The 121896-nt window shown below is 37.2% G+C and overlaps 1 protein-coding gene across 1 annotated transcript; it reads left to right on the top strand.

Annotated features, from left to right (window-relative positions):
- Positions 1–5380: 5380 nt before the first annotated feature.
- On the top strand, positions 5381–91067 carry LOC150110249 (uncharacterized). Its single transcript, XM_090394412.1, has 6 exons — positions 5381–6368; positions 6477–9106; positions 57222–57434; positions 66472–66692; positions 80947–81025; positions 86756–91067. The coding sequence occupies exons 1-6, from the start codon at positions 5381–5383 to the stop codon at positions 86957–86959; spliced, it is 4335 nt and encodes a 1444-aa protein (XP_090250538.1). The 3' UTR covers positions 86960–91067.
- The last annotated feature ends 30829 nt before the right edge of the window (positions 91068–121896 follow it).

The following is a 121896-nucleotide window of genomic DNA, read 5'->3' as shown; positions in this document are numbered from 1 at the left end:
CCAGCCAAAATCCGAAAGGAATTGAGCTTCCCAATCATCTATGGAAAAGCTTAAATAGGATATGCACAGGACATAGTATCTGTGCAGACAGCTTACACAAGTGAGGAAGATCACCTGCACCCCAATATGCCGGTGTGAAAAGCCATGCATTTCCCACTGCATGGCGACCTTGTTCACCTGATCTGACCCCCTGTGCCTTCTGGTTCTGGGAATTTCTCAAAGACAGGTTCATCTCTTTTATCCTAATAACTTGGCAGTGCTGAAAGACTACAGAGTGCAGCATGTGCATATCAGTTCCAGGCTGTCATTCTGCTGTTGAACTGTGCAAAGGATGCAGTTTGTTGTATACCTGGAAGGGCAGCACATTGAACAGTACAGCCCATGAATGCCTAATGGAAATGAATAAAGATGTGTTATTTATGCTTGTGTTACTTTACTTCTTACACATGGAAAAATTATTACATCTACATTCGGTACATCATATAGCACTCTGGAAATGAATTTTGAAACTACTTTTTTGTTTTTCTCTAAGATATCGCTTCCACATGATGGCCAGCGTATTCCTTCAAAGTTTTTTGGAGCATTTGGATTAACTGGTTTGGATCCCAACCTGTGGTGCTCCACAAGGCCTTAAACAGGTATATTTTTAATTTTTGAATACCCTGTATTTGGAAAAATTGTTTTTCACTGAAAGAGTAATTATAGTTAGTCAGGGAAACTAGGTATGACATGCACATACCAAGGTGGGAAATAAACATCATTCAGACAGAGAGAGAAAGAGATTGATAGTATCGAAGGGATTACCCAAAAAATAGGGATGCAGGGAGACTAGTTTTATCAGACTCAGAAAAGCAAAGCAATGATTGTGGCATTGGGGTAAGAAGTGTGATATCAAGTGAAGGCTCTTTATAATTTGAACTTTTAGTCTTTAAGAGTTACATCAACACATATCAGACTGGTAGTTGGTTATCATGCACTAATGCTAGAAGCAACAGTAATAAAGGGCAATGAATTTTTAGGTATTAGTAAATGATATTGGGATGATAAATTATTGACATTAGTGAAACCTAGATAACTAGAATAGAATGGGATAGGTGAATTGTATTCAGAAGAGCAGTCAAGATAGATACACAGTGTGGGAGAGTATTGCTATTTCATTGCAGAGGGTTTAAATTCAACAAGAGCAGAGATCCTGAATAGAGAAGGTAGGATGAGTCATACAGGCAGTGGATTTGAGGCTGTCAAGTAAATGCTACAGGATGAGTCTTTTGCTTCATATCCATATATCCATTCTCATTTTTTCCTTCCTCTTACTTGCTGCATGGCGAAAGAATTCTTTTGGATTGAGTTTGGCATCCCAGTCATATATAGTTTGTTGAAATCCTCCTGTAAGTCCACAACATCTGCTCTGCTCCTCGTAGTTCTGTCCAAATTTGCATCATCAGTAAACAGGTGCATATCTGCAGTTAAGCCTCTCTTAATATCATTAACATCCAAGTTAAAGAATAATGTCCCTAAATCACTCCTATGGCACTTTGCTAGTGACACCCTCTTTTGAGATACAGCTCCCCCCCCCCCATACACAACCTGTTGATACCTGACAGCCATAGCATATCCAACTCAGTAGTCTCTTGTCTAGTCTTACTCTGTTTCAATTTAGCTACCAGCTTGTCATGTGGCAATCTATCAAAGGCCTTTAAAAAATCTGAATAGAAGTGAATATACATATACCACTGTATATGTATCTCTCTTTTCCAGTGAATTTATTACTTTGTACTTTGTTCTAGTACATTACATAAGTAGATTGCTGAAACATGATATCCCCCCCCCCCAACAAACTGCTGCTGTCAACCCCATTCACCAATATCTCTACCTTAATAACATCTCTATACACATTGATTTGCCTATAATTTTTAATCGGCAAATAGTCTGTTTTTCTACATTTTTGTAGTGCTACATTGTTTTTCTGAATATGAGTGTCCGTCAGTGGTTGTTTTAGAAGTTAGTTGTCGGCGCTATATTGTGTATTTTGGTTACCGAGAAGACGATGTCGGAATCAGAAGCATAACAGTGGAAGACGAGACGAAGAAATATAATTATTATTATTATTATTATTCAGGCCTCCATGGAGTCAAAAGACTCATTGTGGGAGGTCCTTCCTAAGAACATAAAGTCTGTCAAGACTCATTGTGGGCGGTCCTTCCTAAGAACATAAAGTCTGTGAAGACTCATCGAGGAGAGGTTCCCCCCTAAGAAACACAAAGTCTATCATACCACTCCTTAAACTCATTGACTGTTCTCGCTCCCACCACTCCATCAGGCAATGCATTCCACGATTCAACCACCCTCCATGCAAAGAAACCACTCCTCACCCTCTTGCTCACAGTTTCCTTTCGTAACTTCCAGGGATGGCCTCTTGTCATCACTCCTTCCTGCTGTTCAACCAAGTGAAAGAACTCCCCAGTATCAACTCTGTAACCACCTCTTAACAGTTTAAAAGTCTCAATCATATCACCTCTCCTTCTATCCACCAAACTCTGCAGTCCACATTCCCTCAACCGATCCTCATAACCAAAATTGTACAGTCCTGAAACCATCTTTGTCGTCCGTCTTTGTACCCTTTCCACAGCAGACTGGAAGTGTCTAATTATAGGCCAGTTTTTGTGTCATCAGTAGTTGCTAAGATCTTGGAGAAATTAGTGAGGGACCGTATACAGTGGGCAGATGAGGGTAATGTTATCTGTGAGAGTCAACATGGATTTGTGAAGGGGGCACTCTTGTTTTAGTAATAAGCTAGCCTTTTATAATAAAGTTACAAGAGCAGTAGATTAGGGAAAGGCGTATACTGCCATTTTCTTGGATTTAGCAAAGGCATTTGACAGGGTACCACATGATATGTTGATATTTAAGTTGCAGCACATGGGTCTGGATGTCAGGTTATTCATCTGGATTCAGGATTGGCTATCCGATAAGTATCAGAGAGTTGTATGGTGGGGCAGTTTCAAGGAGGCAGAGGGTTACAAGTGGGGTTCCACAGGGCTCAGTACTGGGATCTGTCAGTGGATTGCGAGGGGATTTGTTTGCAGATGATGTGAAACTGGGAAGGATTATTAGTAATAGTGCAGATGTGGTAGCCCTGCAAAAAGATTTGAATAAGCTAGACAGATGGGCAATTGAATTGGAGTGTCGGTTTAATGCAGCAAAGTGTAAAATCTTGAGGTTTGGGACACATTGATGGGATGCTGCATACTCTGTTGGAGGAGCTATTACTGGAGGAAGTAGGGGAAACGAGATCTGGGGTTGATGATTCATAGAAACCTGAAATTTAGGGGACATATTGCAAAGATGATGAAGGTAACACAGAAGATTGCTGCAGTAATGAGAAGGACACTGACCAGCAGAGATAAAATAGTTATCATTCCGTTGTATAAGACTCTGGTCAGACCACACTTAGACTATTGTTCACAGATTTGGTCCCCAGGATTTGAAGGGTATAAATTAACTGTGGAAAGGGTACAAAGGCAGATAACAAAGATGGTTTCAGGACTGTACAATGTTAGTTATGAGGATCGGCTGAGGGAATGTAAACTGCAGAGTTTGGTAGATAGCAGAAGGAGAGGGGATATGACTTTTAAGCTGTTGATAGATGGTTACAGTGTTGACACTGGGGAGTTCTTTCACTTGGTTGAACAGCGTGAAGGAGTGATGATATGGGGTCATCCCTGGAAGTTACAAAAGAAAACTGTGAGCAAGAGGATGAGGAGTGGTTTTTTTGCATGGAGAGCGGTTGAGCGTTTCTCCCATGGAATGCATTGCCTGATAGAGTGGTGAGAGCGAGAATGGTCAGTGAGTTTAAGGAGTGGTATGATAGACTTTGTGTTTCCTAAGAGGGTCCTCCCACGATGAGTCTTGATAGCTTTGTGTTTCCTAGGAAGTACCTCCCACAGTGAGTCTTTTGACTCCATGGAGGCCTGAATAATAATAATAATTTGTGGCCTCAGTGTTATCCTCTTCCCTTTGTGATGGAATGAATCTTCACACTTCCACTCACTTGGGATTTGCTCTGTTTCAAGACTTATGTTAATTAATGAGCCAAGGGTGCAATTAATATCCTGGAACAATCCTTCATGACACATGGTGATATATTGTCCAGTCTTTCTGTCTTATTAACACAAGTTTACATAATTCCTCATATATCTCCTGCTCACTCTCCATATTCCCTATTCTCCAACTTCTCCTGATGTTGCCTTCACAAAAAGGAAATACCTTGTCATTAATTTTAAAGGGCTTTTGATGAATAGAAGCAGACGTGTCACCATCTCATGGCCTCTAACTCTAACACAATATATATTTCTAGTCTTACTGTTTATTTTATTAAACTGTTGTGTTCAGAAACATGTGGTCTCAACACAGAATTAACTAAGAAATATATTTCTGAAACAACGTGGGTTCTACAGTTGATTTTCTTGAGTTTATGGAATAAAAAAAAAACTATAAAAAAAAAACGAGTTTCTCAGTGAAAAATCCTGTTTGTCTGTGCCAGAGATTGACTAACTTGGGAACGTTCCTGTATTCTAGCATAACTAGAATCAAAATTAGAATGGTCTTTCTTCAGGCAGCCTAGTTGTATGGATTCAAATGCTGTCTCCACAGGTCTAAGAAAATTTTTGTACTTCAGAATATCAAACTGGCCAGTCTTGTATATTATGAATTCATCATTTCTAACTACCTTAAAGAATCTTAGAAATTAATTATTAGCAAACTATGCTTTAATATAGTTCTATAAAGTTGCTTAGACATAATTTATATATATATATATATATATATTTTATTTTCACTAGGAAAGAATTACTAAAAGAAGAATATGGCAGATAATACTCATCATTCTTCTAGAAATGTCACAAAACCATGTTCTAAAAATTCAAACTATAAAGGATTTAAAATACGGAGACCATATTGCAGGAGAAATTACAATGACTATTCAGAAGAAAGAAAAGTTCAAATGCCAAAAAAAAATTTTAACAATATAAAACACCAATCATCATTTTCTCCTGGACATCTTCAATCTGATGAGGAAGCTTATTTCAGCAGAAATGCTGAGAAAAATAAGGTTGAAATGGGATTAAAATATTTAAGCTTATCAGCACAAGAACCATCACATGAAAGTCATTCATGCAATGAAAGTAGTAAATCAGCTATTATACAAACATTACCTGACCACATTAATAATAAATCTGCTCGTGAAATTAGTCAGAACTGTACTGAAACATATAAGAAAATAGAAATTTTGGAAAAAATGGAAGAAGCAGTGGAGAAAATATATTCTTCATTGAATTCCTCTGATATTGTGGCAAAATACAGAAGGGATATTAGTGATTTTATGTTAACTTGTCGACAGGAACATGAAATCAAAATTGAAAGACTTATAAAAGAAATTAAGACTGCCTCCAAGGAAAACAAAACTGGTTTAGCTGAAAAGCTCATTAACCTTAGAAAACAGGTAAAAGTTTTTGAAGATTCTGTTGATATTTTTTGTTCCAGACTTAGTGATTTATGCATGCATTCAGTTTATGATGCTTTCCAGCAGAGTAAAAATGTTGTTAAAGAGGTAAGGAGAGAATGTAAGCTATTTGAATTGGCATATCCTATTTATGCATATAAGAGTGAAATATTAAAATCAGTTTCTGAATCTCAAGTTACAATACTCCTTGGTGATTCTGTATATTATGGAAGTTTTCAGGTTCCTTTATACTTGCTGGAAATGTGTAGTGAAAATGGGACTGTTGTTAGCTGTCATCCCCACTCTCTATCATCTAAATATTATGCTTTACAGTTACAGAGTCAGTTAAACATTGATGAAAAAACTGTTAGCCTTCAGGTAGAATTGGGTGGTAAAAAAGAAGAACAAACAAATATACTTCTTTGTACTATAGATGCGCTTTTAGCAAAGAGCATACAAAGTCCTGACCTAAATCAGTATTCTTGTATCATTGTAAATAATGCCCATGAAAGAACACTAAAGAGAGATATACTTTTTGCTAATATTAAAAAAGCCTTAAAAAACAGAAAAGAACTTAAGCTGGTTTTAACAGCAAACTATGATTATGAATCTTTTCAGAACTATTTTTCATCAGATTCAAAATTAATTAGTCTTCGTTGTTTAACTTTTCCAGTGACAACTATATGGAAAAAAAGAACTTTTCTAAACTCAAAACATTTTATAGAAGAGCTAATGAATCTTTTGATAGCAATCCACATTTTTAACGGTATTGGTGACATTCTTGTTTTTCTCCCTTCAGAATGTGAAATTAATGAAGCTCTTAATTTATCTGCAAATTGTTATTTACCAAGAATAAATATAAAGGATAGTATATTGTATTTTAAAATTAATAATAATACACAGTATAGTGAAATAAAGAAGTTATGTGAAAACAGTTGTGAACATAAAAGAAGAATCATATTTACAACATATACAGAAATTTATTTTCCTTATGTGAAATTTGTTGTTGACTCTGGAAAGCTAACAAGAAGTAGATCCTTATTAAATAGGGATGGTTTTTCTAATTGCTTTATTAGTAAAGAAGCCATATGCTTTAGAAAAACATGTGCAGGAAGAACAATGTCTGGAAATTATTTTTGTTTATATACTAAGGAGGATTATATGAATAAGATTACCAATACTGAATTGTCTGAAATTTCATTAATGGAATCTCAACAACTTGTACTAAATCTTTTGCAGATGAATATTAAAAATATTATCAATATGAATTTTATGGAGGGACCTAACAAAGAAAAGCTAAGTGAGGCAATAGAAAAATTAACTTTACTTGGTGCCATTAAAGATAATAGTCTAACTTTACTGGGAAAGGAGATGGTAAAACTGCCTTTGCCAGTAAACTATAGTAAGTTGGTAGTATTAGGAATTCAACGAGGCATTCCCTTTGAAGCTGTAGTGTTAGTTGCATTTTGTATGTTAAATAAATCTCTGTTCTTACTTAAAGAAAAGGATCAGTTAGCTAAAAGGTTTCTTTTTACTAATCTGAATGGAGATGCACTGACTGGCTTATGTGTTTATAGACAGTGGTCAACAGAAACATGTAAAATTGAATGGTGTAATGAAAATGATATTAATTCTGACATCATGGAGGAATATCAACATTTAATTGATGAAATATGCTTGTTAATTAAGATTCACCTCCAGGAAGATATAGAACATTGCTTTCAAACATCTGATACAAATGACATTCTTCAAACAATGATATTTGAATGTTTTAAGTATAATTTATCCATATTTACTGGTCATTTGCAAAGTGGATACTGGTCATTGCATAGCGGAGAGAGAGTTTTTCCACATCCATCATCAGTTTTTAGCACAGAAAAAGAATCTCCAGAATTTGTTGTATATGATCATATTGAAATTACCAGTTGCCATTTAATGGCTTGCATTACAGCAGTTAATAAAGATATTGTTAATAATGCTTTTGCAGGGGATAAGATTCCAACTAACTTTTCTAACTTAAAAAACCAAAAATTTACATCAAGGACTATTGATTCAGTTGGTATAAGTGTTCTTAAACAGTATATTCAAGAGCATGGTCAGAGTGTGCTTAAACAAATCGAAAAAAATGTCAAGTCAATATCTAAAACTGAATTTGTTATAATTGAACCAGTTGTTGAAAGAGGATGTATCAAAGTATATTCTCTACCTCAATATATTGATGATGTAGAAGCTGCTACTTGTAGATATCTTGAACTTGAATTGCAATCTTTAAAAATTATAGATGTAGATGAAGAAATTATATTAGAGCTAAAAAGAGATAGGACAACTGTACCTCTAGTAATACAGTGGACTACTGGAGCTAGAGTGAAATGTTTTAAAAATACTGCACAAGGACCATATCATTCTAGTCAGAAACCAACTTCTGCAATAAGAATTGCTGAATCCTTTTCTTATTCACATCAGTTTGGTATCAGTCTCTTCTGGTGCCGTAGAAAATGCACTGGTTCAGGACATGTTTTTTTCCATTCGAGTGAGGACTTCAAATTGGCTCGTTCCAGACTTGCTATGACTGAAATTACAGAAGATAATGTAGAAATAACTGTTCAAGTTACTAAGGGTGCTACAAATAGTCTTTATATCACTGGTTTAAAGCCACATACTGATGATAGTTGGTTATTGAAAATTATTCAGAAATATTTGCCTGAGAATGTAAAGGTTAAGTGTATTATATTAACATATGAGAAATCATATGAGATATCCATAAATGATCTGCAGAATATACACTGTAATATAGAAACTCTTTGTCATAAACATGCCTCTTTTAATAATGTAGACATTTTAATTTCTATGCCTAAACCTGATGACATATTAATGACATCATTTCTCAGATTTTCTTGCAATGTAAACATAGAAGGAATTGCTAATGAACTGAATGGCAAAGAAACTATTAATGATTTTGTAATTAATGCTGTACCTGTGTACCAAACAACATTATCTTTTATTCTTAAAGCATTTGAAGCATTGCAAAGCTATATTATCCAGATGTTGCAAAATTTTTCCATTCATTTGAAAACACAGGATGTATCTAAATATGGAAATGGTCAATTTAGGATTGATGCTTACACTACAGATAATACTACAGCTGAACTAAAACTTTTAGCAAATAACAGAGATGTTTTGATGCTGTTAGAAAAAGTGATGAATTACCTTTTAGAAGGGAATGTTATTGAAAATAATGATACTCCCCTTTTGCATAGACTATTTTCTTATGGTGGTGAATTATGGCTTGCTAGGTTAGAAAAAGAAACAAATACTTATATTCAAATGGAATTTAAAACGAGAAGGTTAAGAATTTTTGGCTTACCTGAAAATTGCAGAAAAGTCCAGCATCGAATTACAGAGTATTTGAAAGATACAGAAAATGAAATTGTAAAACCATTGCAGCTCTTTTGTCAACAAAAGACCCGCTTATTATTTAAATCTCTTATTGAAAAGTATGGAATTAATTTACAAACTCTTATCAAAATTAGTGGACTGAGGTCAGCAGAATTAAATCTTCAATGTTGTGAAATAATCTTACATGGCAGTCCTGATAGTGTAAAACAGGTGAGCTAAAATACAATTAGAAATAAAAAGAGAAAAATTAAAATATGTATATATTTCCTAACCTTGAAATCAATAAATATATTACTGTGAGAAACCATTGAATCTAACACATTAAGAGGAAGATTAAAATGTATAGTACTGTCATCATCAAATTATTGATATATGCTATATATGGGTGTACATTATTACTAACTTTTTATCAATAATTTTTCTATAAATTTGGTGTATTATATTAGGGCTTGTTGGTTTTTAAAAATCGGTTTTTTGGATAAATTTGTAAAATTCAAAAAACAATTTTTAAATTTAAAAAACCAGTTTTAGATACTAGAATTAATATGTGAAAATTAACTAATTATTTAATTAAAAACATCAACATTTTGACTTGAAACTGATGTACATGTTACAAGTGAGGAATTGAAAGATGATGTAGAGTGGGAAGGTGACTATTATTATTATTATTATTATTCAGGCCTCTATGGAGTCAAAAGACTCATCGTGGGAGGGCCTTCCTAAGAACATAACGTCTGTCAAGACTCATCGAGGGGAGGTCCCACCTAAGAAACACAAAGTCTATCATACCATTCTTTAAACTCATTGACCATTCTCGCTCCCACCACTCCATCAGGCAATGCATTCTACGGTTCAGTCACCCTCCACGCAAAGAAACCACTCCTTACCTTCTTGCTCACAGTTTCCTTTCGTAACTTCCAGGGATGGCCTCTTGTCATCACTCCTTCCTGCTGTTCAACCAAGCGAAAGAACTCCCCAGTGTCAACCTATAACCACCTCTTAACAGTTTAAAAGTTTCAATCATATCACCTCTCCTTCTTCTATCCACCAAACTCTGCAGTCCACATTCCCTCAGCCGATCCCCTAACTATCCTTGTACAGTCCTGAAACCATCTTTTTCATCCGTCTTTGTACCCTTTCCACAGTTAATTTATCCCCTTCAAATCCTGGGGACCAAATCTGAGAACAATAGTCCAAGTGTGGTCTGATCAGAGACTTATACAACGGAATGATAATCCTCTTATCTCTGCAGGTCAGTGTCCTTCTCATAATTGCAGCAATCCTTTGTGTTACCGTCACCACCTTTGCAATATGTCCCCTAAACTTCAGGTTTCTATCAATCATCAACCTCAGATCTCTTGTCTCCCCTACTTCCTCCAGTATAACTCCTCCCATACAGTATGCAGCATCCCATCGACGTTTCCCAAACCTCAAGATCTTACATTTTGCTGCATTAAACTTACATCCCCATTCATTTGGCCATCTATCTAGTTTATTTAAATCCTCTTGCAGGGCTACCACATCTGCACTATTACTAATAATTATTCCCAGCTTCGCATCATCCGCAAACAACTGAATATCCCCTTGCAATCTACTGGCAATACCATTGATATAAAGGTTAAACAATATAGGTCCTAGTACTGAGCCCTGTAGGACCCACTTGTAACCCTCTGCCTCCTTGAAACTGCTCCACCATACACAACTCTCTGATACCTATCAGACAGCCAATCTTGAATCCAGTTGACCAATCTGACATCCAGACCCATGTGCTGCAACTTAAATATCAGCTTATCATGTGGCACCCTGTCAAATGCCTTCGCTAAGTCTAAGAAAATTGCAGTATATGCCTTTCCCTCATCTAATGTTCTTGTAACTTTATTATAAAAGGCTAGCATATTGCTAAAACAAGAGTTCCCTTTCACCAATCCATGTTGACTCTCACAGATAACATTACACTCATCTACCCAATGCTGTATACGGTCCCTCACTACTTTCTCCAAGATCTTAACAACTACTGATGACACACAGACTGGCGTATAATTAGACACTTCCAGTCTGTTACCACCCTTATGCAATGGCACTATCTTACCTTCTTTCCATTCCCTGGGCACCTTTGCCAAAGCCAGACTTTCATTGAAAAGCCAGGTTAAAGGCCCTGTCAGTTCCCTAGCACATTCTCTCAAAACTCAACATGAAATACCATCCAGTCCCACAGCTTTACTGACATCCAGAGTACTCAGTATCTGAAACACACTTTCCTCCTGTACTTCTAAACCTTGAACCAGCCCTATCCCTCTAGCATTAAAACTGACTCCTCTAGGATGAAATACTCCAATAAAGTGTTCATTGAAAAATTCCACTATGTCCTCTGCATCAGTCACTCTATTCCCATTTTTATCCCACAATATCATTCTTCCACAGTCATTTCTTCTCCTACTGGCCACATAGCTAAAAAATTCCCTAGGATTTTCTTTGGATCTTATGGCTAATCTCCTCTCATATTCCAGTTTCGCTTTCCTTACCACACTAGTCACTCTTCTGTGTCTTATATTCTTCATGCATCTTCTCTTCACCTGTCTCCTTATATCTCTTCTATAACCTCTTTTTCGCATGCAATTCCTGTTTAATATTGTTTGTCATCCACTTTACTCCAAATTGTGTCCTCTTCTTCACTCGTGGTATACAACTTACCATTGCTGCTAACAAATATTCTTTCACAATTTCCCACACACTAATGATATCCCGGCCTTCCAATTCCTCCCTCCATGAAACTTCCCAAAGTTGACGTCTAAGACTATTATAATCACCTGCATTATAATTCCACATAAGTTCCTGTCTCTTTGATACTCCTGCATGTCTATTCATTTTCTAAGTCAAAACCAAATGGTCACTCTCTCCAACTGGTGGGAGAGATGTCAACTCAGTTATTATCAACTCTTCTGATGCTATAACCAAATCCAAAACTCTTAAACCGCTTGTTCCCTCTATTACATGTTGCCTAAGACCTTTGTCACTCAAGAATTCTAGAAATTCCATTCCCCTATTGCTACATGCATCTTTCTCTCTCCAATTTATACTACTGTAGTTAAAATCTCCCATAACAATCATTTTTCTTGCACTTGCCAAACTTAGCTGTCTAAACATCTCCTGGTCCCCATCCTCTGTGCTCCTGGGTCTGTAGCAACACCCCACTAAATATCCTGTCTTGCCTACCTCTACCTCACACCATACGCTCTCAAAACCATTTGTCTCACTTCCTTCCAAAGCCTCCACTCTTAGAGGACATAGGTCATCACTTATCATAAGCAGTACCCCATCACCACGCTTTCCCCTCCTATCCTGACGAAAAATGCTATACCCAGCGACTTCTATTCCTGTTGTTATATCCCCTTCTGTCAACCATGTCTCAGTGATCGCAATAATTTTTGGCTAGGCTGATGCTATCTGCACCACCAATTCCTCTCCCTTATTCCGGATACTCCTGGCATTAGTATAAAGCATATAAATGCCATTGTTTCTTCGCCATTATCCCTTCTAGACTCCACTGGGCTCAGTATTACATCGCCTGACATCGTCTCCCTTCTCCCAAGTATCCATTCCCACAAGAGGTCACCCCTGCTATCATCCTCCCTGGGACACACTGACTTGTTCAGAACAGCAATCTCTCCAGATGCCTACATCCTTCCTCATTCAAATGTAAACGGTCTCTCGCATACAATTCCTCTCTTTCCTCAAACGCACTCCAAGCATCCACATATACCAGTCCTCTCTTGTCACACATTCTTGCTATTATGCCATTCAATATTACCACAAGAGGTCACCCCTGCTATTATCCTCCTTGGGACACACTGACTTGTTCAGAACAGCAATCTCTCCAGATGCCTACATCCTTCCTCATTCAAATGTAAACGGTCTCTCGCATACAATTCCTCTCTTTCCTCAAACGCACTCCAAGCATCCACATATACCAGTCCTCTCTTGTCACACATTCTTGCTATTATGCCATTCAATATTACCGCTCTTCTGCTCAGCTCATCATTATCATACCTAGGCAACACGCACACTATTTTTCCCCTCTCTGTCTTCTTCCATACAGTCTCAAGCAAAAATCTCATATCTCTCGCTGCCCGACTTACATTACCACTCAAGTCATTCGTTTCTACCATCACAATCATCTCATCCACCCTTTTACCTCTCTTAATTGCCATAGTTCCTCCTGGCAAACACTCCTCACGCATCCTATCTTGAACACCACGGCTCATTGAGTCGCCATACGTTATACCTCTTACCATTCCCTCTCCTCTACTGCTATTCTCTCTTCTAGCATTCCCATACCTCTCTCTCCTACTGTTTCCATTCTCTCCTCTTCTAGCACTCCCATATATCTCTCTCATTCCCTCTCTCCTGTTGTTTCCATTTTCTCCACTTCTAGCACTTCCATATCCCTCTCTCATTCTGTCTCTCCTACTGTCTCCATTCTCTCGTCTTCTAGCATTCCCATACCTCTCTCTCATTCCGTCTCTCCTACTGTTTCCATCCTCTCATCTGCTAGCATTTCCATACCTCTCTCTCTCATTCCCTCTCTTCTACTGTTTCCATTCTCTCCTCTTCTAGCACCCCCATACCTCTCATTCATACTCCCTAAATTCTCTCTCTCTCCCCTACTCTGATTCGCCTTGCATTTATCTCTTCCATTCTCCTAATCTTATCTTTCATACTTCTGCTCTCATTCACAAGACATTCCACCTCCTCTTTCAGCTCATCTATCTCCCTCTGCAGGTCAGTCACTCTTAATCTAAATTCACTCTCCCAAACAAAACCATCTCCTAAACTTTCACAGTCACTCACACCTTCCACACTATCAAGTATTATTTTCTCATTCACATATATATTTTTTTCATTCTCTCCTATCACACTACCTGTCTTCCTACATTCATTCCCCGTTCCTGGAGCAACAAGGTCGGATATCGATATTTCTAATGCACTTATTTCCTCCAGCTGCCTGCATTTTGCGCACATACGCTCTCCGCTCTCTTTCACAAGCCACATATTCAATTCCCGAGACGCATACATGCCGCAAGTACTGCATGCCACAAAGTCCCTTATGATATTACTTATAATATAGTTCTTAAATGGCGGAGGAGTTGGTGATGCGCCACTTGCGACTGCAGCTGAATCCGCCATCATTCCTTACTGCCGAGTAGCGTAATCTTTAATAATTATTCAATTAATAAATTCCGTTAAATAAATAAGAAAAAACAATTACAAGCAAAAAACATTTAAGTACACTAAATATAATTAAATAAAATGAAATATAACTAAATGCAGTAATGAAAACTTAGCTTCGTTTTGTCTTCCTCTGTTATGCATTTGATTCCGACGGTAACCAAAATATATTATATCGCGACAGCACCAACTTCCAAAAAACAACCACTGAAGTACACTCGTATTCAGAGAAACATTTTAGCACTCAAAAACGTAGTAAAACGGGGGGGGGAATGGACTATTCACCGATTAAAAATCACTTTCTTCTGCACAGCTCAAATTCACCGCCACGTGCTATGGCGAGGATTTTTTAAATTCTCTTGATCTAGATAATTACTGTGGATTCTCTATGTTGTGTGACAATTACAAACAATCAATTTCCCAAATCAGAAAAAAATTTGCAAATTTTTTAGAAAATAAGAGATAGCATTCTTCAGAATTATGTAAAACAAGGAAAAGGGAAAGGAATTTAGTCTGATTCTTGACTACCAAACGAGATGGAATAGTTTAGAGTCCATGATTGAAAGATTTATAACATGAAAAGAAAAGAATGTGTTGTTTTAGCTTTGAATGATATTGGGGCTTCTCATATGTGGAATGAAGCTCAATATCCTAAAATCATGGAGCTTCTTAAAGTGTTGGGACCAGTACATCTAGTATCTGAGGCCTTAAGGTGGCGAGATGCCCATTTATTAACAAGCAAAGGCATATTCGAATTTCTGTTAAATGAACTAAAAAATTTAAAGACTGAAGTTAGTTTCAAATTATTAAATGCTTTAGAAGTATGAATTCAAGAAAGAAGCCAAGTTGGGTTGGTAATCATTTTGCTATATTTGCAAAATCCACAAAACATTTCAACAAAGAAATCTAGTGTATTTCCACTAGCTTCAAAACTTGATATTAATAAGTTATCTGGAAAAATATTGTCTTGAACAGTGGTCGGCAAACTTTTGAGACGGAAGAGCCAAACCTGTCCCTCACAACAATTTAAAAATTATTCGAGAGCCATAAATATATATTTTACAAATAAGGAAAATTTAAAGTAATATTATAGTAAATTTATAGTAATATATCACAAGTTATAATATTAATTATATCTTTATTAAATGAAGAAAAAATCACACAAAAAATTGCTCTCATTGGTTTTAATCAGTGTGAGAAACAAGCTTCCATTTCCTTACAAAGTTTCTGTATGTCTGGTTTGTAACTAGTTTTTAATTTACAGCATGATTCCAAGTTGACATCAGTAATTTGGCTCCTCAATTTACATTTAATGAAATTCATGTTAGAAAACGATACCGAGAACACCAAATGCAAATTTTTTTAACTCATGACATGAGTCCGGAAGACTATTCCAAATATTGAAAATCATTGAGTCTGCCTTCTGTAGTTCTTTTATAGCAGTCTGCTTTCGCTGTGAAATCAGACTGCATTTTTCTTTTTCCATTTCTTCTATTTCAGTACCAAGATGTACAAATTTGGAGCTGCATAAGTCTTTGCTTGTCAAGTCCAGCAATTATATTTCCAGATTAGTCATGTCAATATCAAATGGAGAAAAATTTAATTGAATAAAACCTTTAAAAATTTTATAAATGAAACTATGATAGTTTTATTTTCATTTTCAATTTTACTTCAGAGCCACATATACGTACCCAAAGAGCCGCATGTGGCTCGCAAGCCGCAGTTTGCCGACCCCTGGTCTAGAACATATCCAAATTCTTGTATGGAAACAGATTCCGATGATGAATACGAAGTGTGGCTATTAATTAACGAGACTGGTTGCAAAAGTGCGGTTTATTATTACGATTGTACAACTTAGTAGCAAGGCTTATACGTTGGTTAGACATAACTGTTAATTAGTTTACGGAATTAACAACGCAAATGAAGTATATTAATTAAAGGTAACTTTAATGAATCCCTTCTATATTTCGGCAACGTCACATTGCTATCTTCAGGAACATAAAGATATGGTATGTGCACTCAGGAACTAACACAAAGCAAATGAGGAAGAAAGCAAGAAACTAATATTGTTCGTAAAGTCCTAATGGTGCCCTCTTGCGGGCTAATTTGGTAGTCTTGGCAGTTGGGCTGAAGTTCTCATAATGAAAGTCTCCGAAATTTGGGGCAGTTTCATGCACCCAAATTTGTTGAGGTTAGGAACGTTTTTTAGAGCTGCTGAAGATTCTTTGAATAATCTTTCGTATTTAAACTTGCTGCGATGAATTATTTTTGTTTTCTTCCAACGAATTTTATGGTGGGTATCTAAGGCATGGTCTGCCAGCCCAGAGCGGCTGTACTGGTGAAACCGGATGTAGTCTTGGTGTTCTGAAATCCTGATATTTGTTGTTCTGCCTGTTTGGCCAAAGTAGGACAATTTGCAGCTACAAGGGACTGGGTATACACCAGGTAGGTCTAGGGGAAGTGGTTGGTCTTTGGTAGAGCGGATAAGGGATGCCAACTTTTTATATGGTCTGTAACAGGAAGTAAGGTCATATTTTTTGAGGATATTGGTTATTTTCTCAGAGGTGCCCTGGATGTAGGGGATGGTGATAGACTTGGTGTAATCTTTATTGTGGAGGGGGGGGTTGTGGTTTGCAGGTTTAGTATTTTTTGGATTTTTTTGGGGTTATAGCCATTGGCTAAGAAAGTGTTGAGGATGTGGTTTAGTTCAATAGTCAGGGCCTTGTCATCTGAGCAGATTAATTTTGCCCTGTTATATAGTGTTTTTATCACCCCATATTGTTGTGAGGGGGGGGGGATTGCTGGTGAATGTATCGTCCAGTATGGGTGGGTTTTCTGTAAACAGAGAAAGGCAAAGATCCGCCAGCTTAATGGATCTTTGGCTTTCTCTGTTTACAGAAAACCCACCCATACTGGCCGATACATTCACTAGCAATCCCCCCCCCTCACAACAATATGGGGTGATAAAAACACTATATAACAGGGCAAAATTAATCTGCTCAGATGACAAGGCCCTGACTATTGAACTAAACCACATCCTCAACACTTTCTTAGCCAATGGCTATAACCCCAAAAAAATCCAAAAAATACTAAAACCTGCAAACCACAACCCCCCCTCCACAATAAAGATTACACCAAGTCTATCACCATCCCCTACATCCAGGGCACCTCTGAGAAAATAACCAATATCCTCAAAAAATATGACCTTACTTCCTGTTACAGACCATATAAAAAGTTGGCATCCCTTATCCGCTCTACCAAAGACCAACCACTTCCCCTAGACCTACCTGGTGTATACCAGGTCCCTTGCAGCTGCAAATTGTCCTACTTTGGCCAAACAGGCAGAACAACAAATATCAGGATTTCAGAACACCAAGACTACATCCGGTTTCACCAGTACAGCCGCTCTGGGCTGGCAGACCATGCCTTAGATACCCACCATAAAATTCGTTGGAAGAAAACAAAAATAATTCATCGCAGCAAGTTTAAATACGAAAGATTATTCAAAGAATTTTCAGCAGCTCTAAAAAACGTTCCTAACCTCAACAAATTTGGGTGCATGAAACTGCCCCAAATTTCGGAGACTTTCATTATGAGAACTTCAGCCAAACTGCCAAGACTACCAAATTAGCCTGCAAGAGGGCACCATTAGGACTTTAGGAACAATATTAGTTTATTGCTTTCTTCCTCATTTGCTTTGTGTTAGTTCCTGAGTGCACATACCATATCTTTATGTTCCTGAAGATGGCAATGTGACGTTGCCGAAATATAGAAGGGATTCATTAAAGTTACCTTTAATTAATATACTTCATTTGCGTTGTTAATTCCGTAAACTAATTACCAGTTCTGTACAACTTAATTGTTAACATATTTGAACATACTCCCCCTCTTCTATCTATACACCATTGCATACAAATTTTCCATTGTTGGAAGCAGTGCTGCAAGTCATCAGGTGTTATCTGCTTCAGCAGCACTTCTTCTTTTTCCTTTACCTCATCCACTGACTGAAAAGGGTGCCCTTCAATGCAGATTTCAACTTTGGAAAAAGGTAAAAGTCTCATGGAGCTAAGTCTTGCAAGTAAGGTGGATGGCCCAACACTGTGATCTTCTTATCAGCCAGATACTACTTTACAGACAGTGCACTGTGGGCTGGAACGTTGCCCTGATGGAGAATCCAAGCATGGTTCTTCCACAGATCAGGTATCTTCTTTTTCACTTGTTCTTTCAGCTTGGTGAGAATCTCAAGTAATAATGTTGGTTAATTATCTGACCCTCTGGTACCCATTCAACCATTACCATGCCATTGATATAAAAAAAAAAAAAAAAAAAAAAAAAAAAAAAACGATCAGCATTGCCTACAGTTTTGACTTGCTCGTTCTTGCTTTTTTCATTCTCAGTGACATGGGAGTTTTCCAGTGCATCGATTGTCTCTTTGTTTCTGGATTGTACTGGAAAATCCACTTCTCATCACATGTGATGATCTTCTCATGCAAGTCCAGCTCTGCTATCAGCCAGACTTGCAGTGGATGAGGTAAAGGAGAAAATAGCAGTGCTAATGAAGATAACAGATAACACCTGATGACTTGCAGCACTGCTTTCAACAATAGAAAATTTGTATGCAACGGTGTATAGATAGAGAAGGGGAGTTTGTTGAAGGAGATAAATATTAAGTTGTACAATTGTAATAATAAGCCACATTTTTTGCGACAGTCTCGTTATTTACTAGCCACACTTCATATATCGGAGGCAGAGAAACTATTAATCATGGCAATGCTCCTAAAGAAGCCAGGAAAAAAATCAATTCATAGGTTTCTTGAGGAACCTAAAGAAATAATATCAAATCTGAAGACACTAAAGGCCAAATTTTCGTATTTGAGATAACCAATAAAAGAACAAAGAATTTAGATTTATTATTTGACCCTGAAATAAATAAAACCAAGTTCAGTAGCCAGTGAGAGAGTATTTTCTATTTCAGGCAATTTTGTATCTATAATAAGAACAAGATTAAGTAATCATTCAGTGCACATTTCATGTTTTTTGAAATCATATTTCCTGAAGAAATGAAACATGAATTCTAAATGAAACAAAATTTATTATTTTTTCTACGGATTTTAATTATTTTATTAATTAAAAAAAAATGTCTAAAAAAACATTTATTTGGTTTTTGTATTTAGTATATTTTATTTTGTTATATTTTTGTAGTTCCATAAATATTAAATAAACTGAAAAATTTTTAAATAAGTATACTTTTTTTACTGTTTTAATTATATATATTTTTTGTAAAAATTCGAAAACAAGTTTAACTGGTTTTCTGGAATTCAAAAACTGGTTTTTTCAAAAGTCGGTTTTTGTAAAAACCCTATATTATATGTCAGCAGTCCAGTGTTGTTAGATCTTATACAAATCAATCCACCTAGATCTTGGTCTTCCTCTGGAACTTTTTTTTTTTTTATATAATAAATTTAGTTTAATACTTTATCCAAGTGTAAGCAAACAAAGTTTTCACCTGAAGTAGATTCAGGGCTGAGGCAACTCATGGTAAAGGTGGACCAAGCCCTCATCATTCCTTGTCTCAGTATCTCCCATAATGCAAAGCACATCTCCTTGCGGACATGTATAATGCTATGCATTAAGGGAAGGGCCACTATCCAAACCAGTTTCCAGACCCAGAAGTGGTGATACTAAGGCAGAAGCAATAGAGAGGTCATATTTACCTATACAAGTTGCCAAAAGGTGTACCACCTTATTATTAAATTACTCTGGATTTAGAGAAAGATGTTGGAAGTTTATTTTCTACTTGGTTAGACTATAATAAATTTAGTTTAATCCTTTATCCAAGTGTAAGCAAACAAAGTTTACACCTCAAGTATCTTCAGGACTGAGGCAACTCGTGGTAAAGGTGGACCAAGCTCTCATCACTCCTTGTCTCAATATCTCCCATAATGCAAAGCACATCTCCTTGCAGACATGTATAATGCTATGCATTAAGGGGAAGGGCCACAACCCAGACTGGTTTCGACCTTTATTGAGGTCTCATCATTGGGAGCCAGACCCAGAAGTGGTGATATTAAGGCAGAAGCAATGGAGAAGTCATATTTACCTATACGAGTTGCCAAAAGGTGTATCGCCTTATTTTACTCTGGATTTAGAGAAGGTGTTGGAAGTTTTTTCAGGCATATAATACTATGCGTTAAGGGAAGAGCCACTACCCAGACCGGTTTCGACCTTTACTGAGGTCTCGTCAGTGGGAGCCAGACCTAGAAGTGGTGATACACAGGGGGTGCTAGTGGGGCAAGCGCAACGAACGTGTTTTGAAGAGCTCCTGATTCAGATAAGTTTTACTAGGAATAATTAAGTATATATGCGTAATTGTTTAAGTAAGAGCGGCTGTAAACGTTGTACGCTACCGATATTATTAGTGTGGGATTTTTTTTTCCTTGCTTAAACTAAATACGAAAACGTTAATATTAGACCTAGTAACCTGCAGAGGAAAAAAAAAAAAAAAAAATGGCGGCGGCATTGTCATTCCATGATTTTAATTTGGATTTCAGTCGGTTCGTTAAGTGTGAGGTCTGTTATATGTATTCCTTCGATTACATAAACGATTTGTGGATGTTTAGTGCGGATGGAAGAAGGGTGTGTGCGAAATGTGACCTGAACGAGGAATTGATGAATGTGAATATGAAGTTGATGACAGAAAGTGCTAGTACCGATTGTGTCTCGAGTGCACGTTTGAAAGAGCAGGATGGCGAGAAAGATAGGCGAAAAAATGTTAAAAAATCAGGAAAAAAGAAAAAGAGCGATTTGACAACCGTAACGGATGTTAAAAGGGACGAAAGTGAGGCGGAAAGAAACGAAATTGAGAGAACGAATGAAAGTAGAAATGGCGTGGTGCAGAAATCGCAAGTAAAAAAAATCGAAAGAATGAATGATAGCGAAAAAAGAATGACTGATGGCGAAAGTTGGACGCATGTTGGAACGAAAGTACTGAACCAAAGAAAGATGAATGACAGTAAAAGTGAGAAGAATGATAGCGAAAGTTGGATGCATGTTAGTCCGAAAGTACTGAAACAAAGAAAGATATGTGAGAGTGAAAGTGAGAAGAATGATAGTGAAAGTTGGATGTATGTTGGACCGAAAGTACGGAAACAAAGAAGGATGAATGAGAGGGAAAGTGAGAAGAGGGGGTCGAGAGTTAGAAAGTTAGAAAGATTTAATGATAGAGTGAATGTGTTGCGAGGTTCAAAAGGTGAATTGGATGAAGCAAGAAATGAAATGGATGCGGAATGAAATTAAGAGAATTCAGGTCAAAACTATTAAAATAAATCATGATGGCATGAAAGAGTTAACAAAAGATGAGCGAGTGGCGTTGTATGGCGACTCCATTATTAAAGGTGTGCTAGAGGATAAAATGCACAAGGTATGTTTTCCAGGCGGTAAAATGAGTAGAGTGATTGAAGCATTGAATATGAGGCGGGAACGAGCAAAAGAGTTAATTGTATTAATTGGTACGAATCATTTGAGAGAGAACAAAGAGCATGTCAAAATGAATGTCAGGAGACTGCTTGGAAAGATAAAGGAGAATAGTGTGACAGGAAGGGTGGTCAGTGTGTTGCCTAGGTATGATTGTGGTGAAATGAGGCGGAGAGCAAGGATTATGAATGATATTCTGGCTGAAATGTGTGAGGAGATGGGAGTACAGTTTGTTAATGTGTGGAATGAGTTTGAGGGACGAAGTGAGCTGTATGGGAGCGATGGACTGCATTTGAGTGGTTATGGTGTGAGTCGCTTGGAGAGACTGCTGCTGGAAGGTAGAGAAGTGAATAGAGAGAATGAATCAGATCGAGAGGGGAGTGATGTGGAAGAGCAGGAGAGTAAGACAGGAGAGATTGAAGGAGTGGAAATGAATGTGGAAGTGAGTGGTATGAGTATAGAAAATGAGAGAATGGGTGTGCAAGAGGAGCAGGGAAACGGCGAGGCTCAGGGTGGACAGGGATACACAGCGTGAAAAAGGTGGATGCTCCAAGAGGAGGTGAGAGAATGTGTAGGCAGGAAAGAAATGGGATGATCAGGGATCAAAAGGAAACAGATGGAATTGCAAAGGGTTCTAGGGTGAAGGAGCAGAAAGGGAAATGGCCCCAGTCCAGCATGGAGAGATCACATCGAGTGAGTGGTATCAGTGGAACTAGCTGTAGATCCAGAAATGAGTTGTTGTGTTTGTATACCAATGCTAGAAGTATAAGAAACAAGGCGTATGAAATGGTTGCACTAATTGCGTCTGTGCACCCAGAGATTGTCGGAATAAGTGAGACATGGTTAGATGAGGAGGACATCCTTACAGGAATAGAGATGGAAAGGTATGATGTGTTTCGTGAGGATAGAAGGGGTAAAAAGGGAGGGGGAGTGCTATTGATGATAGAGAAAGAGTTATGTCCATACAAGGTAGAGATGCAAGAGGGAAATGGGGCCAGTGGTTTTGAGGCAGTATGGTGTGAGATAGAGGTGAATAGAATCAAATACTTGGTGGGATGTTGTTATAGACCTGGTAATGTGGATGGTGGTGATAGTGAAATGTATAGTCAAATAAGCCAAGCAAATAAGAAGAGGGTGATCATTATGGGTGATTTTAATTATGGCAATATAGACTGGAATGAAGAGATAGCAACTGGAAGTAAAGAAAATGAGTTTCTTGAGTTTTTGAGGGATAACTACCTCAGACAGTATGTAACAGAGGGCACAAGAGGATTAAGGGTCTTGGATTTGGTCATCTCATCGGAGGATGTAATTATCAATGAGGTATCAAATCATCCACCAATTGGTGAAAGTGACCATGAGGTGATTACTTGGGTGGTTGCCAGCAGTGCAAGAACCCCTGTGAAAAAAGGGTATATGTGGAACTACAAGGGGGGTGATTATGAAGAGCTCAGGAGACAGCTTGCAGGTGTAGCATGGAATGAGGAGTTAGCTGGAAAAGAGATCAATGCAGCTTGGGGGATTTTCAAAAAATATTTAGTGGATGCAATGTCTAAATGTATACCACGGGTGAGAAGGTTAAATAAGTTAGGTGTGAGATGGATGAATAAAGAGATTAAGCATGCAATACAGAGAAAAAGGGCATTGTGGAGGCAGCATAAAAGAAGTGGAAGTAACCAATTTCATGAGGTCTACAAAGACCAGGCAAGGAGAGTGACTTGGTTGGTGAGAGTAGCTAAAGAGAGGTATGAACAGCAGTTAGCTAATGAAGCTAAAAAGAATCCTAGGGAGTTCTTTCGATATGTAGCCAGCAAAAGAAAGAATGATTATGGAAGGATGACATTGATTGGAGGAAATGGTATAAAGACAGCTGTTGCAGAATGTGTGGTGGAGATACTTAATGAGCAGTTCATAAAGATCTTTCAATCTTGTGAATGTGACTTCATGGAGAGATTAAGAGCAGTTGATGATGGGGAGGAGAGACTGACTGCAAGTGAGCAAGAGGTGTTTGGGGAGTTGAGTAAACTAGATGTAAATAAGGCTGTGGGAGTTGATAATATATCACCGCATATTCTGAAGGAATGTGCCAGAGAGTTGACACCTGCCTTGACATATTTTTTTAATACGAGTCTTGCACTTGGTCAAGTCCCTAAAGAGTGGAAGGAGGGCAAGATTGTGCCACTTCATAAAGGAGGTGATCGAACTCAAGCATCAAACTATAGGCCTATCTGTGTGTCAGGTGTTGTGGTTAAGTTGTTGGAGAAGCTTGTGAGAACTAGGATCCAGAGTTGGGTTGACAACAATGGTATAATCTTTGATGAACAGCATGGATTTGCTAAAGGGAGGTCGTGTTTTAGTAATCTACTTACTTATTACAATAAAGTGATTGCTTCCTTGGACAGAGGAGAAGGATACACAGTAATATACTTGGATTTTGCAAAAGCTTTTGATAGAGTACCTCATGATAAGTTGACAGTCAAACTAGAGCAGATGGGGTTGGATATTAGATTAGTGCATTGGATTGGAGACTGGCTATCTGATAGGTATCAACAAGTTGTGTATGGGGGTGCAATATCCAGGAAAAGGAAAGTCACTAGTGGAGTGCCTCAGGGATCTGTTTTAGGGCCATTACTATTTAACTTGTATATTACTGATATTGGCGAAGATTTGGATGGAGATATTCAGTTGTTTGCAGATGATGCAAAGTTGGGACGAACCATAAAGAGTAGTGAAGATGTTGTGGCCTTGCAAGAAGACTTGAATAAATTGAGTGATTGGGCAAGCAAATGGGGATGTGAGTTCAATGTTGCAAAATGTAAGGTTTTAAAATTTGGAAAACAAAGATGGGATGCAGAATTTATGCTTGGTGAGAATATATTGTTGGAAGTAGAGGAAATAAGAGATCTGGGAGTGATAGTGGATAAGGATCTAAAATTTAGGGGACACATCGCCAAAATTGTGAAGACAACACAAAGACTTCTGGGAATGATGAGGAGGACACTGACGTGTAGAAGTAGGGAGATTCTTGTTCCATTGTATAAGGCTTTGATTAGGCCACACATGGACTATTGTGCCCAGATTTGGTCACCTGGTTTTCAGAAGGATGAAGAGATGTTGGAAAGGGTCCAAAGGCGACTGACTAAGGTAGTTTCTGACCTCTGGAATGTCGAGTATGAGGAAAGATTGAAAAGATGTAATTTGCAGAGTCTAGTGGAGAGAAGGAAGAGGGGAGATATGATAGAGACCTACAAGTTGGTAAGGGGTTGTTATAGGATCAATGGTGGAGAAGTTCTACAGAGAATAGTGGGAGATCAGGGGAGAACCAGAGGTCATCCCTGGAAACTGTATAAAGAGGGTGTGAGTAGGGGAGTGAGAGGCAGGTTTTTTTCGTGCAGAGTTGTGAATGATTGGAATGCCTTGCCTGAGAGTGTGGTGTCTGCAAGGAGTTTGAATGTGTTTAAGACCCGGTATGATGAGATGTGTGTGAGATAAAAGGACCTCCTAGATGAGTCTTTGACTCCATGAGGTCTTGTTTAATAATAATAATAATAATAATGATACCAAGGTCTGGGTAGTGGCCCTTCCCTTAATGCATAGCAGTATACATGTCCGCAAGAGGATGTGCTTTGCATTATGGGAAATACTGAGACAAAGAGTGATGAGAGCTTGGTCCCCCTTTATCACGAGTTGCCTCAGTCCTGAAGATATTTCAGGTGCAAACTTTGTTTGCTCACACTTGGATAAAGGATTAAACTAAATCTATTAGTCTAACCAAGTGGAAAATAAACTTCCAACTTTTTTTTTTCTTTCATCTTGGTATCAAACAGCTGCCTTACTACTATTTTGTTTTAATGGACATATCACACAAGATTAGCTCCTGCTCACACATTCCTGATAATGATAAAAATGCTAAGATTTTTCTTGTTTTCTTCGTTTTTAATACCTTCATACCCTGTTCATATGACATGTTAGGTTTCAGACTACCTTTGTGGATCACTGCTTTTTGTTGTTGTTTATTTGTAGATGCATGTAATTGTTTAGTAATGTTTTTAGATAGTCATGTATGTGCATAACTGATAAATAAAGCATCTAATTATACACAAACATAGCAACTGAAAAATTTAGAATTATTTTCACAAAAGAAAAAGCTATGCTGAATAGCTTGGCTAAAGGGAAAAAGGCAACCAGTTTGCAGGCGTAGACTTCTGTGACTAATCAGTTCAAAAGATATATTTCGGTGATTACACCACATTTTTTTTTAACACCAGTTTGATTATTATTATTACTACTACTACTGAGAGAGAACTCCACGGAGTCAGTCTCATTGAGGGAGGCCACATACCACACGCACACCAACTATCATACTTATTCTTGAATTCATTCACACTGTTTGCACTCACAACATCCAATGGCAATCCATTCCAATCACACACCACCCTATGATAGAAAAATCTAGCCCTCGTGGCCTTCATTCTTAGCTTCCGAGGATGCCCTTTTGTCCTTTCCTTACCCTCTATAAATTGAAAAATTCCATCAGTGCAAATCCTGTATGACCCCTTTCAAAAGTTTGTAAGTTGCAATTATATCACCCCTCTTTCTTTTGTTTGCTAGTGTCTGTAGTCTGCAGTCTGCATATTTTCAATTCTGTCTTCATAATCAGTATTCCACAATGCTGATATCATTTTTAGCACTCTCCTTTGCACTCTCTCCAATATATCAGAATCACAACAGAAACCAGTAGACCAGACCTGCACACAGTAGTCCAAATGAGATCTTATCAAGGCTCTAAAGAGACAAAATGACATCCTTATCTTTACATGTGAACGTTCATTTCAGCATTGCAACTATCTTTCGAGTTGTATTTGCAATCTTTGCTACATGGGCCCACCTGAACTTCGACCTCCTATATCTACTAACACTCCAAGTTCCCTAGCCTCATCAGTTTCTTCAAGCATAATTTCACCAATGTAATACAACATTAGATATCTAATCATGCCGAAGTGAATGACTTTGCATTTACTGACATCCATTATTCCATGCCCAGAATTCTAGCCTATTCAAATCATTTTGTAAGTACTGCATATCATCAGCATTCCTGATTACCCTACCTATCTTTGTATCATCATCAGCAAATAACTGTATGTTGCTTGTCAAATCCTTCCAATATCATTAATGTACAGATTGAATAACAGTGGACCAAGCACTGATTGTGGTACACCACTTGTTACCTTTAATCTTGCAGACTCACATCCTATATCACTGTTTGATATCTGTCAGTCAGTCATCCTCTTATCCATGCTAATATTCTATAACCCTAAACCCATATTCTCCAATTTATGCAACCGTCTTCTATGCTGTATTTTGTCAAAAGCCTTATTAGCGAAATCCAAAAGTATCATGGTGTATCCATTCCACTTGTCTAATTCAATAATAACATTGTAATAGAATGTGAGCAAATTGCTAAAACATGACCTTCCCTTAGTAAACCCGTGGTTGCTCATTGCAAAGTAGAGATTCACTGTCAACCCATTTCTGAATGCGAGCCCTAACCAATTTTTCCAAAACCTTTACCACTACTCCTGAGATACTAATTGATCAATAGTTGAATACATCGGCCTTTGCACTACCCTTGTGATTTACCAATCTATACCATTAAAAGTTTTTCCTTTTTGGTAGTAAGATTGTCACATTTACAAATAACTGTTGTGTTGAATAGTGTGGCACTTTTCACTTCACTAAGGATTTCATCTTTGTCTATGGCAACTCTAACAACAGTAGTGCTAGGTAAGTTTAGCCTGCAGCCTATCTTAGTGTTTGATATACCATTATCACTAAATTAAATAATTTTAATCTTAGCATGTAATGTAATAGGTTTATGCATATTTGCTTTTCACTGGAAGCAGCAGCACCTTAATTTGAATTTTATCTACCATTAACAATAAAATGAAATAATAGTAACAAACAGTATATAATTCAGGTCAGAAGGTTAAATAAGGTAGGTGTGAAATGGATGAATGAAGAGATTAAATATGTGAAACAGGTATTATGGTGGCAGCATAAAAGGAGCATTAATAATCAATTTCATGAGGATTTACAAAGAACAGGCAAGGAGGGTGACTTGGTTGGTAAGGATAGCAAAATTGAAGTATGAGCATCAGTTAACTAATGAAGCCAAAAAGAATCCTATGGAGTTCTTTCGTTATGTGTAACCAGCAAAAAAAAAAGAAGAAAAAAAAAGAATGATTATGGAAGGATGATATTGGTTGGAGAAAATGGTATAAGAACAACTGCTGCAGAGGATGTAGTTGAGATATTTAATGAGCAGTTCATAAAAGTCTGTCATTCTTGTGAATGTGACATCATTGAGAGTATGAGAGCAGTTGATGATGAGGAGAAGAAGGAGAGACTGACTATAAGTGAACAAAAGGTATGTGGGGAATTGAACAAACTTGATGTTCATAAGCCTGTGGGACTTGATAATATATCAACTTGTATTTTGAAGGAATGTACCTGGGAGTTGGTATCTGCCTTGACATATTTGATTAATATGAATCTTGCACTGGGTCAAGTTCCAAAGGAGTGGAAGGAAGGCAAGATTGTGCTGCTTCATAAGGGAGGTAACAGAACTCAAGCATCAAATTAAATATGCCTATCTAGTTAAAGTGTTGGAGAGGCTGGTGAGAATCAGGATCCAAAATTGGGTTGACAACAATGGTATTATCTTTGATGGACTTGCTAAAAGGAAGTCATGTTTTAGTAATCTACTTATTATAATAAGGTAATGGCTTTATTGTACAAAAGAGTTGGATATACAATAGTATACTTAGGTTTTGCAAAGGCTTTTGATAGATTACTGCATGATAAGTTGATAGTCAAACTAGAGCAGATGGGGTTGGATATTAGATTAGTACATTGGATCAGAGATTGACCATCTCATAGGTATCAGCAAGTTGTCTATGGGGACACAATATCCTGGAAGAGGAAAGTCACTAGTGGTGTGCTTCGGGGATCTCTTTTAGAGCCATTGCTGCTTAACCTGTGTGGTAATGATATTGGGGATAATTTGGATGGGATTTGCAAATCCCATCAGTTGATCAGTTGTTTGCAAATTATTCAAAAGTTGGGACAAACTAGGAGAAAATGTTGTGGCCTTACAAGAAGACTTGAATAGATTGAGTGAATGTGCACGAGTCTCTCTCTCTGCTTCTCTTCCGTCTAAGACAGGTTGAGTCTTCTCTTGAGCAGGATCTTCCAGTCTTCTCTATTCCTTGCTGTTCGAAAAAGTTCCTTATATTTTCTGCATCCCAAGATGTTCTTTATTAATTTCAGCCAGGTTATTCTTGGTCTTCCAGGTCTTCTTTTTTCAGTTGGAAAAGTATTGATTAGGACATTAGGAAGTCTGTCTGAGTCCATGTGTACAGTGTGGCCAAACCATCTCAGTTGTTGTTTTCTAATTTTTTCTATTATTGTCTTTTTATACAATAGTTCTTGTCTGACTGTGATGCTTGTTTTCTTTTCTATCCAACTTCTATTTATTTTTCTTAAGCATTTCATTTCAAATGCCAGCAGTTTTTTCTCCTCTCTTTTCTTAACTGTGCACATGAGTGGGGTATTATATCTCTACTCATCCATTTATTCCTACTTGCTTTATTCTCCTGACCTTGGGTATGCAGTCTAATGCTGCTTCTCTCAAGCAATCTCCAACCACTTGCCATGCACTATTTTTTCTTTGTAGCTTCTCAAGCCATAGCACTGCTCCAAGATGACTCCTAAGTCTGTCATAATTACCAGCTTTATAGTTCAATATAAACCTTTTCTTGACAGAGAATTCTTCATGTTTGGCAACTTCTTAGAATAGGACTTCTTGTTCCCCCTCCTCAATTGAATGCAGAGTGTCTACTTTGATTATGGATATAGTTTATGATGCAATTATCAGATCCAACAATCTCAAACCCCTTGTCCCCCCCCCCTCTATAACATGTTTGATGTAATTATCCCTTAGCCACTGTATAAATTCAACTTCCATCTTGCCATACCCCCCCCCTTTCCTTCCTCCCAGACCTAAAATCCTCTTTAAGTTCTAATTTTGTTGGTTGTAATTCTTCATCTATCATCAGTAATACCTCGCCTATTGTCCTGTTCCATTTATCCTCCCTGAAAATACAATACTCTTTACATTTCTATTCCTGTAACCAGTGCTTTTTTTTCTAGAAAAATAGGTGCCAGAACTCGCGTCTTGTTAAGCTTTTTATTAAAGAAAATGATATTCAAATCTTAATTTAAATGAAATATAAAGCAGCTGTTGCTGTCACGGAGTCGCATAAATGAATTAAATATAATTTATCTTTAGTATTTTTTATTTTTAGACATGATCAAATGTAAAAAACAAACAAATTAAAATATACAACCAAAGACCAAATATAAAAGTAAAAGTAAATTTGTAAAAACATTATATAATTCAAGAGAAGTTCATAGTATTTACCAAAGTTTTATCCAATTCTCGTCGAACAAATCGTCTCGACTCCTTCCTTTGCTCTTAATATCTAAGGCCGAATGTCATCCTCTAAGTAACACAGATCAACATACTTTGAAGGATCAAAACGTCTTAAAGGTGATCCAACGAGTTTGATGAATAAAAGTGCCACAACTGTTTTAGTCTTCAACGAAGCTCTTCTTAGGGTGATAATTAAATTCATCTGCGAAAATCCGCATTCACTTGATGCAATGAGAATGGTATTCAGAGCATGTACCAAACGCAGCAGTTTTTCTGGGTATGTCTTATAGAGAATGTATTCACGGAATCCACGAATCTTTCATTTAGTTGCAGTCTGATTGACAGATTTCTAATTTCCGCCTCTCCGAATGATAGCTGAACATCAGTATCTTCAGGCCAATGTTTTTGGTCAAGCATGTGAGCCCAAAGTGGTGCTTGCTCAACATCTTCACTATCAAGCACCCTTTTTTCAATTGACTCTTTCAATTTGGTATAAAATGTTTTTGGGTCAATAGGGTGATTATTTTTTGGTGCTTTTTCATGAAGTAAAACTCCACGAAAGAGCAGATCGCGTACAGCAGCTGCAGCACATCTATAATAGGGTCCAAAATTCTGTCTTCTTTCTTCAAAAACTTGTATAACTGCATTTATTTTTTGATTTGCCTTGTAAAGGTTGGCATTGTATGGCGACTCCATTATAAAAGGTGTGCTGGATGATTGGATGCATAAGGTATGTTTTCCAGGTGGTAAAATGAGTAGAGTGATTGAGGCATGGGATATGAGGAGGGAGCGAGCAAAGGAGTTGATGGTTTTAATAGGAACGGATGATTTGACAGAGGACAAAGAGTAAGTCAGAATGGCTATCAGGAGGCTGCTTAGAAGGATAAAAGAGAATAATGTGACAGGAAGGTAGTGAGTGTGTTGCCTAGGTATGACTGTGGTGAAATGAGGCAGAGAGCAAGGATTATGAATAATATGCTGACTGAAATGTGTGAGGAGATGGGAGTACAGTTTGTTAATGTGTGGAATGAGTTTGAAGGACGAAGTGAACTGTATGGGAGCGATGGACTGCATTTGAGTGGTTATGGTGTGAGTCACTTGGAGAGACTGCTGCTGGAAGGTAGAGAAGTGAGTAGAGTGAGATAGAATGAATCAGATCAAGCAGGAAGTGATGTGGAAGAGCAGGAGAGATTGAAGAGGTGGTTATGAATGGGGAAGTGAGTGGTATGATATAGAAAATGAGAGAAAGGATGTGCAAGAGGAGCAAGGAAACGGGGAGGCTCAAGGTGGACAGGGGTACACAGCGTGAGAAGGGTGGTTGCTCCAAGAGGAGGTGAGAACATGTGTAGACAGGAATGGAATGGGATGACCTGGGATCGAGAGAAAACAGTTGGAATTGGGGAGGGTTCTAGAAGGAATGGGCAGAAAGGGAAATGGCTCCAGTCAAGCATGGAGAGATCACATCGAGTGAGTGGTATCCGTGGAACTAGCTGTAGATCCAGAAATGAGCTGTTGTGTTTGTATACAAATGCTAAAAGTATAAGAAACGAGGCAGATGAAATGGTTGCACTAATTGCGTCTGTTCACCCAAAGATTGTCGGAATAATGAGACATGGTTGGAAGAGGACGACATCCTGACAGGAATAGAGATGGAAGGGTATGATGTGTTTCGTGAGGATAGAAGGGGTAAAAAGGGAAGGGGGGTGCTATTGATGATAGAGAAAAAGTTATGTCCATACAAAGTAGAGATGCAAGAGGGAAATAGTGCCAGTGGTTTTGAGGCAATATGGTGTGAGATAGAGGTGAATGGAATCAAATACTTGGTTGGATGTTGTTATAGACCAGGTAACGTGAATAGTGGTGATAATGAAATGTATAATCAAATTAGCCAAGCAAATAAGAAAAGGGTGATCATAATGGGCGATTTTAATTATGGCAATATAGACTGGAATAATGAGATAGCAACTGGAAGTAAAGAAAATGAGTTTTTGAGGGATGACTACCTCAGTTGGGATGAACCATGAAGAGTAGTGAAGTTGTTGTGGCCTTACAGGAAGACTTGAATAAATTGAGTGATTGGGCACGGAAATGGGGATGCGAGTTCAGTGTTGCAAAATGAAGGTTTTAAAATTTGTAAAACAAAGATGGGGTGCAGAATTTATACTTGGTTAGGATATATTGTTGGAGGTGGAGGAAATAAGAGATCTGGGGGTGATAGTGGATAAGGATCTAAAATTTAGGGAACACATAGCCAAAATTGTGAAGACAACACAAAGGCTTCTGGGAATGATGATGAGGACACTGACTTGTAGAAGTAGGGAGATTTTTGTTCCGTTGTATAAGGCTTTGATTAGGCCACACATGGACTATTGTGCCCAGATTTGGTCACCTGGTTTTCAGAAGGATGAAGAGATGTTGGAAAGTGTTCAAAGGCGACTGACTGAGGTTGTTTCTGACCTCTGGAATGTCAAGCATGAGGAAAGATTGAGAAGATGTAATTTGCAGAGTCTGGTGGAAAGGAAGAAGAGGGGGGGGGATATGATAGAGACCTAAAAGTTGGTAAAGGGGTTGTTATAGGATTAATCCTGGAGAAGTTCTACATAAAATACTTTAAGATCAGGGGAGAACCAGAGGTCATCCCTGGAAACTGTATAAAGAGGATGTGAGTAGGGGAGTGAGAGGCAGGTTTTTTTCGTGCAGAGTTGTGAATGATTGAAATGCCTTTCCTGACAGTGTGGTGTCTGCAAGCAGTTTGAGTGTGTTTAAGACACGGTATGATGAGCTGTGTGTGTGTGTGTGTGTGTGTGTGTGTGTGTGTGTGTGTGTGTGTGTGTGTGTGTGTGTGTGTGTGTGTGTGTGTGTGTGATAACAGGACCTCCCAGATGAGTCTTTGACTCCATGAGGTCTTGTGTTAATAATAATAATATAAAATGATTCATGTCACTGTCTTGCAGGTCCAAACTTAATTCAGACAATTCTCGGAGAGCGTCCTAGATCCAATAAAAAGTCTGTAGATGTTATTTCTTTTCTTAAGCCATCATAAGTATATTTGTCATTTTTATCTCTCCTAGGATCATGCATCGCATCTTCAAAATGATGCACTAGAGATTCAAAATTATTCCACACAGCCAAAACTGAATGAAAACTAGATGACACCCATTGAGTACTTAAAATTCTTCCAATTTTCAACAGCTCAACCTCTAGTGATTCTGCACATAAATGCAACTCTCTACTGATTTTTGGCAAAGCATGGTATAGGACATAAAGTTTATCAGTAAATGATTTGAATTTATTGATTCCTGAAATTTCCTTTACAGCATCACTTACTGATAATTCTAGTGTGATTAGCACAATGCCAAATTATAATAGAAGGAAATTTTTCTGACAGCAATTTTTTCACTCCACTTTTACACCCTAACATTACAGCAGTGCCATCGCATGCTAGAGAAACTAAATATTTTTTTAAAATAATCTTCTGTCATCCCATAATAGTTAAGACATTGGAGTAAAAAGCACTGCCTGTAACTATTATCATTTTCTGTCAACTAGGTCTCACTGATGCTTATAAATTTTTTTCCAAGTCAAGCTGACCAATAATAAAAACTTCTCTCACCTTATTCCTGATACTTCTTGCATTTGTGTACATGCATGCTATCATACTCCACCGAAGCAAATTTAAATTGGAGACTTTTCCTCAAATCTACTGCAGCCCTTTATCACAGCCTGAACAAATATTATTAATATTATTATTATTATTATTCAGGCCTCCATGGAGTCAGAAGACTCATCATGGGAGTTCCTTCTTAGGAAACAAAGTCTATCATACCACTCATTGACTATTCTTGTTCTCGCCACTTTATCAGGAAATGCATTTCACGGTTCAACCACCCTCCATGCAAAGAAACCACTCCTCACCCTCTTGCACATCTTCCTTTTGCAACTTCCAGGGATGACCCCCTTGTTATCGCTCCTTCCTGCTATTCCACCAAGAGAAAGAACTCCCCAGTGTCAATCCTGTAACTATCTCTCAACAGTTTAAAAGTGTCATTCATATCACCTTTCCTTCTTCTATCTACCAAACTCTGCAGTCAACATTCCTTCAGCCGACCCTCATAACTAATGTTGTACAGACCTGAAACCATCTTTGTTATCTGCCTCTGTGCCCTTTCCACAGTTAATTTATCCCCTTCAAATCCTGGGGACCAAATTTGAGAACAATAGTGTGGTCTGATCAGGATCTTATACAATGGAATGATAACTCTTTTATCTCTGTAGGTCCTGGTCTTTCTCAGTATTGCAGCAATCCTCTGGGTTACTTTCACCACCTTTGCAATATGTTCCCTGAATTTCGGTTTCTAACAATCACCTTAGATCGATTGTCTCCCCTACATCCTCCAGTACAGCTCCTCCCATCGACGTATCCCAAACTTCAAGACTGCTGCATTGAACTGACACCCTCATTATTCGCCCATCTGTCTAGCTTATTCAAATCCTCTTGCAGGGATGCCACATCTGCACTATTACTAAAAACCTTCTCAGCTTCACATCATATGCAAACAACTGAATATTGCCCTGCAATCCATTGACAATGTCTTTGATATATATATATATATATATATATATAGGTTAAACAATACAGGTCCCAGTCCTGAGCCCTGTGGAACCCCTGCTTGTGACCTTCTGCTTCCTTGCCCCACTTTACACTACTCTCTGATACCTATCAAACAGCCCATCCTGAATCCAGTTGACTAACCTGACATCTAAACCCATGTGTTGCAACTTTAGTATCAGCTTATCATGTGGCACCCTGTCAAATGCCTTTACAAAATCCAAAAAATTGACTGTATATGCCTTTCCCTCATCAACTGCTGTTGTCGCTTTATTATAAAATGCAATCATATTACTAAAGCAAGAGTGCCCCTTAACAAATCAATGTTGACTCTCACAAATTACATTACCCTTATCTGCCCAACGCTGTATATGGTTCCCCCCCCCCCACTAATTTCTTCAAGACCTTAGCAACTACTGATGACACAGAAACTGGCCTATAATTAGGCACTTCCAGTCTGCTACTGTCCTTATGCAATGGCACTATGTTACCTTCTTTCCATTCCTGTCAGTTCTTTAGCACACGCTCTCAAAACCAGTGGTGAAATACCATCCAGTCCCACAGCTTTAGTGACATCCAGGGTACTCAGTATGTGGAACACACTCTCCTCTTGCGCCTCTAAACCTCGAACCTGCCCTGTCCCCTCTAGTATTAAAATTTACTTCTCCAGGATGAAATACACTGATAAAGTGTATTTCATTATTTCTCCTCCTACTGGCCACATAGCTGAAAAATTCCCTAGGATTTTCTGTGGATCTTAGTGCTAATCTCTTCTCATATTCTAGTTTCGTTTCTCTACCATATTAGTCACTCTCCTGGTCCGAGTCTTATGAGAGCCAGTTTAATCTGCTCTCTACTCCTCTCCTTATATCTCTTCCATAACCTCTTTTTCACCTGCAGCCTGTTTGATGTTGTTTGTCATCCAAATTGTGTCCTCTGCTTCACTCGTGGAATACAGCTTACTATTGCTGCTAACAAATAATCCTTCACAATTTCCCAAGCATTAATGATATCCTGGCCTTCCAATTCTGCTCCCCATGGAATATGGTTGCATTAAACTGCCTCTCGTATAGGAAACCCTTCATCTGCACCCAGTCAACCAACAGCGAAGAACACCCAACCAAAACCAATATATGATGTATTTTAGGATTATAAACCTTCCTGTATTTCTCCTGTTCTATATCATTTACTGAAGTGTGCCTGCATGTGCATGTAGATACAAGTATATCGATTCTTGAAGATGCCAGTTTAACTTTGGTGAAAAATTGGAAGTCTGTTTTCTGAAACAACATCAGGTATGTAATATGTTTCATGTGACAGTGAGTTTGAAGCCATCTGGTGTGAGGTGGAATCTAACGAGATCAATTACATAATGGGATATGTTACAGATCTTGCGGATCAGTTGCTAGTGATAAAGAAATGCATCACCAAACAGAAAAGATGAACGTGAAAAGAGTATTCATATTGGGAGACTTTAATTATCCAAATATGATTGGATAGCAGTAGAATTTCATGAGAAGAATGAAAATGAATTTATTGAGCTGTTGCAGGATGACTTCCTCAAGCAGCATGTGACAAAAGGAACTCGAGGGCAAAGAGTGTTAGATTTGATTATAGTGTCAGAGGGCACTTCAATTAAAGATGTAACTATTCTGCCTCTGGTGGGTGACAGTAATCATGCAATACTCACTTGGGAAGTGACTAAGTTTATGAATGTTCCATTCAGAAAAGGTTACTGAACTACAAAGCAGGAAATTATGATCAACTGAGGAGTATACTGAGTTCAATGGAATGGGATCAGTTGCTGGATGGAAAGGATATCAACAGTGCATGGGAAGTATTTAAATAATACTTGAATGATGCAATATCAGAATGTGTCCCGAGAGTTCTAAGAATAAATAGAGTAGGAGTCAAATGGATGTGTAATCTTATTAAGCAAGAGATTGTAAGAAAAGGATATGGAAGGAATACCATGTGCATGAAGATAACGTCTGTTATGTTATGAATGTTATAAGCAGCAGGCTTATAACATTCATAATATTCAGAATAGTCACAAGTGTATAGAAAGCAAAGTCTGAGTATAAAAGAAAACTGGCTCTGCATGGTAAGGCAACCCACAAGAATTCTATTCATATGCTGCAAGTAAAAGAAAGAATGAATATGAAAGAATTACTCTTCTAAATCCTGATGGCGTGAGGGTTGCAGATGAGGTTGTTCAGTTAATGAGTGCCTATTTTGTTAAAGGCTATCAACCTGGTGTATGTAACATTGAGCTCACTGTTACCTCTTCACTAGGAAGAAACACAGGTATATGAGGACAAGGTATTAGAACTGTTTCACAAATTGAATAAGAAATTTAGTTTAATCCTTTATCCAAGTGTAAGCAAACAAAGTTTACGCCTGAAGTATCTTCAGGACTGAGGCAACTTGTGGTAATGGTGGACCAAGCTCTCATCACTCCTTGTCTCAGTATCTCCCATAATGCAAAGCACATCTCCTTGCGGACATGTATAATGCTATGCATTAAGGGAAGGGCCATTACCCAGACCGGTTTCTTTCTTTATTGAGGTCTCATCAGTGGAAGCCAGATCCAGAAGTGTAAACTGTAAAGTTATGTTGTTTTTGTTCATTTTAAATTTTTATGTTATATTTACCTATATCGGGTCTTACTAAATCTCCAATTATTCGGCTGGATGCAGCAAGTAAAATCATGTTAAGTTGATATATATCTTTACCTATCTTCCTTACTTACTCATTTGTCTCTCTTAATTCTCATTAATTCCTTACTCATACAAATCTTAGTATTTCTCTATCTGCTGGCTGCTATAAACGCATTGAATGATGGTGCTCCGCACTAATAACAAAGACACTGCTTCAAGCTAGAGCCAATCCCTTTCTTATAATGCTGGTATTAACCCCGTTTCTAATTTTGGAAAATTTATTTGTTAATGCTGCGCCATCCAATATTATTAGACTAGAGAAGCTTTGTCGTCTGGGAGAAAACACTCAGAATGGCACAATATTCAATATTCATACAATTACTATTCCCAAATTTCACCAAAACTTATGTGTTTCAATTTTCCTGCAGTCGTGACTATCCCCAAAATTTTCGATTCGCACTTTATGAGTGGTGCATTGAGATCATAGATCAGGCAAGTTATTAGGTTGACAAGAAAGGATTTATTCATAAAAAATATACGGTTCAATTACTGACAATTACTTAACTAAACTAATTCACTCATGCAGGTGTAACCTGCGCATTCTTAAACTTTCTCAACATGAAGCAATATCTAATATTAAACACATTATGAATTCCTTCTAATTACTTAACATTCTTAGGTAACCATTTACCAAATCTTGGTCTCAGGGACTAACTGACGATATCAAAACTATATATTCAATCACAACACTTTTCAAGTCCTCATATACAGAGCTATAACATTCTTTATGTGGATCAGATGCTAAAGTCCTGTTATACTTCGAAAGTCCAATAACTTATCAGTTTTTGTCTTTGTTATCGGGCTTTCTCTTTCGATCATCTGCTCTATTCTTACTGCTCGTTGTTTCTTTCCCCGGTTTACTGCTTTCAGAAAAGACTGGATTGTGAATACGTTCATGATTCACTTCCTTCGATGTAGGCGAAGCTGGTCTAGGCTGATTATACCGCTGTGCCGAGGCCTATGCTCGCGCTGGATCTCTGTCTGACTGCATAGCTGCCTATGGACATCGTCCTTCTCGACTCCACTCGAACTTCCTTCTCTGGGAACGACAGGAACAAGATGGAAAAAAGCCCTGAGTTGGCGTTGCTAAGCTCTATATATTCACTGCTGTGATATTCTCCCTACTACGTCATTGTTTTTACCTGACATCTAATTCTTCTGCACTCCGTGCCATCGCTCCTCCTTGAGTGTCCACGGGAAACCCCCACGCACCTTTTAGACTTTGCATATGTGACTGCCTCCAGACATGTTTTTAATCCGCTTATCTCTTCTGTAACTTTGATCTAAACTTTGCCATACTAACATTTTTTTTACCTATGTTCAACCTCTGTTGTATTCACAAAAACACTTAATAATATAATACATAAGGAAATTTTTTTACATCATGGATTTTATCGTTATTTTTCAATCAATTTCACCCTTACCACTATACAAATATTTCTCCGAGAGTTTTGATACTTGTTAAATCTGAATGAAATGTAGTACAATAAATTTCTCCTTCATTCAAGATTTAACAATATTAAGGCAGAAGCAATGGAGAAGTCATATTTAGCTATACAAGTTGCCAAAAGGTGTACCACCTTATTATTAAATTACTCTGGATTTAGAGAAAGATGTTAGAAGTTTTTTCCCACTTGGTTAGACTATAATAAATTTAGTTTATTCCTTTAAAGTGTAAGCAAACAAAGTTTGCACCTGAAGTATCTTCAGGACTGAGGCAACTTGTGGTAAAGGTGGACCAAGCTGTCATCACTCCTTGTCTCAGTATCTCCCATAATGCAAATCGCATCTCCGTGTGGACATGTGTAATGCTATGCATTAAGGGAAGGGCCACTACCGAGAGCAGTTAACAAGGTAACAAGTGGTGTACCACAAGGATCAGTGCTTGGTCCACTGCTATTCAGCCTATACATTAATGATATTGGGAAGGATTTAACAAGCGACATACAGCTATTTGCTGATGATGCAAAGATAGGTAGGGTAATCGGGATTGTTGCTGATATGCAGTACTTGCAGAATGATTTGAATAGGCTGGCATTATGGGCATGGGAAAATTAATGCCAGTAAATGTAAAGTAATTCATTTCAGCGTGATTAGATATCCGATATCATATTATATTGGTGGGATTAGGCTGGAAGAAACTGAGACTAGGGATCTTGGAGTGTTAATAGATAGGAAGTTGAAGTTCAGGAGTCATGTGGCAAAGACTGCAAATATAACTCAAAAGATAAGGATGTTATTTTTCCTCTTTACAAGGCCTTGATAAGACCTTACTTGGATTATTGTGCGCTGGTCTGGTCTCCTAGTTTCCGTTGTGATTCTAATATTGGTGAGAGTACAAAGGAGAGTGTTAATAATGATATCAGGATTGTGGAATACTGATTATGAAGACAGATTGAGAATTTGTAGAATGGAGACACTAGCAAACAGGAGAAAGAGGGATGATTTGATTGAGACTTACAAACTTCTGAAAGCATCATACAGGATTTCTGCATCATACACTTGGATAAAGGATTAAACTAAATTTATTATACTCTAACCAAGTGAAAAATAAACTTTCAACATCATACAGGATTTCCTTTGATGGAATTTTTCAATTTTTGGAGGGTGGGGAAAGGACGAGAGGGCATCTTTTTCTCTCATATGGTGGTTCGTAATTGGAATGGATTGCCATTGAATGTTGTGAGTGCAAGCAGTGTGAATGAATTCAAGAATAAGTATGAAAACTGGTGTGTGTAGTATGTATCTTCCCTCAATGAATCTCTGACTCCCTGGCGGTCTCTCTTAATTATAATAATGTAATTATTCTTTTGTTATTGTTCAGCATTGTTTCTTTAATGCTTGTTGATAGAATGGTTTCAATTACTAAATTGAAGTGGTAATTTGGTAAGTCCTTCCTTTCAGTATATTCAGAACAATGAACACTTGTAATCTTTGTTGTTTTGATACTTTGTATTTTCCATGATCTTTTCCATTAATTCTGTAAAGGAATGTTGTGAAAAAGTGAGAGAAGGAGAGTAAGAAGATTTTTTTTTTATTGATTCTTTGATGAGTGCTTAATGAGAGCGTGACTAAATTTTATTTCCCAGGTGGGAAAATTAATGAAATTAGTGAGGCTGTCAGGATGCAAACAGGTAAAGTGAAAGAGTTGATTGTTTTATTGGGCAAAAATAAATTGAAATGTGAAACATATGGTTATGAATCAACATATTATTGGAAGAAGCGAAAAAGAAGAGTGAGAGAATAAGGATTCTGGGCCTTAAAGAATACTCTAGTTTGCACATACAAATTCAGAGCCATTAAGAATGAGAGAGAGTTTTTTGACATTCATTGGTGCATCATGTCCAAAAGTATAGGCATCAATCAGAGTTGTTTGATGTAGTTACAGGGACAGAATGTGAAAGGTTTGGTGTTTTCAGGGTAAGTAGGATGGAGGTACTGTCAGTAGACGAAATGAGTACAAGGTCAGCTGGAGGACAAAGATGAGAATGACAATATATTTGAGATGATTCAGTGAGAGGTAGAGACAGGACAAAATATATAATTCATTGCTGTAATAGGCCAGGGGAAAGAAAACACATTGAGAAAGAAGAAATCTATTGAAATAGCTGGAAGTTGAAGTTGTTGGGAAACTATGAGGAAGGTTATTCCAGAGAAGAAAAGCAGACCTTGATTCTGAACAAATTTGAAAGCCCTGGAAATTTCAAGGGCACAGTGTATCAGCAGTGGATCTCATTTGGCAGAATCCCTACTGATGGTTGCTGATTAACTTGTGAGCTTCTGGGTAATGAAGAAGTTGACTATTGGTAACTTTCTCCATTATTTTGGAGAGGATTGAGTTATGGCAACTGATTGTTTGTTGGGCTTTTGTTTCCACTTTTTGGAATGGGTTGGATATTTGCTTGCTTTCATGAATGAGATAGTGCCAGCTGAGTATAGAAGATCAAAGAGACAATCGAGGAAAGGTGTTAGTTTTGGAGCACACCATTTCAATATGATAGGAGAGACTATTGGGAAAAGATGACTTTGTAGTGCTCAGGTTTAATCTTTTTATGTCTTTTTACGGAAAGACCACAGGAGGCATACAGTGCTTAAGTTGCTGGCATGGAAGGAGGTGATTTGTCTTCATCATCTTTGCAGAAGTTAGAAGAAAACAGTGATATTAGGAGGTCAACTTTTTCTTTGGATGCTATAACACTGACACTATCTGGATGGAGGAGAGGTGGAAGCACAGGTGAGCAGAAGTTGTGTCCAGAGGGACTAGAAAGTACAACTTCCATTTGAAAAGGAGGTGAGTTTTCTGCTATTTGTCTTTATGAAGCTGGAGTTCAGTTTACTGATAGTTGTTTTACATTGGTTGTGTGCTTCTGCATAGGCTGAGCATGAAGTTGGGGTTCTTGATGCAAGCCACCTGTAGTAAAATGAGGTTTTTTCTTCAATTACTTTCATGTGTCTTCTGTTGAACAAAGCTTGGGAAGTGGACAGGAATTTTGGATGGAATGAGGGACGAATGTCTTCATGCCAGTGTGGATGATTTCATTGACTAGCTAAGTGCAGATGTCTTGGTCAGAAAAGTGGAAGCAATAGTCATGCCATGAAAAGAAGAGTAGTAATTCAAACAGTCTTCCTGCTTGTTACCCTTTATAGCACCAAAGGACATGATTGGGTGTGGTCAGAGAAAGGGGCTTTCTCTGAGACTGAAAACTTGAACATGATTGTAGTCTGAGTTGTTGAGAGGAGTTATCTGGAAGGAGATTAGGAAAGTGGAGGGAATTATCTGGCATTTCAGTAGGTAGGTGAACAGTTTATTATAGATCATTGCTGATGGCAAAAACTTCTATGTCACATCCAGCTTGAATGATAGTGTTGGCGAAGGGAGCCAGTTGGAGTTGTTGATGTAAATGTACACTCCTAGGAAGATGACTTTGCTGTTTAGATAGCTGGATTGAAGATGGTTGAGCTTCATGGAGAAGAAGATGAAGAAATCTGAGTAGTTTTCAGAGTTTGGAGACTGGTATATGTAGGATGAATGTTACTAAATGGGCCAAGGAAACTTTCAGGAAGAGGAGGTTAAAAGCAGGGAATTCTAAATTTGACATTCTCTGGCAGGTAATGGCAGAACACATAAAGGCACATGTGCCACCCTTATGATGAAATGAATCATTAAAGAGTATAATTTGTGCATTGAAAGTGAAATGTGGTTGAACTTCTCTTAACAGCAACCCAAATTAACTGCAATATGGGTTGCTGTTAAGAGAAGGAGATCTGGTCTGGATGTCTCTAAGTGGTGATGAATGTCATTTATGCTGGAAATTATCTCATGGATGTTTGTTAAGTGGATGTCAAAAAAAATTTTTTTTTTTTGGTAGGGATCCTCGTATATATTATTATTATTATTACTTGACACCTCCAGGGAGTCTAAAGACTCATCGAGAGAGGGCATCTACTCTACAACTCTCTATCTCCACCACCCACAACTTACCAACTACAACATTTGAATGGATTTGTTTGGATGAACTGGTTGTTGAGGGAGATTTATTTTGATCACAGTATTGTCATCATTGTTTGTCTGTTAAATTTTTGCCAGATGAAAGGAAAGAGTGAGGACAGTCAGTAGGAGGAGATAGATTTGTGAATATGTCATCTATTCAGAGAGCGACCAATCTTCTTGCTATTTTGTGGCCTTGATATTGCCTTCTGCATACCACTACTCAGACTCCCTCACCAGGCACAACCTGGCAGAGTATGTGGCAGCAGGATTATGCACCAGTTAACTGGGAAGCCTCCTGACTCATTACTAGTTGGTACAGACCCATATACTATCAGGCAACTGGCTTTTGTTACCACCATTTAAACTGATGTAGCCTGGGAATTGTGGAGGGTCTGGGTCTCTAAGTATGTTAGTCATGTCCTTGAAGGGTATCACTCACACTGTATGGAGAAGAGAAGGAGGGTTGGAGGCCAGAACCCCTACTTTAAAGGCTAAATATGGCCTTTGTCATTTCAGGCCACCAATAAGCAGGGTGCTGATGTTTCACTGGGCAGGTAAGGTTATCTACCACCTAATGGTCTAGTTGACATTTTGACTAAATAATTATTATGTGGGACTTTGAATACAGAGAAAAGAATGAAAGGAAGAAGAAAGAGTTGGATTTTATACATCTACTGAGAAATAATTACTTAAATCAGCATGCAGTGGAGGAGACTGCTGAATTTGAAAATGACATAAGAGGATCTGTCCATATCCAAGGGAGCCATACTGCCTCATATTGGAAAGCGTGATCATGTAGTCTTGACTACATGATCATGCTTTCCAATGCCATAAGTACTATGCCATAAGAAATCTGCAATGGAATGATGTCAGTAGTGCATTGGAAATGATCAAGGCTTGTCTGAAGGGAAAATCATCTGATTGTATCCCAAGGATACAGTCTGATATTGTTTCAGAGTATATTCTTGAGATACAACCTGAAGCAATATCACTCATCTTTCTCAACCATTCCCTACCGGATAATAAATCATGTAGGGGTCAGATGGTTGAGTAGTATCATTAAGCAGGTACTGCAAAATGTTTTGGAAGTTATGTAAGAAGTAAAGTCATCAGCAAGCTCATGCGCAAAATAAGGAACATGCAAAAAGGGCCACCTGCATCATATGGAAGTCAAAATCAGATTAAATAAAACAGAAAATCAGCTGGGCAGGTGAAAGGAAATCCCAAAGAGTTCTTTCACTGTGTGGCGAGTTAAAGGAAGGATTACTGTGGAGAGATAACTTTAATGAAAACTGATGGTAGGAAGGTGACAAAAACAGGTGAAATAACTGAGTTATTGAGTGATCACTTTGCAAAGGTGCATCATCCAGGAAATATTGCATTGATAAATGTGACAGGAAATGATGTGACATTTAGGTAGTGGAGTGGAAATACTTTGGTTATTGTAGAATCTAAATGTATATATATAGCCATGGAATTAATGGGATATCAGCTTGCATACTGCAAGAATGTTCAATGGAATTGGCAACTCTACTAATTAGGCTATTTAACTTAAGTCTCAGCTTTGGCAATGTCTGATGACAGAGAACAAAATAGAGCTTCATGATAGAGGTTGAAAATTATAGACCTGGCTATGTTTCAGGTGGGAGTAAAGGTATTGGCGAAGTTGGTCAAAGACAAAATTCAGAAAAGAGTGTATTAGAATATGATACTTGATGAAGAACAGCATGGCACTGTAAAGGATAGACTGTGCCTTAGTAATTTATTACTTTATTATTGGAGTACAGTTAAGTTGGATAAAGAGTGTGGCAATACGTTCATGCTGCTTGCATTTGACAGGATACTAAATATGCAAATTGGATGGATATGAATTGAATGATATGACAAACAGTTACTGTTTTAAAGAAAGAATGCTAGACTTTTGTGTCTTAAGAAGACCATATAATCTGAAGCAGAAAACAGTTGATTAGTGGTGTGTCTCATGGGGTTGTGTGTTTGTACTACTGTTATTTGTTTTTATACATTAATGATGCAGGAAATTATTTGAATGGAAATATTCAGTTTGCTGATGATACAAAATTGGATACATATCAGTTAATGAAATTGATTGTATTGAGCTTGCAGAATTATTTAAATAGGCAAAAAAAAAAAAATAATAATAATGGATAGGAAAATATCGAGTTATGCATTTTGGGAGTGAAAGGATTAAAAGCTATGTAGAACTGTACTTCAAGAAATTGATGAAGCTAGAGATTTGGGGATGTTGGTGAATAGGGAGTTGAAGTTCAGCGAGCTTATTGCAAAATGACCAGAGTAGTTCACAGGATTATTTGGTTATTGAAGAATGCATTGGCAAGCAGAGAGAGAGAGAGAGAGATAGAAGTTATCATTCCTCTTTATAAGGCTTTGATATGTCACATATGGGCGGGTCGGATCCGGCCCTAATCTATTTCAGCGAAGTTTGTCTGATTCATGGTGGGAGAAAACATGGTGTGTTCTACTAACTCACATTAAGCTGACATCATATGACTTGCGCAAAACACACTATAATAAGTTTAGTTTAATCCTTTATCCAAGTGTGAGCAAACAAAGTCTGTGCCTGAAAGTATCTTCAGGACTGAGCTAAGGTGGTGCAACACCAAGGCAACTCGTCACGAGTTGCCTTGGTGTTGCACCACCTTAGCTCAATCCTGAAGATACTTTCAGGCACAGACTTTGTTTGCTCACACTTGGATAAAGGATTAAACTAAACTTATTATAGTCTAACCAAGTGAAAAATAAACTCCCAAAACACACTGTTTTCTCCAACCACGGTCTCTTTCTCACTTTGACGCGCCGTGTGTGAACGTGTTACAACGTGTCAGTTTGGTACTTGCTTTATGCTTTGTTCAGTGCCTGCATTGATGTTATGTTCTGTTCGGTGCCTGCATTGATGTTGTGTTCTGTTCAGTGCCTGTAGTGTAGAAGACAGTTTTGTTTGACAGTTCTGAATATCGCTTATAAATTTGGGACAATGTCAGGGGTTATTACAAAAAAAGAAAAGTAGATGCAGAGAATCGTTAATTTCAAGACAACTGGATGGAGGATTATTATTTTATTCTGAATAAAGGTTTGCTGTGCAACGAATCTGTATTCGTCAACAAAGAATACAACTTAAAGAGACACTTTACTTCGAGACATGCAGATCACCCAAAAATTGAGGACATCTACGAAAAGATGAAATACAGAAGTTGCAGAAGAACTTGGATATCCAGCAGCAAATGTTTAACAAGCAAAGAATGCAGCACCACAGCATTGTCAAAGCCAGCTTTGTGTAAGCGAAAAAAATCGCTACGCATTCTAGTCATTTGGTGAAGGAGAATTTATCAAAGAATGTCTGCTGGATGTTGCAAGTATAATATGTCCTGAAAAGAAAAAAGACTTCGAGAATATTCATTTGTCGAGACGTACTGTTGTCCGACGGATAGAAATTATGGCTGATGATATCAAAAAAAGTTTAAAAGAGAAGATTGCTAGATTGGAAGCATTTTCAATTGCTTTGGATGACAGCACCGATGCCTCCGATACAGCACAACTAGCAATATTTATTCGAGGAGTTGATGCGGATTTCAACATCACAGAAGAATTATTGGCGCTTCGGCCGTTAAAAGGAACTAATACCAGTGAAGATATATTTGAAACAGTCAACACAGTCTTCGAGAGATTTGGGCTTAAATGGAGTTCACTATCTGGCATATGCACTGATGTTTGGTGCACAGAAGGGATTTATTGGAATAGTTCATGAAAGAGCAATAGAACTACAGATCCATCCAGAAAATTTAATAAATTTTCACTGCATTATCCACCAACAAAATCTGCGTGCAAAATCGATTAAATTCACAAATGTTATGGAAGTTGTAGTAGCCAGTATTAATTTTATTAAGTCACGTGCACTTAATCACCGCCAATTTAAGGAGTATTTGCCAGACCTATTTTTGGATTATGAAGATGCATCTTATTATTGTGAAGTGAGGTGGTTGAGTAAAGGTAAAATGTTAAAATGATTTTATGATCTGAGACAAGACGTTGCAGATTTTATGGACATAAAAGGAAACACAATCAAGTAAAAGATGATGAGTGGGTGTGTGATTTAGCATTCTTTGTAGATATCACCGGATTCCTAAATAAACTGAATCTTAAATTGCAAAAACAAGGACAATTGGTTCATGAACTGTGTAGACATGTCAAAGCTTTTTGTAATAAACTAAGATTGTTGGAAAGTCAGATAAGAGCTAAAAATTGTCATCATTTTCCTATTCTAGCAACTCATAAAAATATCCCTTATAATTGTTATGGAGATGAACTGAAGGCACTAATAGAGCAATTTGATACAAGGTTTGCCGACTTCAAAAACAAAGACTCCACATTCGCTATATTTGCTCATCCGATGGATGCTGATGTAAATGATGTGCCAGAACACTTACAGATGGAACTTATTGAGCTTCAGGCGGATTTAGTGCTAAAATCACAATTTAACAACATTGCTTTGATGGATTTTTATAAATTTTATTTGGTGGAAGAAAAATATAGAAATTTACGTGCCTTTTCAAGAAAAATCATTTATCTTTTTGGCAGCACGTATATGTGTGAACATTTTTTTTCGAGGATGAAATACAATAAATCAAAAATTTGGGCATGAATAACGGACAAAAACCTTGAAAATTCTATGCGATTATCCTTAAGTGATATTGATGTCAATATTGATAGTCTCATAGTTGAAGTACAAGGCCAATCTTCACATTAAATTGTTTGTTGTTCATTATATTATAAAATTTTTGTTGCGCTTTATACCAAAGCATATTATAAATAAATGAAATATGAAGTAGCAACTTGTTTTAATTCATTTAATATTAATTTATTTAATTTAATAATTTGGTCCTGCCCTTGACTCAGAGACAGAAAGATAATTTGGCCCCCGAACTAGGAAAGGTTGCCCATGCCTGATATAAGTCATAAATTATTCGTATTTGGATTATTGTGCATAGATCTGATAACTTTTTTTTTTTTTTTTTTTTTTTTTTGAAAGGGGGGGGGGGTTAAGTAAGTGGTGGAGGATCCAGAGGCAGCATAATTGTGGAATTCTCCCTACAAGCAATTGAAAGTTAGGGGATTGCATAAGTTGTTTGATAAATGGAGAAGAGAGGATATGCTAGAAATGTATGTTACTAAAATAATTTTTGTAGAATTGTAGGGCATAGCACAAGGGATCATCTTCGAAAATTGAGTTAAGAGTGTTATTAGAAAAGGTGTTCAGTACTAGATTTTTCACTTGGAGAATGTGAATGAATGCAATACATTGTCAGCCTGTTGTGAATATTTTGTCTGTCAGTGTATTCAAGGAGAGGTATGGATTGTATATTTAGAGTTAGTGTGGACCTCCTAGGATAAGTCTTTAGATTTCATGAAGACGCCATAAATTATAAGATAATAGTATTTAGTTGCTTCATACAAAGATTTCAAGCTCTTTCTTAAGCATTCCCAATTACAGTGGATGATTCTTTTGTCTGTTTATTCATTATTAGTATGTCATGTAATATGACACCTCCAAAAAGTCCAAGACTCATTGCAGAAAGATGCACACCGCTCCATGCAACCCCATCATGTATACTACTAAGATTTCAGTCTGTCTTTGGAGTTGTTCAAGGTTGATGTTAGTGACTACTTATTTCCAGCTCTAAATTTTATTTGATTCAGTTATTGCATTTGAGGCATCTTTTGAATGAAGTTTGATGCTTGATTTAAATTACAATCCTCGAAATAGTAGCTTTGATTCATGATAATTGTATAATCTTATAATTGTATAAGATCCTGATCAGACCACACACTTAGACTATTGTTCTCAAATTTGGTCCCCAGGATTTGAAGGGGATAAATTAACTGTGGGAAGGGTACAGAGACGGATAACAAAGATAGTTTCAGGGCTGTACAGTGCTAGTTATGAGGATCGGCTGAAGGAATGTGGACTGCAGAGTTTGGTAGATAGAAGAAGGAGAGGTGATATGATTGAGACTTTGTAACTATTGATAGGTAGTTTACAGGGTTGACGCTGGGGAGTTCTTTCACTTGGTGGAACATCGGAAAGAAGCGATGACAAGGGGCCATCCTTGGTGGAAGTTACGAAAGGAAGCTGTGAGCAAGAGGGTGAGGAGTTGTTTCTTTGCATGGAGGGTGGAAAGAAATTTCTTTCCACCCTCCATGACTTCAAGTAGTGGTGTGATATTGAAAATTTATTTATCACTAGGTTAGACTATAATAGATTTAGTTTAATCCTTTATCCCAGTGAGAGCAAACAAAGTTTGCGCCTGAAAATATCTTCAGGACTAAATATAGTGTTGTACTATCTTATCCAGTAAGTAGTGCAACACCAAGGCAACTCGTGGCAAAGGTGGAGCAAGCTACCAGGCACTTCTAACCCAGTATCTCCCATAATGCAAAACACATTTCCTATGTGGATATGTATACTGTTATGACACAGATGACTTGCTACTGCTTCTGCCTGGTATCTCCAGCTCTGGGCCTGGCTCCCACTGAAGAGACCTCAATAAAGGTCGAAACTAGTCTGGGTAGATGGCCAATCCCTTTAATGCATAACAGTATACATATCCACATAGGAAATGTGTTTTGCATTATGGGAGATACTGGGTTAGAAGTGCCTGGTAGCTTGCTCCACCTTTGCCACGAGTTGCCTTGGTGTTGCACTACTTACTGGATAAGATAGTACAACACTATATTTAGTCCTGAAGATATTTTCAGGCGCAAACTTTGTTTGCTCTCACTGGGATAAAGGATTAAACTAAATCTATTATAGTCTAACCTAGTGATAAATAAATTTTCAACATCTTTCTCTAAATCCAGAGTAATTTTTAAAAAAGGTGATAAACCTTTTGGCAACTCCCATAGGCACAGATGACTTGCTACTGCTTCTGCCTGGTATCTCCAGCTCTGGGCCTGGCTCCCACTGAAGAGACCTCAATAAAGGTCGAAACTAGTCTGGGTAGATGGCCAATCCCTTTAATGCATAACAGTATACATATCCACATAGGAAATGTGTTTTGCATTATGGGAGATACTGGGTTAGAAGTGCCTGGTAGCTTGCTCCACCTTTGCCACGAGTTGCCTTGGTGTTGCACTACTTACTGGATAAGATAGTACAACACTATATTTAGTCCTGAAGATATTTTCAGGCGCAAACTTTGTTTGCTCTCACTGGGATAAAGGATTAAACTAAATCTATTATAGTCTAACCTAGTGATAAATAAATTTTCAACATCTTTCTCTAAATCCAGAGTAATTTTTAAAAAAGGTGATAAACCTTTTGGCAACTCCCATAGGCACAGATGACTTGCTACTGCTTCTGCCTGGTATCTCCAGCTCTGGGCCTGGCTCCCACTGAAGAGACCTCAATAAAGGTCGAAACTAGTCTGGGTAGATGGCCAATCCCTTTAATGCATAACAGTATACATATCCACATAGGAAATGTGTTTTGCATTATGGGAGATACTGGGTTAGAAGTGCCTGGTAGCTTGCTCCACCTTTGCCACGAGTTGCCTTGGTGTTGCACTACTTACTGGATAAGATAGTACAACACTATATTTAGTCCTGAAGATATTTTCAGGCGCAAACTTTGTTTGCTCTCACTGGGATAAAGGATTAAACTAAATCTATTATAGTGGTGTGATAGACTTTGTGTTTCCTAGGAAAGACCTTCCACGATGAGTCTTACGACTTCATGGAGACCTGAATGATAATAATAATATTGTTGAAAGTTTATTTTTCACTTGGTTAGAGTATAATGAATTTAGTTTAATCCTTTATCCAAGTGTGAGCAAACAAAGTTTGCACCTGAAAGTATCTTCAGGACTGGGGTAATGTGGTACAACACTTATCCAAGTGTGAGCAAACAAAGTTTGCACCTGAAAGTATCTTCAGGACTGGGGTAAGGTGGTACAACACCTTACCTTACCTTACCCCAGTCCTGAAGATACTTTCAGGCACAGACTTTGTTTGCTCACACTTGGATAAAGGATTAAACTAAATTTATGATGATAATAATAATAATAAGAAGAAAGATATGAGGATTTTTTATCCCAGACTTGGATTTTTTTATTGCTACAAAACAGGGAACCAGAGAGAGAATATATTACTTTTATTACGGGCAACTCCAGGGAGTCATTAGACTCATCGAGGGAGGCCCCAAATCATATTCATCACAACTATTTGACATTCATACAGTATCTATCATACCTCGCCTTAAACTCATTCACTACTCTAAAAGTAAAGAACCCAGCTCTAACACCCTTACTAACCACACTTTTGCCCAGTTTCCATGGATGTCCCCTAGTCCTCCCACAACCAGCCCTGTTCTCAAAAATATCTTCTGAATTAATTTTTAGATACCCTTCAGTAATTTGAATGTCTCAATCATATCTCCCCTCTTCCGCCTATCAACCAATTTTTGCAACCCACAAATCCTCAACCTGTTCTCATACAGTTCATTCCACAGACCTGCTATCATCTTGGTCACTCGCCTCTGGATCCTCTCCACCTCCTCCCCATCAAGAAGAAACCTAGGTGACCAAATCTGAGCACAGTAGTCTAGATGGGGTCTTATCAAGGCTCGATACAGAGGAACAATAACCTGCTTGTCTCTGCTTTTCAACGTATTCTTCAGCAACCAAGTGATTTGATGAGCTGATTTGGCCACTTTTGCAATGTGTCCCCTAAATTTCAATTCCTTATCTACCAACACTCCTAAATCTCGTGCCTCATCAATTTCCTGGAGCACGGTTCCACCAATGCAGTAAACTGCCGGTATCCCTTGCTTAATGCAGGATTTGATTAACGCAGTGAAATTAATTGCAACAGTCCCTTTATATATGCAGCAAGAGTTTTAATTAACGCGGCTTTAAATTTACCATGCAATAACATCCATGCTTTGAGGAGTGTTTCCTGGCCGAGAGAAAGAAAGTTGTGAGCATGAAGGCATCATTCCTCCCATGAGAAATCGTTTAGCTTCAAAGCTCTTTGCTTTTAGATAATGCACCTGGTCATCCAAATTCTCTTAATGATCTGTGTGAGAATGTGAAAGTTTTATTTTTTCCACCAAATACATCATTGCTACAACCCATGGACATGGGCGCCATTGCAACTTTCAAAGCCCATTTTCTTAAAAAAAGATATTCTCAAAGGCAGTAGAAACAACAACGGGAGAAAATGCAATTACGCTCCAAGAATTTTGGAGACATTTTAACATTAAACATTCAATTGAAAACATTGATGACTAGTAGGAGCAAGTGTCTTCTAGCTGCATGAGAGCTGTTTGGAAAAACCTTTTGTCAGAATGCGCTAATGACTTGAATTGTTTACAAAATCCTGTGAACAATGTGGTTGAAGAAATCGTTGCAATTAGTGAAGACCTTGGTTTTGATGGTGTTGATGCAGAAGATGTTAAAGAATTATTGGATTCAAATTCAAAAGATTTCAGTGACAATGATCTTGAAATTGAACAACAACGCGCATATGAAGACAACAAACAAATGGAATGTGAAGATGAGGTTCCAAAGGGAATAACAATCAAAGAAATGGATGTAATATTTCACAGTTTGGAATCGGTTAAGTAATGGATGTGGATCCAGATGTTAATCGAAGAATGCTTGTTTACCAAGGTCTAGAGAGTCATTTTGCTTGCTATTGTAGAATTTATGCTGATAAGAAAAAACTAAAACTGTTCAAACAACTTTTGATAACTGTTTTTGATAAAAAAAAAAAAATTTGCAGTAACTAATCAAGATACAAGCATTTATTAAACATTTACTTTGCATTTTTTTTTTAATCTTTCCTAAAAGAGTACCATATAAAACAAATTATTAATACTGTAATCGATCATGGATGAATTGAAATTTTTACCATTGATTATTATATTTGATTAACGCAATTTTGATATACATGGTAACAGCGAGGGATTAATTAATCGCGTTAATCAAGGGATACCTGTATATACAATTTAAAAAAAAAAAAAACTGTTTGTATGGTGGACTGTTGTGCATTATGGCCTCTGACAGCGAATTTTTAGACTCTGGAAACAGCATGTAATAATATCATCTTATCACAGCTTTATTTAGTTTATTTATAGGCATGTTTTTTTTCTTTTCCTATAGTTGTGCTTCTAGTTGCACATTTACACATTCTGGTTACCCACCAAAGGAGACTGAGTCCTGTAGCCCTTTAATCACCCTGTATATGGGCAGTTTAGCACCTGCCTTTTTGATCCAAATGATGACAAATCCACTACTATGGACAACACATGTTTTGCCTGGCTTCGTCTTGTCAGGCTTGAGTGACTCTATCGACATAGCCCTCTTGTCTCTCTTGGAGGAAGGGAGGGAAAAGGAAATTATTATTATTATTATTAAACAAGACCTCATGGAGTCAAAGACTCATCTAGGAGTTTCTTTTATCTCACACACATCTCATCATACCGCATCTTAAACACATTCAAACTCCCTCTCAGGCAAGGCATTCCAATCACTCACAACTCTCACTCCCCTACTCACACGCTCTTTATACAGTTTCCAGGGATGACCTGGTTCTCCCCTGATCTCCCACTATTCTCTGTAGAACTTCTCCACCATTGATCCTATAACAACCCCTTACCAACTTGTAGGTCTCTATCATATCTCCCCTCTTCCTTCTCTCCACTAGACTCTGCAAATTACATCTTTTCAATCTTTCCTCATACTCGACATTCCAGAGGTCAGAAACTACCTTAGTCAGTCGACTTTGGACCCTTTGCAACATCTCTTCATCCTTCTGAAAACCAGGTGACCAAATCTGGGCACAATAGTCCATGTGTGGCCTAATCAAAGCCTTATACAATGGAACAAGAATCTCCCTACTTCTACACGTCAGTGTCTTCCCCATCATTCCCAGAAATCTTTGTGTTGTCTTCACAATTTTGGCGATGTGTTCCCTAAATTTTAGATCCTTATCCACTATCACCCCCAGATCTCTTATTTCCTCTACTTCCAACAATATATTCTCACCAAGCATAAATTCTGCATCCCATCTTTGTTTTCCAAATTTTAAAACCTTACATTTTGCAACATTGAACTCACATCCCCATTTGCTTACCCAATCACTCACTTTATTCAAGTCTTTTTGCAAGGCCACAACATCTTCACTACTCTTTATGGTTCGTCCCAACTTTGCATCATCTGCAAACAACTGAATATCTCCATCCAAATCTTCGCCAATATCATTAATATACAAGTTAAATAGTAATGGCCCTAAAACAGATCCCTGAGGCACTCCACTAGTGACTTTCCTTTTCCTGGATATTGCACCCCCATACACAACTTGTTGATACCTATCAGATAGCCAGTCTCCAATCCAATGCACTAATCTAATATCCAACCCCATCTGCTCTTGTTTGACTGTCAACTTATCATGAGGTACTCTATCAAAAGCTTTTGCGAAATCCAAGTATATTACTCCAAGTATATTACTTGGACAGAGGAGAAGGATACTGTGTATCCTTCTCCTCTGTCCAAGGAAGCAGTCACTTTATTGTAATATGTAAGTAGATTACTAAAACACGACCTCCCTTTAGCAAATCCATGCTGTCCATCAAAGATTATACCATTGTTGTCAACCCAACTCTGGATCCTAGTTCTCACAACCTTCTCCAACAACTTAACCACAACACCTGACACACAGATAGGCCTATAGTTTGATGCTTGTGTTCGATCACCTCCTTTATGAAGTGGCACAATCTTGCCCTCCTTCCACTCTTTAGGGACTTGACCAAGTGCAAGACTCGTATTAAAAAAATATGTCAAGGCAGGTGTCAACTCTCTGGCACATTCCTTCAGAATACGCGGTGATATATTATCAAGTCCCACAGCCTTATTTACATCTAGTTTACTCAACTCCCCAAACACCTCTTGCTCACTTGCAGTCAGTCTCTCCTCCCCATCATCAACTGCTCTTAATCTCTCCATGAAGTCACATTCACAAGATTGAAAGATCTTTATGAACTGCTCATTAAGTATCTCCACCACACATTCTGCAGCAGCTGTCTTTATACCATTTCCTCCAATCAATGTCATCCTTCCATAATCATTCTTTCTTTTGCTGGCTACATATCGAAAGAACTCCCTAGGATTCTTTTTGGCTTCATTAGCTAACTGCTGTTCATACCTCTCTTTAGCTACTGTCACCAACCAAGTCACCCTCCTTGCCTGGTCTTTGTAGACCTCATGAAATTGGTTACTTCCACTTCTCTTATACTGCCTCCACAGTGCCCTTTTTCTCTGTTGCATGCTTAATCTCTTTATTCATCCATCTCACACCTACCTTATTTAACCTTCTCACCCATGGTATACATTTACACATTGCATCTACTAAATATTTTTTGAAAATCCCCCAAGCTGCATTGATCTCTTTTCCAGCTAACTCCTCATTCCATGCTACACCTGCAAGCTGTTTCCTGAGCTCTTCATAATCACCCCCCCCCCTTGTAGTTCCACATATACCCTTTTTTCACAGGGGTCCTTGCACTGCTGGCAACCACCCAAGTAATAACCTCATGGTCACTTTCACCAATTGGTGGATGATTTGATACCTCATTGATAATTACATCCTCCGGTGAGATGACCAAATCCAAGACCCTTAATCCTCGTGTGCCCTCTGTTACATACTGTCTGAGGTAGTTATCCCTCAAAAACTCAAGAAACTCATTTTCTTTACTTCCAGTTGCTATCTCTTCATTCCAGTCTATATTGCCATAATTAAAATCACCCATAATGATCACCCTTTTCTTATTTGCTTGGCTTATTTGACTATACATTTCACTATCACCACCATCCACATTACCAGGTCTATAACAACATCCCACCAAGTAATTGATTCTATTCACCTCTATCTCACACCATACTGCCTCAAAACCACTGGCCCCATTTCCCTCTTGCATCTCTATCTTGTATGGACATAACTTTTTCTCTATCATCAATAGCACCCCCCCCTTCCCTTTTTACCGCTTCTATCCTCATGAAACACATCATACCTTTCCATCTCTATTCCTGTCAGGATGTCATCCTCATCTAACCATGTCTCACTTATTCCGACAATCTCTGGGTGCACAGACGCAATTAGTGCAACCATTTCATACGCCTTGTTTCTTATACTTCTAGCATTGATATACAAACACAACAACTCATTTCTGGATCTACGGCTAGTTCCACTGATACCACTCACTCGATGTGATCTCTCCATGCTGGACTGGGGCCATTTCCCTTTCTGCTTTTTCATTTTAGAGCCCTTTGTAATTGCATCTGTTTCCTTTTGATCCTTGATCATCCCATTACTTTCCTGCCTACACATGCTCTCACCTCCTCTTGGAGCATCCGCCTTTCTCACGCTGTGTATCCCTGTCCACCCTGAGCCTCCCCGTTTCCCTGCTCCTCTTGCACACCCATTCTCTCATTTTCTATACTCATACCACTTGCTTTCCCCATTCATTTCCACTTCTTCAATCTCTCCTGTCTTACTCTCCTGCTTTTCCACATCACTCCCCTCTCAATCTGATTCATTCTCTCTATTCACTTCTCCACTTTCCAGCAGCAGTCTCTCCAAGCGACTCACACCATAACCACTCAAATGCAGTCCATCGCTCCCATACAGCTCACTTCGTCCCTCAAACTCATTCCACACATTAACAAACTGTACCCCCATCTCCTCACACATTTCAGCCAGAATGTCATTCATAATCCTTGCTCTCCGCTTCATTTCACCACAATCATACCTAGGCAACACACTGACTACACTTCCTGTCACACTATTCTCTTTTATCTTTCCAAGCAGTCTCTTGACATTCATTTTGACATGCTCTTTGTTCTCTCTCAAATCATTTGTACCAATTAATACAATTAACTCTTTTGCTCGTTCCAGCCTCATATTCAATGCCTCAATCACTCTACTCATTTTACCGCCTGGAAAACATACCTTGTGCATTTTATCCTCTAGCACACCTTTAATAATGGAGTCGCCATACAACGCCACTCGATCATCTTTCGTTAACTCTTTCATGCCATCATGATTTATTTTAATAGTTTTGACCTGAATTCTCTTAATTTCATTCCGCATCCATTTCATTTCTTGCTTCATCCAATCCAATATTACTGTTATTATTCTTATAGATCATGGAGCAGAATGTTTGGTGTATAAAGAATTTGTCAAAATATTATATGTTTAAAAAAGTTTTCTTTTATTTAAAGGCAGAAGAAGAAATAGAAGAAGTATTTGACAAAATTACTGCAGATGACCAATTACCACCACCATCAGAAATCGCAGAGAAATGTCCTGTTTGTATGTGGACCGCAGGAGGAATGCCATATCGTTTAGAGTGCTGTGGCCATATGTATTGTTTTGAATGCCTTCAAGCTTTAGTCACACAGGCAGCACAGATACCACTTATATGCTGTGCAAAGGTTACTATTTGCTACATTTTTAATTACTGGAATGATTGTTAATGTTAGCTATAGACAGTATTTATTTTTTAATATGTTGTAATCATATATTTCTTATAAAAAGAGATGATGAGTAAAATAAATTTATTACTTTATTAGACTAGCCCTTAGGCATGCATTACATGCTAATATGTTGCTGCCTGCCATGCTACATATGCAGAACCGGTTATTACCATTTTCTCACTCAAATTAAACTGTTTTAATGTTAGCATTAATATTTTAATGTAGTTTCTAAGCTTTTCTAGAAGTCACAAGACTTATCATTGGTGATGAACCATACTACTGACCACAGTATCCATCATGCCTATCATTGAATACATTGTCTGTGCATTTAGCCGAGTGGCTATTCACTTCGCAACCATATGCCTAGGGAAGAAGTGTTCACATAAGGTTCGATTCCTGTCGATGACGTGAGAAGCTTAAGGATCTTTCTCAGCCATAGCCAAGTTAGCCGGTCTTGGGCATGGACAGCAGAGTTTTTCCCCAATTTATCTGGGGTTTTTCATCTCACAAGCAGGCAAACTAGTCCTGTGAACACAGGCTACAGTCATAGGATATACTTAATCCATCATTAGAAGGGCTCAAACAGTCCTAAGGGACAGTCGAGGAACTGTGGGGGGGGGCACACGAATAAATAAATAAATTGAATGCATTCAGTGTTGTCAGTGGAGTCACATTCACTCCAGAGTTGCTTTTGACTCATTCTCCAATTTCCATGTAAAAATCTACTTTTTGCATTTCTCATCTGATTCTTATTCACTGACTTGGCTTGATGGATGGATAGCATATGCATTCCCTGACCAACAGGTTCTGAGTTCAAACTTCACTCTTTATGTCTGGCCACTATCATCATTCTGTTTATTAGAAGTCTGAAACTTGAAAAAATACCAACCATAATTAAGATTATCTAAAGTACAGACTATATTTGATCTTTAGAGTTATTATTTTAATGCTTAGCCCACTGTAGTAACATAGGCCTTTGGTGAATGGAATTCACATAAAAAAGAAGAAACTTCCTCCCCTCTCATTAGTTCCAGGTGTATATAGAGTTCCTTGTTCCTGCAAGTTGGCCTACTATGGACAAATAGGAAGATCAGCTACCATCTGCAGTCAACTGTGGTCAATCTGGCCTTTCAGACCCTGCTTTGGATATGGCTCACAGGATCAATTGGAAAAAAGATTACCTTGCTCCAACACAGTAAAGTTAGAAGAGAAATACTGTTTTTAGAATTTGTTGCTACTCTTAAAAGTCAGCCTAATTTGAATAAATATCATCATCATCATCATCATCAAATTCCTGCCATGTACCCTCAAGGGGTGTACAGGATATGACAGTACTACATGAAAAAATTACATCATTACTAACTTCCTATCTACAATTTTCCTCCAAATCAGTCTGTTACTTGTCAAGACTCCAACATTATCAGATCTTATATTTCTATCGTCTAAGGCACTTTGTACCGTATCAATCCACCTATATCTTGGTCTTCCTCTGGGTCGTTTTCCTGCCAACCTGGCAGAGAACACTTGTTTTGCTAATCTTTCCTCTCCCATTCTATTTAAGTGACCATACCATCTGAGATTAGCTCTGCTAACGCATTCCTGGATGTTGACAATGTCAAGTTCTTTCCTAATATCCTCATTTTTAATATGATATTGCCATTGATGCCATCTGTTCACGCCTCTAATCTTTCTTAGGACTCTCATATCTGCGGTCTCTAGTCTTTGGTCAAGTGTTTTACTTCTGACCCAGCTCTCAGATCCATAAGTTAAAATTGGTTTGAACACAGTCTTGTATACAGCTAATTTAGTGTTCCGACTAATTTCTTTCTTATTCCATATGAATTTATTCAATTGACTTCCCACGATACCAGCTTTGCTGATTCTGTTGTCTATTTCTATATTTAGTTTACCATCTTCAGTAAAAATTGTGCCTAAGTAGCTGAAATGTTTTACTTGTTCCACAGGTTCTCCATTCACAACACAGTTGACATTTTCAATGATTCTGCCTATTTTCATTGTCTTTGTCTTTTTATTGCTGACCTTCATACCATATCTATTACAACAGCTATTCAATTTAGTCAGAGAATCTTGCAGACTTGTAGCGGATTTATTTAGAAGTATAACATCATCCGCATAAAGCAAAGAGCTGACATTAACATCTCCAATTTTGATATCAGGTTTAATACCACATTCCTTCATAATGTGATCCATATAGATAATGAATAACAGAGGGGATAATGTACATCCTTGTCTCACACCAGATTTAACCTTAAACCATCTTCCTGTACTTCCTTCAATTCTAACTGCTGACTTACAACTCAAATAAAGACTAAGTATTGCTTGATATAATGCCCCATTGACACCATATAACTGCAGCGTATTGAATAGCTTCTCTCTTGGCACCTTGTCATATGTCTTTTCCAAATCGACAAAACTTAAATACAGATCTTTGTTATATTCCCATGCTTTCTCGACTATTTGTCGTAAAGTGAAGATCTGATCCTGACAGCCTCTATTTGGCCTGAATCCAGCTTGTTCTTCACCAAGCTTTTCTTCCACAATTCTTCTCAACCGTTTCTCAAGTATACTTGCATAGATCTTGCCAGGAACACTCAGTAGGGAAATACCTCTGTAATTCTCACATTCGGTTTTATTTCCCTTTTTATATATGGGTACTATGAGAGCTCTACTCCAATCATCGGAAATTCGTCCCTCTGTCCAGGCTTTCTGAACTATGCAGTGCAGCCACTGTAAGACTCTTATACCACCATACTTCAGCATTTCTGGTCGAATATCATCTACTCCTGCTGCCTTTCCACATTTCAAGCCTTTGATGGCTTTTTCCAGTTCAAGTATGGATATGTATTCCTGACTGCATGCCTGGTCAGTGTTTTTTATCACTGTGCTGTCATCACTGCTTGTTTCATTTAGCAGTTTTTCAAAGTAATTACTCCATACGTCAAGAATATCTTTTTCTCCTGTTTTCATTTCACCTTTATCATCTCTAATTCCTTTTACAGCACTCTTTCCTCCATTCCTAAGCTTCTTCAACAACCTCCAGAATATTTTGCCACCTTCTTGATATTTATTTTCTATATTCTTGCCAAAGTCCTCCCATGACTTTTGTTTAGCTAGATTTACACACTGTTTAGCTTTCTTACATTTGTCTCTGTATTCTGTAAGAGTAAAAGCTGACTTATTTGCCAGGAACTTTTGATATGCTTTCTTCTTTTCCTTCACTGCCTCTTTAACTTCCTGTGTCCACCAGGGAGTTCTGATTTTTTTATCTTTGCACACAACCTCACCACATGCCTCTCTGGCAGAATCAATCAATGTTTCCTTCAGAGTTTGCCACTGAATCTCCAAAGTTTGATTCCTGTTCTCAAACTCTTTCATTTTCTTTTCAATAATATTTCTGTATTTTAGTCTACAGTTCACATCTGAGAGCTGCTCAACTTTTATTCGCTTTAAAACTTTCTTACATGTTATTCTTTTCAATATGAAATTCAATTTTATCCTGCTCAAGACTAAATAGTGATCACTTCCAATTTCAAATCCTCTGTACACTCTGGTGTCCTGCACCAGGGAGAAAACATCACTATCAACAATAACATAGTGAATGAGACTTTTCTTATTCCTAGCCTCTTCTCTCCATGTGAATTTGTGCACATTTTTATGTTGGAACATGGTGTTAGTAATAACCAGTCCATGTCCTGAGCAGAAATCCAACAGATATTTGCCATTATTATTAGCTTTGCTCTTTTCTCCAAATTTTCCCAAAATATTTTTGTATGTCTCACAATCATTTCCTACTCTACTATTTAGATCCCCAACAAGGACCAACTTTTCCTTTTTCATTGTGTCAGTTGCTTTTTCTAAAGCCTCAAAAAATTCCTCCACTTCTACCTTAGTAGAACCTTCTGTGGGTCCATAGGCACAAATAAGTCTCATTGTCCAGTTCCCCATTCTCATATTTGCCCACATTACTCTACTTGAGACTGACTGCCATTCAAGAAGATTAGCCTCGTATTTTGTGTTGAATACTATGGCTACTCCTTCTTTTCCTTGATTGTCATTGCCTGAATATAACATTTTGTATTTATTGCTCAGAAAGATCTCACCAGTTTTGGTCTTTTTTGTTTCAGCCACCCCTATTATGTCGATCTGGTACTTATCTAATTCCTCAGCTAGCTCCATTTCTTTGCCATTCAGGCCTCTTACGTTGATAGTACCGATCTTTAACTCTGGTGATGTTGAGTTGGGGTTTGTTTTCAGATTTGTTCCAGTAGCTGACTTTTCGCTGTTCGCCCTGGTTCCCTGGCGAAAACAACGGGGGCCTTGTTTAACCGGGCGACACCCCAGCCGGCATGAAATTCTGTCATGTTGTACCATCATTTTTTATTTTGGTTTAACCAATAAGAATACAATTTGGTCGGCTAAATCCCAAATTGCCAGCCCATCCTCGTTCGTTCAGTATCAAAGTAGATACCCAACAGGGTGCACCACGAGAAGGTGAGGATTGGACATTAGGTCTGAAGCCCTGGTCGGTTCTCCGCATTCCTTTAAAGGCTATGTGGAGGTCTCCTCTCAGTTACACAGCTTTGACCCTTAAGCACCCTCAGCTTTGAATAAATATAGTTGCATAAAACTTCACAAAATATGGGAAACACTAATACTTCAAGACCCCCAGGCTGTCCAATGGGTGTCCATAGCGGGCACCCCACCTAATTAGGACTCTGTTCTTTTGTCCACATGTTTCACTTACTATTGTTTTTAGAATTTGTTGCTGCTCTTAAAAGTCAGCCTAATTTGAATAAATATGGTTGCACTGCATGAAACTTCATGAAAGGTTATTATAAACCTGTAGGTGGTTGGCTAAGAATTTTTTTTTTTTTGCCATTTCTCAGTTTTTTATATATATTTTTGTTTATATTTATATAGTGCAGAAACCCTGCTCTAGAGACCCAACATGGAACTTTTTTAAGCCATGTCTGGCCTCCAATAAGTGGGCAGTGGTCTCACACTAGGCAATGAAATTCATCTCCCACCTAAAATGTTACAAATGTTAAAAATGTATGTTACAAGTCTCCTATTCAACTTCCTGATGATGTCTCTGTAACTGAGATAAAATATTGAAAGAATGAAATACTATTTTCAATCCTTTCCTGGTGCTGTTTGACTCCATTAAGTTTCTAACATGAGCATCTATCTGTCAGACCATCTCCCTATATATGCCACCAGTTCCATATCCATTCCCATTTTTTCAAACATTTGTAATAGTTTTTCATGAAGTATCCGGTCAAATGTCTTTGAAAAGTCCAGCAGTATCTTGGTGTGACTATTTCCTGTATCCAATTCTACTGTCACTCTATTATAAAGCATTAGTAAATTTCTAAGGCAAGACCTATGTTTTACAAAGTTCACCATAGAATATTGTATTCTTATCTATCCACTGCTGGATTTTACCTTTAAGCAACTTTTCCAATACTTGAACCACCACTCCTGAGATATTAATTGGTCTGTAATTTGCTACCTCTGTGGAGCCACCTTCAATGGAACTATCTTATTTCCACTCCCTTGGAACTTTGCCAGAGCTGAGGCTTAGATTAAACAATTTTGCCAGATGTATAGATATCCAGTTCCACCTGTATTCACAGATTTTTTTCAATATAATGAGCAGTTTCTATTCCTCTATCAGTTCTCACATTGGTCTCTGCCACATCAGCAACTGCAAAATCTCTACATGGATAATACGCCCTTGCAAAATGATTAAGGTCATCCTTCCATAATCATTCTTATTCTGACTCACTACATAGTGAATAAAATCTTTTGGATTTACTTTGGCCTACTTAGATAATTTTCTCATAATCATGATCCGAATTGCCCTTTCCTACCATACTATTCACCCTTCTTTCCTGCACTTTTCACTTGTCAATGTGTTCTTTAATATCCAGATAATCCAGTAAGCTATTTTGACAACCTTTGCATTATGTCCTTTGCACTTCATCTATGTCCACCATCACCACCAAATCCCTAGCCTAGTCAATTTCCTTCAATGCACTACCATTAGTGTAATACACAGTCTGATCTTTTTCATTCCAAAGTACATAACCTTGCATGTTGCAACATTAAACTGACAAACATTATCTTTTGCTATACTGCCAATTTATTTAAATCATCCTGAAGGATCTCTACATCACCTTTAGTAACTATTGTCCTCCCCAGTTTTGCATCATTAGCAAAGAACTGAACATTCTATCATAGATCATACCCTATACAATCTTATATCATTAATATAAAAATTGAACAGTGATAGTCTTATAGAAGCCTGAGGCACTTGTCATCCCACATCTAGATTATATACTCCACCATATTATTATTATCATTATCCTAAGACCATGTAGACAAAGACTCGTCTAGGAGGTCCCTTTGTCATACATAAAGCTCATCATACCGTGCCTTAAACACATTCAAATTCTCTGCAGACACCACACTCTCAGGCAGTGCATTCCAATCATTCACAACTCTCCATGCAAAAAAACCCTGCTTCTCACTTCCTTGCTCACACCTTCCTTATACTGCTTTCTCTTGTTCTTCCCTGATCTCCCACCACTTTATGAAAAACCTCTCCAACATTGATCCTATAACCACCTCTTACTAACTTGTAGGTCTCTATCATACAGCCCACTTCCTCCTTTCCACTGGATTCTATAAATTGCATCTTCTCAACTTTTCTTCATATTCAGCATTCAAGACATCAGAAACTACCTTAGTCAATCGCCTCCGGACCCTTTCAAATTCTCTTTGTCCATTTGAAAACGAGCTGACCAAATCTGTGTGCAGTATCCATATGTGGCCTTATACAATGGAACCAGAATCTCTTTACTTCTACAAGTCAGTGTCCTCCCAGAATTCATTGTATTGTCCACACAATTTTGCCAATGTATTCTCTAAATTTTAGGTCCCTATCCACCATTGCAACAAGATCTCTTATTTCCTCCACCTCCAAGAATATATCCTCACTAAGCATAAATTCTGCATTCCATCTCTGTTTTCCAAATTTTATAACCTTACATTTTGCAACATTGAACGGGCATCCATACTTTGTTACCAATTCATTCAATCTATTCAGGTCTTCTTGTAAGGCCGGAACATCTGCCCCACTCCTCATAGTTTGTCCAAACTTTGCATCATCTGCAAACAACTGAATATCCCCATCCTAATCTTCCCCAATATCATTAACATACAAGTTAAAAATGATCTGAAAACAGACCCCTTAAGCATACCACTAGTGACTTTCCTCTTCAGAGATATTGCTTCCCCATACACAACTTGCTGATACCTATCTGATAGCCAATCTCGAATCCAATGCACTAGAAGAAAAGTAACATACTTTTCTTCCTCTTTTATTTCACCTGCCTCTGTTCTCTGGAACATCCCTTTTCATGAAGTGTTACCCAACAGATACAACCTCTAGCTTTTCAAGTAAAATATCAATTAGTTCCCTCTTGCCTGACCCTTACCTATACCCTCTTCTACTTTTATGACATCATCTGCTGTCGACTCTGTTTCACTAATACAAATAATCTTCACAAAAACTGGATCTTTCAAAGCCATGTGTTCTCTTTTTCATTCTCAATATTCTTGTCATTTGTATATACAAAATGCAACACATAGCCAATATTCTTACTAGTTTCCTATTCATTATTGCCCTTTCTATTCCTTACTCTGCTCTGTGACACACAGCCACCATTGCAACAGTCCCCACATAAGGCTGTCCTAGTATCTTCCATCCTGTAACTGTGTAATCTGTCTAAACCCATTTCAGAACTGCATTCTTCCTAAGTAAAACCCATCTTTTGTATTCAACTCTCTTTCTCTATCTTCAAATCAAATGCATTCCAGAAATCAGGATATTCCTGATACATGTCATTCATTATCATCTGCTCAATATCATACTAAAACAACACATTTATTATCTTCCATTGTGCACCCTTCTTCTACACAACTTCTGACACTGATCTGAAATCTTTTATGATGCAACATACATCTTTGAAGATCATTCCTACCAGCCATTCCTGCTATGTTATGTACATTCTCACCTTTCATTACTGTAGTTATATTCTTTATTGTGCTCCAAGGATGGTCCTGCCCCAATATTTTGGTATTCTACTCTACACATCTTGAATTATTCAATCTCTATACATTATTCTCCTCACAACATTACTCATTCCTTTTACATTGACTCTCTCGCCTGCCTTGCTGTCACTTGCTTTTCCACTCTCCTGTATTCCTCACATATCTCATTCCCCTGTTAGCCTTATCACCTTAGTCTCTTTGTCCATAATTACAACTAAAAATCTTTCTTTTGCTCACACCTTCTCTCATTTCCATTTTCTACTTTCCTCTCTTATTCTCTTCTCACTTATTTTCTCTTGTTCTTTCATTTCTCAACTTCCTCTCATTTCCATTGTCTACTCTCCTTTCTTATTCTCTTCTCACTTATTTTCTCTTTTTCTTTCATTTCCATTCTTCTTGTTTCCCTTTCATCAACTCTCCTCCTCCCAAGCCTTTTGATTTCTCCATTCACTTTTCTCAATTCAACTCAGTCCTCATGCTCTCCACTTCCTCACTAACTCTGTTTCTCTTTTTAAGTATGTTGTTTGCCTCCACCAGTTATTTGTATAGTCAAACCACCCATTGCAACTGCTACATTCTCATCTTCATTTCATATGAGGATGAGGTATGAACTGTGTGTATGTGAAAACAGGTATGAACTATCAATTCTCATTATTGTAAACATTATTATAGTAAACTCCCTCACTATATAAATATCTTAGACTAAACCACTTTGCACAACTGCTATGCTGAAAGCAATTTTTATAGAAAATTGTCCACAAAAAAAAAAAATCCTTTATATCTTATTCTGCAATGAGAGTTGACTGTATTAATAATCTGTAGTTTAAACTAATAAATATCAATTTTTTTTTTCTAGACTTGTGGTAAAGAGCTCCCTTTAGATGAAATTCAGAAGATCCTTGATTTTGATAAAGAAAAGATAAATAAGTTACTAACTGAATCGTTAAAACTCTATGTTCAGAAAAGTCATCCAACAGTAACTTACTGTCCAATTCCAAACTGTTCCATGATATATGACAAGACTGTGGTACCTGATATTTGGAGATGTCCATTATGCCATAATGATATATGCATTAGGTAATTTTTTTTTATTATGTAGATTGTACTGCATATAAAATCTTCTATTATTATTTGGGACCTCCATGGAGTAATTACAATCGTTGTGGGTGGCCCATGTTAAACAATGCAAATCCTATAATACCATTCCTTAAACTCATTCACTGTTTTTTGTGCTGTCACTACCCTATTAGGCAATGCATTGCCTAATAGGGTAGGAAATACATTCCGTTGTCCAACCATCCTTCATACAAAAAAAACCACTCTCACCATCTTACTCACCATGTCCATTTGTAACCACCAGGGATGGCCCCTTGTCCTAATTCCTTCTTTCTGATCTACCATACTAAAGAACTCTTCATTTTCAATCATGTAACTATCTCTCAACATCTTAAATGTCGTAATCATATCACCTATACCAAACTCCGCATGTCTTCAAAGAAGCATGAAGACATGCAGACCAAACTCTGCATGTCTTCAGTCTTCTATCCTTATAGCTAACATTGTGCAGTCCTGTTATATTTTTGATTTTTGCCTTTGCATCCTCTCCAAGGTTAATTTTTCCTCTCCAAATCATGGAGACTAAATTTGAAAACTAATCCATGTGTGGTCTGATCAGGGCTTTATACAATGGAACCACAATGCTTCTGTCTCTGCTAGTTAGTGTCGTTCTGAGTATTGCAGCAGTCCTCTTGGCTACCTTCACCACTTTTGCAATATGTTCAATAAACTTCAAGTCTCTATCAGTCATCACTCAAAGGTCCTAGCCTCCTACCCTTCTTCTAGTACATTTCTTCCAACAGAATATATAGCTTCCCATTTATGGATTCCAAATTTCAAGACCTTACATTTAGTTGCATTAAACTGACATCCCCCATTCATTTACCCATCTCTCCAGCTTATACAAATCCTCCTAAGGTCTGCCCACTTAGCACTATTGCTGATAATCCTTCCTAGCTTTGCACCATCTGCAAACAACTGAATCTTTTTACAATGTCATTGATATAAAGGTCAAAAAAATATAGGTTCTAGTACTGAGCCGTGTAGGACTCCACTTGTAACCTTTTCTCTCCTTGATACTGCTCCCTCATACACAACTCTGTGATATTTATCAGACAGCCAATCCCCAATCCAACTAACTTGATATCCAAACTGATATGCCATAACTTAATTATCAGCTTATCATGTGGCACCCTCTCAAATGCCTTTGTAAAATCCAAAAATAAATGGCAGAATATGCCTTTCCCCCTCATCAACTGCACTTGTTAGTGATTATAAAAGACAATTGGATTACTAAGCAAGAGCATCCCTTAACAATTCCATGCTGACCCCTCAGAGATAACATTACCGTCATTTGCCCAGTACTGTATGTGATCTCTCACTAATTTAACCAAAATCTTAACAACTACAGAAGAAATACAAACTGGCCTATAGTTTGACACTTTCCTTCTACCACCTTCTTGATGCAATGGGATGATCTTACCCTCCTTCCACTCCTTGGGCAGCTTTGCCATAGCCACACTCTCATTGAAAAGCCAACAGAGCTCTTAATTCCTTACACATTCTCTTAAAATGTATGGTGAAATCGTATCCAGTTCCATTGCCTTATTGACATCCAGAAAACTTAGTATTTGTAACCCACTCTCCTCTTGCACTTCTAAACCTTGAACCCTCCCCATCACTCTTACAATAAAACTCTTTTTTCCAGGATGAAATACCCTAATAAAATGATCATTAAACAATTCCACTCTGTCTTCTGTATCAGTCATTCTACTCTCATTTTCATCTAACAGTATCATTCTTCCAGAGTCAATTCTCCTCCTACTGGCCACATAATGAAAGGATTTCCTTGGATCTCAGGGATAATCTCTTCTCATATTGAAGTTTTGCTTTCCTCTTTCTTTACCATGCTGGTCTTTCCTAGCTTGAGTCTTATATTCCTCATGCAACTCACCCCCTCTCCTTATTCTTTTTCCATAGCTTCCTTTTCATCTCCAGTTCCTGTTTGATATCGTTAGTCTTCCACTTTACACCAAATATTGTTCTCTTTTTTCATTTAAGGTATATAATTTGCCATTGCTGTTAATAAATATTTCTTCGCTAGTTCCCATGCACTGGTGATATCGCTCCTTTCCAATTCTTTTACCCATGGTACTCTCCCAAGCTGATTTCTGAGATTATTATAATCACTAACATACATAAATTCCCTTCTTCTTTTTCTTCTTGACATCTCTGCCTGTCTACTTTATCCCCCAAGACAAGACCAGATGGTCACTCTCTCTCCAGCTGTGAGTAGGGATGACATGTCAGTTATTATCAGGTTCTCTGATGCCAAGACCAAATCCAGAACTCGTGAGCCTCTTGTTTCTTCTACTACACCTTCCTTGAGGCATTTGTCCCTCAAGAATTCCAGAAATTCTATTCCCTTAGTACTAAATGCTGTTTCCTCTTCCCTGTTTAGTAGCTAAAATCTCCTATAATGATCACTCATTTTGCAATTGCCAAACTCGATCGTCTAAACAGTTGAGTTTGGCAATTCTGCCAATTCTGGGGAACAGAACATGTTTGCCAAACATCTTCTGTTCCTCAAACTTTGTATTTCCTGGCCTATAGCAACATCATATTAAATATCCTGTCCTGTCCACCCTCATCTCATGCCATTCACTCTCAAAACCATTAGTGACATTTCCTTCTACCTTCTCCACTCTGAAAGGACATAACACATCATTTATAATAAGCAATAGTCCACCCCCTTCCTTTCCTGCTGAAATACACTATACCCTTGTATTTTTATTTTTGTCAGTATATCATCTTTCATCAGCCATGTACTGACCCAGTCATCTTTGGACAGGCTGAGGCTATCAATGCCACCAATTCATCTCCTTTATTTGTAATATTCCTGGAACTTGTATAAAATATCAACAATTAATTATCAGTATTTCTATATTTATTATTATTCCTTCCAGACTCCATTTAACTTTGCATAATACCATATGCTCCCCCATCTTCCAAGTCTGTCCTCAAGAGAGGCCACCTCTGTTTGCATCCACCTCGACAACTTGAGTTTCCCTGCACTAATACTCTCGCTTGCTCTGAGAACAACATTCTCTTGATGTCTATATTTCTCCTCTTTCAAATGCAATCTGTCTTCTCTCACATATAGCTCTCTTCTGTTCTCAAATGCGCTCCAAACATCTACTTACTCCAATCCTCTGTTTCAACACATTCTCACTGTCAGGCTGTTCATTATTGTTGCTCTTCTCTTCATCTCTGCATTATCATATCTAGTTAACACACTATCTTCCCTCTCACAATCTTAGGCATAAACCTCAAATCTTTTGCTACCCTATTTGCATAATATCTCAAGTCATTTGTATCCACAATCACATCATCCACTCTTTCACCTTGCTTAATTGCCATATTAATGCTCCCCTCTTTCTTCAGGCAAGCTCCTCTAGCATTCTATCTCATATTCCGTGATTCATTGAATCTTAATACATCACACATCTTACTTCTCCATTCATTTCCTGCTCACCTGCATCTCTCTCTCCCTCCCCCCTTGCATTTCCACTCCCACTTATCTCTTATCACAAGCAGGATTCTTGGACAGAAGGTTTCAATTATAGAACCAATCTATATATCTGCAGTTGTAGTCAAGGTATTGAACAGGTTGATTTAGAAATAGGATACAGGATCAAGTTTCTTATATAATGAGACTTTGGAACTTCATAATTATATAAACACATATACCATAGTAAAATATTTTATGTATCATAAGACATCATCATCAGTGTAAGTGTAGAACAACAATGATGAAATTCGAAAACAGAAGAATTGTAAAATGCATGTATTGCAATATAATCCATCTAAGCATGCAGTCATGTATTAGGATAAACCACTATTTCAATAGGAGTATAATAAATAAATTATATATATATTTATTTATTTATTTATTTAATGCAGTCGAGGATAATAGTTTCCCAAACTTTAAGAATAGAAAAGCAGTCATTACAATTAATGTTTGGGAAATTATTATTCTCATTTATATTTAGGAAACTGTTATCTTCATTTATAAATATGAGTATTCATGTAATGAGTACTGAAGTAAGGCTTCAGCACTTTCCTTGAATGAATGCTCATATTTATAAGTAGATCCATCTAAAAGTTTGATATTATCCAAGTCAGATTTATGAGGTTAGATAAGTCGGATGTGGCTGTGATATTTCAAGAAACATTTCTTGACTGATCTGACCATATGACATGTTGCAAAAACATGGGACTTGGTAAACACCAGGTTGCATAATTGGTGAAAATTTGTCTTTTGGAGAAGGTAAGATTGTGAATTTGGTTGATAGGTTTTCCAGGTAGCATTGAGTTGGAATTTCTTCAAAATCTTTGCCATGTTCATGTTCCAAAGCAACCTTAATATAAGGTGCAGAAGTTCTGTGGACATTTTTTCCTTAGAGGAAGACTATTAATCTCTCTACCAGCTGGGATGGATGAAACAGTGAAACCAAATTGCACTTCTTATCCATGTAATTCAATAGGTGTTACAGAATCGTATCCTGATTTTGCTGGACGTCATGGCTGTTTGGATGTTAACTGCAAAGTTGGGGAAATTGTTATCCCCAGTTGTATTATATATATATATATATTATTACATGTATTTAATTCCAATATTTTTATATACCTATCCAATATTATCCAATGTTATATTCCCATCCCAATATATTTTATTGTTTAATATCAAAACTTGTGATGATACTTGATTTTTGAGAATGGACTTTTTATTATAATTGAAATGAGTAGAATTTTTTTATCAATGAACGAGAGTTGTCTTTGCCTGACAACATTTAACTAGAATTGTTTGCTTTTGAATGATTAAGGATATTGGATTTATGATTTTTGTTATCCCATATATTCAGGATGATTTAATAAGAATGTTTCCTGATATTATTTCTTTTGGACAAGAGGTAACTTTTTTTTTTTTTTAAATTTAGAAACTTTTTTTGTGTGTGTGTGTGTTAGTGGAATCTTAAGCTATCATCTGGTTGGTAAAATGATCTTTTACATGATTCACTTATTTGTTGTTGTTGTCATATTCTATTTTATTCATTATCATTCATTATTTCAACTTTGGTTATATTTTTTTCTGTTGTATAACTTGTTTTTTTTTAGGGGTGGGGGGGAGATTCAGATTTGATGAGAATGTTGGTACATTTAAACAATTATTCATGACTGCATCTTGAAGATGAATCAAAGATCCCACTTTCAGTATTCATTTTTATTTCTAATTTAGGTATAGTCTAGTTGTACTAGCAAAATTATGATCTCCACTGAGGACTATGATAGTTTCTTTAAATAATAATTGTAACAAGAAATTCACAACTACATGATCTTGATGTGGTTTTAAACAAGAGCAGCTGCTCCACAGCATCCCTTTTTACTAGAACTGTAAACACGTTGAATTTGTTTCTCCTCTGGAACAACCCTCCTTATAATGAGTTTCCCAACAGTGATGATGAATGAGATGATGGTGAGAATGTGCAGGAAAAGAGGTCTGGAATATGTGGATGCATCGAGTATGTTTGAGGATAGAAGGGAGCTGTATGCAAGAGATGGATTACATTTGAATGCAGAAGGGTCCAGGCATTTGGAGATACTTGTTTTCTGGACAACTTAGTGTGTCAGGACAGAGAAACTAGAATTATATGGGTGGAATGTTGCAGGGATGGCCTCATGTGGGGATATTGGCTTGAGAAATGAGGGGAGGAGGGATGTACACTATATTATAGAGCCAGGTGGAGTATGAAGGAAGGAATAATGACTATTAGAATACTGGAAGCACTGGTTTTTCTGTATATAAATGCTAGGAGCATTAGAAATAAAGGGAATAAGCTTGTGGCATTGATTGACTCATTCTCTCTGAAGGTTGTTGGTATCAGTGAAACTTGGTTAACTGAGAATGATGTTCTGACATGGACAGAAATCAAAGGTATAGTCTATTTCATCATTATCAGTGGCTTTAACAGGTGCACCACTTAAGCACCCACAGCCTTCCAGTTATTCTTGGACTTTTCAACCATAATATGAGGATAAGGCAGTTACTCATATGCCTCCATGTATTCTTGTCTGTAAATTGCGTGTATTCTACTGGCCAGGTTGTCCATTTTGAGGGACGAAAAACCTGAGTTTCTGGGGGGGGGGACCCTCCACCTCCACATGAGACCGACTAATTCACCTTCAGTTGAACGAGACCAGATAAAGGTTCCTTAGGCTACGGATGGGAATCAAATCCAGGTCTTTCCAGCCAAAGGGCTTTGTCCATACCGACTGAGCTACTGAGGCTAGAGAAGGTACATGGTAGCAAAGTGTTACTCATGATAAGACATAAATTGGGTGCTCTCAGGGTGGAGAATCTCAGTGACTTGGTGAGAATAACACCAAGGGTTTTGAGAGTATATAGTATGAGATAGATGTTTATAAGATAAGATATTTAGTTGGATGTTGCTGCAGATCAGGGAATATAGATGGTGGTGAGCAGGAATTGTTTTGTCAAATTAATTTGATAAGTGTAAATCTAGTGATAATTATGGGGGACATCAACTATAATGATGTAAACTGGTTAGAAGACACAGCATGCAGCAATAAGGGAACTGAATTTTTAGATTTCTTGAGGGGAGAACTGTCTTAGGTAGCATGGAGTGGAGTGAATATGAGGATCAAGAGTTTTGAATTTGGTCAAAGCGTCAAAGGATATGATTGTGACTGACATGACATACTTGCTCCCTCCCCGTTTGGGGGGGGGGGCAAGTATGTTTCTGTTTTGATACCTTCACATGCCTATTCATATTCCATGTAGTCCTGACAATGGAGGACGAATAGGCATGTGAAGGCATCAAAATCTGTTTTGATACCTTCACATGCCTATTCATATTCCATGTAGTCCTGACAATGGAGGACGAATAGGCATGTGAAGGCATCAAAACAGAAAGAATTTATATGGAATTATAAAGAAGGTGACTATCACAAATTTAGAAACCAGCTTACAATAGTGCAATGAATGAAGAATTTGAAGGAAGAGGTGGGGGTCATTAGTGCATGGGAGATATTTAAGAAAAAATTGTTGATAGCAGTGAAAGATTGTATACCTTTATAGTCAGTTGGATGACAAAAAGGAAGAGAACAAGAATTTCTGAAGAAAAAGAGATTATGGAAGGGACATAAAGAGATAGGTGGAGCACAGTTGCATGAGGAATATAAAGCTTAGGTTAAGAATGTGACTAATATTGTAAGGAGAGAAAAATTATAATATGAAAGGAGACCGACACTGCTTTCCAAGGAGTTTTTTGCTATATGGCAAGTAGAAGAAACAATGATAGGGGGATGTATTACCTTGCTGGGATGAGATGGGAATCAGGTGACCAAATCAGACTACATAGTTATTTAATAATGAGCTATTTAATGATCACTTTATTAGAGTGTTCCATTCTGGTACAGCAGACTTTATTCTTAGAATACGTGTGTAGAGGCTTAAGTGCTGTGAGGACATCATGTTGGAGGCTTAATGGATTTTTTACAACACTCAAAAAGAATTAAAATAGAATTTAATACTTCCTATATTTTGTCCTAGTCACTAGGACATCTACGGGGATTACAAAAACAATTAATGTAACATATACACAAATAACAAACAATACTAAGCCCAACCACGTGGGTGACACTAAAGTCCTATCTAGGTAGAGCGCCCTCTAAGGGCAGTAGTAGGTGGCCTGGAATGTAAGGTGGGAACTCTGGTGATGAGTGTTTCCCAAATCTTCAAAAGCTTAATGCAACCGTATTTATTGAGATTTGGTTGGTGTTTGAGAGCTGCTGCTGCTTCTAAGAAAAGTCTCTCTTTCTTGAATTTGCTGTGGTGGAGCATGGTGGTTTTCTTCCATGATACCCTGTGGGTGGTGTCCAAAACATGGTCAGCTAAGTCTGAATGGCCATAGTTGTGTTTGTAGATGTAAGACTTGTGTTCCTCTAGACTGATGGATGCCGATCTGCCTGTCTGTCCAAAGTACGCCAGCTTACAGGAACAGGGTACTTTGTAAACTCCAGGCAGAGAGAGAGGAGGGAGCTGATCTTTCGTAGAACGGATAAGGGTAGCAAGTTTGCGGTGGGGCTTATATGCTGTGTGTAGGTTGTACTGTTTTAGTATCTTGGCTATTTTTTCGGATGTGCCACGGATGTAGGGTATGGTGATGGCATTTTTAAAATCTTGTTGACGAGAAGGACGGGGAATGGGGGAGGAGTTGATTATTTTTTTAATACTGTGATCGCTGTAGCCATTGGAGAGGAAAGTGCTGTGTATGTGGTTAAACTCAGTAGTGAGGGCAGTTCCACTGGAACAAAGATTGTGGGCTCTTGTGGGTAAGAGTTTTAATAATGCCATATTGTTGAGAGGGGTGGTGGTGGGAGAGTTTGTGAATGTATCTGCCTGTGTGTGTGGGTTTTCTGTATACGGTGAAGGTAAGTGTATCATTAGGCAGGCGTGTGACTAAGGTGTCTAGGAAGGGTAAACAATTGTTCTTTTCCTTTTCCATAGTGAACTGGATTCTTGGATGTAGACTATTGAGATGACTGAGGAATGAGTCTAAAGTGTCTGGGCCATGAGGCCAAATAGAGAACACATCATCTACATATCTTAGCCAGATAGAAGGTTTGAGTGGGGCTGAGTCTATGGCTCGTTTTTCGAAATCTTCCATATAGAAATTGGCAAGGGGGGGTGAGAGGGGGGAACCCATGGCAGTTCCCTCTATCTGCTTGTAGATTTTGTTGTTCCAAGAGAAATAATGGCAAAGGAAAAGAGATCTAAGATGTCAGAGGGAAAAACGTTTTCTAAGAGAGATAAGGTGTCAATTAAGGGAATATTGGTAAACAAAGATGAGATATCAAAGATTTATTCTTAGAAGATTAACACGTTCACTGCCAACTACGATTATACTCATAGTTGGTATATGTGCCTCACAAGCCAACTATGAATATACTTGTATGTTGATTACCGACCTCCTATGCCAAGCACGAATTAACCCATTGTATAAGCACGTTAATTTGGACTCTTGGCTTGTGAATAAAGTAGAGAGCACGGCTGTGGGGTTTGGTAGAAGGAAAATAATTTCAGCAATTGTTGCGTAAACTGTGTATTTTTTAATGCAAGTAAAACAATTTTTTGAAGTTTTTTCAACATATACATATATTTATATATGATATATCATCGTCTGAGTCATCGCTATAGTCATCTGTAGGATTATAATCATCTTTGGAATCGGAACCAAATAATTCATTATATTCATCGTCTCTCATATTAGTGTAAGCTTCTAATTCTTCATCAGTGAGCTTTCTTTTACTGGCCATGGCGTAATTGAAGGTTTTTATTTGGATAATTTTAAATAATTATAAGACCAGAAGCAATAAACCTTACTGCACTGAATGCTGAACGTCACTGACTCTGAACTGAAGTTGCACAGTCGTCAGCACATGTAAGACATAGGTGTGTGTGGGTGGGGGTACTAGATTACTCGTAGTTGGCGTATGAAACAAAATTCTCTGTTAAGCCAGCTACAAGATAACTTGTACTGACCTTGTAGAAGTGAAAGTGCTTGGTGTGCGGTAACAAACTATGCCCGAGGAGTGTGGCAGCAAATGTGTTAACAAGTGGCGAAGTGTTAGAAGTGAATGAAGAGGATGTATTTAATACTGAGTATACTAAATGTCAGTAAAGTAGGGAGACCAGATGGATTTGGCTACATATTTTAAGAGAATTCCTTGAATCAGTCTCAGTTCTGAAAAACTTCCGATAGAAGTGAATGAAGAGGATGTATTTAATACTGAGTATACTAAATGTCAGTAAAGTAGGGAGACCAGATGGATTTGGCTACATATTTTAAGAGAATTCCTTGAATCAGTCTCAGTTCTGAAAAACTTCCGATAGAAGTGAATGAAGAGGATGTATTTAATACTGAGTATACTAAATGTCAGTAAAGTAGGGGGACCAGATGGATTTTGCTCCATGTTTTAAGAGAGTTCCTTGAATCAGTCTCAGTTCTGAAAAACTTCCCAAACCTCAACAAATTTGGGTATATAAGACTGCCCCAAATTTGGGAAGCTTGCATTCTAAGAACGTCAGCCCAGTGTTCAAGATAATCCAATTTAGTCCACTAGGCAGCACCGTTACGAGTGTAGGACCAACTTCAGTTGCCTTTCTTCAGCCTTATTTGCTTGGTGTTAGTGCCTGCATGATCCCTGAAAATGGCAGTTTAACATTGCCAAAACATAGGTAGTTATTAATTAAAGAGTTTATAATTAATAATATAGTTTACGTTGTCATTTCCTAAAAAATTAGAAGTGACATAGCACATTTAAGAGAATGTGCTATGGAACTGACTGTGCTGTTATTAGCTGTTTATTGAAAGTCTTTCAATGGGGCAAGACTTTCATTCCTGAAGAGGGGAAAGAGGGTAACATCATACCATTGCATAAGGGTGGTAGTAGAATGAAGCTAATAAACTTATAGGCCTGTGTGTATTTCTTCTGTAGTGATTATATTTTGAAGAAATTGGTTCTACTACCACCATTGCATAAGGGTGGAAGTAGAATGAAGCTAATAAACTTATAAGCCTGTGTGTATTTCTTTTTTAGTGATTAAATTTTGAAGAAATTGGTAAGAACTTGTATGCAGAATTGAGCAGATGAGGGTAATATTATTTAAGCAGGTCTGCATGGATTTGTTAAAGGATGCTTTTGTTTTAATAATCTGGTTACCTTTTGCAATAGAGTAATAAGAGCAGCTGATTAGGGTAAGGCATACACTGTCATTTTTTTGGAGAGTTCCAAGGCAATTGACAGGGTGCTCTATGACAAGTTGATTTTTAGGTTTCATCATATGAATTAGATATCAGGTTAGTGGATTGGACTGGTGATTGGCTCTTTAATAGATATCAGAGAGTTGTATAAGCATTATCAGGAAGTAAGAAAGTTACAAGTGGAGTTCCACAGGGTTCAGTCCTGGGACCATTACTGTTCAATCTTTATGTCAGTGATATGGCCTTACAAGAAGACGTGAATAAATTGAGTGATTGGGCACGGAAATGGGGATGTGAGTTCAATGTTGCAAAATGTAAGGTTTTAAAATTTGGAAAACAAAGATGAGATGCAGAATTTATTCTTGGTGAGGATATATTGTTGGAGGTGGAGGAAATAAGAGATCTGGGGGTGATAGTGGATAAGGATCTGAAATTTAGGGGACACATAGCCAAAATTGTGAAGACAACACAAAGGCTTCTGGGAATGATGTGGAGGACACTGACTTGTAGAAGTAGGGAGATTCTTGTTCTGTTGTATAAGATGACATCTCTTTCCCCCAACAGGGGGAAAGAGATGTCATCTCAGTTATTATCACCTCTTCTGGTGCTATGACCAAATCCCAAACTCTTGAACCTTGTGGTCCTTCTATTACATGTTGCCTAAGACATTTGTCCCTCAAGAATTCTAGAAATTGCATTTCCTTATTACTACATGCATTTTCCTCTTCACAATTTATACTGCCATAGTTAAAATCTCCCATGACAATCATTCTTCTTGCACTTCCCAAGCTCAACTGCCTAAACATCTCACAGTCCTCACCCCATGTACTCCTTGGCTTGTAGCAACACCACACTAAATATCCTGTCTTACCTGCCTCTACCTCACATCATATATTTTCAAAAACCATTAGTGTCACTGCCCTCCAAAGCCTCCACTCTGAGACGACATAAGTCATCGCTTATCATAAGCAGTACTCCACCATCTCATTTTCCCTCCCTATCCTTCGAAAAATGCTATACCCTGCTACTTCTATTCCTGTTATTATATCATCTTCCATCAACCACATCTCAGAGATCCCAATAATCTTTTACAGGCTGATGCTATCAGCACCACCAATTCAACTCTTTTATTCCGAATACTTCTGGCATTAGTATAAAGCATAAAAATGTCATTGTTTCTATACTTATCCTTATTCCCTTCTGACTCCACTGGACCCAGCTTTACCCCAATGTATTCCCCCTTCTCCCAAGCACCTGTTCCCACAAGAGGCCACCCCTGCTACCATCCACCCCGGTACATCTAGTTTCCCTGCATTGACACACTGACTCATTCAGAGAAAGCAATCTCTCAAGATGCTTATATCCTTCCTGTCCTCAAATGTCCTCCAAGCATTCACATATTCCAAGCCTAACTTCTTACACATTCTGGCTATCATGCTATTCATTATTAATGTTATTTTACTCAGCTCGTCATCATCATACCTGGGCAACACACACACACACACTATCTTCCGTCTCTGGGTTTTCTTAGAGAGACTTCAAGAACTTCAAGCATGAATCTCATATCTCTTGCCACCCGATTTGCATTGCCTCTCAAGTAATTTGTGCCCACCATCACAATCATCTCAACCACCCTTTCACCCCGCTTAATTGTCATAGCCACACTTTCTGTTGTTCCTCCAGGCAAATGCTCCTCTGATATCCTATCTTGCATGCCACAGATCATTGAGTCTCCATACATCACATCTCTTACACCTCTGTTCCTTGATTGCTCAACTGCATCCCTCACTATCTCTCCTTTAACGCTTTCTCTCCGTGTTCTCCCCTACTTACCTTTCTCCCCTACTTACCTGCCATCTTGGCATCTCTATCCCTTGTTCCAGCACTCCTTTGCAGTCTTGTCATTCCCTCTCTCCTACTGTTTCTTTTCTCTCCTCTTCTATCATTCCCAAAACTCTCTCTCTCTCTCTCTCTCTCATTCCCTCTCGTCTACTGTTTCTATTCTCTCCTCTTTTATCATTCCCATGACTCTCTCTCTCATTCCCTCTCTTCTACTGTTTCTATTCTCTCCTCTTCTCTCATTCCCATAACTCTCACTCACTTCTACTCTGATTTGTTACATTCATCTCTTCTGTTCACTTATTGTCATCTTTCACACTTCTCAACTCATTCCTGAGACATTCCACCTCTTTCAGTTCATCTGTCTCTCTCTGCTCACCATTCATCCTCCCAATTAAGACCATCTCCGAAAACTTCACAATTATTCAAACTTTCCATACTTCCCACTCTTACTTTTTCATTTATATTTTGCTCGTTATTCTCTCACACTACTCCTCTCTCTTGGTCGACATGCTCCTGCCTCCGATGCAATGCTGCTGAGGTCAGTTATGATAATCTCTAACTCACAAAGTTCTTCCTATTTCCTCCATTTTCCACATATATTATTATTATTAAACAAGACCTCATGGAGTCAAAGACTCATCTAGGAATATGTACTCCACCATCTGTCACCTGCCATATACCCAACTGCCAGGGTGTGTACATACCACAAGCACTTCATGCCACAAAATCCTGTAGTATTCTATGCAAAATGTAGTCCTTAAATGGGGAAGGACTTGGTGACAAGCCATTCTTAATTTGAGGTGCAGCTGTCACCATCATTTAAATAGTGCCGAGTGCTAGGAACTACTACAACTGTATACTATAAGCTATACTTATGCATTTTTTCTTCTCTTCTACTGCAGAATGCATCTGACTCTGGCCTCGCCCTCTCGGTAAAAATAAACACAATATACACAACAGCTAAACTCCAAAAACAACACTACTGAAGGACACTTGTATTGCTGAAAAATGTAACACAATTTGTGACAAAAGCCACACAATATACTGATTGAAAAACACTTTTTCTTTAGCACAGCTCAAATTTCAATTTGCAACGTAAAGCTATTAATTGAAATGGTATTAAAAATCCATCATTATTTCAAGGCCTTATGTTTTGCAACAGTTGAAACTTAAAAGCTTTCAGATCAATTTGAAAACTTCAAATTCATCTGAGAGCTTATGAGAATGCAGCCTTCATCATTGGAGTCACCTGCATATGGTGCTATTTAAACTGCCTAGACGTCTATGTGTTTTCCTTTTATGAATATATAAAATACTTATATACTATTAATTAACGTTTCAAAAAACTTTTTGGATGTTGCTGAATTTTCAAAACATTTTGGGAGATTTTGAGTTTTCAGATTTTTCTTGTCATTTGGGCACACTGTAAACTATTTCTTTGCAAAATTACAACCTTCTAACCTTACGGGAAATGGATAAACATTGTGATTTCGCACTTAGGAATGTACATATTTATATGTAAATAAAATAAACAGTAATCTACATTATTTAAGATTACATAATAATTATTTTTATTTTCTTTCTAGTTGTGGTGTACGGTATCATCATGGAATGGACTGCACAATGTATCAGAGAATGAAGATTGATCCAGATTATTCCTTAAAGGTATATCAAGATATACAGTGCTTATCAGTTCAGGAGAATTATTTGCAAAAATCAAAAAATTGTGTACAGTTCTTTTTGTTAAATACTGATGCCACTTATGTCAACTTATTATTTATTTTTGTAGAATTTTTGGTTACATTTCATAGCCATTTTCAGTATGGTAGGAAGATAAAACAAAAACAAATGACAATTAAATTAAAAGCATGTGACATTATATGTGCAATCAATTTCATGAGGATAACTTCTGCAAATGAATGAGAATGAGAGCATAAATTTGATTCTTGGGTTTACTTGATTCAAATTTTCTCAAGAAATTCATGAAGATTGGAAAACAAAGAGTTCCATACAGCAAAAAAGCATATTAACTTTTATGTCCCCATTGTACAAGGCTTTGATCAGGCTGCATATGGATTAGTGTGCACAGATTTGATCACCTAGTTTTCAAAAGGATGATGAGTTGTTGGAGAGGATTCGGAGACGATTGACTGAGTTGTTTTCTGGTCTCTGGAATATAAGAACAAATGGAGTGAATGCAAATTACACTGCCTACTGTAATTTGCATTCACTCATTGGATAGAAGGAAGAGGGGAGACATGATCGAGGCATATAGGTTGGTAAGGGATAATTACCACACTAACAGAGTTGGGATTTTTCATAGAATATCTGGAAACAAGTGGAGAATGAGAGGCTATCCCTGGAAGCTGTATAAGGTGTTGGGGGGGGGGGGGGGGGCATAGGTCTTTTTGCATGGAGAGGGGAAGGTGATTGGAATGCATTGAGTGAGAGTATGGTGAGTGCAGAGACAGTGTCCCTGCACTCACCATACTCTCACTAATCTAAGTGGACATAAGGAGCATGTGAGGGTGAATATCATGAGGTTTTTGAGAAGAGTGAAAGGTTTTCAGTGTTTTGCTGAGGTATGACAATGATGAGTTGCGACAGAGAGCCAAAATAATGAATAGTATGCTAGTGTGAAGAGAAGGGACAATTTGTGGATGTTTGGCATGTTTGAGGAAAGAGCGAAATTATACAGGCATGAAGAGTTGCATTTGAATGGCTTTGGAGTGAGTGCACTGGAGAAAGTGTTGTTGGATGAAAGCACAGCGTGTGATGTGTGCAAGGGATCAGAAGCAAGAGATGAAGTGAAAAATCAGAAGAGTGGTATTGAAGAGACAGAAGTGCTTGGCAGTGAAAATAGTAATAATGTGAAAGATGAAGAGAGAATGGGAATGCAAGAGGAACAGGGAAATGGGGGGGGGGGGCAGGACATGGCATCAGGAGAGTGGGTGTTGAAAGAGTTGCAGTGAATATAAGTAAGTATGAAGATGGAGTATATTGCGATATGGGTGCGGAAGTTGAGACGGAGCAAATATACGTGGTAAGTGGTGATAAAGGTGATTGAACAGGTGTGGTGGAGAAATCACAACCATCAGAAGGGTTGCAAAGGCTTGGATAGAACTGGTAAGAGACTTAAACATTAATTACTGTCAGAAATAAGGCAGATGAAATGGTTTCATTTATCGAGTTTATTCACCCCAAATTCATTGGAATAAGTGAAACATGGTTGAATGATGATGATGATATTCTAACAGGAATAGAAATGGTAGGGGATGCAGTATTTTTCAGGAGGATAGAAATGACAAGAAGGGAGAGGGAGTGCTGTTGATGATAGCAGGGGAATTATGTCCACATAAGGTAGACATAAAAGAGGGAAATGATAGCAATGATTGTGAGTCAGTGTGGTGTAACGTGGAGGTTGACAGGAAGACATATTTAGTTGGATGTTGCTATAGGTCCAGAGTTAGTGAACAAAGTAAGGATAATTATTATGGATGATTTTAATTAAGGCAGTATAGAATGGAATAAAGAGATAGCATCTGAGAATAATGGAAAATTGATTTCTTCGCTTCTTGAGAAATAACTATCTCAGGCAGCACGTAAAGGAGACTATGTGATGAGAATGTTAGATCTGATCATTCATTAGAGGATGTAATTGTTAGTTGGGTTTCACATTTTCCTCTAGTTGGTGAGAGTGATCATGAAGTGATCACCTGGGTTGTGGCTAGCCATATACAGACTTTTGTGAGGAATTATAAGGCTGGTGATTATGACAAGCTTAGTAGATTGCTGGGAACTATAACATGGAATGAGGAGTTGAGCGATAAGGAAATAAATGCTGCTTGGAAACTGACAAAGAAATACATAATAGCAGCAAGTGTGAATGCATTCCAAAGGCCAAAAAGGCTGAATCAGGTAGTTTCAGGTGGATAAAATGGATGAATGAGTAGATTAATAATGAAATCTGGAAAAAGAAGGTACTTTGGAGGAAATACAAGATGAATAATGGTAATAATCAGTTACATGAATAGTATAAAGAACAAGTCAGAAGAGTTAGTAAGGAAAACAAAAGTTGTTACATGCAGAAATTGGTAAATCAGGCAAAGAAATACCCTAGAGAGGTTTTTAGATATGTGGCAAGTAAAAAGATCAAGGTAAGATGATGTTAATGGATGAAAATGATAGAATGATAACTGCTGCATTTTTGAGGTATTCAGTGATCAATTTATAAGGATGTTTCATTCTAATTAGGGTGGAATCATGAGGAACTTAATTGTAGCAGACATAGGAGAGGATGGCTTAATTGTGAGTGAGCAGGAGGTATATGAGGAAATAAATTAGCTCGATGTCAGTAAGGCGATAGGATTTGATGATGTATTACTATGCCTCCTAATGGAATCTTTCAGTGAATTGGCAGTAGCATGGGCATGCCTGTTTAATAAGAGTCTTACAACAGCACAGGTTCCAAGGGAGTGGAAGAAGAGTAAATTGTTCCACTGCATACAGCTCTAGCTACAAATTATAAGCCAATATGTATATCTGGATTTGTGGTGAAGATACTAGAAAGATTGGAGAGAAGTAGAATACAGAAATGGATTGATAACAGCAGTATTCCCTGTGGTTATGAAAATGGATTTGTTAAAGGGAGATCATGTTTCACTAACTTACTTATGTACTATAACAAGGTGACAAATGCCTTGGACAGGGGAGATGCATATACAGTGGAGTACTTTGATTTTGCAAAAACTTTTGATAGACTGCCACACGACAAGCCATTAAATAAATTGAAATAGATGGGATTGGATAACAGACTTCTGAGCTGGATTAGTGACTGGCTGTCAGATAGGTAAGTTGTATATTGGGATGCAGTATCCCGAATGAGGAAGGTCACCAGTGGTGTATCGGAGTGGTCAGTTTTGGGACCATTGTTGTTCAATTTGTATGTTAATGATATTGGAATGGCTTTAACTAGTTGATATGCAGCTGTTTGCAGATGATGCAAAATTGAGAACATTGCAGAGTCAAGTGAATGTTCTGATCTTACAGGAGGACTTGAATAGATTGCATGAATGGGCAGGTAAGTGTAACTACAGGACTGTCAACAGGATATAGCATAGAGGCAGCCTGCCTCACAGCGCACTGAGGTAGGTGCCGTCACTATGCTGACAATTCCTGTTTGCGTAGCAAGTGCAGAAAGAAGGTTTTTCCAAATTTAAACTGATTAAAAATTATTTGCGAACAGCAATGACTCAAGAAAGATTGGGTGGTCTAGCAACTATAAGGAGGTGTCATGTAATAATAATAATAATATCGATAGAGGCGGACATAGCCTATAATTTAAATTTAGAAGAGCTTATGAACAGTTTATTGTGCGATATTCTCGTAGCGCAAACATTTAATTAATATTATTATGTAATCATTTTGCATTAATGTTTCTCTTGTAATAAAAACAAAATAGCAATTTGAGATTTTCTTATATTTTTGTCTTATAATCCATCAGGGGCGATATTTAGTTATTCGGCTCAGGGCACAGTTTAATCTGGCAATGACCCTGTGTAACTATCAATTCAGTGTTGCAAAGTGTAAGGTTTTGAGATTTGGTAAGCAATGATGGGATGCAAAGAACACATTTGGTTGGGAAACTTTAAAGGAAGTAGAGGAGATGAGAGATCTAGGAGTGATGGTGGACAGTGACCTGAAATTCGGGGGGGGGGGGGCACAAGTTTTGAAGGCATCACATTGGATAATAACAATGATGCAGAGGACCCTGACATGCAGAAATAGAGAGGTTATGATGCCATTGTATAAGGCCTTGCTCAGACCTCATATGGATTATTATGCACAGATTTGGTCACCAGGATGTGTTGGAAAGGACCCAGAGGAGATTCACAGAGGTGGTCAGTGGTCTTTGGAATATAGAGTATGAGAACAGATTGAAAGAATGTAAGTTGCAAATAGGAAGAAGAGGTGGGGATATGATTGAGACATATAAGCTAGTCAGGATTTGCTATCAGGTTGACATGCAAGAGATTTTTCATAGAATGGGAGAGGGGGGGGGGTAGAACATGAGGCCATTGCTGGAACTCTATAATGAGGCTGTGGGCAAAGGTTCTTTGCATGGAGAGTAGTTGGTGAGTGGAATGCATTACCTGAGTGGTTTTGTGAATGTATTAGTTTAAGGCATTGTACAATAGTCTGTACCTCCCACCATGAGTCTCCGACTCCATGAACGTTGGATGATAATAATAATAATTGACATATGTGGGTGGTCTGAAAAGTTCTCGGCCTCGACCATAGATGGCAACATTATTGGCATGATTTTTTTTTTCTAAGTTGGTACATCTTTCATAAGCATCCATGTGAAATTTCAAGTCATTCTATCAAGTAGTTTGTTTTATACAGCTGTCTAAAGTAAAAGTGTTGTCTGTATCCCTTGAAATGGATAAAATCGAGTATTGTGCAGTTATAAAATTCTTTGTAAAAGAAGGTTTAATGCCAAAAGAAAATCATTTGAAGTTCATAAAAGTTTATAGATACTCTTCTCCTTCTTTTTTGACAAACCCATTTCAACAATTAAAAAATGGGCTGCTGAGTTTAAACGTGGCCATACCAGCCTTGAAGATGATCCACGTGAAGGACGTATAAAAACTGTAACAACATGCTGGAATATATGTATTAGTCTTAAGGGAGATTATATTGAAAAATAAAAATAATTTTGAAATTATAAATTAGTTTTTTCATTGTTATGCTGAGAACTTTTCAGACCACCCTTGTATAGTTTGTTGTTTTAAGGATACTTGCGACAAATTTAAATATCTTTCTTGTGATTACGTGATTATATCATCCCTTGTATAGTATACTAGGGTTGACATATTGTTAAGATAATGGGACTGAACAGGGAAAAAACATCATTATAGGAAGCCAGATTTTGTGATTAAGAGCCAAGAATGATCAACACTGTGAGCTCCTCATAGACGTTTGGAGAACATACTTGAACTTTTTGAGTTCATTAGACATATGGGAACAACTTTATTTATTTATTTAACAAAGAAACTCCTTTTCTCCCAAGTATTTCTGGCATCAGTAAGAAATTAATAATAATGAAGTAATATAACTTGGTGTTTTTTAAAACAAAACACAGTCACAATCTCTTAGTTTCTTGCAAAGAAAAAATGTAGTTTCTGTTTGTGTTAATATTTACTTTAGCAGTCGAATGAGTTTTATCTTATCATTATGTAAAAATAGTGTAACATGCATGTAATTGTGTGTGTGTGTGTGTGTGTGTGTGTGTGTGTGTGTGTGTGTGTGTGTGTGTGTGTGTGTGTGTGTGTGTGTGTGTGTGTGTGTGTGTCTATGCATGTATATACAGCATTTTTCTTTTATTTTTTTCAGAAATGGATGAAAGAACAGCCTACTGGTCGCAAAACATGCCCAACATGTGGAATTGCTATTGAAAAAATTTCAGGATGTAATCACATGACTTGTCAGCAGTGTCAAGCACATATCTGTTGGCTCTGCTTGAGACTGTTCAGAAATGCAAATGAAGTTTACAATCATCTACCATACTGTAATAACAATCAGACTTCAGAATATTAATAGTGTTTATTGTTGTCCTCTCAAAATCATAACTGCACTCTATAATTAAAGATTTTTCTTTTCTTAAAAAGAAAATAAATTTCATTATTATTAACATTAGACCTCCAAAGAACCAAAAGACTCATCACAGGCTGTAAACTTGTTCGCCATTTCTGCACTCACTACACTCTTAAGCAGTGCATTCCATTCATCAGCCACTTTCCATGCAAAGAACCTACTCCTCACTCCAGTCCTTCATATATAGCTTCCAGGGATAGATCCTTGTTATCCCTATCTCCATTCTCTGAAAAATGTAGATCCAATTAAATGGATCTAGTATATCTTCAGATACACAGATTTGTCTGTCTTGCACATTAATCCGGTGACAACATGTGACTCTGACTTATGTCTAGTCATATTCTCCTTCCTCTACCTATTCACAAGGCTATCAACAAATAACATTTCCTCTCTTTCTTCATATCCTACAATCCAGAGACAATTCATTGCCTTAATCTTCTCTGGACCCTTTCTGGTATATCATTATTCTCCTTGAAAACCAGGCAACCAGATTTGCATACTGTAATCCTGAAATTTTGACTTCTTTAGTTCTAGTTATCAATGTACTCTTAATCATTGTCATAATATAGTGTGATACACTTGCAGTTTTAATACTGTGAACCCTAAAATTCATGTCCACCACACCACTACTTCCAGATCTTTCATCTTCAAACATCACCTTCAAAATTTCTCCACTAATTGTACACTTTCCAATCCCATCCTTTTCTACCAAATTTCAAAACTTTACAATTTGCAGTACTGAACTTGTAGCTCCACTCACCTGTTTATTCACATAATCTATTTAGATCCTCCTGTCCACAATATCAGCATTAGTGCTCCAAGAAACTGCATTTCTCCTGTTAAACTTGTATTCAGTATCATTAATATACAAGTTAAATAATAATGTCCCCTAAAACAGACCCATATGGGCCTGTTTTAGGGGACATTGCTATAGAATGTAGATAGACAGACATGACTATATAGGCCAACTGGCTTAGTGAAAAAAACAATGAAGAAAAAAATCTTGAGCATACCATTTAAGAAGATTTTTGCAATATGGTGAGGCCTAAAGGAATGGAAAGAGAGTAAAATTGCTGCACTTCACAAAGGGCGACGTTGAGAGATTACTGAAGGCTAGGATCCAGGGGATGATAACAGCAGTACTATCTGTAAAAGACAGTCAAGTGTGGATTTGTTAAAGGAAGATTGAGTTCAATAATCTACAGAGTAACAAATTCATTTTAATAGAGAGAGAGAGAGAGATGCATATACAATAGTATATTTAGATTGTACAAATAGATTGCCCATGGCAAGTTTTAACTAAACAGAACAGAAGAGGTTAGATAATGGATCAGTGACTGGCCATCAGGTATAAGCATGTTGTGTATGTGAGAATGGCATGTCAAAAGAGGAAAGCTACCAAGTTACAAGTTAAACAATAATGTCTTTATATGATTCCATATGTTCCCACACAACAAGCACTCCCTTCTCCTCACCAAGTTCTTTTGCATAGCTTTCATGATTTTTGCTCACTGTCTCAACTCATCATTATCATACTAGGCTAACACATTGTTTTCTTTCACTCTCCTGAATAGTCTTGATATCTATTCTCACATTCTGTCCAACAAAGTAATTCATTCCCACAACTACCACTAACATCCTCTCTACCAAATCCTTTTGATTGAATTTCCTCAGTTTGTCCTCATTCTGTCCAACCAAGTAATTCATTCCCACAACTACCACTAACATCCTCTCTACCAAATCCTTTTGATTGAATTTCCTCAGTTTGTCCTCATAGCTGACTACTTGATTTCATTGAGATGCCCAAGAAAATTATATCTCAATAGATCTTCTGTGGTATTTGTGATTCTACCATCCTAAAAAACTAATATACTCTTTCTTCTGGTCAATATCAAAAGAACTCTGCAATTTGTCTTAGTCTTTGCTGATTAATCTCTTCCTTCATTCTCTGCTATAGTCTCTCTCTCTCTCTCTCCCTCTCCCTCCCCCCCCCCTCTCTCTCTCTCTCTCTCCATAATCACTAGCCTTGTATTTTCACATACATCCTTTTTTCACATGAATCCTTGTGTGATTTGGCACTACCTCCTGGTTACTCTGAACACCCAGCCCAACTTCAATGCTATTCTCAGATTATGTGATGAAATCTATGATGTTTGATCCTCACATTCTGTTGCATACTGCATAATCAGATACGCAACAGATTTATTTTCCTTGCTGTTATCACACTTCAAACACCTTCACCCTTCTGTGGGTGAAGGTCTTGTTTTGGCTGAGGTTGATCCTGTTGCCCTGAATGAACCCGCTGCCTTCCGCACTTAACATTCTAACATTCTTGTAAAGTATCCACTGTTCATCACCACTGACTACACGACTTGAAAACAGATTGAATCTCTTGAGAATGAAGAGCAGTGCAGATGTTGATTGGGTTCCTCAGCAAGTAAGGAACCCACTTGCCGAGATTAGAACCTATTCCAAAGTCTTTCAAATGGTGATAGATGATCAATGATGATGAATTAAGATCTTTTGCTAAATCTTCAACAGTTGCATTACCATTTCTTGCAATAGCAGCTTCCAGAATATTATATATATAGAGAGAGAGAGAGAGGGGGGGGGAGTGCAGAGCAAGGGGAGTCTTTCAAACTTAAGTCCTCTTGTTGAAATTTTTGGAACCATTGCTGGCACTTTTCACATTCACAACATTATCGCCATACACTTCTTGCACATTCAAAACATTATCACAATACACTTCTTGCACACTTTGTGGTCACCATATTGCTAACATGGTGTGGCACATCACTGAGCATTGGAGTCACCATATGGCATCTGTGGATGCTCAGTGAACATAGGGCATAGCAGCATTGTTGCCTTTTTTGAACTCATAAAGCATGATGTGCCTAATATACTCTCTAGTGGCCTCCATAGTAATAAAGGGTTATTTAAACAATAACTTAGGTATGATGTTCTTGCGAGATGGAATTTACTAGAATGAGGCCTCCTTAGCTTAGCAGTACTTATAAAGCTTTAAAAATTCATGTTTAGACAAGCTGAGACACATTTGAACAAGTACAGTATAAAAATTACATTACTTTTGGGATGACCTGATAGATGCCATTTCTTCATTCCTTTCTATATGACCATAATTAAAATAAACATTTACAGGCCTACAGCATCATCTGACTAAATATTTCATCCTATCCACATCTACCTAAATATTTCACTCTGACCATTTCCCTCATACTATGCAGCTTCATGCCTACTACCAATATCTCCACCTCATATCTTCACTTTGTCAGGACACAACTTCTCTACTATCATTAACAACACTCATCTCCTACTGTTCCTATCCTAATGCAAAACACCATATCCATGTCTTTCTCTATTCCTGTAAGGATACCATTCTAATCTAATTATGACTTATACAAGTCTTACATGAATGAGCCCAATCAACACAACAATTTTGTCCTTATTCCTGGCATTTTTGTAAATAAATAATAATTCATTCTTTGATCTAAATCTAGTCCAACCCCTGCCAAGGAAGATGTGACTCCTCTGCCAGAGGAATCTCATCTTCCTCTCTCTCTCTCTCTCACCACCTGTTCCATAATTTTTCTCAGATTCAAATGCTCTACTTGCATGCCAGACCATCCCATTCCTTTCATGGGATTGTTGTATCTTTCTGTCCACCTTCACCCCAGTTGTCAGGAGTGAAGTTGGGTGAAGGAGAGTAATGGGAGAGCGAAATGCCTACTTAAATTTGTTCAAATTTGGCTGTGTATTCAGAAACAATTTAAGGTGTGCTTTGAAGAACACTATGTTAGATAATAATGACATTCCATTATGAATCTTGTGATTCCTTAGAGGTTTGATGATGCAGATAAGAAAAAGGAAGTATAACTTCATTTTTTATATTTTATATGTACATAGTTATGAAGTATAGTAACTAACTAACTATACCCCGATATTTGTATAGCTTATGTATTTTTAAAGCATACTGTTACTGCCCTTTATTATTGATTCATTCAAACACTGGTGTATATAATTTTGAGTGCCTTATTAAATTAATATTATTTTTAAATGAAATTTGCATAATTTTTCTTAATAATGTAAAATCTCAAAAACCATTGGTGCAATGAAATATTGTTATTATATTGAATATTGAATTTTCAAAGACTTCTCTGGAAAAGACTAGTGAAAGGAGAGAAAAAGTTGAATTTATTAGTTAATAGTGTTTATTAGTATCATTACACGATGCCTCTGTGGAATCTGTCTCAATGCAAGATGCCATTCTACACTACATAATCTCCCCGACAATGTATTATTTTTATGTTAATTACATGGTTTCTGATTGGCTTGTGCAGCTAATCTTGCTGCACCTTCTACCGAGCAGATGGACGGTTGTGAAAATGACCGGCGAATGTCTCTTACCAGAGTGCATAACCCCAACTATGTAATTCTGAGGTGGCCATGTGATGCTATGGTCCTCTTTTGCCTGGTTTGGCCTCCGACAACAGAGGTTGGAGGCCAAAACAGGAAATTTGAACATTCTGGATAATGCAGTGCTTCCTACTTTGTGGTGCTTCTATGGAACTGACTAGCAAGACAATGTCTCTTTCAGCAAGGCAATGTATTCTATCATAAGGCTGCTGCTTTAACTTCGTGATGTGTGGACATGAACCACACATCACACTTGACTGGTCTCCACAGAGCCCTGAAATCAACTCTATTGAATATCTGTGGGATGAACTTAAGCATCAGATAAGATCAAGGGATATTCGCCCCACAATAATACATGACCTCATTACATGCCTACATGAAGAATGGTCCAAAATTCCCATTGGTCGCTATCATAGGCTTGTAGTTAATATGCCTGTAGGATTGTTGCAGTATTTATTTCATATGGGGTTCCCCATTCCCTTACAGGTTGAGCCCTCCTAATGAGGGATTAAGTATGTAGTAGTTTATGACTGTAAATCCGTATGTGTTCACATGACCAGTTTGCCTACTCTGAGGGACAAAACAAATTTTCCGTGTTAAAAAAAATCCTCTACTCCTATATGAGATTGACAAACTCCTTTAGTCGAAAGAGACCAGATAAGGTTCCTTGTGTCATGGATGGAAACCTTATCAGTGAACAGAGATCCAACATTTTATTAAGGTGGATGCTGTGACTGTTTGTTTCTCACACTATGGTGTCCTTTGACTTCTTTTCAAGCAGTGTAAATTGTGTTTTCTCCATGACGGTTTGCTGCATTGTGGGACAAAAATCCCAGCCACCAAACAGAGAAACGTGGGGCTTTGTCTTAAGAAACAGTGCACAAGGTTCACATTAATGATTTGCAACATAATTTACAGCATGAAAACCTCATGATATTTTTCATGGGACCTCAGTAAGAATCCACAAGGACTGTTTCACTTTTAATATCTGAATTATTCAGATATATCAGATGCTCAGTCATAGGTTGTAAACGCTGAGTGCATTATTGGTTGCTCAGATAAGTCCTTGTTTTTAATAAATATTGGCGAAATTGTTAAATATAATTGGTGTTATATTTGACTGTTGTTTGGTTGTTTAGTCGTGACCAGTGGCGCACCCAGAGAGAGAGGGGGGGCACGGTGAATGTCCCCAAAGAATAGGGGGGTGAAAACTTGAAAATTTTCCAAAAATCTTTTCCTAATTAATAAAATTTTTTTTTTTTCCTTTTTTTTTTAATTTATGTTATGTTGTGTCTTCTATTTCTATACTACTTATGAATTAGCGATCATCGCAGATGCTCAGTCATAGGTCGTATGCGATGCGTAGTGTGTATTCTCAGATCGTCTACTCAACCCGGCTCCCTTCCCCCAACTCGCCCCACAAACCATTCATTACCGAGAGTGAATGGTTTGTGGGGCGAGAGCGAGATTTGGGAGAATGTTTGTCGGAAATATTTCGTAAGGGGAATGTAATAAATGCGAGTAGAGTCGGGAGCGGAAGAATGAAGTGACTGATATTAAGGAAGGCAGGATTGTGAAAGTGATATAGAGAGTGATGGAAGCAGTGAATGATATTGTACGAAATATCGATAAAAGTTTGAAAGTAATGTGGATGATGATATGCCAATGCGAAAAAAAATTGCACGGTTGATCGGACTCCACAGTTCAAAAACGTGAGTTCCAGCGACTGGAAAAAAAAAAGTATTGGCTTGTGGTACGGCTGGAGGTGTGAGTAACTAGGAGAAAGTACTGTATGAGAATTCCATTATAAGTACTTTCTTGTCATCTAGTGCAAAATGACGAAAGCATGTTAAAGATACCAAGTAATTTGGTATCTTTAGCATATATTACCTAAGGTAAAAAAACTTTTCTCATGACGAAAGCATGTTTCTCAGGTGCGAAGATAAGTGAAGCTGTAAGTTTGCAGAAGAAAGAAGTGAACGAGTTAATTGTTTTGGCAGGCACAAGTGATTTGAAAGGTGAGAAATATGCAACCGAGGAGGATATGAAAGTTTTGTTATGAGAGGACAGAATTGAAAAGGGCATGATGGCATGAGTCAGTGAAAATATTGTGTAGAAAGAATGATGTGTGGAGTGAATTTAATGGACAATAAGAGCTGCATGTGCCTGATGGACTACACTTGAATGGTTTTGGAATTAGATGCCTGGAAAAAGTGTGGTTCAATTAGAATTCACAAGTACATAACCAGAGAAACTAGAAAAATTTCGGAGGAAGCAATCAAGCATATTTCTAGCTACCTTGAGATAAATGAGAGTGCGTACAGGAATGACTGAACAATAGCCACCTCTGGGAATAGATGACTGAGTGCAGGAATGATTATGAAGAGCTGGATGCAGTTTCCCAGCTTTAGAATCTAAATGGCAGATAATCACATTAAGTAGGGGTAACTGCTCAAGGGGATGCTGACATGCATGTACAGGCATGCTCGAAGTGTCAGAAATAAAGGAGAGGAGTTTGGGGCGTAGGTCAGCTCGACTTGACCAAAAATTATTGGCATCAGTGAAACCTAGTTGTCAGAGAATGACGCAGTTACAGGGCTAGAATATAACTGATATTGTATCTTTAGAAAAGACAGTGGAAGTAGGGTTAAAGGAGAAGTATTATTAATGATAACTGAAGAACGTCAACCAACAAAACTAGAATATAAGGAAGATTGTAGATTTGAGGGAAATGAGTGATTTGATGCTGTCTGGTGTGAGATAGAGGCCAATAGGGTAAAATATATTGCTGCTATAGACCTGGGGGTTCAGAAGAACATGACGATATGCATTGGCAAATTAGCACCGTGAGTAGAGGCTAAACGATTATCATGGGAGATTTCAACTATGGGGATACATAGTAGATCAGAAGGAGGAAAGGGCTTAGTGTGAAATGGAATTAATGTAGTTACTAAGAGATAACAATCTGAAACTGCGCGTGATGGAAATGACCAGGGATTTAAGAGTGTTAGATCTGGTAATAGTCAGACGATCTAATTATAACTACTGTAGCAATTCTACCTCCAACTGGGGTAAGTCCTCGATGAGTCTAAGGACTCCCTGGAGTAGCCCGAAATAATAATAATAATAAAAGTCTTAACTTGGAAGGTTGCTTAATATGTTGAATTTTTAGTCAAGAAAAGGTTTACGTCAAACTACAAAGCTGGCGATTGTGACAAACTTAGGAAACAACTTGCGATGGCTTAAGAAGTTATGTTGAATGAATGTCATTACTGCATGGGAAGTAGGAATTGTTTGAGTGAGGTAGTATCAGACTGCATAATCCAGAGTCAGGAGGATAAACTGAGTAGGGATTAAGTGGATGACTAGCAGTATAAAGCTGGAGCCGCAAAAAAAGCATTGTGGAAGGAATATAAACGAAAAAAAAAGGTGTTAGCATGCTCACGAGCAATATAAATCACAAGCAAAAAGTGTAACAGGTATGGTAAGGAAGGCTAAATCAGATTTTTAGAGAAAAATTAGCTAAGCGGCCAAAGTAAATCAAAAACATTTTTCGTTATGTAGCAAGTAAGACAAAGAAGGATTTTGGAAAGATAACTTTACTTAGTGCTGATGGTATGAAAGTGACAGGAGCAGAAGACGGTATATCATCCAGGTGGTGACTTTATAGTTACTGAAGTAACAGAGACTGACGGGGCATATATCATCCAGGTGGTGACTTTGTAGTTACTGAAGTAACAGAGACTGACGGGGCATTGACGTAGATGAACAGGAGGCTCTCAGTATACTGAATATCAATGTGAATGCTGCAGTAGGCCTGGACGGTATGTCAGCTCATGTCCTATGATAAGTGCAAGTGAACTGGCAGTGCCTTTGACGGAGTTGTTTAATCGAAGTCAGCTCTGGCAAGATTTCAAGGGAGTGACAAGAGGGTAAGATAGTTCCATTACTTAAAAGTGGCTCCAAATACAGAAGCGGCAAATTATAGACCAATTAGTATCTCTGGAGTGGTGATTAGTACATTGAAAAAGTTCGTTAAAAGTAAAATTAAGGAATGAGTGGATAAGCATATAGGGTGCATCATGTCTTTGTAGAAGGTAGGTTCAGCCTAAGTAATTATTCACATTTTATAATAAGGTGAGAACTGGATTGCATAAAGGAAATAGCTACACCATGATACCGCTATACTTTGCAAAGACAATCACAGAATATCACATGAAAAATTATTACATAAGTTGAAGAAAATAGGAATGGATATGAGGTTGGTGGCATGGATATGATGGTGGCTAATAGAATCAGTGTAGTGTATATTGGAATGGAATCAAGGCGAATGAGGGCGACTAGTGGAGTGTCCCAGGGCTCTGTTCTAGGACTGCTACTCTTTAATTTAATTTGTACATTAATCATATAGCAGAAGATTTGAGGGAATGGTATTCATTGTTTGTTGATGATGCAAAACTGGGAAGGGCAATACTTGATAAAAGTGATATCTTCCAGGATGATTTACATAAATTGGTAACGTTGGCAAATGTCAATTGTTTTCAAATTAATTTTGTATAATGCAATGTAATGCATTTTGCAATGAAATGGTTATATACATGGATTACATTGGAGAATATATAAGGAGAAAGGTGACCAGCAAACTCATGATGATCACAAAGGTCAGGTTAAAAAAAAAAAAAAAGATGATCAGCATGATAAAGAAGACAAAAACAGATTACTAGAAGAATCTATCCAAGCAGGCCAAAGGAAATCCCAAAGACTTCTTTCGTTATGTGGCAAGTAAGAGAAAGTGATTATGGAAGGTAAACATTAATGAGTGTTGATTGTGATGAGGTGACAGAAGTAGGTAGTGACCAGTTTGCAAGAGCATATCATTCAAATGAGGACACTGATGTGGAAACAGAGGTGGATGAATTGGAGGTTCTTAGGATAGGATATTGCAGAAACTCGATGTAAATACAACTGTGAAAATCGTAAATAGAATATAAGCTCGAATTTTTGCGAGAATGTTCAAGGGAAATGGAAATGTCTCTTACTAAGCTCTTCAATTTAAGTCTCAGCTCTGGTAGAGTTCCAAGGGAGTGGGAAGAGGGCAATAATAATAATTGCCTTGAGGTTCTAAGACTGCAGTAGCAAATTATAGATTAATCAGTATCTAAGGAGTGTTGGTAAAAGTACTGAAAAAATTGGTCAAAAAGAGAATTCACGAATCGGTGGATGATACTCTGTGAGGGGACAATGTAACTTTGTTAAACGTTTGCCATGCCTAAGTAATTTACTAACTTTTGATAATAGAGTGACAGCTGAGGTGAAATGGCCACATGATGATTCTGTTGGATTTTGCAAAGCCATTTGACAGAATGCCACATGGAATTTTATTACGCAAATTAGAACAAATCGAGATAGATATGACACTGGTTATATGCGTAAAGAGGGTGATGCCAGACAGATATCAAAAAGTTCTAACGTGAAGGAGCAGAAGGAAGGCGAACAGAACTGTGCCACAAAGCTCAGCGCTAGGGCCACTCATGTTTAATTTGTACATGAATGACATAAGAAATAACCGGGAAATGAACATTTAGTTTAGACACTACACAATAGAGCTACTTTTCTTTGTATTCCTATAATATATTTTCTGTTATCCATGGATTCCGTCTGGTTTGGAAACGTATTTTTATTTTCTTAATGCTTGTTGTACATTTTATTAAATGTAAGTTTAAGATTGGTATATGTAGCATCAGCAGAGTCTGAAGATGCTATGTGCATCCTGTCTTTTTTTCCGATTTCGACATTTACTATATACTATATTTTCATTTGTGATGCTAATATACTGTTTTGTAGTCTCTGTGATTTTTAAGGCTTCTTGATTCGTATACAGGAGTAGTGTAGTAACATAATGGTCTGCCAGTTTGTACGTTATGACGGCTGATGTATGGTTGTTTGGAGGTGGACCGTATATTTATGTCAATACAGGATGAGTGATTGTGTTTTCAACTATCTCTTCTTGTGTATACGAACCTTACAGCTGGGGTAATTATATGTTGAAAGGAGGTCTAGGTATTGTGCTGCGTTATTATTTATGTTCATAATGTTTATATTTATGTCATCTATTATTATCAGGAATTCTGAGGCGCCTTCTTCTTCTGTGGTAGAAAGCCATCTGTTTTCATCATCAAAAAATTTTATAGTGCTTAAATTGGGTGATCTGTAGATTGCGTTTAATATCAAGCATATTTTAATTTATAGTTTATTTCCATTACTTCTAATTTATGCTTGCTAAATATTATTATACCACTGCCTCTTAGTTTGTCTACAGTGTTTGTGTTGTTGAAAGCTTGGCATTTGGTTATTTAGTTGCAAGGCCGGCGGAAGCGGGCATGCGGGCGCTGCTACGAAGTGGGCGCCGCCGCCGGGGCACCGTCCATAAGTTCATTTTTATGAAACAAAATTTTTATCATGAAAACAAAAAATTCTTAGAATGATCAATATTAAAATAAATAAGGCCGGATACACGAATAAAAATTTAAAAAAATTGTATATTGCCTCCTCTTTGATCAGCTGGCTGTTTACAATTTTTCAGTGAGAGCAGGCTAAACTTGCCTGCAGAATGTTGTGTCTACTGCAGTCTATCTAAAGTGAAACGGTGAACGGTTTTCATGTGCAGATACGAATTTTCGTACAAAACATTTGTTGCTAGTTAACCAGTCATATGGTAAGCATCTCAGTAGGCTACTGAGAGAACTATTATTTCGTCTGTGTCGTGTTGTGTAATAATTTCTTGTGGGTATAAAATAGAAATGGAATCAAAAATTAAAAAAAGTTATCCGATGCACAAAATCGCAAGCGTCATGCTGCGAAAGAAGCAGATGTTAAGAAACAAACTGGGGCTCTTAATAAATTTGTTAAAATATTAAAATATTCTGATGCAGATTGTAACCAACTCGATATTAAAATATTCTGATGCAGATTGTAACCGACTCGATACATCAGAAATCAGAGTTGAAGAACCGTGCACATCATCCAGTTTTCATGAAAGTACTATTGCGACTATTGAACAAGTAACAAGACGCATGATTTAAGTGAAAAACAGTTAGGATTTAGTCAACTACAACAAGATTTAATTGTAGTTGACCACGAAACTAACACATTGTTACTCTCTGTGAATTTAGAAGATCCAGGTGAACGGGGAAATATTGATGAAAAATTACGAGTTGTTTTAATTGAAATGGGGCCTGTTCAAAAGAAAAAAGTAATATATCCCAGAGATACATATTATAATAGAAAAATGGAAAATGGGGAGCTCGTGCAAAGAACATGGCTCATTTATTCCGAAACTTTAAATTCTGTTTTTTGCTTTTGTTGCAAACCTTTCGCACCTACCGAATCAAGTAGTCTTGTAGAAGGTTATAACGATTGGAGAAATGTAAGTACAACTTTGCATAGACATGAGACTAGTTTAACTCACATGAAAAATTTCTTAAAATGGAAGGAAGTTAATAAAAATTTAAAAAACAAAACTACTATTGATTGCCAGACTCAATGGAAAAGAAACATTGGACGAGGGTTTTAGAACGCTTGATTCAAATTATTAAATTCCTTGGCAGCCAAAATTTAGCTTTTCGCGGATCATCTGATAAATTATATGAAAGGAATAACGGCAATTTTTTAAAATTAGTCGAACTGTTTGCGAAGTTTGATCCCGTTATGGAAAATCATGTTGAAAGGACCCTACAAACAAACAATAGAGTACACTAAAATGAAAAGCCAAACAGCTAGTTTTCTGGCAACTTAATAGATATTAAAGGGATAAAAATACTATGTTGTTATATAGCCAGTAAGTGAAACTCAAAATCGAGAACTGCGATCTATGAGTTTCAATGCCGAAAAACTATCGGCGAAGGCAATTCGAAGCAAAGGTGGAGCAAGCTCCCTCACTATTCTTGATATTCTCTCATAATGTAAAACACAGCTCCTAGGAGATGTAATACTGTCATTACATTATGAGAAGAGGTCACTACTCAGACCGGTTTCAACCTTTTTTGAGGTCTCATCAGTGAGTAGGTAGACTTGGAAGATATCAAAGCTTAGTGAAAAGAACTTACATACCCTCGCTATACGAATGCCATAAAGGTGTGCTTATATTTTGTAATTAAAATGAAAAGCCAAACGGCTAGTTTTCTGGCAACTTAAAATAGATATTAAAGGGATAAAAATTCTATGTTGTTATATAGCCAGTAAGTGAAACTCAAGATCGAATTGCCTTCGCCGATAGTTTTTCGGCATTGAAACTCATAGATCGTAGTTCTCGATCTTGAGTTTCACTTACTGGCTATATAACAACACAGGATTTTTATCCCTTTAATAGAGTACACTGTTGGAGCAAAGACAGTCAAAATGAAATATTGGAAACTTTAAGTAACGCAATCAGGGATACAATTTTATTATCAATTCGAAAATATAAATATTATTCCATAATTTTTGACTGCACACCTGATGTAAGTAAAACAGAACAAATGACCATTATTATTCGCTTTGTTTCCTGTGACAATGGAATTGTCAAGTTCATGGCAAACCTTTTAGGTTTTGCAGATGCAGATATATCAGATTCCACAGGACGTGGTTTAAGTGCAACAATAATGGAACAACTGGAAAAATGTTACATTTCCATTGAAGACATGCGAGGTCAAGGGTATGACATTGGGGCAAATATGAAAGGGAAAAAATATGGGCTCCAAAATTTGTTTTTAAACAAAACTCCTCGAGCTTTTTGCGTGTCGTGTGCTGCTCATACGCTAAATTTAATCATTAATGATGCAGCCAAAGTGAATGCAGATACAATTAGTTTCTTTGCAATTATTCAAGAAATATACAATTTCTTTTCATTCTCTTACAAACGTTGGGCAATCGTTTTAAAGAATTGCCAACGTTTGTAAGAGAATGCTGAGTTCGTAAAAAAATTGACATTGAAACAGCCATCAGAAACGCGGTGGAAAAGTAAAATTAATGCAATCCTCCCTCTACGATATCAGTCAGGAGAAATTTACGATGCACTTTTTGAAATTTTAAATAATGAAGATTTTAATAAAGAAACTCAACATGAAGCACAAACATTTTGTGCTAAAATAAAGGACTACAAATTTATTTGCTCTCTTATAACTGGGCATGATTTACTTAACAGAATAAACCCTGTGAGTAAAATACTTCAAGACAAAAATATGAACATTACACTTGCTTTAGAATATATCGAAAACTTAAAACTATTCTTACATGAGTATCGATCAGATACAAATTTTAAAGAAATTCTAAAAACGGCAAAATAACTGAGTGAAGAGGTGGACGGAGAACAAGAATTTAAAACTGGTACGGAAGTCCGACGACGAAAGAAGACACGACAATTTGACTACGAGCATCATGACGAAACGCCACAATCGCCAGAAGATGTTTTATGTACTTCTAGACGTTGCAATGTGTTCGTTAATAGAACACTTTGAACAACTAAAAATATATTATGATAAATTCAATTTCTTGTATAGATTACTACAAATTAATAACGAAGATTTACGAAAAAATTGTGACGAGTTATATTATGATAAATTCAATTTCTTGTATAGATTACTACAAATTAATAACGAAGATTTACGAAAAAATTGTGACGAGTTAGAGATTCTCTTGAAGGACGGCGACAATAAAAACGTAAATGCAATAGAACTATATGGCGAGTTATGTGCTTTCCGGGATATTTTTCGGAAGGATAATTTAAATATTCAAAACCATTTCGATATTTTTAATTTTATTGTGTCCAATAATTTATCTTTCCCTAACTTTCCAATTGCTTTAAGAATACTATTAACCTTACCTGTTAGCGTTTCTTTTCCAAGTTGAAATTGATTAAAACCTACTTAAGAACAAGTATGTCACAAAAAAAAAGGCTTGTTAGTTTGACGTTAATAGCTATTGAAAATGATATATATGCAGAATTAGACGTTAAGACCATTATTTCTAATTTCATGAATATGAAATCAAAAACCCTAAAATTTTAATTTAAAAAATTTTCATATGTAATTTAATTTATTTTCTGTTATTCTGTAAAGATGTTATTATTTGAATACTTATACTAAATGTTCTAATTATTTCTGAATTCTTTTCTTATTTTCTCATCTATCTTGAGTTTCTTTTATTTTTCTAAAGGATAGTTCCATCCACTTATAAAAATTATTAAAAAATTTTTGCAAGTTACTAAGAATTTAGTAACTTGTAAATGCAAGAATTTTTTAAACCTTAGTTCAAGTAAATTTTAATTTTAATTAAAATTCATTTTAATTTTGTTAGCGATTCGGGTAGGTGAGAAGGCTGTAATCTCTGTATCATTATATTCAACGATTAAAGTGAAGTGGCTTTATCAGAATTTGCTTTAACTTTTGAGAATTTTTTGAATATTCGGGTTTTTAACGATTATCCTGCCTAGTCAACAACCGCGGTTCGTTTCATTTAGCGAACCCACGTGTGGCTGTTCTGTCAAATTTTATTTAAGAAATTTCAAATAATTAAAATTTTTATTATCATAAAAGAACCACACACGCCCGGATCGTTACAGGGAACGCTTAGATAGACATTGCATGCGGGCGACAAAGACCCTAGCGTCGGCTCTGTTTGGTTGCCTCTTCGTTTGTTATGGATACATGTTAATATTAAAATACAGTATCTATGCTCTCTATATCTTCATTCAGATAAGCTTGCAGGGTTAGCCACTTTTTGAATGCTCCTGATGTTGATATGGAGAATAAATAGTCCTTTTCTATGACCAGTCTCTTGTTTCCATACAGTTATCGAGTTTAGTATATGACAGCTGTCATATTCCGGGGTAATTAGATTTGCTTGGTGGTCTGCGTTCATGTAGTTGGTATGTTGTTTCCTTCTTTAAGATTCATCAGTGTTCCTTTTAATGTGGCAGCCTGTTCCATTTTCTAAGGATTTTATTTGGATTGGCTTTGCATCTTGTATCTTCTTAAGGAATATTTTGCTGTTTCTTACCCATATAACTAGTAGGGTTTTTTTTTTTTTCTATTTTTGCTTTCCTTATAAGGTAGAATAGTCTCTGAAAATATGATGTTAAGTAGTCTACAGATAGATTGGGGTAATGATCGTGAGTTCCATTCAGATCATTGACTACTCTTTTTTTTAATCCTGCTGGCTTTTATTTGGGCAAACCTTCTCTTTTCTTTTTTGAGGTAATCGATGAACTGACTCGATATCTTTTTGTTAAATGGAGGGACCAATTTCCTGACTTAAAAGAACTACCGTGTCTCTTAAGTGTTCAGTCGTTGCAGTTTCTGGAAGAAACTGCAACAACAACACTAATAATAATATTTTTATTTTATTTTATTTTTAAAATTTTTTTTCATCTCTCAAATATTTATGTTGGGTAACATTCAATAACCTTATATTATTTTACGAGGTTCAGCACTAAATCTACATATAGTGAAATTTCAATAATATTAAGGACAACATCGTTTTTTTTTTGCTATCTTTTAAAATAACAATCACAGTAATAATTTACAATTATATAGTTCAGAGTTACACAAGTCATATAATATTACATGTAGTTTACCATTTTTTTCTTTCAAAGTTTCAGAAAGAGTGATTATGCAACAGTATTTACACATGTGCAATTAAAATATTATAGTTCCTATTTCTCACAAACATACAATATAAATTCAATATTTACATATTTTTAATAATAATAATAATTTATTACATTATTTTTTTTCATGTTTCATTGTAATATTATATTAATGATATTATCACATAATAATCAGTATCTTCTTTATTGTTATGTAATTTACTCACAGTTTTGTTACATTTCTTCATTTGATTATAAGGATTACGTGTAGATGGGTGAGGCAAGTTAATCCCACTAAAGAGAGTGGGATTTAGCCTTCACTATTTATGTTGTTGTTACTGTTTATGCATGGGCTGCAGGCATTGGATGCTGGTGATTTGTGATGTGTATATTAGTGTTAATGGTGTATTAACTTTGTTGGCATATTTTCCAGAGTTCGTTTTTTAATGTTCTGTAGTTATCTATGTGTTTTAAATTTCTTGGTAGGTTGTTGAGTTGTGTTGGTATCTGATGTGATCTCACAGAAGAATCGTATGAGTTGTTGAAGGGTGTAGGGATGTAGAGAGTTGCTGTAGGTCGTGTTATACGATATGCATCTCTGGTGTTTCGATAGGTGATGTTGAAGTAATTCCTTGTTAATGTCATGTAGTGTTTCAGCATTCTATGTGTCGCCATTGCTGGTCAGATATTGGTTATTGCATGTAAGGTGTCCAAATCACTGTTGACACAATTTTTCTGTGTAATGTTTCTAATAATAATAATAATAAATTTTTAAACAATTCTCTCTTTTATTATCTCTCAAATAAATTACATGCATATTATATAAATTTTAAGCAATATTAATATAAGCTTTTACATGAGATTTATTCAGATTCCAATTTATATCCTTATAATTTGCACATTGTACGATTCATACAACAGAATAATAACAATTACCGTAATGGTTTACAACTGTAGTTTACAGCTTCAAAGGACAGATGATATGATCACATGACGCATTTATCTTACAGAATATTTACATTTATACACTTCACATGATATAGTTTCAGTCTTTGTACAAAGAAACAGTGAAAAGTACATTCTTCCATAAATATAAATATTACATAAGTTAACAATATGTTTTAAAAAAATAAATCAGCTAACGCCTTTTATTCCCTTATAGGGAGTAGGCGAGACCTTTATACCCTATCTAGCTTTTGGAGACTAAGTGGGCAGTTCAATCTCCACCAGTAGTCAATCCGAGATTGCTAGCCCATGTGTATCACTAATTACAGGCAGCCACCGATGAAGAGGCTGGCAAACAAGTGCTGCCATCTCTTGGTACCTAACTAACAGGATATGTTACTGTCTGAAATAATGTGGGTACTACGGTCGATTTTCTTGAGTTTACGGGATGAAAAACCCGAGTTTCCGGGAGGAAAACCCGCTTGCCCATGTCAGAGATCGACTAACTTGAGAATCGGTCGAAAATAGGCTTAGAAAAAGTTCCTCCAGTCGGCGACTAGATTTGAACCTAAGTCTCATTTCGAGCGACCAAGCGCAGAGGACGCAAGCGTCACTTCCACTGAGCTACACAGGCCTGAATATGTTTTTTTGAATAATAATTTTTTAATTATGATACAGAGCGATTTTTATATATATGCAATTAAAACATTATTGCATTTACTGTTCACTTCAAAATTCTGTACTCAGGGAAAAGTAACTTAATTTCTTTTTCATTATATTTTATTTGAATAGAAATAAACATAATTATTTTTTCATATGAGTATCATCGTCTATTATTATACACCTTATTTACATATACATTGCTCGTATACTTGGAGTTAATTGTAATGATTGGCTAATGAGGGTTATTTGATGAAGCCATGCTAATTCCACCTACTTCGAAGTTAGGTTTAACTTTTGTGAAGAGAGTGGAATTAGCATACACTATTTATGTTTGGTATTTTTTATGGGTGAAAAGCAGGCATTGCGTTGGATGCTGGTCGTTTGTGAAGTGAAAAATAGGTGTGAGTTATATTAATTGTGTTGGTATAGCTTCCACAGTTCGTGTTTTAACGTTCTGTAATTGTCTATGTGTTTCAAATTTTGTGGTAGGTTCTTGAGTAGCGTGCATATGAGATATGATCTCCCTGCAGAACCGTGGAAGATGTTGAAAGATTTGGGGTGTAAAGAGTTGTGGTGGTCGTGTTATGCGATATGTGTCTCTGTTGTTACAATAGATTTTGTTGAAGTAATTTCTTAGTAACATTAAGTAGTGTTTCAGATTTTTTTATGTGCAGGATTTTGTGCATTGCCATATAGGGTTCAGTTATTGGCTGTTGTATGTTGGGCCTCCAAATCACTGTTGAAATAATTTTCCGATGTAATAATGTTTATATTTTCGTTAGATGGCTGTTTGATGTGTTAACATAGATTGTTATGCCATACCTGAGTGGCGGTTCGCAGATACAGTGATATAGGAGTGTTCTTAAGTTATATGAAATCATGTGTTTTACCTGGAAACGTTTTGCTACAATGATGCGGAGTTTAGTATGTAGGTATTCTGTATGTTTTGTCCATTTGCAGTGGCAAGCTATGTAAAGGACAAGGCATTTTGCGTGCGTTACGTGTGTGATTTCGGATATTGGAAGCTATTTTTGTTTTAAAGCAGTGGTATGTGTGTGATGGTGTAGCGTGTGATTCTCGGATTATGAATAATTAACATCTACATTTTTGGTGCTATTCATTATAATTGAGTTTTGGTAGAAGTAAGTTGTGATTTCATTTAGGTCTTGTTGTGCCTTGGAAAGAACGGTGATGATGTCTTTGTGGACTGCCAGTAGCGCGGTGTCGTCTGCCATTGATATATTTGAATTCGTGTGGCCAAGTTGTGAATGTCGTGTATGTTGAACAGGGTAGGTGATAATATAGCGCCTTGTCTCCGTGTTTTATATGTATATCCTAGCTGTAATGTGTGCCTATTTTTGTCACTTGTGTTCTGTTTGAGAAATAGTTCCTGAACCAAGTATGCGGTGTTCCTCTTATTCCGATTGAATGGTGTTTGGTCAGCAGTATATCATGTTCAAGTGTATCAAAAGCTTTAGTTAAGTAAATAAATAAGGACAGCAAACTTGTTATGTTTATGGCGTCGACATTTCTTCTAATAACGTGATAGTGCTTTTTGTTTTCTGGAAGACATATTGATTGATTTTGTGATATAATGTTGTACTTTTGTAAATCGTTCTGTAGTCTAATGTGTGTTATTTTTTCAAGAATTTTGAAGATGTCTAGTAGGTTAGCTATTGTCTGTAGTTCGGTGTATCGTTTCTTTTCCCATGTTTGTAAATTGGCGCGATTATCGTAGTTTTTAATTGTTGTGGAATAACAGCGTCGAATATTATGTTCACGAGTCTCAGAAGTATAGGATTTATTTGTTCAAAGTGTGTTAAAAGGTTACAAGAAGAACAATTAATTACCTTTTCAACGGATCGTACTCTAAAAATGAAATTCTCTGAAACAACTCTTGAGGAATTTTGGATTTTTGTCGAATACCCAGCTCTCTTCACAAGGGCGCTGAAAATTTTGGTTTTCAGTTTTCAACATCATATTTATGTGAGCTCGGTTTCTCAATATTAACCAATAAAAAAAATCAAAATCAGTTAACGCCTTTTTGTTCCGTATAGGGAGTAGGCGAGGGTGTTTTAGTCCTATCTAACTTTTGGAGACTGAGTGGGCAGTTCATCCTCCACTAGTAGTCAATTAGAGATAGCTGGCCCAAGGCTATCACTAATTAAGTGGCACGCAGTGAAGAGACGGCTCAACAAGGGCCGCCATCTCGTGGTCCCTAACCCTAACAGTCGTATTTAATGTCTGAAATAATGTGCGTTCTACAGTTGATTTTCTTGAGTTTACGGGGAGAAAAAATCCGCTTGCCCCTGCCAAAGATCGACTAACTTGGGAACCGGTCGAAAAAAAGGCTTTAGAAAAATTTTTTTTAATCGCCGACCGAGATCCGAAAGCAAGTCTTCCTTCGTGCAGGCAAGCGCGGTAGTGTGCGAACTCCACATCCACTGAGCTACACATATATTTTATTAACAACAAAGCATCTATGTACACTCTGAATAGGAATAAATATATATACATCTATTTACAATTATATACATTTTGTACATAGTATGTTCATTTTAATTGGCATTTTTTCTTTGACATTTCTTTATAGATTCTTTTTCACATTGTGTTTATTATCTGTGTTCATACAATCCTTTTTTACATGATAATCTGCTCAGTGCCTTGCGTTTCCTAAAGTCCTTATACTTCATCTCAACATTTTTTTCTTCAATGTGTCATGCATTGATTATTCTCTCTTAATCACTTATATTAACATTTAAATTAATATTTCATACATCCTATTTTACATCTATTTACAATTATATACATTCTGTACAATAGTATTCTCATTCTAATTGGCATTTTTCTTTGACATTTCTTTATGGTTTCACATTGTGTATATTATCTGTTTATACAGTCTTTTTTTTGCATGATAATCTGCTCAGTGCTTTTTGTTTCCTATAGTCCTTATGCTTCATCTGAGCTTTTAATTTTTATTTTTTTTTAATTTAGTGTGTCATACATTCTATCATTCTATCTGAATTATTGTTGCCATTTTATCTTAAGCACTCATATTAACATTTTGATTACTATTTCATAAATCCTATTTGTTTCTATATGTAGTTACGTTTAACTGTTTTCTGGTAGTATATTACGTCTTCCTTCTTGGGTTTGTGCTATATATATATATTTTTTGTCGTGTTAGGAAACACTTTTTAAATAATTTCTTCTGTAATAAGCCTGTGTAATGTTTGTTTTTAAAATATAAAGGTTTGATTCATACATTATGAACTTATCATAGAACTTTAAGTGCTATTTACATATATCATATTTAAACAAATACATATAATTACTTTACATATCATACATCATTAAAATGTGGTCAAGCTCTTCCATTATATATATTGTCATTGACATTTTTGAAACATAAAACTAAACTACAACCTCCATAATTGACCATTATTATATACAAAGCTACAGCCAAATATAGTATAAAGCAATTAATATACAGGTGGTTATACAGCTTAATGAGAAAATATATTATATATGTTTCTTTTGCTTATGTATATTTATTTTATTTCTTTGCGTTCTACAAGAAGTTTTGTATGATTTTGTTTTAGGTTTTGTATTTATGGCGGGTGTTTTATTTCTATGATCTGCAGTTGTTCTTCGAATTCTGAGATGAGACCCATTTGCAGCCAGTGTTTGGTTATTTTGTTTCGGTATCTGTGATTGTCTTTTAATATGTTGTTTATTTTCCTGAGTATGTCTGGTCCTGTTTTCCTCTTCCGTAAATTTTGTCGCATCTGTATGTCCATATCGAGTAGTTACACAGGCTCCTATTAACCAATATATATATATATATTGGTTATATATATATATATATATATATATACGTCTGTCTTTCACACTTTTTTTTTAGCATTAACCCCTTAACATACAAAGATGTCTTTTGTTTATTGGACCGAAATTGATTTTGAATTTTGGTTTTACATATAAATACAACCGAATATAGACGCTAGACAATCTTGTGCCTATTTCCTTTCAGCCGAGAAAAGGTACCAACGGCGTGTATCGGCTATTTCGTGTGCATTTGCACAAATTCATCATTAATTTTCAAATAATGATGAATTTGTTCAGGAAATCACGCTCGCCCAAAAAATTGACAGAAAAACGACCGCTTTCTGATTTTTAATTGGTACGTTAAGGGATTAACCAGTATAAAATCTAAAACCCGTGAAAGACTTACTAATATAGGCAAAAAGATGAGAGTAGTTATAACACGAGTCTCGTCATGACAGGAAGAATCTTTATATGGACTCTTTCAATCTTAGATGAGTTAGCCGATCTCATACGGAGATAGCAGGTTTTTTCCCTACCGGAAACTCGGGTTTTTCATCCCGCATAGAGACAAAACCAGCCCTTCAGAACACACGCAATTTACACACAAAAAATACTAGCGGTGGTGGGCAGTAGATGACGTTGATCTTGATTATTGGTAGTAGTGGTTCGGTGTAGTGATGGAGACGGAGAGTTGTACATTAGGTGTCCTCCCGCAATGAGTCTTCGGACTCCTTGGAGGTGTCACGAATAATAATAATAATAATAATAATAATAATAATAATAATAATAATAATAATAATAATAATAATAATAATAATAATAATAATAATCACATGTTAGACCTGATATTGCTGAAATCTGCGCGGATCTGAAATGTGTCTGAGATCGCGAGATTGACGTAGTGGATGAAAAACAGAATGCGATAGAAAATTGTGATGTATAGAGTGTGATAGCATAGAGTGTGAGTTTAAAAGGGATTCAGTTGATTGTGAAAGTAAAAGTACTGAGCGAGAGAATGGTTTGACTGGGGAAAAAAATGAAGAGTTAGCTGCAATGAGGGAGCTCATTGCAGCTCGGTTGCGCTGAGTGATGCATAGGGCGAAGCGGCAGCTGGAGGGATTAAAAATGTCTACTTAGTCGATCAGCTATCAAAAAGAAGCAAGTGCGAGATAAGATAAATGAGAACATGGTCGGGGTGAACAAGAAATTAAGGAGCGAGTGTTATATGGCGATTCAGTCGTAAAAGGTTAATAGATGAGTGTTTGACAAAATCGTGCTTTCCGTGTGCGAAAATTAATAATGCAAGTGAGGCTATATTAGAGCACAAAAGCATAAGGTGAAAGAAATGATAGTAGTGGCCTGAACGAATGATTTAAAAGGTGAAAAATTTGCTATGAGAGAGGACTTGAAAGAATTACTAGCGGTAGCAAAAGGAAAGAGAGCGAGAGAGTTAACATAGTTATATAATCTGTTGCCTTGCCACGGTATGACAGAGTAAAGTTGAGAAGGATAGCCATAATTGCGAATGACTCTATGCGTAGGTTATGCATAGAGTCATTCGGGTGTAGAGTTTGTGGATGTGTGAAGCAGTGGCGGCCGGTGAAAATTTTAAGTGGGAGTGCTGCATATACAAAAAAAAAAAAAAAAAAAAAAAAAAAAAAAATTCTAATCAGTAACGAATTTATTAATAAATAAATTTACAAATTGCTTTATTAAAAATATTTCATCCTTACGACGAACACACACCAATGATAAAAGTTTCCTATCAACAGCAATGACAACCGCAAACGAATATCGGCGTTAGATCACAGTGTGCTTTTGTTTAGTGTAACGATAATTGAAAAAATATAATTCTTTTCATATTTTCAACAGTGACACTCGTCATAATTCAGCCTTGTATCTATAATAAATAAATAATTATATGTTATTTTAATAAAATAAAATAATATTTACAAAAAATAGTTCACCCATGCACCAATAATAAACGTTTCATATCTCACAGAAATAACGTGCGTAAGGATACTAAAAATAGACTGCCGTTTGGGAAGTGTCGGAATGAGTAACGTGCAATGACAAACGCCAAAGAATATCGGCGTTAGATCACAGTGCATTTGTTTCGTGTAACGATAATTGAAAAAATATAATTCTTTTCATATTTTCAACAGTGACACTCGTTATAATTCAGCCTTGTATCTATAATAAATAAATAATTATTTATTTATTATAGTTAACATATAATTATAATTATATGTTATTTTAACAAAGTAAAAAAATATTGACAAAAAATAGTTCACCAAGCACATGCACCAATAATAAACGTTTCATATCTGCCTCTGTATTATATAATTGCCTCCGTAGCGCAATTGGAAGAACGACGGTACATTGCGCCCTTCGATTGGAATAGGCCTAAGTTCGATTCTCGTCGCGACGGGAGTAATCTTTATCTGGACAATTTTCAATCGAAGGTGAGTTAGCCGATCTCAGACGGTGGGAGCAGAGTTTTTCCTCCCGGAAACTCGGGTTTTTTATCCCTCATGCAGACAAATCGGCCCTTCAGAACACACGCAATTTACAGACATAGAATACCATTTGTGGTGGTGGTGGAGGTGGGCAGTAGATGGCATTGATTCGTAGTAGAGGTTCAGTGTAGTGGTCGAGACAGTTGTAGGTGTCCTCCGGCGATGAGTCTTCGGACTCCTTGGAGGTGTCAGGAATAATAATAATATATCTCAGAGAAATAACGTGCATAAGGATACTAAAAATACACTGCCGTTTGGGCAGTGTGGGAATGACGTAACGTGCAATGACAAGCGCAAACGAATTTCGGCGTTAGATCGCAGTGCATCTGTTTCGTAATCTAAAGCGTTAATCGAACAATTCCAATTATTAACTATTCAATCGATGTCAAAACGTAAGCTGTAATCATTAACATGTTATATTGCATTTATATAATGTTGTAAGCATTGCTATTATTTATAAATACAAACAAAAATATAAATTTTTCATTTTTTTCCTTGGGCGTGCTGCAGTGTCACAGTGCTTATGTACGGGCCGCCACTGGTGTGGAGTGAGTTTGACGGGCGAAAGGACTTATACAAGAAGGATTTTTTGCATCTGAATGGATTTGGTGGTCGGAAACTGGAAAAAAGAATAGAAGTTTAACTTCAGGATAGTGGAAAAAGCACATTTGAGGCTATCTACTGTGAGATTGAGGTCAGCAGAACAAAATTTACAGTTGGGTGCTGCTATTGACCAGGCGAGTGAATAGATGATGGAGAAAGTATGCATAGGCAAATAGACTCAATGAGTGGGGGACAGATAATTATTGTGGGGGATTTCAACTATAGTAACATTGATTGGAGGGAGGAGAGGACAAATGGGAGAAAGGAAATGAATTTTATGCAGCTACTAAGGGATAACTACCTGAGACAGAACGTAATGGAATATACTAGAGGTTCGAGAGGGCTTGACATAGTAATTGCATCTGAGAATTTGACTGTAATGAATATGGCCACCAATTGGTGAGAGATCATAAGGTCTTAATCTGGGAAGTGGCTAAATATGTGGAATTTTCAATTAAGACAGGGTATATATGGAATTACTTGGCAGGTAAGTATGACAAGCTTAGGAGATTGCTTGGATCAGTGCCATGGCATGTCAAACTACAAGGGCTGGATGTTGATAGTGCATGGTAAGTGGTTAAGGAGAGTCTGAGGGATATAAAGGCTGACTGCATACTTAGAGTCCGGAGAGTAAATCAAGTGGGAGTTAAATGTATGAATAACACCATTTAGTTTGAGCTGCAAAAAAAAAAAAAATTGTGGATGAAATTTAAGGAGAAGGGTGATCTGCAGGCACACGAACAGTACAAAGCACAGGCCAGAAGGGTAACTAGTGTGGTAAGAAAAGCAAAAGCAGATCATAAAAGAAAATTAGCAATGCAAGCTAAAGTGAATCCCAAACAGTTCTTTTGACATGCTGCAAGTAAAAGAAAAAATGTATATGGCAAAATGATGCAAAAGAATGCTGATGACAGGGAGGTAACTGAATCAGCTGAAATGGTAGAATTACTAAGCGAACACATATGATCCAGGCTGTGATATTGCAGGAATGAGAGAACGAATGGCTGATACAGGAATTGAAGTTAATGCAATGGAGGTGAGTAATATATTACAGAACCTTAGTGTAAATACATCTGTGGGATTGGATGGTACACCAGTTTGAGTTCTAGGTGAAGTGGCAAAGGAATTGTCAGTTCCCTTTTCCATATTGTTTAATTTAAGTCTCAGCTCTGGGTTAATCCTGAGGGGGTGGAAAGAGGGGAAAATTGTTCAATTGCATAAATGAGGTTCCAAGACTGCTGTTGCAAATTACCGACCGATCAGCATATCAGGAATCGTTGTCATGGTTTTGGAGATTTCAGTCAAGAGCAAAATACAGTAATGGATAGAGGAAAATGGGATACTGTATGGAGGACAGTAGTTTTGTGAAGGGTAGACCATGCCTCAATAACTTTGTTCACGTTTTATAATATGACGGCTGAACTGGATAAAGGTAATGGATTTACATTGATACTGCTGGACTTTGCTGAGGCCTTTGACAGGATACCACATGGGATTCTAATCAGTAAACTGCAGCACATGGTGATGGATATAGGGTTGGTGAGATGGATAGGAGGGTGGTTGACGGAGAGATAAAAGAGAGTAGTTCATTCAGGAGTAGAGTCCAAAAGACGGCCTGTGACTAGTGGTGTGCCACAGGGTTCTGTTCTTGGATCACTACTATTTAATTTGTTAATTAATGATATCGGAAAGGATCTAAGAGGAACTATTCATTTGTTTGCTGATGATGCAAAGTTGGGTAGAGCAATAGTGAATACACATGATGTCAAAATTTTTCAGGATGATTTGGATAGATTGGGAGAGTGGGCTAAGAAGAACGGATGTCAGTTTAATGCGGAAAAATGTAAGGTGATGCATTTTGGGGTGAAAAAAAATTAGCAGCAGTATATCACATTGGTGGAACCGTACTCCAGGAGGTTGACGAAGCCAGAGATTTGGGTGTGTTAGTCGATAGCGAGTTGAAGTTTATGGATGTCTGAGCACTGTCTGGTTGTCAAATAAGTCGAATGAATGGAGAGTACTATCGTCAGGAAAGCTGCAAATAGAATTAGTGGTAATTGAGAGGAGATCACTCATATAACCTAGAAAGATGGGAAGGTGATATAACTGAGTATTGCATTGCTGATGAAGCTCGAAGATAGGGAGTCATCCATATGAAATGCAGTGAACCCAGTTAAGGGATGGCAATTTGCTTAGCAAACCTCGATGCCATACGCGATCAAAAGCTCTGGAAATATCATAAGCGATAGTACGTTTCTTCAAACCCTTCAATGGCATATGCCTAGTAATGGGTGATGTACGCTAAGAAATGAGCTTGGACGGTGAATCCATGTCATCAATGCAATTTTGGAATATCAAGGGTATCATTACTAAAAAAAAAAATCAGCTAACGCCTTTTATTCCTTTTTATCCCTATCTAAGTCTAACTTTTGGAGACCGGGTGGGCAGTTCAATCTCTACTGGTAGCCAATCAGAGATAGCTGGCACAAGGCAATCGCTAATTCAAGCAGCCAGCAGTGAAGAGACTGTTCAACAAGTGCCACAATCTCGCGGTCCCTAACGCTAACACAATATTTTTAACGTTTTCTCCCCAGTTTCCAGGGGAAAAAACCGGTTTCCCGTGCCAGAGATCGACTAAGTCGGGAACATATTAAAAAATGACTTAGAAAAAGTTCCTCTACTCAGCGACTAAATGAACTTAAGTCTATGTTCTAAATGAACACCACTTCCACCGAGAGTGACATTACATATTTCCCCAAACCTTTCCACAGCACATGTCCAGTGGTAAATGAACTATGCTAAGAGGTCAGCTATGGATCTAGAATAGCAGATTGCATACTGTGATCGCTGATTAGCTACTGGGCCTCTAGGTAGTGGACAGGTCGAATACTTTTTTTTAATTTATTTCGAATTGCATTGAGGTGATGGCGATTAATCGATACTTTAACATAAACCAATATCTCCCTTTTTGGGAGAATGCTGGATACATGACTACTTATACTCGTTGGGTGAGTACTTGCTAATTATAGTACATTCAAGAGACGATATAGGGCAGGTGATAGCAAGTGTAGAGATGTCATTAGCACCAGAAGACTGTTTAGTATCCAATTTTTTTTATTGCATGTTTTTTCTGAAATATTCACAGAAAGCATATGGTCTTCAGATTTTGGTATGATAGGAGATGATGTGGCTGTGCAAGTGTTGTAGATAAAGAGTGCTGACAGGAGTAAAGTTTATCTTCTGGTACTGAAAACCATTTCGATTAGAGAGAGAGAGAGAGAGAGAGAGAGAGAGAGAGAGCGGTGGAAGCAAAGGTGAGCAGAAGTTGCATCAATTGCCCTCATTAATGAATCAGAAGGTAGGACATACATTTGAACAGCAGGCAAGTTTTTTGCTTATCCTTTATTAAGAAGCTTCAAATTTAGATTTGTTGATGATTAATCTGCATTTACCATGCCTGGGCATAGGCAGAACATGACTTTGACATTCTTGACCAAGTCAACTGCAATAAGCTTTTTTTTTCAGTGTCTTAGGTACACTGTTGAACCAGGGCTTGGAAGGTGGACGATAATTTTGGGTATAACAGGGATTGAAGGTTTTCATACAAGCGAGGATAATCCTGTGAATCGCTTGTGTTTGAAAGAAAAAACAGGGTTTTAAACATTTTCCATTCTCTGACAAGCGATGTCAGATTTCACAAAGGCACACTTCGTACAATAGAAATTATGGAGTATAATATGGACATTGAAAGTGGAGAGTAGTCGATGTACCTGCAATTTGAGTTTCTCTTAAAAGTAGAAGGTCCAGTGCGGATGTTTGTAAGGAGTAATGAAAGTTATTTATGTTGGTGTTTATGTCAGTGATAAATGAAATATATGAAAAATTATATTTTCTACTTATTTTATTTAGTAATTTCACCAATATCTCCACCCCATTATTACCCTAATCCTTTCAAACTTAATGCGGTTTATTTAGTTACTTTAGGCCTCTCTTGTGTGAGAAAACTGACGTAGAGTCATCAGAGACATATTTGTTCAGTGTCTGTTGTGTAGACAGTCCAGTCAGGAAAGTGCCACATAATATTTTTCGTTCCCCTATGGGCTGTAAAGTTATAGTTAACGTTGGCTGCTGTGTCACTATCAATGTTTATATATTTTTATTACTAGTTTATTGTTGCAAGATGAGAGAGAGAGAGAGAGAGAGAGAGAGAGAGAGAGAGAGACTCAAAGTTCGAGGAATAGACTGGTTGACATGTCACCTTAACTGGAAAAGCATTATCTCTGTCCTATTACGTGGCCTGAGCAGTGACTCTTACATACCACTATGTGCACTCCCTCTCCATTTTTGGTTTGCCATGTAAAATTATATTTAAATCCGCTAATGCATTTTTGTTCCCAATAGAGATTAGGTGAATTCTTTTTATCCCTATCTAATTTTGTAGTCTGAGAAGCGGTCAAATTCCATTGTTAGCCAACCAGCGATTGCTGACCCATAACTATCGCTAATTTAAACGGCATTCACTGAAGAGATTATAGACAAGTTCTGCCATCTTGCGGTACCCAACACTTGTCTTTAATCTCTTCACACATCGAGCAGAGAATGAACGGTGATGGTATATATATATATATATATATATATATATATATATATATATATATATATTTGTTCATTTTTAATATAAACTGACTAAAAACCCGAGAATTATAACATTTATAAATTGCGTTTTCAAATAACTTGAGATTTATTTGAAAACGCAACATGTTTCGTGATTGACTTCATCAGGCGTTAAGAACATAGAAAGATATTAAAAGACACTAAAATAAACATTGAGACACTCTAAAGCTATACAATTACAAAGCTATAATATTCGACTGTAAATTACAGCTATTATGAACTTGAGCTATAGTCCGTGTTAAAGTTCTATCGTACACTTGTGCGTGTGTGGAACCACGCGATCTCCAGCATCTGATAGTAGAGCTGAAAGAATCAGGCAAATTATAGCTGAGATTATTGTTCATATGAAAAGGGTCCAAGGTGATTCCTTTTGACTCTACAATGCGGCGTTCTACCTCATCATGGCAAATGTGTAGGTTTGAAGTTGTTGTCCAATTTACTTTATGTTGGCGGCTTTCGTTGTTCGTGTTTATTGAAAACAGGACATGGCCTGACAGGGGTTGCTCTGGTTCTCTTATAAGCAATGTTTCTCTGGTGCTCCTCGAGACGTAGGAGAATAGATTTCTCTGTTTGGCAATAGTAAGGTTTTTCGCACTCACATGTAACTTTGTATACACCTGGAAATTGTAGAAGGTTGTGAGATTGTTTATAGTTGTTGAAACTTGATCTTATTTTTGGAAGAGTCCAGAAGCACGTTTGTATGTTGAATTTCTTTAAGATTCTACTCAATTTTTTGGATAGTGTGCTGATATATGGCAAGGATATATAACCTTTGGAGTCGTTCTGTGTCTCTACGTTGGTACGTTGACGGCGGGATAACTGTTTGTTGAAAAAACCCGCTTGCCCATATATATATATATATATATATATATATATAATATATGTATATATGTATATATATATATATCTATTGGGCAAGCGGGTTTTTTCTCCCGGAAACTCGAGTTTTTCGTCTCGTAAACTCGAGAAAATCGACCGTAGAACCCACATTATTTCAGATATTAAATATATTGTGTTAGGGTTAGGGACCACGAGATGGCGGAACTTGTAACGCTGTTTTTCTTCACTGCGTGCCGCTTAATTAGTGATAGCCTTGGGCCAGCTATTTCTGATTGGGTACCAGTGGATATTGAACTGCCCACTCAGTCTCCAAAAGTTAGATAGGGCTGAAAACACCGTTAGCTGATTTATTTGTTTGTTATATGTGTGTGTGTGTGTTAAAGATACCAAGCTATTTTAAACCTGGTTTTACTCCCTTTCCCACCAAGTAAGCAAACAGACAAGTAAGTCAAGTTTGCTCCTGCAAGTATTGCAAGTCTGGGTGACCCCACAAATAGTGCAATTCAATGCAACTCGTGGTAAAACTCCGATCACTATTCTTAATATTTACCCTTAATGCAAAGCACATCTCCTGGAGGAGATGTTTTATATGATGCTACGTATTAAAGTTAAGGGGCCACTACCCAGACCGGTTTCGACATTTATTGAGGTCTCATCAGTGGGAGCCAGGCTAGAAATACCAAGATTTTTTTTACCACCTTTCGATGACTGCAGCAATCCTATGGAACATACCCGAAGTGTACGATTGTGATGAATGGGAATTTTGGACAATTCTTCCTGTTATAAGGCGTAGGACTGTTGTAATTGTGATTTTCCGGTTTCGAATAACGACGTAAGGCTTTGAAGACGTGCATTTTATCTGCCAAGCAGGTTACTTGTGTTCTTCTGGCCCGCTTTTCATTTTATGGGATAAACATTCCCAGTTTCAGCTAGGAAAAACCATACTACTTCCGTACGAGACCATCTAACACCGACTGCTAATAATGCATTTATCTGAAAGATAAATATTAAAAATGATAAAATAAAATTCGTCTAATTAAATTGTGATTTATTCTTTGCATGCAAGGTGACTGAGGCATAACTAATCTGAAATTGTTTACTTAGGTATTTCATATGTTTCTGCTTTCTCTTCATCCTACATTTCATCACCCCGAAAATATGAAATACCTAAGTAAACAATTTCAGATTAGTTATGCCTCAGTCACCTTGCATGCAAAGAATAAATCACAATTTAATTAGACGAATTTTATATCGTCTAATTAAATCGTCTATTTAATTAGACGATTTAATATCGTCTATTTTATCACTTATAGACACGAAGCTATAAGTGATAATTAGAATAAGAGAAAAAGAAACAGTGTAGATTTAATTATTAGCAAACATTTTAAACAACAACAACAACAACACTACTGATATGATGAGGGAAACGAATTGCTTTTCATATTCCCTTTATATGTCTAGAAAGTCCTGCTGATAAGAGTAGTTTGTGAGCTTTAAGCTTGGGAGCTGTGGGATTAAATGCACTCAGTGGATATTAAAATGAAATGTGCACAGCACATTTGAAATTAATTTTAATGCTAAAGAGCCTAGAAACGAACGGATATATATGGAATATTGGTATCATGGGGAATCTGATAATTTCTGATGGGGCATCTAGTATTATCTGTAAGTATTTGTTTTGTACTCATATTCTTAATATGTTAGATTTGGAAGTATGGCTCTAAGCTGGCGAGGTCTGAGCAATTATAGGTCATAAGACCATCTGATAAACCAATAGTTTATTTCTTGTATTTAGTTTGCTGCGTCTGTTATATATACTCAAAAATATACTAATACTCGACATAAAAATATATATAACTTTCGTATGGATAAGTTCGGTGTGACTATTGAATCTTAATCCTGTATTTAATTTTATCCCAAGATATTTAGTTTGCCATGGGACTTTAGCATTAAGCAGTTGAACATCTCCTTTGGGAAGATGCTAGCCTTATAGCAAGGATTATGGCTGTACTTTTTTGAGGATTTACTTGACGCGTCCAATCAGAGAACCATTTTTCCAGCGTGGAGATACTCTTGAAGTCTTCTAGTTACCAGGCAAGAACGGAGAGATCTAGTTAATACTACAGTATCGTCTGCGTGTAGAGCTGTGATGCTCGCCATAGGATTTTGTTGGATATCTATCATGTAGATTGAGAATAAAAGTGAAACCAATAAGGAGCCTTGTGGAACTTCAGCTAAAGCTATCGGTTGGGTAGAGTTTATGACACCAATCTTAACCTGAATTTCTCTGTCGCTGAGGCATGATTTAAATGATTTAATTAGATATATCATATTGATTGGTATGCTCTTATAAGTTTGAGTAGACCTTGGTGCCAGATATTTTCAAAACCCTTTGCAATGTCCAGGAATGTTGTTTGCAGTTTTATCAGCAAATCCATCAACAAGTCGATGGATTTGCTGAACTGTTTCGTCAATTCCGAATTGTTCATTTGGAATGATATTTAATTTATTTATTGATTCTTGCAATCTAGATAGGATGATATTTATCTGCCATATTTCCTAAGTTGGATAGCAAACTGATGGATCCGTAGTTTTGAGGAAACTGCTGTTTTTTTCCTGTCTTATGTATCTCAATATTGATTTGTAAAGTTCTCTATTGCTTCTTCTATCTCATCCTTTTTATGTATGATGAGCACTGGACCAATGTGTTTGGGGGATTACTTTGGACAATTTTTCTCAAGCTATGGCGAAATGCAATGTAGAGAATTGTTCATGAGTGCCTAATTTAAGTAAGATAGGTCTTGATCTAATGACAGCTCACTGATCGTTTGTAAGTGATGTTTCGTAGGATAGCAAGATCCAGAACATACGGACTGCCAAAAGCACCATGCTGAGAGGGTTTAGGGGGACTGGTTACAGCAGTATAATTGAATCTCGTATAATTGTTTAGTATGTGACGGTTCTGTTGGTCGTTTTGCTGTTCCATGTTGGATGTTTGACATTTAAATACTCTGCAATAATGATATAATCTTTGGTGACAGAATGGCATCTTAATCCGACATCAGTTAAGTTTTACTCGGTGAGTTGTAAGCTGCATAGATATTAAGTTTTCCAGCATTGTTGTTGTAAAATTAAAATAGCAGTTTTGGATTGTAAAATTAAAATAGCAGTTTGTGGTGAGGCAGTTGGCATTCCTAGCGGCGATCAACACAGAGTTTGGTATGAGTTTGTATCTATTTAATGCTGAGTAAGGTTAGACTGGAGTTAGAATCTTGTAGAGACCTTTTTATAGAAATCAGTTTAGAGTGAGATTTATTTGTTCAAGGCGTGACGATTTCTTGGAATGTACCGCATCAGCATAAACTTTGTTTAATTGTAGCTTTAATTGCTGATTATTGGAATTTATTTGAGTTGGTGGATGATCAGCCTGTTTGAAGAAAGTGGAAGTTCGGAGTGTTTTGTGTATTTCTCCCTGTCAATAGATTTTTTGGATAGAAACTACATCCTCTGTAATTTGTAGGATCCGTCCCTACCACAACTGGATGCTTCTAGGCTTGGTATACGAATTAGTTAGGCGATTTTCATCACACTTCAGGCACGTGTAGTCAGCCCTATGCAGCTTCTGGGCATGACCAAATTTTTGGGATCTATGGCATTGCCCAGATGACGTTCTCTTTCCAAGAAGTTCCGGAGTAATTTTGAGACTGCAGATTGAAGTTAACTCATATATTTGTTTCTGAGTGTTGTTAATCTCCACTAACATAGTGGCATTGGCGTTTTGTGAGCTCTGTACATCCGACTCACATTTATTGGAGTCAAACCATGGCTGATACGGTTTGTTTCGATCTCTTCTGAGATGATACCCTCAGTGTCCTCTAAGTACAATTTTGGCAAAAGTATGATATCGCAAGTTTATATTATCCAAAAATTTAGTTAATTTAAGGTAATCGCTAACTGTAGTGGACTGATTTTTCCCAGGAGTAGGCGATAATTTCATGCTTGATAATTGGTGTGACCGAAGTCCACTTGTCAAGCAGAACGACCGGAAGAACCTTCTCACTATTGATGCTTGGTATATCCTTTATAGAAATATCATAGTCCATGTGACCTTAATGAATATAGAGTTTGATATCCAGGCCATTTGACCGCAAACTTCTTCAGCAGCATTAAAAATAAAAATAAAAATAAAAAAAGATCGAGTGCTCGTTTTCGGTCTAAATTTTGGATTAAGTGGTCCGTGTCTAAGTTTTCCATAGTCAGGATTAAATAAAATTCTTACCTGTTAATCAGCCAGTGATGTTCACTGTATGAAGTACATTCATCACCATAACCAACTTTATGACACTCGTGACAACAATAAATGCCTAATATAAATCGGAATAATCATTAATGACTGAATAATACAAATTTTTTGAATGATAATCGCATAAATCATAATGACAAAACCGATTACAAATGACGTTCTATGTAGAAGCTAATTATTTATATCAGCAAGCATTTTTAACTGTATTGCTGGTTGTTAAGTGTAGTATCTATTGCAGTGGCGCACTCAGGATATAATCTTGGATGGGGCTGAGCGCTCAGGATTTAACCCTGGGGGAGGCGAGTTGAGTAGACGATTTGCGAATACACACTACGCATCGCATACGACCTATGACTGAGCATCTGCAGTGATCGCTAATTCATAAGTAGTATAGAAATAGAAGACACGACACAACATAAATAAAAAAAATGAATTTTAATTAGGAAACAAT

This window comes from Typopeltis vanoorti, chromosome 1, assembly GCF_054136105.1.
Source record: "Typopeltis vanoorti isolate ZY-2024b chromosome 1, IOZ_Tvanoo_1.0, whole genome shotgun sequence".
NCBI lineage: Eukaryota > Metazoa > Arthropoda > Arachnida > Uropygi > Thelyphonidae > Typopeltis > Typopeltis vanoorti.
Note: the sequence above shows the minus strand (reverse complement) of the source record. Positions and strands in the feature narration are given on the sequence as shown.

Coding starts and splice junctions, on each gene's coding strand:
- LOC150110249 (XM_090394412.1), top strand. CDS start 5,381: ATGTTAACTTGTCGACAGGAACATGAAATCAAAATTGAAAGACTTATA. Junction 6,369..6,476: donor AAGAATAAATATAAAGGATA/GTATATTGTATT, acceptor CAACATATACAG/AAATTTATTTTCCTTATGTG. Junction 57,435..66,471: donor CACTTATATGCTGTGCAAAG/GTTACTATTTGC, acceptor TTTTTTTTCTAG/ACTTGTGGTAAAGAGCTCCC.